The 129514-nt window shown below is 41.0% G+C and overlaps 2 protein-coding genes and 1 long non-coding RNA gene across 6 annotated transcripts; 1 reads left to right on the top strand and 2 right to left on the bottom strand.

Annotated features, from left to right (window-relative positions):
* Positions 1-7866: 7866 nt before the first annotated feature.
* Positions 7867-24167, bottom strand: DCLRE1A (DNA cross-link repair 1A). 3 transcript variants are annotated; one of them, XM_036335922.1, is made up of 10 exons: positions 24006-24167; positions 22362-23476; positions 18908-20608; positions 17264-17397; positions 16036-16154; positions 14846-14986; positions 13776-13921; positions 12830-12984; positions 9482-9623; positions 7867-8459 (listed from the first exon to the last, which is right to left on the bottom strand). In XM_036335922.1, exons 2-10 carry the CDS (start codon positions 22822-22824, stop codon positions 8299-8301), a joined length of 3162 nt encoding a protein of 1053 aa, XP_036191815.1. In that variant the 5' UTR covers positions 22825-23476; positions 24006-24167; the 3' UTR covers positions 7867-8298. The 3 variants fall into 3 exon arrangements, with proteins under 3 accessions (XP_036191815.1, XP_036191817.1, XP_036191816.1); XM_036335924.1 differs by lacking the exon at positions 24006-24167 and adding an exon at positions 23807-23932; XM_036335923.1 differs by lacking the exon at positions 24006-24167 and having other exon boundaries at positions 22362-23795.
* Positions 24168-24326: 159 nt separating this feature from the next.
* NHLRC2 (NHL repeat containing 2) lies at positions 24327-71096 on the top strand. Of its 2 annotated transcripts, XM_036335925.1 has the most exons (11): positions 24327-24695; positions 27973-28125; positions 31741-32196; positions 36736-36857; positions 46396-46525; positions 58078-58177; positions 61307-61538; positions 62412-62534; positions 63646-63852; positions 64731-64956; positions 69034-71096. In XM_036335925.1, the coding sequence occupies exons 1-11, from the start codon at positions 24518-24520 to the stop codon at positions 69288-69290; spliced, it is 2184 nt and encodes a 727-aa protein (XP_036191818.1). In that variant the 5' UTR covers positions 24327-24517; the 3' UTR covers positions 69291-71096. The 2 variants fall into 2 exon arrangements, with proteins under 2 accessions (XP_036191818.1, XP_036191820.1); XM_036335927.1 differs by lacking the exons at positions 36736-36857; positions 46396-46525.
* A 2019-nt stretch (positions 71097-73115) lies between these two features.
* LOC118669730 lies at positions 73116-109619 on the bottom strand. Its single transcript, XR_004972113.1, has 3 exons — positions 109281-109619; positions 108605-108807; positions 73116-73200 (listed from the first exon to the last, which is right to left on the bottom strand). It is a non-coding gene; the product is annotated as an uncharacterized LOC118669730 (long non-coding RNA).
* Positions 109620-129514: the final 19895 nt, after the last annotated feature.

Here is a 129514-nt window from a genome sequence, read left to right as displayed (position 1 = left end):
AGAAGAAAATGGGATAGTGACGAATAAGAAACTTTGGAGATAGTGAAGGGCAGCTTGTCCAGACTGTTGAGAGCTCAGAATTAGAGTTTAATTGGGATAGAAATCCTGCAAATAGCACCTGATGCCTGAAATCTGAGCACTCTACTTTTAGGTTTTCCAGTTCAAGTTTTTGGAGACTGCGTATTAAACATTCCTGGTTGGCCCTGACCGGTTTTGCTCAGTGGGTATAGCATCGGCCTGCAGACTGAAGGGTCCCAGGTTTGATTCTGGCCAAGGGCATGTGCCTTGGTTGCAGACACATCCCCGGTGGGAGGTGTGCAGGAGGCGGCTGATCTATGTTTCTCTCCCATCGATGTTTCTGACTCTCTATCCCTCTCCCTTCCTCTCTGTAAAAAAAATCAATAAAATATATTTAAAATAAAATAAAATAAACATTCCTGGTTGGAAAGTGTTTGTATAGAAGCCCATAAGTATTAAGTATTGGCTGTGTTTACCATGCTTACCTCTCTGTAAGGAATATGGAATAATGTTAAATGCCTCATGTTCTCAAGAACATTGAATTTTAAAATAAAAAATAAAGAAGAAATATAAATATTAAAAATAAAAAAAGAAGCAGCTTGAGTTTTAGGGGCAATCAGGCAGGTAAGCAGAGTGGTTAGGAGCCAGCGGTCCCAGATTGCGAGAGGGTGTAGGCCGGGCTGAGGGACTCCCCACCCCCACCCCCATGAACAAATTCATGCACTGGGCCTCTAGTAAAATAATAAACAAAATAAAGTGGCTCAAAACATTTTCTCATCTAACATATTTTAATATTATAGACCATAGCCATTGTGATAAGTAGATTGACCCAAACCATCCTGTCCAAGTCTTGCAAAGGCATGAAACACTTGGGAGGAAAAAGCAACTGAGCTAACAGACTCAGAGAATTATACAGGCATGACCTAGAGATTAATCAGCTCTCTCATTCTAGTGGAGGAAACAGATCTCTTTCAGTAATTCAGGGAAGTGAATTAATTTGATCAAGATCACAAAATTAGTGGCAGACCCAGGCCTAAATTATAGTCTCTGGAAACTAAGCCAAAAGTTTCCGTTACTACACATGCTGTATCAGCAATATATCTTCTCAAAAATTTCTAAATTAATTGTAACATTCTATGATGATGATATCAATGGTCTTTTTACAGAGCTAACATTCGACCCCTCCAATCATCTCAAAATGGTGTTAGTACTCCCAGCTCACTTGGATCATTTCATCATGTTTAATTGGAGCTGGAAAAATCCCCTCTTTGGTGGCCATTCCAACCAAAAGGTTTTTCATCATCAAAGAGCCATGCTTGCGAGTGAAGGTGTTTTATCCACTATCTCTAAAAGCTACTCAAGACCTGCTATCCATCACTTAGTCTGCTTCTATCTGGGCTGCTATGGCAGGGCCCACCATCCTCTGTGGAATGCTTCCATGTTATCTTTAGGGGTTTACAGGTATGATGTCTAATCTCATCTCATATGCTTCCCCAAAACTATCAGCATTAGTGGTTGCCTGAGGTTTCGCATTCATTCACAGACTTATTGAATAGCTTCTAAGGCCCCCATCTGCTATTGAAATCTATAGCACATACATGGTGCCCACTGGCCAGAAGGGGCTCAGGAGAGTGGTTTTTGAACGAATGTTTTGCTGACAAAGCGGGGGGTATACAATGAGAAACATTTTGTTTGAACACAGTACACTCTACCACAAAATATCATGCCCTTAATATTCCTATGCAATTTGCCAAATGATTGGTTGCTTCCAAGAGATATTATGAAGAGAAAATCATGAAATACAAGATAGGAAAGATGAGAGAGAGAGAGAGAGAGAGAGAGAGAGAGAGAGAGAGAGAGATTGATTCATTCCATGTTGTTTAAGTAGAAGCACGAAACAAAACAGGGCTGGTTGATGATAGAGAAAAAGTAATAAATATTATGGAGCTGTAATAAAAAAAGAATTGATGGCTCGAGGGAAGAAAGGAGGTGGGGAGCTGTATTCAGAAAATAAGCAAGGCCGACACTATCCTTAGCCAAGAAAATGTGGAAACATACACAATCCAAATGTCAATCAATCACCAGGAATATGACAGCAGCATAATTTTTAGTTATAAAATCTATTATCCTTTTCTGGATCTGTGTGTGTGTGTGTATCTTTATTTTAGGGAAGACGAACAAGACACACAGGAACTGTGGAAGTGATCATAAAGTAGGGAAAGCCAAGTACTTGGAGGACTGTTTTCACAGGAGCCACATTTTGAATGCGCACAAACAGGTCCCTGTCAGCTCACTGGCAGTGCATTGATTACAAATGCGACCAAGTGGAAAAACCTTCCCACTGCCAACTAGTCATTGGAACTTTGATAAGAAGGTGACAATTTAGCAGTGGGTGCAAGTTCAGGGATGCATTAAAATTAAAGGGGAGGACTAAGGAGGAGGAAAGGACGGTAGCTCACTCCATCAGTCTCCTTAACACAATAAAATGATTCACAATCTCTAATTTCCCCGTGTATTCTAAAACTCCCCAGAAGATTGTCACCAACAATCTCTTTGCTCTAAATACATAGGCGTTTTCCAGAACTGATCTTCATGCTCAATTGGCAACATTCCTCTCTGCTGTCTTGTGTGACACCTGCTTTCCCCGTTTCTCTCTGGCTGTTCCTACTTACTAAACTACATAACCTCTGACCTTTAATTTGGGAGATGCTGAGAGGCTCTGTCCTATTGTCTCCTCTCACCTATGTATATATTCTAAGGGGATATTATTCTCCCTCTGACTCAAGGTACCATCTTTATACTGGTGACACTCAAACCTATGCTAGCCAAGATTTTGCAGCCCAGGAGATCCACCTGTTCACTGAGTGACTTCATGTGAATGAGTACCAGGAATCTACAACCCAACCAGTCCAAGCTACTCACTGGTCTCCCCTCACCCCTGTGCTACTGCTCAGACACAACTCATCATTCCCCCAGGTACCCTGGTCAGACTTCCAAGCCTCATTCTTGGTTCTTCCCTTTTCTTTAGATCGTGAATATTTACTGAGTGTCAACATGTACCAGAAACTGTGCTAGGCAGGCCCCCGGATGGAATGGTAAATGAGGTCAAAGTGGTCCCGGCCCTGCTGGAGCTAATGCTCATGGACACGTCCTCACTCTCACCGATCCTGCCACACTGCCCTTCAGAAGCCTCCTTCTCTCTAACCCCTACTTGGGGTGCCATCGTTTGGGGTTGTCACTTTCCTACTTGGGGTACCATCGTTTCTTGCCATGATTGCTTCCATTGCTTCTCAACTCTTTTCTCTGATTCTAGGCTTGTCTTTCAAATGATTTCCACAGTACAGGGAGAGGAATCTGCCTAAAACTGATCTTAGCACACCAGCTCTGCTTAACATACTTCAGTGGCTCCTACCCGGGCCCTGACTCATCAGTAGAACCCATGACCCCAATTCCTTCAGCCACTATGATTCATGATTTTCTCCCTGTATAACCCATCCTCTGGAAACCATCGGGGGGCCAGGCCTTTGTGCACTAGCTTACCTGTGACTCCGGGCTTGGTGCCATTTCCTCAAGTAATAAACCCTTTCTTGGCTGCAAATTACTGTTTGCGTATGATTGGGCTTTGAAGCATGCAGGCCAATGGATCCCTTTAGTTTGATAACACCTGGTCTCTGAAGATTTCCCTAAGAAACCCAAGCCCCTTCCCCTGCCCAGCACAGCGTCTTACACACAATTACACCTAGTAAATGTTTCCTGAGGGAATAAACTAAGTCACCCAATAAGAAATCAAATAATTTTCATATTATGTATTTTAAAAGTTTTCAAGCTTCTATCATTAATATCTTTTTATTGATTTCAGAGAGGGAGAGGGAGAGATAGAAACATCAATCATGAGAGTCATTGATCGGCTGCCTTCTACAGCCCCCGCTGGGGATCGAGCTTGCAACCCAGGTATGTGCCCTGATCCACAATTTAACCGTGACCTCCTGGGTCATAGGTCGATGCTCAACCACTGAACCATGCTGGCCAGGCTCAAGTTTCTGTCATTAAGTATCAAGCAGCTGAAAAGACTGACACGGTTAACATCAAGCACCATTCCTACCCGAGGCATAGACATGTAGCAAAAGGATATTTAACATTTTCCTCAACTGTTTATTTGGCAGAGCAAGATAATGTAACCAAATCCATCTGTTTCCTCTAGGCCAGGGATTTCCAATGGTGATAAAAAGAACTTCGTGCTGACCTTCTAATGACTCCTGACTTATATCACCTGTTTGTCAGACATGTGTTTAAAATTTTAATACATATGAATAAATTACTAGGACACAACCTAGAATAAGTATAGAGTTCTTATATAAAAGTTAACAGCTTTGAAACAAAAAGGTACGTTTCTTGGCTGATCATCTATTCTCATGACATGTGAACAGCGAAGCTGTTTAAAGCACTGTTTTCATTATGTACTTTTAAAAAACTTGATGGTAACCAGGAATTACATAATTATAGGATTTAGGGCTAAACGGAACCCAATAAGTTATTTATTTCACTATCAAGATCTCAAATAGCAAGCTGCAATTTTAAAGTTTAAAAACTGGATAGAGTTACATTTATATATTCACATCACCATTGTGGGCCATTTTCATAAATGACATTGCTTATTCAAGGTCAGCTGGTGTTATCCACCCCAATATTCAAAACCTTCCTATCTCATCTTCCTTTCTGACTTATAAAGATCATTTAGCTTCCTCCTGCAAGCCAAGGAAGTAAAGTTTCTTACCTACACTGCATATAACCTGGTTTACTGCTATGTATTTTAAATTTACCTTGTTACTAACTCATAATTCTTATTGGACTAAAACTGTAGGCTTGTCATTATTAAACACCACTATTTCTAGTAAATCTAGACCCAAGATCCTAATGGGTGTAGGATTTCTTTTTTGAATAAAATTAATCTAAAATGGATTATGGTGATGGCTGCACAACACTATTTAAATGGGTGAGTTATATGGTATGTGAATTATCTCAAACTGTTAAAAAAAATAAAACAGATTTTGGCACCCTTTTCATGGATAAAAGACACTAATTAAAAAAACAACATTTAGCAAAAAAAACCAAGCGTATGTGGTGTTTATTCCCCTTCCAGATACCACTGCTTTTAGTTCACTTACAATTTTATCTGCTTATCCCATGTGACACACAAGCAGAGATCAGAGCCACAACAAAGTCCAAAACAGTTCTTTCAGAGAAACTTTAAAAAGCAGCTGAATACCATTGCCCAATAGTATTAAAGCGCTGCTCTGATACCATTTTATGATCTTAAGCTCTTGCTTTCCATTTTGAAATAACAAAAGGGCTTATACAGACAATGTAACTGGACTTTATGGAACATCTTTTGTCCTTGAAAAACAAGTTTATCGTATTTAGAACAAAGCAAATAGTGTGCTTAGATAATCAGTAAGTGATGTTGATGGATAGAATGTAATTTCCTGAAGGCAGGATTCCAATGTTCATTGATGGATTTTAGTGACAAACTAAAGTGATAGCTTGACCAAAAAGAGTTTACTCTCTAAATTGTTCCTACGCTGAAATGGACATTAAGTAACAGACATTTTAATGTACCAAAATGATCAACTATGCAGTTTCAATATATTTTTATTGTCAATGGTTCTTCTGGAATAAGACTTTTCATTTAAAGAAAACACATAAGAAAATTTAGGAAGTCAATTTTTTTTAAAAATATATTTTATTGATTTTTTACAGAGAGGAAAGGAGAAAGAGAGTTAGAAACATCGATGAGAGAGAAACATCGATCAGCCGCCTCCTGCACATCTCCCACTGGGGATATGCCTGCAACCCAGGTACATCGACCGGAATCGAACCTGGGACCTTTCAGTCCGCAGGCCGACGCTCTATCCACTGAGCCAAACCGGTTTCGGCAGAAGTCAAATTTTTTTAAAAAATATATGTTTATTAATTTCAGAGAGGGAGAGGGATAGAAACATCAATGATGAGCGAGAATCATTGACTGACTGCTTCTGGCATGCCCCACACTGGGGATCAAGCCTGCAACCCGGACATGTACCCTGACTGGGAATTGAACTGGTGATCTCTTGGTTCCTGGGTTGTCATTCAACCACTGAGCCACACTGGCCGGGCTCAAACAACTTCTTTATGGGAAATTTTCTAAGATTAATACCAAATAAATTGAATGAACATAAGTCCACCAGATAAGTTACAAATCACTATCAATACTCTTTTAAGACAGATCATTTTGGGGATTAGTACTTGAAGATGATTCTACTCTTAGTTCCTTAGTCTAGCTATTGATGGTTATTCGGGACCAAATAAGGAAATTCCGAAAGTATTTGGTTCACAGGAATATAACTCAATCACTGAACAAGACATTAATTTCAATTAGTTATTCTGAAAACCAAAACATCAATAAATATATTTAAAAGACATTGACATCAAGTGGAAAATATTTTCCTATTACATCAAAGTAATGAGAACTTGAAGTCTGCCTGTTGTCCCTGCATCTGGTAATTCAATGTTCAATGTCAGGTAAGATGGTAAAAAAGCTTTCTGAGAAGTTCCAAATATATATATGGTAAAACATTTTCGCCTATGTTGGTTTAATTCTCCTTCTCCTTCTATACACGTTTAGGATGCTCACGAGCTATCATCCATTTATTTTGGATTAATTAATGTAGATTTCTTCTTCTTCCATTTCACTTTAAAATGGAAACTTTTTATCTACCAAAGTGTTAGGTACTGGAACTAAGAATTTCATATACAGCACTCAGCAGAGCCTCGAAAAGTTTGGCTGTGATTGTGACTTACTTATAAAACTATTTGGAATGGTCCCTAAATGAGGTTTTGTACATTCTTCAGCCAATAGCAGCAAAACAAAATCATTCCAAGCCACCATAAATGGTGCTGTTTGTGTAGAAAGATGTTTTTGTAAAGGCTGTGGCTGCTCTTAAATAACATGCCTGGATTATCAAAGTAAAACATTCAAAATCATTAAAAACCTTTTAACCAATGAAAAATGATAATTCAAGAAAAAAATACCCTATTACTCAAATAATAAACAAAAAGTGACCCCACATGATCTGACCATCTATTTCCTCTGTTAAAAATGTCAAATTTGTAAAATCTTTAGTTTTTTTTAAATTATGACTCTTAATTAATTACTTATAAAGAGTTTATGGTGCCAAGCCAGAACTAGTTAAACTATTTCAAATGTTTAATTGAAATAAACTGAGAACATAGTTAAACTGGATTGATTACCACTATGCCCCTAAAAGCTTTTCCTCCCCTAAATGTGATTCCTATAACCCTTACCTCTATAAAGTCAAAGCTTATGAAAATAAAGTTCATGGAGAATACTACCCCTCTGGTAACTGAAATCAATACTGAAAATACTTTTCCATGAAAACATTTAGTAAGAACTCCCGAAACTAATTTCACTGCTAGGGGTGATGAAGAATACACATATGCACACATGCATATATTCATTATGCTGACCATTATCATATTTAAACCCCATAAATACATTTTTCACATGCGTTGGTCTAAAATTTCCATTTTGGATCAGTTATTCAATCTGTGTTGGAGAGATCAAGATTCATAAATAAATTATATAATCTTACTTAAAAATACACTGCAATCTTAAACTTTCAGTTATCTGCTATCTTGAGATAAACATCATTCATGCATCCTTTATTGGGTGATTATCTAAGCTCTTTGAAACATCTTCTTCAGAGTAAAATGCTGAATTTTTTAATTGAAACTTTATAAAATTGCATGAAAGGCGCAGTTATAAATCCTAAAAACCAAGACACTAGATAGCAAATTTAAGATTAATTTTTTATTTAAGTATACGTATCATATAAAAGTTTTATCTCATAAAATATGGCCCATATTAAATAAATTTAAAGACAAATAATTACTTATATATAATGTTTTCAATCTAATTATCCATTATAATGAATCTTTGTGGTCCCAGACTCGGCCTTTATTTCCTCTGTGAAGGCTGGACGGAGAGCATAACTGCCCCTTGGGAGGGGCAAGGATCCAGGGTGTCAGGGAGACCAGCCTCAGTGATCACTGGGGATGAGCGGCACTCAGCACCAAGTTATTCAGATGTAAATAAGAAAATAAGCCACATGAGTGACCTCTGCGAGGTTTTTCACATAAAGTGTATTTCATATCACTAAAGATTTAACTACTCACAAGCTACACCTAAGTTACTTAACTAATTCAGAGTCCTTCGAGGTAACATCAATATCCAGCTTCCAATTTCCATTCTTTAAAATATTCCTCCATTGTGTGCCTAGATTTCCAGGAGCCAACATTCACGGTAGGTATGATTTTCTGGGGCTTGAGCCACTGAACAAAACGTTTCATTTCTAGGTAACTGCTGTGTTCACTATAAGGAATTCCTAGAACACAAAAGAAAAGATTGCCTACTAAAAATCAAATTAATAATAAAAAAAAAATCCAAGCCCAAAATAGTAAAAGGAAAATAAAAGGATCCAGAGTGTTTTTGTCAAAAACTCCCTGGTGCTTTATTTCTGATAATAAAATGTACCTTTTAGGAAAAATACAGATGAAAACATTAAAATGATACAAAAACTTTGAACATTAAAAAATTCTATAACTTTCCTATGTTGGTAATAATATGCATTTCCATAGATTCTTATTTATAATTATGGTTTCTTTTTAAATAATTCTTCTCCTTAAGCACTCTGCTCAGCTATGAATTTCAAGAGAAATCCTAGAAGAATGAGTAAAATTTGAAGAACAAGCAGGAGACATTTGGTTTCCAGAGTAAGAAAGCAGATTCCAGTCCCCAAGCTTTGCACACACAAAAAATAATCGATAAGAAAACAAATTAAATTTTAAAATTCCCTTCATCTTCTTCCCTGAAGATCAAGTCCCATAGAAACAGGGAGGAAGGGTTATGTTCTGTGTAAAGTAGGATCTTTAAAGCTGAAAGTCAGTCACTGGACTAGCGACATACCAATAATGTTTCCATCGGCTATTATTGTAATTAGTCCATTTCTGAGGACAACAGTAAACTTCCTCCAAGAGATGAAAAAATTCAAGTCCACTCTGGGACTCTGGCTGCCACCACATCTACCCACTGTCTTCCCGTTCCCAGCGTCACAGCGCCATCTAACCTTGCAGCACACACCCGTGCCCCCTCCCCATTTCAACTAGTTCCAAACTTCCCCCTACATATCACTGATCTCGCAAACATGATCTGTGTCAGTCAATGTCTACCTACTATGGTCATACTCCTTCACATCAGCTTATAATGTATTAGAGATACAGGTTAGAGTTCACAGAGAAATGTGAAACTCTTGAATCGTTAAAGATTGCCATGCCTGTTTTTCTTGCATCTTTAATTCTAAAACATGGAATTGCAAACATTAAAAGTGAGAACATTTAATAAGTATACCATATATTGAAATGTTTCCTTTGGTCTGGGGCACGACATCTGCTATACTCATTAACTTATTAGAATGTGTCCATCCTGTAGGTCGAAAAGCCAAAATCTGTTCATATCTCCCATCATACTTCTTCAAATGACTCTGTAAACCCTGTTAAATAAAAATAGGATATGGATCTAATGGTCAAGGAACATGGGTTGTGTGCGCTGAAACAATGATGAAAGGTGTTACATGGCACAGTCACAGGAAGCTTTCACTTGGCAAATTTTAGCTTGCCACAACCTAGTGCAGCGATTTTCAACTGGTGTGCCACAAGAATTTTTAAAACATGCAATACCTGAACTATTTAGTCAAGGGCATTAACCTCTTCTTCCTGAGACTGTCAAATAAAAAATGACAACAATCAACCCCATAGCCATCCGGTGTGACTGAATCAAAATTCTACCTGTGTTTTATTGTCAGATCGGCAAAAAATGTGTTTTTTTGGCATGCTGCAGAACTTTAGTACTTAGTTTATGTGTGCCATGAGTTGAAAAGGTTGAAAATCGCCGATCTAGTGCCTTGCTTCCAAAATAAATAAAAAACTGAAAAAATATATTTTCACCTTTTGTCAAGTTAAGCATGCTGAAATACAGTCTGAAAAAAGTTAAGATGGGACAGTTTTAAACATAAGTAATTATATTTAAACATATAATTACTTATGTTTATATATTAATCATGATTATATATATATAAACATAAGTAATTATATTAAAAACTATAATTCAGATAGTTACCCCCAAAAAATCACCTAAATCCTACTACAGTTCAGTGGTTTTTAGCATATTCAAAAAGTTGTATGACCGTGACCACTATCTAAATCTAGAACATTTGCATCATCCCAAAAAGAAACATCCATTCCTCATTCCCTCTTCTTCAAGCCCTGACAACTACTAATCTACCTGCTATCTCTACAGATTTATCTGTTCTGGAAATTCCATATAAATGGAGTCACACAAAATATAGCCTTTTGGCCCTAGCTGGTTAGGTTCAGTGGATAGATCATCGCCTATGGACCAAAGGGTCCTGGGTTCGATTCCGGTCAAGGGAACATACGTTGGTTGCAGGCTCCTCCCCAGCCTAGGCCCTGGTTGGGGCTTGTGTAGGAGGCAACCAATCGATATGTTTCTCTCACATCAATGTTTCTCTCCGTCTTTCCCTCTCTCTTTCACTCTCCCTAAAAAATCAATGGAAAAACATCCTCAGGTAAGGATTAAAAAAAAGAAATGTAGCCTTTTGTGTCTGCTTCTTTCATGTAGCATAATATTCGCAAGGCTAAGGCATAGCATATTTAGTACTTCATTGCTTTTTTTAAAATATATTTTTATTGATTTCAGAGAGGAAGGGAGAGGGAGAGAGAGAAACATCAATGATGAGAGAGAATAATTGATTGGCTGCCTCCTGCACGCCCCCTACTGGGGATCGAGCTTGCAACCCAGGCATCTGTCCTTGACTGGAATCGAACCCAGGACTTTTCGGTCCACAGGATGATGCTCTATCCCCTGAGCCTATAGCTAGGGCTATAGCCGAATAACAGTCCTATTTTGTGGATATATCACATTTTGTTTATTCATTGGTCTTTGTTGGACATTTGAGTTGTTTATATATTTTGGCTATTATGAATAATGCCATTATGAATACTCATATACTTAGAAGTTTTTGTGTGTAGACATGTTTTCAACTTTCTTGGGCACATACCTAAGACTGGAATTGCTTGGTGATATGTTTAACTTTTTAAGAAATTATGTTTCTTACATTTAACTTTTTAAGAAATTATTAAACTGTTTCCCATAGCAGCTGCACCATTTTAAAATCTCACCAGTAATGAATGCGATTTCTAATTTCTCTAAATCCTCACCAACAATTGGCATTGCGTGTCTTTTTTATTAGAGCTGTTCTAGTGAATGTGAAGTGGTAGCTACTGTGGTTTTGATTTGCAGCTGCCTGATGGCTAACAATGCCGAGTCTCTTTTCATGTGCTTATTGGCCATATGTGTATCTTCTCATTCATTTGGTCATTTGTATACTTTCTCATTCATTCCTTGGTCTTTAGCCATCTGGCTTCCTCCAATATCACTTCACTACAACAGTTCTTATACAGGTCACCAAAGGTGTTCTAATTGCCATTCTTCATTATAAGACCTCTCTGCAGCATATGGCACTTATAAAAACTCTAGTCCTTTCTTTTTCATAATACTCCAATTCCTCCACCCCCACCGTCCTCCCAAATGGATAATTTGTTCAAATGGAACAAAGTAGAAAAGAAAGCTGTAAAATAATTTAAAAATACTATACCCTCTCCAAGATATCTGTTCATTTTATAATTAATCACCATCTCATTAGCCTCCACACAAATTGGATGCCTCCCAAATTTAAAATGTTTCCAATGGACAAAACTCTGACATCATTACCCCTAACATTTCTTATTAATTATATACTCATGAAAACAGGCCATAAACATTTTACCTTAATCTTATGAACAGAGGAATAGTTATACCAGTTAGAATTTCCTTACTCAAGTAATAGACCTAAAGTGTTCATTTTCTTTACAAAATACAAGTGTTACCATTTATAAGACAGAGACAGTAATCCCAAGTTAGTTCAAAAAGCTCCATAAGAGTTATTTCATGAACAGTACAGAGAAAAAGGAAAATACATCTTTTTGTATTATATTATGTTCTGAATCATTTTTAATACACAGCTTTGATGTATTCCATTGCTAGGTGTCAAAATGTTACCAAATGGAAAAATATCTTAGTATATGAATAAATCTGACAAGCCCCCCAAGTCACAGTGAGGTCATATCTTATGTATCTTAACTTATAGCTCAGACTTCCTCTTACGTTGCACTTCCACTATTTTATTTAATCCTCTCCAGTAAATTTTCAACATATATCAATGTTATAAGGGCTTGATATTAACACAGAATAGGCCTGAAAAAAAAAGTAAGACCTCCTTAGAATTCTCCATTCATTTCACCACTCACCCAGGAAGAACTGGAAAGTGATCTTATGAACAGAAGATCTGAATGACCAGATAGCTGTATACTTTTCTGCATATGTTTCTTCCCTTATGCCAGTCCTCTAGTCCCTACACTCCGGGTGCATATGTGAATTACAGTATAGAGCTACACACACACACAATGAAAAACATCTTAAATTCCCCTTAAAAGATTTTCTGGGCAAATTTACTATAGGTGATGACTTCATCGTAATGGAATCCCACTGCATTAAATGCAGGTAAGTGGAATTCTAGTTTATAGTTATCAGATTATTCTTTCTAGTTCAGCCTAAAAAACTTATCTCTTGGATACTTACCTTAAAATTAATTTGCATCATTGGCAGAAGGTGAACTAGTGTATCGCACATGTCTGTAGTGATGAGGGAATTAATTTCTGGTATATTGAGGCACTGTAAGGTTTTATATTTCTCTCGGGACATGCCCACTTTTGAACCTATAACATCAGCAATGGCTATAGGCAAAGAAAAAGGTTAAAGATAGAAAAATTACAGTTTATGTAAAAAATATTACAACTTAACCAAATTTTAAAATAAGAATTTACCAAATAAAAATAAATTCAAAACATTCATGCTTTTGCCATAATATCTCAAAAAGGCTGAATAATTTTTTTGGTTAACTGTGTGGAATAAATTGTGAGAAAAACGAAAGAATTTATTTTTAAAAATCTAGTATTTAAAAACTGCAAAATATGTATAGAAAGGGGTAGAAGAAGGGAAGAAACCAAGTTTGGAAGAACTAAAACCCTGGCTTCATCACTTCATATCTTAATGCTTGACCTTATGTGACGATTGGTAAGAAGAAATAGAAAGTACTTCACAAAAACAATTCAGTACTCTTTAGATGAACTACAATGACATACCCAGAAATCATTTAGGAACAAAAATTACAACTATTCTCCAAGGTAATTAATTGATGGTTAGCATCAAAGGCATGCAGGGACACAACTGTATACTAGACATCTTTAAAGTGTCTTAAAATACCAGTAGAGCATGGGCATTTGCTCTGCAAACACTCTGTAGCTGTAAAGGCTACCAGAACCACACAGCAAATGTTTCCGTTACGTTAAGCCTTTCAAAGTTTAAATGAATCAGACTCTGTCCAATTTTCCTTCAGCCTCCAAGGTAATATTGGACCATTTCAGGAAATAAATGTCAAGCACTAGAAGAGACCGAAAGGGCTTTCTGCAAAAAGAAGCTGGTCTTTATAATATATTAATGTAAATTAGATACAGCTGACACCCACCTAGGAAGACTTTCTCTTTCCCAATAGAATAAGTGCCACAGACAACAAGAGTGCGTGGGTTTAGAGTTACGGCCTCGAAGGCAGTGTTGATGGCAAACTGGATAACCTCCTGCTGAGATGGAAAGCAGTATTCTGGGCTGCAGTATCTGTAAGATGGAAATATGGCACTTATAAAATAAGAGCAACAGGAAAGCCATGGCATTATATTGGGTGCTTTTTATAAAAGAAAATAAGCTGCAGCAAAATTACATACAGCAGCAGTATCATATATTAACACCACTGCAGGTCATCTCACTGCCTGTGGGGACAATATTTGTTACCAGCTATGGATAATTTATGATGGGATTAGGCATTTTCAGTAGGCTTTTTTCATTATGTTTCTTTTATCACCTTCAAATAAAGAAATTGCCTTTTTCCCTTCAAGATTATTTCTAGCCAGCCAGCTATTTTAGCTCTAAAATTAAATCTCAATATCTTTTTTTAACCCCATCACTAGCAAAGAAAATCTACAGATAGGGATTATCTTTGGACTAAAGAATTCTGCTACAGTAAAAAATAATTATTATTAAAATGATGAAATGAAACATGAACTTAATGAAGTAGTTTTAAATCAAACCATTAATATTCACATGGTTGTCTTCTCAGGGATACAGAAATATATACAGCATTACAGGAATATAACAAACTCACATATTCTAAATACTCAGAAACAGAATCGGACTTTGGTCTCAATTTTCTCTTCACAATTATACTTTGTAGTTACAGATACTTTGAAAGGATAACCTAAAACGGTGTTTTCCTAACGTTTGCCCCCAATTATTCTTCCCTGTTTCAGTAGTAGGATTCTCACATACACCATATTTTCAAAAGGAAATTATAAAAAATAATTGAGCTGTAGTCAGTTATGACACGTAATCCCAAATTTGTCCTTAAACAGCATCCCTCTGATAAACAGTCCTAAATAAAATGCCATAGTTTTGACCACCTAAGCAACTGCTCAAATTATTCACAATCTCCACGGCAAATGCTGTCTGTGGGAAAGGAAAGCACACAAGCAAAGTTTCGCTTACGTGGTATCTAAGTAGAGCGTATGGACTTTCAGGCGCATAAGCAGAGAACGTTCCATGGTGGGATCCGCTCGGAAGTCTCCGGTGTGTAACACGACGTTACCATTCGGAAGGAAGAAAAGGATCATGACAGCACCTGGGCAGCTGAACACAAACATTTCAAAGAAATCGTCTTCACACGGGCAGCAAACACTTAAAATAGATCCATTTTACTTATGTAAGTTGTTACACCTCAATAAGTTTGACTAAAAAAATATTAGAACTTGAGTTGTTATAATTAGTGATTAAAAGAAAGAATCAGCAGCAGAGGAAGCAGACAAAAACTTAAAGACAACCTGAAGAAAGAGCACTGGCCCCGATTTTAGGAGACCTAGATTTAGTCTTAATTTTAATTCTCTAAGCATCTGTGATCGCTAAGGCACATGAGGCTAACACTCTATGAAAAGTAGAAAGAAGACAAGCCAATAGCTGCATTTTTCCAATGTAAGTGGTGATTTTAAAAAGAGAGGGAAACATTCCCCCCAAAAAACTTCATTCTTTAGTATCAGAAGCCTGAAAAATTACTTAAAGGGAGAAAAAAAAATCCTTCTAGTAGCTGAATGGAGTACAAGCTGTTAATTTATATGTGGTATTTTTTAAAATGCCAAAGGTTATCTTTCTTTTTTAAAAATATGTTTTTATTTATTTCAGAGAGAGGAAGGGAGAGGGAGAGGGCGAGAGAGAGAGAAAAACATCAATGATGAGAAAGAATTGTCAATTGGCTGCCTCCTGCATGCCCCCTACTGGGAATCGAGCCCAAAACCCGGGTATGTGCCCTGACTGGTTCAAACCCTGACTTCCTGGTTCATGGGTTGATACTCAACCACTGAGCCACACTGGCTGGGCCAAAAGACTCTCTCTTAAAGAACAGCAGCAACATGTTAACATATTTGAAATAAGGAGTCATATGTTGAGCACGGTAATTTAAACTGGATGGAAAATGGGTTAGATAACATTTAGAGGATCTCTACATTTACTCTCTGATTCTGTAACTGGGTACATCATTTGTTTTAAAAGGAGAAATATGTTTAAGTTTTAAGAAATACCAAGCCTTTTAATTCCAATAAAAAAGTTCTTAAGTAACCATGCCAATGCATCTTCCTTTTGAATTTTTTTTTAAATAGGCTATTATTAAGGTCACTTTTAATACTTACTGATTGGCATCAAGCAAAACAACTTTAATGCCATTCACCATACATTCGGTGTCCATTGGTAAAGGATGGATATACTGTTCTTCCACATGAAGTTTGCTCTTCAACAAATTGCCAGTTATCTGCAAAACAGAATGTGCTTACTGCTGCTCCAGTAAAACACTAAACAAGTATTTTATTTCATATCTAGTTTAGAACCCAAGCATCTTAATCTCTTGTTCTCCCACTTACATCCAATGTGAACCCTCCAGAATGCCAGAAAGATGGCTGTGTCACAGCTCTGCTTAAGTACTGTCACCTAAGAACTTCCTACGATGAATGTGTCACAGGTCTGCTTACATAGTGTCACTGGCTCTGTCCCACCTGTGAAAAGCCCATCCCTGGCATGACATACAAAACCCTTCATGATCTGGCCCCTGCCCCTTTCTGCGGTTTTATCTCCCATTATTCCCTATCTCGTGTTTAGCCATTCTGAAATACCTCAAGTGCCTGGAATGGGTCTATTTCTCAGGTGTCTGCCTTTTTATAACCAACTCCACTCTCTACCTGCAATCCTCTCTTCTGACTGGTTCTGGAATCGAACAGACCTGCCTTCAAATTCTGGCTCTGCTATTACTTGTTCTGTGACTTGGGGCATGTCACTCAACCTCTGCAAGCCTCAGTTATTTCACTGATCAAAGGAGGACAACTCAAGAATGTTATGAGGATTAAAACAAATTCCAGCCAAAGCCTTTAGTAGCAGGCAATGAAATGTTCACCTTTCAATAATTCATTCAAGCTAGCTCTTTCATCATGGAACCTTTTCTAACCGTAGCCTGGGACAGAGTGAATAAAGCACTCCTTTCTCCATACTTCTGGGCACTCAGTTCACTTTTCTGTTACAATACTGATCCCATCCTGGCATTATTTGTGAAGGCGTCCCTTAAGGCTGTAAGTACACTGAAGTTAGGTCCTTGTCCTTACTTTATCTTTTACTCAATAAATGTTTACTAAATGAAACTTAGATTTTTTTTTAATACATTGTGAAGTAGTTTATCTATTATGTCCAAATAAAAAATGTTTATAACTATTGATAGCGCATTGGATTTTAGAATCTCAATGTGGAGTCTGCTTTCTCACATGTTGTCTAGTAGAATGAGAGATCTTACAATTTTAATTATTCCCTTTTAACCAAATTGTTTAGAAATTCACTGCATTCTACAAATTTATAACTTAGAACACTAAAACTTACCTCACTACAATAAACTGGGAAAGTGAAGTTTTTAGACAATCCAGCATAATGATCAGAATGAAAGTGCGTGAGAAAGTAGGCTGTGCAACCTTCCACCACTCCATACTGAAAGGCATCAACTGTAAAGCCAGTTCCTGCAATGAAAACACCAGCACAGCTGCCTGAGCAACACCAACAGAGGGAAAGAGACCCGGTTTGGTTACAAATACCGAACCCTCTAACATCTTCCCATCTCACTGCTAACCCAGCTTTGGAACTGAATTTAAAATTTATGGTAAATTAATTCAGCAAAAGGTGATACTAGGGATGAAAATGAGTCTTGTAAGTTTCCACTAAATATTACAGCATACGCTTTTTAAAAAAATGAGTAATTATACCAAAAAAATCAAAATACTAAACTACAAATCAATTACTTCTTTGTTTTATTTTGAGTATTACTTCTTTGAATATTTTCCCAATTCTTATTGGGGCACCTAAATTCCTTTATTTCTGCAAAACAGCCAAAGAAGAATGCTAACTTTCTTCTTAAAAAAAAAAAAAAAAAAAAGAATGCTTGATGGGGGCGATAGTGATATGCTTCTAAGGGGGCAAAAATAACTGAAGGCCCAAATAATCCTTCTTACTATAATGATTTTTGGCCCGTCAAAGGGCTACTACAGTATAATAACAGATAAACAATATATCAGCAGAATTTGAATTTTATTCTGAGGGGGTGAGAGGGAGGGAGGGAAACAAGAAAAAAAATGTCTCCCTAGAGGTGCAAGAAAAAAAAAAAAAAGTTGAGCTGTTCTAAAATGTGTTCATGAAAGAAATACCCAAGTGGGTTTATGAAATACCCAATTACACACAAATAAGCAAGCAAATGATTCTATTAAGACATATTAACACGTTGCATAATGGACATTTAAAATACAGAAGATCAATAAAAATAATCATTAAAAACAAAACTGGTGCTATGGGTACAAAAATGCTATCTTCCACATAAATATTTTGAACAAATTATAGCTCTAAATCATCAATAAAGCACTTCAAAAAATCTTCCTGAAACCAAGTGGATTTTGGCAGTTTTCTTTTGTATTCTTTCCACAAGAAGAGTTATTAGTTCCTTCAATAACAAAATTCATTTTAACACACATTTTTCTACTAACTCATCTATGAAGACATGATAAATTACCGATATGAAAAAACTGAGAAACTAAGTTATGATATGGCTTAAAAATGTTGGGCATTTACAATGACCTATATAACCTGTGGCATTTTCCGTCTCTGAAGTTATTTAGTACTTTTCATTTCTCTTAAATGCTTAGAGGCAGTGTTTTATTATAGTTATTTTTATAGGGAGCTTTTCCTCCTCCTGTATTAAGCTGAGCTTTAGTAGTCTTTGTCAAATCTATAATACCAACCTATCAGTACAGTATCTTGTGTACAGAATATGTTGAATAAAACTTTACTGAGTGTAGCAAGAAAGGTTAAATACATACACACACACAAATCTATGTTACAAGTCAGTGAAGTGGCATAAAAAAATAAAAGAAGCACATACAAAAAACCTGTTTCATGCAAACACACTCACTGGAAAATGAACATGAAATTCAAAAAAGGTGCCTCTCTGTAGCTACAACAAGCATTGATATTTCAACTTACCAGGGATTTTCTTATAGAATGGACACGTCCTTTTTCTTAATTCTCCTGCAGGAGATGAGTATGGGCTTTTCCTGTTGCCTCTCTGCAGCCTGCCACGAGGTGACGATATGAAAACTTCGTGTTTACTTAAATTGACTCCAGCTTTGGTCTTATTAATCAGGTAATCTGACCTCGACTGAGGCGTTCCTTCCTGTAGCGAGTCTGACTTTTTAAGTCTCTTTCTTTGATGCCGTGCCCTCTTACTAGAAGGTTCCACAGATTGCCAATTCTCACTTAAATTCTTTGCATCCAATTCTGAATCACTTAAAGAATTTTCTGCTTTCCTCTTGCACTGCCTGGGCCTCTTTTTATTAGGACTTACCACTGGACTTGAGTTCATGCCTTCTAATAGACTTTCCCCCACTGATTTCTCTTCTTTTCTTTTAGGTGGTAGACCAAAATACACACCTATATCCATTTGCTTCATTACCTTTGTAGAAGTCTGTGTTGCACTGCACTGAGAACCAGATGGCAACATTTTCAAAGACTTAGCAGAAGTCGCTGTACTCGAAAATGGCTCTGTATTTAACACTGTAACCTGACTGTCTCGCATACCACCTAATGCCTTTCTGCAGGAACATGCTGAGGTAGCATTATTCTTAGTACTGAGGCTCTTGCTTGATAACTCTCTGATTTTACTTTGGGTTGGATGGGAAGAAAGACACCCTCCTCGGGCCTGGCTTTCAAAAGGTTTTGGCATTTTACTCTTAAGTAGTGGAAGAGAAATGTGATTGTAAACAGCTGATGCTTCAATTATCTGTTCCTGTTTATTTGATGGAGAGGCATGAACTTTTGGCTCATCGGGTTTTGCTGTAGTGGCTTGACAACTAGAAGAAGCAAGTCCCCCTGCCAGTGCAGGTGGAAACAGCAAGAAACCATCATCAGAATATGCCGGATCATGACATAAAATAATACCCTCACTTGGGAAAAGAAGTTGAGATGGATCATTCAGAGTGCTGTATGTATACAATTCTTCATTGTATCTCTCTTGAGTGAAGAAGCTATTCATTTCGGAGCCACTCTCCTGCTGACTCCTCAGTAAGGGACAGTGGGCATTTTTTAAAAAAGTACAGCTGCTGTCATCTGCTTCTAGGCTGCCATCTTTAGAGCTTTCTGCAAAAAACAGCTCCTGTTGTGAATCATCCAGCTTTTCATCTATATCATAAGTTTCTTCATCACTTTGAAGAGGAGAGTAGGAGATTTCACAGTCGCTCAAGTCATTTTCTGGCCACAGCAAATTGGTGTGTCCTGAGTGGTTCTGGCTGTCTAATCTTCCGGCAAAAGGCAAACCAGCTCCTACCAGTTTGCCATCGTTAACACCTTGTGCAGCTTGTGGAGCGCGTTGGGACGTTTGGATATTTGTTGAAGAGGAAATCTTTTTCTTGGTTTCAGGTGGAGACTGAGATTTTTTTAGACACTGTGTCACGAACAAGGGATCAATTGAAACATGCTTGAAGTTCTCAGTTTGTTTTTGATCCGGAGACCAACTTTCCTCAAGGCTACAAAGAAAGCCCGAGTTAGTCTCACTGAAACTACCGCCTACCCCATGGGCTGGACTGCTAAGAGGACTATGACCAGCCCTGCTCTGAGCTAGCAGGAGGTGAGTGTATTTCTTGTAATGAGAAGGAATCGTCGAGGTACACAGAAGACCATCAGGACACTCTGAAAATTGTAATAAAGAAAAAAAGTATTACAGTGTCATAGCACAGACTACATTCTGACAGTATCAACGGATAAATCAACACATAAATGTAGTCATCAGCCCCATACTGACAATAGCTCTTAACACAAATCAAAAGATTAGCATAAAATAACAGGAACCCAATATGTTTTTGCAAAGTGCTAGTTATTATTTTTAAATCAAACAAATATGAGCTCCTTTAAAATCCACATCATCCTTACATTACATATTTCTTAAACAGGTGCTACAAAGTGATACCATCACTTTCACTAGCTCACTGTTGCTCAGGCAATAAAGAATAGAGAAGACCGATATATCTCTCAGAACCAGAGTTCTACTCCCATTTTTCTTATGGAACAACACAGATGTATGGCAATTGGAGTAACGAATTAGCTTCCATTATTTAGTAATAACAATCTTAATTAGTTATAGCTGTTCAAACCCTGGGCCATTTAGATTCTGTTCTAAGATTAGAAATTCAATTTGATACACTGATTAATGATGATCTGGAGACAGTTCCCCACCATACCATTGTGATTGGGTAACATTCTGTAAACCATCTTGGCATATACCCTTGTATGTTTATTTCCTGGTTTATTAAATAGAGACCCCCTGCCCCCAAGGGTGTTCCATTAAATTAGAAGACTTCTTTGCTCAAAACTTAACTTAAAACCGCCTCATTTGTTATAGAGTTCAATTCAAGAAGAGTCCACCTGAAACTATCAAAAGTTTAGTCAGAAAAAAAAAAGGTAAATATCTTTGAGGTGGTTTCATCTACAAGTCATTTCACCCTGAGGTGTTCACCATGGGACTCCAACTTCCATTTCTGGATTTCAAGCCATTGAAAAGCAAATTACTAGCATTTGGTGAGGTTTTCAGTTGCTATTACTTTTATAAGAACGGCTAATGACAAATTTTAAGAGTTCTTTTGCATCTTCATGCAGGACTTTAAAATGACAGAAGTTAATAAGAAAATGGCTTTTGAATCACTTTTATCATGAAAGCCATACTGAGTATTATTTTTACTTTACTGAATTTTAAATCTTTGAGATTTAAAAATCTGTATACTGTATACCTAACTTTAAAATACACAAATCATCAAAACCCATTTTCCATATGCTCCAAGTTGAAACTCTATCTTTTAAACATGACGTTTATTAGAGATTTTAAAAGATAAAAACACTGATTACCAATTGGCACATTTTTATCATTAGAACTTAATAACCTGAGGCTCCTTCCCAGTTCCTCTTCCTGAACATTCGCATGATGCAGCCAACATAACCACAGTTAGAAGAGTGGGTTATAGTCATAAGTCTCTAAAACTCTGCTTCATAAAAAGATAACAAAATGGACAAGTTGTTTAACTTTTAAGAACTCTCATCTAGGAAATGTCAATACCACCTACCTGTGCAGTTGTTGTGAGTCACATGAAGCAAATGAAAGTATCTAGCATATGTGCTCAATCAGCATTTATGAAAAATAATTGAGATGTTTAAGGACTTCTATAAAATAAAATTCATTTGGACTGTTTTCAAGTTTGCGATTCTTTACAGTTATACCTTTGGCTGTTGTATTTTTACCTTCTCAGGAAGAGTACACATGCTTTTATCTTGTTTGCTTCTAGGGTTAGAGTGTCTCCTCTCTCCGTTTATTGCTTCCCTTCCTTGACTGGACTGGTATGTCTGGCCTACCGCAGGTCCATTTAAAGACCGCTATCTTTTACTGTACTCTTACCTGTTCCGGAGAGTGGCGGAGAATCCAAACACTCAAAGACATGCCATCGAGGTGTTTGACCTAGTAACGCGGAAAAAGGCATCTGGCAGTTTGGGCAGTATCCATCGTACACTGGACGGATCTTTGGAGACACCTGTTTGGTTTTGTGAGCCCTGCAGTGCTTTCCTGGTGTGGTCTTGCCTTGGGATTGCTGGGTACCATCTCCACAACTCGAATCCTGACTAGAAGCTGTAGAAGTCTGACTACCTGTTACTCCAAGGCACACCTCAGGGTCCTCTGCCTTCTCTTTAGCTTCCACAGTTTTTCTTTTATTTCTGCTACGCTTTGACCGGTATTTGCCATCTGTTGCTTTTCCTACAGATTTTGGAATATTCTCAGGGCAATTATTTGCATGTACTGGTTTTGGTTTCCTTTTGGATTTGTATTCCCAGATGTCTTCTTCCGAAAAAGTGTCTTCTAACATGGCAAAATAATTTTTATCATTAAAGAAGCACTAATCTTAAGTACACGGAGAGTCTATTTGTTGTTACAAAAATTTTTCAATGAAATTATTTTACTGGGGAAAATAAAAACAACCTAAAACACTGACTAACTTGATGGGAATCTAAAGGTCTGGTAATGAGTATATTGGCAAACTATAAACCTTATACCTGAGACCACCTACTACAATAAAATTAAGAGAAACTACCATAGGGGTAGCATCTGAGAAGTTTTCTATTTTTTTGTGTGGCTACTATTTCATTCACACACTGGGCCTTTTCCAGGGCTTGATTCATAAAAATAAGAATCAGTAATACTTTGAAAATTAAGCATTAATGGGAGCCTTCGAACAAGCTTTGCAAAAGCGTTATAAAGCTGCTATCAGTTCTCTTTCCACTGGACAACTGTCCAAATAATTCTCAAATCCACCGACAGTCCTTGCGCAATTGGTTCGGCAGGTGTTGCAAACACTCAATGGCTACCTCAGTTTGCTCATTAAGACGAGTCACCCCATAATCAAAGCAGTGTGTGGTTCCCAGTAAACGTAATTGCCCTCGTCCATGACGCCTGGATATTCAACAACTCTGGCTTCCTGGGTCAGTCCACCGTCTTCCCCCGGCGGCAATGAACAAACTCTGCACGATAAACAAACATCCAAACACGTGAAGTCGTGCTTGCCTGCACGGAGGCCACCCTCCTAACTCCAGGCCACAGGGGTGGTCCGCCCTGGAGGCGGCAAGACCTCTCTCCACCAGCCTCAGAACAAGGTTCACCTGCCCATGGCCTCCCGCGGGCTCTACCTTCCCTGGGCGCGCGGGAGGCTACAAGGCCAGAGAGCAGGGGCTTCCCCACTCCCGGGCCGAGAGCGAATGAGCTGCCAGCACAGCCCGCCCCATAAAAGCAATCACAGCCCTGCCCTTCTGAAGACGGAAGTCGGGCCCCCGGGGATGCTCGCCGCAGCCCACCTGCCACCCCGGGGAACAGCCGCGTCCGCTCCCCGAGTGCCCCCCTTCCCCTCCTCCCCCTGCTCTGCTGGCAATCCATTCGCGCCCGCACTTTCAGCACGGCAGGGCGACAAATGACTGCATTTGTGTACAAGCCAAAGCCATGAACAGTCACCCCCAACTTTTAAAAGCCTGAGGATATATATCCCTCCTCCTTTACCTTTCCAGTCTTGGCGGGACTGCTTCCCGCCGTCAGGGCCGTGTCGAATCGGCTGGTTCCGGTGTAAGAGCCGGACTTCAAAAAGAATGGGGGGAAAAAGTATGTGCCCTTGTATAGTCCTGCGGACTCACTGAATTTTATTTTCTGTTTTAAAGGCGAAAGGTGGGGGGAATGGTTCTCTTCCAGCTTCTAGAACGCTACCCGAGGCCTTTTCCTGTCGAATCTGGCGTTCCGAACGCCCAGCCTCGGCGGTGGCCGGAGGGCTCCAAGGGGCGGGGCGGGGCGGTAGTTTAATTACGCGCCGGGAATTGGCGGCGTTTTGTAGGGACTTGAGCACCTGAGTGCATGTTTACAACAGAAAAAAAGTGCCCTTAGTGTGGACTGGGGCTGGGGGAGGGCAAGGTGAATGTGCCGTGTTGAAACCGAAGGACGGGAAACGCTGCCTCGCTGTCCCCAGAGAAGCGCGGTCCGTGGCCCGTGGCGCGGCCGCCCCAGGACCGTCCGGAGGGAACATGGCGGCGCCCGGCGTCCGGAGCCGCAGCCTCGCGGGCCTGCTCCCGGCTCAGACCTCGCTGGAGTACGCCCTGCTAGATGCCGTCACCCAGGAGGAGAAGAGCAGCCTGGTCTACCAGTATCTGCAGAAGGTGGACGGCTGGGAGCAGGACCTGTCAGTGCCCGAGTTTCCGGAAGGTGAGGGGCTGGCTTCGGGGTGGGGACCCCGCCGGAACCTCCCCTTCCTCGGAACGACGCCCTCCCCGAGGCGGTGGGCGAGGCGGGGTGGTGCCCGGCGGGTGGTTCCGGGCGCCGGAGCCGTGGTTCGCGGGCGCTGCCGTGCCCAGGTGCCCCGAAGCGGCGGCGCCGGGCGGGTGTCTGCAGGGCGGGGCCTGCCTGTCGGTCCGCATCCTGAGCCCCGTCCGGACCTTGGGTTCACCCGCTGCACCTGCCGGGACTGTTTAGTGGCCGGGGGCGCGGTGATTACATGCCCGCGCCACCCGGCCCTTTCCGTCTGGTTGCCCAGCATCTTCTGCACCAGCCCAGCTAGCATGTTGCCCGTCTCCCTACGTGACACACAGGTCCGAACCCTCCGGGGGTGTTACCCTAATTACCTTCTCGCTGCCTCCCCACCGCCCATGGACGTGCTCTCGGGAGCCCTGCTTTACAGTTGGGGAAACGGAGGCAGGGAAAGCTCAGTGAGTTTGCCCCGGGCCTCACAGCTGGAACCGTCTGCCGGGGCCGGATGATAAAGACCCCAGATGCCAGTGCTTCCTTAGCGCCGCCACACGTCTCCGTTCCAAGTCGTGAAACGGATCGTTTAAAAAATCGGAATCCGTGGTGGCCCATCTCCAAGGTCCGGCTCCCGGCGGGCGCCGTGAGTGTTCGGAACACGAGGGAGGGAGCTGGGCCGCCCGGCAGTGCTGTTTGCTGTGATAAATGAAACCCCGCTTTCCCTTCCTGGGTCCGCACTGCCATCGCTCTGCCCGGTGGTGTTGGCATGCCTCCTGGCAGGACACCGACACCACATGTATAGTTAATTGGGTGGATGTGGCAGGGTTCAGTGTCTCCAGGGAGGTGTGTCGGAACCTTACCTCCGGCAAATGTCTGGTGTGTCTTTCCAGGCCTTTTGCTCCCACCTTGAAAAGTGCTTTTTTTTTTTTTTCCTGTTATTCATCCTATACTGGATTTGAAATATTGTGGAATTCTTACCAAAAAAATGGGAACATGAGGGCTTATCCCATCAAAGAAACTTTGAAAGAATATATATACATACACACACACACACACACATACTAGGATATATATATGCATATTTTTTTCAAAACTTTGTGAGAAGTTAGTTATGTAGTACAGTTATAAGAGCAGGCCATCAGCTAGGATTTAGGCTAGTGTTTTTATTTTCTGGACTTTGTACTTATAATGAGTGTATTTTATTACCGTCAGATTTGACCTTTGACTGGTAAATAATGTAACAAAATATTCAAGCTTCGTATTTGACATAGTCACATTTTCTACTGGACCTAATTATTGAGGACAGAATGCTAGAGATGACTTTTTCTTGGTTTCTTTATCAGTAAGACTGATATCAAGAAGTCATAAACATAACTCTGTCTCAAAAATAGTATGTTTTTGTTCATTTCTTAAAAGAAACACATGTTTATGGGAACTAGTGTGATATAATGGATGGTCAGACAGACCTGCGATTAAATCCCAGTTCCATTTGTTAGCGGCAGACTTGGAGCAAGTTACTTGACTTCTCCAAGCCTATGTCGAATTTGCAAAATAGAATGAGTATTTACCTTTCCTGTTTATTATGTAGACTGGAGGTAACATACCTAAAGTTCTTAGTTCATTGGGGAGTTCAGTAAATGTTAGCAGCTCTTAAAATTATATTGATTGTCATTGTTTTTATAAAATGTATGATATTATTAAGCCTGAGAGGCACCTAGCACAATAACTGACATGTAATAATATTTTTTCTGCCCTCAATGCAAGTCACTCTTTACTGTTTACAGAAAAAAATTTAAAAGACAGGTTCATGAATATTTTGCAACTAGGATATAAAACTACATTAATTAACTTGAAATTGTATATAATCACTTGATCTGGCATATAATTAACACTTTATTAAAATGGATAATTCAGAGTTCACCCTAAAACCTTAATAAGTTGGATTAATTGGCAGAAGTGGTAATTTAATTAGCAGTTTTCTGGTGTGTGTGTGTGTTTTTAATAATTTAATTTTTTTTAAATTTAAATTCTTTATTGTTTAAAGCATTACATATGTCTCCTTTCCCCCCATTGACCTCTCCCTGGCCGCTCCCACTACCCAGCACATGCCCTCACCCGCCCCCCCCCCCCCCCAACTGTCTGTTGGTTTTTAGAATTTTGTTATATTTGAGTAACTTGTTACTGTTATTAGTCACTAGTTCTTATTATGCACTGGATCCACCCAACCAACTCTGGCTTTCAGTTTCTATAAAATATTTCCAAATGCCTGTTTTAAGATATAATTAAATATTGTATGTCAATTATACTTTAAAAGTATAATTAATAGTTTTAGTAGCTGCCTTTATTTACTTATAAGCAACAAACTCATTATCTTTGTCTTCTTAAGTCGGTTAAATGAAGATGCTTTACTTCTTTTCATTATTGATTTTTCTAAAGAGAGGAAAGTAGAGAGAGAAAGATTGATCAGTTGCCTCTTGCATGCAACCAGGTATCAAACCCACAATCTGTGCATGTGCCCTGACCAGGCATCAAACCCACAACCTTCAGTGCACGGGATGATGCTCCAACCAACTGAGCCATATTGGCCAGGGCAAAATGCAGTACTTTTAATGTTAGGTTAACAAAATCTATCTTCATAGTGCATAGTTAAAATTGTAAATAATGGTCAAATAATTATAAATTCTGAATTGCAAAAGTGCAGATTAAGGAGATTTTATTTTTCTTTGGAGGGAAGGGAACTAATGTTTACATGAAATCTGTAACAGTGTATTTTTCTTACCTTTGCATTTAAAATATTTTGCATTTATGGTCTCCTTCAAATCAAGCATTTCTGCTCTTTTATGAAATTGGTTTAAGCATTTTGTGTGTTTAACCTTTGATTTGAACACTTTGCTCCTTTTTGATATTTAGTCATGTCTTGCTATTTTTAAGGTTGACTCATTTTCAGTAGCCCTTTTGTACCTTATTGTGTACTTAGGCCCTCTTAATAATATTTGATATTTCCTCTTGTTTTTTACCTAAATGTGTTGATCTTACTTCCTTACGCAGACTGCTATAGTGTTTCTGAAAGAATTGGATAGCTTTTTCTTACTATATTTGCAGGGCTGCCTCATTACAGCCTCTTTCCCATTTTGTTCCCCCCGTCTTCTCTGCACACCCATCTTCTCCTAAGAAATAAGTGGTTCACATTTTAGATTAATTGTCCTTTTAGTCATGATCATTTATTTTGTGTAAATTTCAGGGTTAGAATGGCTGAACACGGAGGGGCCTATTTCTGTTTACAAGGATCTGGGCGGAAAAGTGGTCATCCTTGATTTCTTCACCTACTGCTGCATAAACTGCATTCACCTACTGCCTGATCTCCATGCCTTAGAACACACCTACTCGGATAAAGGTAATTGGCCTTTAATTGGTTCTAACAGACACAGACACTGGAAGAGTAGCTGACTCATTTCCTCACAGGCGAATGAATGTTTGGCAAGACTTCAGTAATTCTAAAATAAATTTCTAATCTATGAATTAAGGACTCCATGTACCTTTTCAGAAGAGTTAAATGTAGTGATACTAGAACCAGCACTTAGTAAATTTAGTATATTTTTCTCTAAGAATAGGACATAATGTACTTTTCTCAGGATCAAGTATTTTAAAAAGTTAATTTTATATATCTAGATTTACCTGAGTTTGTTCTATAAAAAAATTAAATGTGTGACTCTGATTTTATACTCTTCTCAAGAACTGTGATACAAAGGTTTAAAGTTCTTAATAGGAAATGTGATTATTCTTCCTTTCATTTTGAATGACATGGACATGAACAACAGTGCAATACAGAATACTATAACAGATGCTCTTTCTTTGACCTGCTTTATGAAAAATATCTTCCAAAACACTAGGAAATCCTCTTTTATGGTATTGCAAATTCTGAAGATGTAAGAGATTAATCTTAATATTTACTTTAGAAGTTTGAGATTTTTTTCAGAGACTTTTTTTCCTGTTTACTTTTTCCTAAAAGAGAGCATGGGGGGGTAAATGAAACTAAAGGTTCCATTTAATTAGGTTGAAATTAATTGAAGCTCTTCTCTTAATAAAAGATAAAAATGAGAAAGAGTCAATGATCTTGTGAGTAAAGATGAGAAGAGAGTATACATGTGCAAGGTGAAGGACATCTTGAAACTTAAAAAACAGGAGTGAAAGATAAAATCTTCAGTGCTAGTGAAACTTCAGTTGCTTTTAAATTGTAATAGGGTATATCTTCAAATTGCCAAACAGTGAGATTTACCAAGAACTCAAAAGTCCCAGTAGCTAAATCATGTTTTCAGAAATTCATCTGTATTGATTTAAGAACTATGAGTATCTCATCTCTTAGGTTTTGAATGCTGTGTCTTCTTCAAGCCCCTGTAAATGAATACATTTATTGAACATGTGTTAAGTGTAAGGTTCTCTGCTTAACTGCTGGGAAAATATGTATCAATGTTTCAGAGTTGAATGAAAAGCATTATGGAACCTGAGGAAATGACTAACTTTGCTTACAAGCATTGCAAAAGATTTCTCAGAGAAGGAGACAATTTAGATGGAACTGGGAAAAAGAGCAGCAGTGCCGCTGAAAATGAAAATGGGACAGGTGGGGGAAGCAACAGGGAAACTAGCAGGAAAGCATGGAGCGTGGGCCTCTTGGGGAGTGGTCAATAGCTTAGTTTGGCAAGATTGTAGGAGCTCCTGGGAAAAGCGAAAGAAGAGGAAGGTAGGTTGGGTTTGGACCATGAACCGAAGGGCTTTGTATAACATTCTTAATAGTTAGGCTTTTCCTTCCATTTAAGATACAGAGATATTAAAGGTTGTTTGTTTAATAGAATGATCACATCATAACAACATTTGAGTTTTAGAGAGGCACTACAGATTGAGTTAAGAATCCCAGAGTTAACTTTTTCCACACTTAAGATTACCCCTAAAAGACTGTATTTGATTAACTTTCTTGGTTAACCCTATACCTGGAACACATTCTTAGAATGGATCCTCGTAATCTCTTTATCACTTTACTGAAAAGCTCCTTTTCATAGCACAGTGTAATTAACACCTTATTTTTATATTCAAATACACTTCTGAAAAGTAAAATACTTTGTAAATGATCTCAACATTATAATTTCAAAGAAACATTATTTCAGTAATATGCTACATATGAGAAAAATATTTTTTTTCATTTTAGAAGTTCAATTCATAGTCACAAAAGCAGGCATACCCAGAGATTACATCAAAGTTCAATGAACTGTTGCTAACTTCATTGGCTTTCTTGCGGCTGTCTTGTCTCACTACTATCTGATATGTTTCTGAACATATTTGCAGCAATGCCTAATACTTCTTAAAAATGACATTTGGCCACCTATTTCAGCTTCCATGGAATGTTCAGTTCATTTTATCAGTAAGCCAGAATTGCTTAGCTTTGTGAGGGAGTGCTTATTAATTCAAAACTCCATGAAAGAGGTCCAATTTAATACCCAGTCTCCTTCCTCTGTAAAACAGCTTTTAAAGTCAGGTTTGTAATGATGATCAGTATCACGTTTACAGTAGCATATGAGAAATCATAATGCCAAAGTCTAAAGTAAAAAGATACTCTACTTAATAGTAATGAGTGGTCTGGTCTTTAAACATTGTTTAAGAATGTAGTTATATCCTAAGGTTGTTATTCTTAACAGTTCAGTTCACATTTATATTAGGTGCCTTGGTGGTTTTCTTTCCTTTTCTACTTTAGAGTTTCTAAATTTTTCTTTTTCTTTTCATGCTGGATACATTAATGGTATGTTATTATATAATGCCCAAATTTAGCAGAATGGCTTTTATCTAAGGAAAAGTATTCTTGTTTTGTAAGAAAACAATTAGGAAAACTTGGCGTATTTTAAACTGTGATTACTTAGTATATGTTAATATATAATTAAATTAGATTTCTAAAAATGTAAATGCCATAATACAGCTGAATAAATGCTGGAATTCTCATCATGTAGCATATACTATTTTTCTTTTTTATACTTTATTAAAAATTAGAAAATGCATTTTTTATTTTATAGTGAAACTAAACTTTTTAATGAGTCAATATGTAATTTCATTTTGTGTCAGGATTCCTAAAACCACCACCAGGTTTAGGAGGACTCACAGGATTCAACAAAGGGAAAGGACACTTGGGGCTAAGTCCTTCCTACTTTTGTTCTGTGTGATTAACTACACAGAGAAAGGGAACTGCCAGAAGAGGGCGCTCTCAAATTGAGAGCCCTGTCCATAACATGAAGGGAATGTTAAAAACATCATATCCATGTAAAACCTTAAAAAGTTGAAAATGTGACTCAGAGTTGAAATGCTGATGAAAATTCTCACTTAAAAAATGATCACAATATTGGCAAAAACTGTAATAATTTTTCAATCGAATTACATATTTTCAAACATTTTAGGAATAATGAAAAAGCAACTTGTATCAAAATTCAAAACCTAAACAGAAATGGACCAAAAAGAAAAAAAAAGGAAGAAATGTCCTGATTGAACTCAGAAAAGAAATAGAGGGAAAAGATCAGAATTATATTAGAAATGAATACTAAATTGTGCCAAAGGGACAATAAATTCATGTAAAAATGGAATAAGGGGCATTGAAGTAAAGCAGGGGATAAAACTTAGGGAATAAAAATGAGCTAAAGAAAAGTAACAAGAGATAAAAAATGATTGGATTGGAAGACAGCAGAAGGTCCAACATAAGACTACTTGGAGACTCTGAAGAATAAAATTGAAACAACTGACTGGAACTAATATCTAAAGTTAGAATCCAAGAAAATGTTCTAGAAATAAACTTTGAATGTTAATTTTTTTTAGACCTGTGTTTAAATGCAGTCCAATACACACACTAATTTAGTTCTGCCTTTTTTATTGTTTTTTTCCTCTGGACTATTTATATTTACTAATGAGCCAATGCCTAATATGTGGATGATGCTATTCAGGCTTTAATATTTCATAATATTTAACTTCTTTCATTTAGACGGTCTTCTGATTGTTGGTGTTCACTCGGCTAAGTTTCCAAATGAAAAAGTCCTGGATAACATTAAGAGTGCTGTTCTTCGATATGACATCACCCACCCTGTGGTTAACGATGCAGATGCCAGCCTTTGGCAAGAACTGGAGGTGTCCTGCTGGCCAACTGTGGTCATACTTGGACCCCGTGGAAACATGTTGTTTTCGTTGATTGGAGAGGGACACAAAGAGAAATTGTTTTTGTATACTTCAATAGCTTTAAAGTATTACAAAGACAGGGGACAGATCAGAGCTAATGAAATTGGAATAAAACTCTATAAAGATTCTTTGCCACCTTCACCATTGCTGTTTCCTGGCAAAGTAACAGTAGACCATCTTTCTAAGAGACTGGTAATAGCAGACACTGGACATCATAGAATTTTGGTCGTCTGGAAGAATGGACAAATTCAGTACAGCATTGGAGGTAAAGTTTGTTTTTAATTATATGTAATGTATTTTTAGTGAAAAAAGTTCAAAGAAATATATTGAAATTTATAAATAAGAACTAATTATAGCACTATACATTGACTTTAACGTCATGAAATTTGTTAATTAATGTATGGTACCTAAAGTAATCTCTTCTCCCTCAAAAAAACCCCTACAAAACCCCATTCAAATCAAAAGGAAGAAATCTTTAAGTTAGTAATTTTTAAAGTATATTTGTATATCTTGTTTCACAAAAACTACCACACTTATTCTATCTTATGAAAGTACTACTGGCCCGGTGCACGAAATTTGTGCAGGGGGAGGGGGTGTTCCTCAGCCCAGCCTGCACCCTCTCCAATCTGGGACCCCTCGAAGGATGTCCTACTGCCGGTTTACAGGGATCGGGCCTAAACTGGCAGTCGGACATCCCTCTCGCAATCGGGACTGCTGGCACCTAACCACTCACCTGCCTGCCTGCCTGCCTGATTGCCCCTAACCACTCTGCCTGCTGGCCTGCTCTCCCCCAAATGCCCCCTGCCGCTGGCCTGCTTGCCCCCAAATGCCCCTCCCGCTAGCCTGATCACCCCCAACTACCCTCCCTGCTGGCCTGCTCGCCTCCACTCCCCTCCCCACTGGCCTGCTTGCCCCCAACTGCACCCCTGCTGGTCTGCTTACCCCCAACGGCCCCGCCCCCCACCAACCTGATCACCCACAACTACCCTCCCGTCTTGGCCTTTAACCGCCTCTATCTTGGCCCCGCCACCATGGCTTTGTCCAGAAGAATGTCCAGAAGGTCTCCTGGAAGTTCTCCCAGCCTAATTAGCATATTACCTTTTTATTAGTATAGATAGAGGCCTGGTGCATGGGTGGGGGCAGCTGGTTTGCTCTGAAGGGTGTCCCGGATCAGGATGGGGATTCCCTTGGGGTGTGGGACTGCCTGAGCGAGGGGCCTGTGGTGGTTTGCAGGCTGGCTACGCCCCCTTCAGGGTGGGGGTCCCCACTGGGGGGGCGTGGCCAGCCTGAGTGAGGGGCTAAGGGCTGTTTTTAAGCTGGCCACACCCCCTTCAGGGTGGGGGTCCCCACTGGGGTGCTTGGCCAGCCTGGGTGAGGGGCTGATGGCTGTTTGCAGGCCCTCCTTGAGCGGAGGCCACAGTGGCTGGAAGCAGGTATCTGGGATTTATTTATCTTCTATAATTGAACCTTTGTAGCCTTGAGTGGAGCCCACAGCCAGCCAGGGCAGGTAGGAAGCTTGGCTTCCTCCATCGCCAGGGGCAACCCAAGCCTCCTGTTCACTCCAGCTCCGTGGCCGCTGCCATCTTGGTTGGGTTTATTTGCATACTCTCTCCTGATTGGCTGGTGGGCGTGGCTTGTGGGCATAATGGGGGTACAGTTAATTTGCATGTTTCTCTTTTATTAGATTAGATTACAATAAATCCTCACTTAACATCCTCAATAGGTTCTGCAGCTTCAAATGAAAAAACATATAACAAAAGAAATGTTACCCTAGGCTAATTGATATAAAGAAGAGTTAAGTAAGTGCCTGTGGCATACTATCAACATTATAATAAAACAATGCTAAATGTATTTGAGGACCTACTGTATACTCTATATACATTTTGGATTTGGGGCATTTTAAATGGAAGTATTGTATTTCACTTTCCATCAAAATATAGCCTTATCTTTTTTATTTTTTTAAGACCAAGATAATTCCTTAGGCACTTGAGACTTAGATTATAAAATAAATAACCTAGGATTTGTATATAATTTTCTTTTTCCTTTCATAAGAACTTACTCATATGTCTAGATCATTTCCCTTTGGGTTTAGCAAAATATAAGTATCATTCAAGCATGGATCATTTTGTTCCATATCTCTCTGATCTTAGATCTAAAAAGGGCTCTTGTTTACATCTACATAATTAATAGTCTTATTAATTTAAAAATAATTTATTATTAACAACATATTAATCAGAGAGAAAAGTAATTCATCTCTGCTGCCCACTTGAGTAACACATATAGCATAAAATAGAGATACTTGCACTCCTAGTGCAAATAAACTAATCATGTTCCTAAACCCTGGTGCTAATCTTCATATGCCAAGATATTATTCCTATAGCTCTTGAATTTTTTGTTTCTTGTTTCTTGTTTTTGTTGGAGTATGTGTGTGTTTTATGTTGTTTATTTTGTTTTAGTAACTTAGTGTTTTGGCATGCAGTTATGAGAATTGTTACTCAAAATGTTGTAGCAGGTTGAATTTAAATGGTTAAGAGAGTTTCTAATAGATTCTATAACTTTCAAAATAGTATAGGTAGCCAGAACCGGTTTGGCTCAGTGGATAGAGCGTCGGCCTGCGGACTGAAAGGTCCCAGGTTCGATTCCGGTCAAGGGCATGTACCTGGGTTGCAGGCACATCCCCAGTAGGAGATGTGCAGGAGGCAGCTGATCGATGTTTCTCTCTCATCGATGTTTCTAACTCTCTATCTCTCTCCCTTTCTCTCTGTAAAAAATCAATAAAATATATTTAAAAAAAAAATAGTATAGGTAAATATTCTTTTGTTGTTGTTAAATAGAGAAAACTAGCAACAAGCTAGCTTTCCCAAACACGTTTTTCGGAATACTGTTATCTTGTAATAAATTAATAGTTATTCTAGAATTTTTGAAAAAGAATTCTGTGTTCAGCAACACCAGGAAAAAATAGTTAGATGTGGTTTAACAAATTTTTTGTTTGTGATGGTTGTACTGTACTTCTCATATCTCTTACTCTGCTAATGTACCTCATGAATATCCAAGAGACTTTATAGTGTACAGTATCTTTTAATTTGAAGTGACCACAATTCTCTCCCTTTTTTCCTCTGTAGGGGACTCTCACCAACAATAATAATATTACTAATAATAGTAATAACAGTAAAACTGTCAATAATAGTAATAATAATATTAGTATAATAATAATACATTTACTTCTGGCATTTTTTACTTTTTTAAAATTTATTTTTATTGCTTTCAGAGGGGAAGGGTGAGGGAGAGAGAGACAGAAACATCAATAAGAGAGAATCATTGATCGGCTGTCTCCTGCATGCCCCACATGGGGCATATATCCGGACCAGAATTGAATTATGACCTCCTGGTTCATAGGTCTATATTCAACTACTGAGCCAGGTGGCCAGCCAACTTCTGGTATTATTCTAAGTACTTTACCTGTATTAATTTGTTTAGTCCTCATAGTGCTGTGAGTTAGGTATATTATTAGTTCCATTATACAGAAGACAAACTGAGACACAAAGAATGGTCATCAGCTAAAGAGATATAGAGCTGGGATTTAAATCAAGTCTTTTGGGCTCTTGAGTTTATGTTTCTATCCACCTGTCTTACTAACGTCTTATGGACAGTGGAGTTTTGCAAAACATAGTTTGGAAATGCTGACTTAGACGCTTTGAATGGCTTGTCCTCTGGTCAAAGAAATAACAATTATATTTTAATTACTCTCCACTCTTAAAACTCCACATGTGTTACAAAAGCTGAGAAGTAGGTCACTAGACTAGTATCACACTCTTTATTTTACAGTATCTATAAGGTATAGAACTTTGTGGCAAAGTGAAATAGTAAATGGAGGATTCTTAACCTAGGGTTCATGGACTCTTAAGAAATGCTTGAATGGACTTGAGGATCTAGGAACCTCTTGAAATTATTTGTGACATTTTATGGGCATGTGTATTTTTCCATAAGGAAAGGGTTCATGATTTTCATTGTATGGTTAACCATTCAACAATTTGGGGTTTAGGGGTGCCATCCCCCGGTGCAGCTGAAAATTCACATGTATCTTTTGACTTCCCCAAAACTTAACTGCTAATAGCTTAAACTACTAATAGCCTACTGTTGACCAGAATCTTTACTAATAACATAAAGTCAGTTAATACATATTATATATATGTGTTATATACTGTATTCTTACAAAAAGGTAAGCTAGAGAAAAGAAATGCTATTAAGAAAATCATAGGGAAAAATACATTTACAGTATTTATTGAAAAAAATCCACATAGAGAGCTTCTTTGTTTATTAGATGGAACGCTGCCCGATTCATGAATCATTCAATAAAGCCAAGTAGATCTTTAAATTTAAAACAAATGAAAAAAATCCTCATATAAGTGGACCCATGCAATGCAAACCTATGTTGTTCACCTGTCAATAGTATTATCAAATGAGCATATCTTCCCGAATTGTTCAATGTCACTCATCCAGATGCTTAAAAATTAAAATTATATTTAGTTCTTTCTAATGTAGGTAACAGGTACTTAAGATGCTTTTAAAAGTATTTTCTTCTGATATATGTTACCGTAAAGTACACTAGTAGCCATTATCTAATACACCCTGTCACTAACAACACTTGTTACTCTTGAGAAAAACAGATATATTAGGAAACATTTTAGTGTTCAGATAGAAACATCATGTTATTTATATTAAAATCTTGGCTTTAAATACAGATTTTCTTTTGGAGGTTTTACTAAATAGAAAAATTTTGTCTTATGGCTATCTTGTCTTTTAGGACCCAATCCTGGAAGAAAAGATGGAATATTTTCAGAGTCAACTTTTAATTCACCACAGGGTGTAGCCATAATGAACAATATCATATATGTGGCAGATACTGAAAACCACCTTATAAGAAAGGTAATTTTCCATTTTAAATAGTTTTATACTTCCAATCAGAAAAACAGATATTTACTTGCTACATTAAATATTCAGAGTGAGAAGGCGATGCTTAAATACCTCAAATCATTCATATTCAGCTGTTTTCACAGGTGCTGGCTTTAGTTTTATTCTTTGGTATCTTGTTTTTCTGGGTGTCAGTGTATAGTTGTCTCAGAAGATAAACCCTCAGTCAAGTCCCCTTTTTTTGCCCTTTGTTTCAAAGTCTCATGCCTAATCACCCCAAAGCTCCTCGTTTTGAGATATTTTCCTAACCACTGTATACAAAGTGGTGTTTTGTCTTTTTAAAAGTTAAATTTTCTGAAACCTAGAAAAAAAATCATACCACTTCCTGCCTTCATCTTTTTTGCTTTGCCTACAGATACATATCAGTCAATAAGTCTTAAAAGGTGTTTTATATCTGAATAAAAGTAAAGAATCTTGTTTTTAAAAAATGAGTTAATCATAAAGGTAAAAAAAGTCCTCTGATCATTTATTCCAGCTCCCTAGAGGTAACCAACCATTATTAAATTTTGTGTTTTTTCAGAAATTTCCTACTCACAAATAAATTTATAATAAAAAGACTGACTTTAGACTAGCAGTCGCCAACCTTTCGGACCTCCCAGACCAACAGTGGTCCGCAGGCCACTGTTTGGTGACTGCTGCTCTAGACAATCTTTTTTTTAATAAATGGTGGAATCCTGTTGTACTTACATAATCTTCTGCAGTCTTTTTAACGTATTTATCTATATTAGTCACATGAATGATATGACTGCATCATATCCATTGTAGAAGTCATTTTAAACATTCCTTATTGATGAAGATTTTGGCTATAAATCAGTGATCTTTAGTAGGTTGCTGTCTTTTTCTAAAGTCTACTAAGTTGATCTAATCCATCATGCCTAAACATACTGTTTCAAATACTTTCTTGATTTTCTTGCTTTTTATTTGTCTATTGATATTTATGCCCATTTATTTGACAATATTATCACCTATTATACATATAATAAAAAGTGTAGAACATATAATATCTACTGTAATGAAAATCTCCATGAGGTCATGCAATTTGGTTTCCTTACCTCTGAAATCCTAAGCACCTGGAACAGGGCCTGGCCCACGGCAGGTGTTCAATAGATATTTGTTGAATGAATTTCTGAGCAAAGAACATCTATTTAATGATGCATTTTCTAAAGTGCATATTTCTCTTAATATGAAAAGGTGTTCCATGAAAAAAGAATTTTATGGGTTTATAAAATAAAGCAGATTTAGTTTTTTTTAGAGTCTTGGAGACTGTCTTTTTAGAGACTTTAATATGCTAATGTATTGTGAATACATTGTTGGGGGTATATATGTGTAGTATTTCCAAACTTACTTGATCAAGGATTACTTTTTAGAATTTTTCATAGGTCTAATGATTTCATGGTATATACTTTGGAAAAAAAGTGGTTTTCTGTTGTTACTAAGTCCTTAAAGTCAGTATTTAGCAATATCTTTTGGGGTTGTATGCTTCTTTAATTTATCATGTCATAGATATCTAACAGGGTATTAAAGTAGTAAAATATTTACCCTGCAATATTCAGTGAATACTTGTCCTTTTTTAATTGTCCATTTTATCTCCTGATTTAGAACCCACAGGTTTTGAAGTATTGACTGTATTTCAAATGCTTTTTAAGTAGCATAATCACATATTTAGGTTACCCTAAGTTATTTTTATATTATATGGCTTAGTTTAGTGTCTGCAAATACAGGACGTAAAGTGGAATTATTATTTCTTCCTCTCTTTTAAAAAATGTTTATTGTATTTTACTTTTGTTTAAATCTCATTAACAGAGGATTGGTCATAATCTTACATTGACAGCTCACATTTTTCAGTGCAGACCTATCTCTTGTTCAGAATATTATTTATTAATTTATAAATTCCTCTTTATCCCCATTTCCCCTGCATAAACATACCTGCAGGCAGTCGTTCTATATTCAACTCATATATTTTTATTTGCATCTGACCTTGTAAAACATGTAGCGTTTTGTGTGCTTGTTTTTTAATAACTTTATTATGATACTAGAGGCCCGGTGCTGGCCTGCCCTGATCAGGGATGATCGGGGCCAGGCCGGCCAGGGGAGAGGCCGTGGGAGGTTGCCTGGCCGCCCCGCCCCCAATCAGGGTTGCGGGGGGCGATCGGGTCTGGGGGGAAGGGCCGCAGGAGGTTGGCCAGCTGGCCCCGCCCCTGATTGGGGGGCTGATCGGGGGCCAGACCAGCTGTGGGGAGGGGTTGACCGGGGACCCGGCCAGCCGGGGGATCGGGCTAGTTGGCCAGCCACAGTGCACATCATAGTGACCGGTCGTTCTAGTCTTTCTAGTTGCTTGGCTTTTATATATATACTAGAGGCCCGGTGCACAAAAATGTGTGCACTCGGCGGGGGGGTGGGGGGGTGGGGGGTCCCTCAGCCCAGCCTGTGCCCTCTCACAGTCTGGGACCCCTCGGGGGATGACCACCTGCTGGCATAGGCCTGCTCCCTGGAGGATTGGGCCTAAGATGGCAGTCAGACATCCCTCTGGCAGCCCGGCAGCCCTCGGGGGATGTCCATTTGCCAGCGGGGAGCAGACATAAGCTGCAGTCAGACATCCTTAGCACTGCTGAGGAGGCAGGAGAGGCTTCCACCACCACCACTGTACTGGCAGCCATCAGCCTGGCTTGTGGCTGAGCAGAGCTCCCCAATGTGAGAGTGCACTGACCACCAGAGGGCAGCTCCTGCATTGAGCGTCTGCCCCCTGGTGGTCAGTGTGTGTCATAGTGACCAGTCATTCCCAGTCTTTCTGCTGTTAGGGTCAGTTTGCATATTACCCTTTTACTATATAGGATAGAGGCCTGGTGCACGGGTGGGGGCCGGCTGGTTTGCCTTGAAGGGTGTCCCGGATCAGGGTGGGGCTCCTGCTTGGGTGCCTGGCCAGCCTGGGTGAGGGGCTGATGGCTGTTTGCAGCTGGTCGCACCCCCTTCAGGGTGAGGGTCCCTACTGGGGTGCCTGGCCAGCCTGGATGAGGGGCTGATGGCTGTTTTCAGGCTGGCCACACCCCCTTTAGGGTGGGGGTCCCGCTTGGGTGCCTGGCCAGCCTGGGTGAGGGGCTGATGGCTGTTTGCAGCTGGTCACACACCCTTCATGGTGGGGGTCCCCACTAGGGTGCCTGGCCAGTCTGGGTGAGGGGCTGAGGGCTGTTTTCAGACTGGCCAGGACTGAAGCTCCCAGCCTCTCCTTTTTTTCTTTTCTTTTTTTTCCTGGGATTTATTTACCTTCTATAATTGAAACATTGTTGCCGTCACTGGCGCTCCCAGCTCTGAGTTCGCGGCCAGCTGAAAGCAGGTATCTGGGGTTTGTTTAGCTTCTATAATTGAAACATTGTTGCTTTTGGGCTCAGAGCCAGGCCGCAGCAGGCGGGGAACCTTGGCTTCCTCCATCACTGGAGCAAGCAAGCCTCATGTTCACTTCAGCTGCGTGGCTGCCGGCCACCATCTTTGTTGGCAGTTAATTTGCATATCGCCCTGATTAGCCAATGGGAAGCGTAGCGGAGGTATGGTTAATTACCCTTTTTGTCTTTTATTAGATAGGATTCTTATCTCATACACTATCAATATTGTTTATTCCTTCTATTCCCTCAAGTTTTCGTTTTATTAGTAAGTAACGCAATGAATTGAGCAGCAATATTGTAGCTGAAATCTAAGAAAGCAAGCTGTTTGGGTAAAAGCAATCAACTCAAAGGGTTGCAAGATAGGAATTATTAGTTCATAGTTATAAGATGAGATAGATATTTTATATAGCATTAAATTCCAAGTATATAGTTTAAGAATTTTTAGTAAATATAACAAGTTGTGCAGCCATAACCATAAATCAGTTTTAGAATATTTTTATCCTCTCAGTAAGAATGTTCATGACTTTTACAGTTAATCTCCACTCCCACCCACAGCACTAATCTTTATAGAGATAGACAGTCTCTCGAACATTTCATATAAATAGAGTCATACAATATATGGTCTTTGTGTCTTCTTTCATTCTGTGTAATGTTTTTGGGGTTCATATATAGTTTATTCGTTTGCATTGCTGAATAGCATTCCATTGTATGCATATTCCACATTATGTCTGTCCATTCACCAGTTGGTGGGCAATTAAGGTATTTCTAATTTTTTGCTATTATGGATAAGTAATTCATGTGTAAGTTTTGTGTGGACATACATTTTTATTTTTCTTGGATCAATATTTAAGTACTCAAATTGTTGAGTCATGTAATTATTCATATCTGCATAGTTCTATTTCTGGACTTTGAGATCTATTCCATTGATCTACACCACACTGTTTTGATTGCTGTAACTTTTAATAAATTTTAAAATCAGTGAAGTACAGGTCTTCTCAGTCTTCTTTTTCAACATTGTTTTGGCTGTTCTGGGTCGCTTACAATTCCCTATGAATTTTAGGATCAGCATATCCATTTCTGCAAAAACTTTTGTTTCTTATATAAATAACTAGAGGCCTGGTGCACAAAATTCTTGCATGGGTGGGTTCCTCAGCCCGGCCTGCATTCTCTCACAGTCCGGGACCCCTCACTCTACCACCCGCCTGCTCGCTGCTCCTTACTGCTTGGCTCGCTGCTCCTCAGTGCTGCTGCGGAGGCCAGAGAGGCTCCCTCTACCACTGCTGTGCTTACCAGCCGTGAGCCTGGCTTCCTGTTGGAGCACACTGACCACCAGGGGACAGCTCCTGCATTGAGCGTCTGCCCCCTGGTGGTCAGTGTGCATCATAGGGACTGGTCATTCTGGTCATTACACTGTAAAGGTCGCTTAGGCTTTTGTTATATAGACTAGAGGCCCAGCGCACCAAATCGTGCGTGGGTAGGGTCCCTAGCCTGTGATCAGGGCCATCTTCCGCTCACTTGCCAGTTCCCAGTTCCGCCCCGCTGCTGCCCACACTGGTTCTCCGTGGTTCCCGTTAGCCATCCAGCAATCGGAGCCTGTGGGCCGGGGGGAGGGATCAAGAGGTCTGCCTTCCACCTGCTTGACAGTCCCCAGTCCTGCCCTGCCGCCACCGCCCACCCCAGTTCCCCATGGTTTCCCTTTCACCATCCAGCAATTTGAGCCTGCAGGCTGCGGGGAGGGACAGAGAGGTGGTCAATGCACCTCATAGCAACTAGTCAAACGGTCATTCTGGTCGTTACGCCGGTATGGTCGCTGGCCTTTTATTATATAGGATTATGATGTCTGAAAAAACAAATGGCAGGTTTATATTTTCCTTTCTTATTTATACACATCTTGTTTTATTATATTGCTGGATAGAACCTCAGTTGCTGTTAAGCATTAGCAGTGATTGTGTATTTTGTCATCCTCATATTCTTAAAGAGAATGCATGTCAATTTTCTCCAAAGTTTAGTATCTTCTGTAGCTTTGGGGAAAAAATATTTATGAAGAAATTTCATATTCTTATTTACTTAGAATTATTTTATTATGTAATTTTATGAAGTATATGTTCTATATTTATTGAAATAATTAGGTAATATTTTGCCCTCAGTATTTTGATGTAATGAATTATATTAATATATTTTTTTAATGTTAAACCATCTTTGTATTCCTGGGTTAAACCTTACCTAATGATCAATTTTTTAAAAGTCAAGTTGGATTTGATTATCCCAAATTATATTTAATACTTAAAAATTCATGTTCATAAATTAAATGGTTCTATATTTTTTTGTACTCTTGTAACCCAGTTTTGGAATCAAGGTCACACTAAACTCATTAAATGAGCTAGTTAGTTTTTGTTTTGTTTTTTTAACTTTTGGAATAATTTGTCTAATGTAAAAATTAATGGTTTTGAACATTCATTAAAAAACCTCAGTAACATCACCTGGACCAGGGGCTTTTTGCAAGAGGAATTCTTTTGATTGTCATGTCAATTTCTAAGATGCATTTCTTAGATCAAATATTATTTCAAGGACCTATCCCTAGCTGCCTATTGCATTTTTTGCAGATTTACTAGTAGTTCAGTAAAAAATATAGATAAGGTTACATTAATAATATTCTTTACAATTTTGAGAGATTATAAAAATAATGCAAGAGGATATTGCTAAAATAAATCAATGTATTTCATCGTAATAAAGGAATAAAAGACAATAATCATTACTATATTTATTCAGAAAAACATTTTAAAAAATTTAATACCTATTTTTTAACATATATTTTAATTGATTTCAGAGAGGAAGAGAGAGAGAGAAACACCAGTGATGAGAGAGAATCATTGATCGGCTGCCTCCTGCATGCCCCCCCACTGGGGATCAAGCCCGCAACCCGGGCATGTGCCCTGATCAGGAATTGAACAGTCACCTCCTGATTCACAGATAGACGCTCAACCACTGAGCCACACCAGCTGGGCAATGTAATACCTATTAATGATAAAACTAGTAAACTTGAAAAGGAAATAAACATAGTGAATATAATCAAAGGGCATTTACAAAATGGCTTTATAGCTACACTTAATGCAAAATATTGAATGCCTTCCTTCCATGATTGGGAACAAGGCAAGGATTCCCACTCTCGCCACACCTATTAAATATTATACTGAAAGTATTAGCCATTGTAGTAAGGCAACAAAGAGAGACAAAAGGCATATAGGAAGAAGAACTGTCTTTATTTGCCAGTGGCATGTGATCTATAATAATAAAAGTGTAATATGCTGATTAGACCGGACGACCTTCCAGACAAAGCTGGAGCTGTGAGGGAAACCCGGGTCCCGGGTGCTGGAGGGAAGCCAGTGCCAGCAGCCGGGGGAAGGAAGGCCTACTCTTGCATGAATTTTTTTCTTTTTTTCTTTTCCTTCTTGATTAAGGTATTACATATGTGTCCTTATCCCCCAATTCTCCCCCCCCCCCACTCTCCCCACTCATGCCCTCACCCCCCTGGTGTCTGTGTTCATTGGTTAGGCTTACATGAATGCATATAAGTCCTTTGGTTGATCTCTCCCCCTTACCCCCACCCTCCCCTACCTTCCCTCTGAGGTTTGGGTCTGATCGATGCTTCTCTGTCAAATCTGTTTTTGTTCATCAGTTTATGTTGTTCATTATATTCCACAAATGAGTGAGATCATCGAGTGAGATCTTGCATGAATTTCGTGCATTGGGCCTCTAGTATACATAGAAAATTCTAAGAAATCTATGAAAAAGCTACTTGCACTAATAAGAGAATTTAGGAATGTTGCAGAATACAAAGTCAATAAAAAAAGATCCACTCTGTGTTTATATGTTAATAACAGTTAATTGGGAATTAAAAATTTTAAATTCTATTTACGGTAGCAATAAAAACAAAGTACTTAGAATAAATTTAACAAAATACATGCAAGACTTGTGTACTTCAAATTATAAAACATTGCTAAGAAAATTAATCCAGTATTGGATTGGAAGTTTCAATATTAAGATGTCAGTTCTCTCCAAATTGACCTTTAAACTCAGTGCAATCCCAGTCAAAACTCCATCAGATTTTTTTGGTATTAAGTGGATTCCAAAATTTACATGGAAATGCAAAATAAAGAATTTATTATATCTAAAATTTTGAAAATGAACAAAGTTAAAAGACTTATAGTACCTGATTTCAAGACTGACTTAATGTTATGCTGATCAAGACTGTGATACTTTGTTAATATATAGATCAATAAAAAGAATAAAGCACCTAGAAGAAACGTCATATCAAATACAGTTATGATTTCCCAAAAGCATCAAAGCAGTCAAGGGAGAAAGGAAAGTCATTTTAGCAAATTGTGCTTGAACAACTAGATACCCATGTGGAGGATAAAAAGAAACACATTACCTCGAACGTTGTATACAAATAAACTCGAGATGCATCACACACCTAAATGTAAATGCTAAAAATGTAAAGCTTTTAGATGAAAACGTTATCTTCATGACTTAAAGGCGGGCAAAGGTTTCCAAAGACAGGACACAGACACAATCATAAAGAAAAAAATGATAAATTCAGATTTATCAAAAATTAAAATTTCTGCTCATTAAAATTTACTGTTAAAAAGACAAGCCACAAGCTGTCAAAAAATAACCTTAAAAATTTACAAAACATATTTATGAAGGGATTAGTATCCATGAAATATATAAAGGTTCCTACAACTAAAAATGAGAAGACAGCCCAATAAAAAATGGGTCAAAGATTTGATCAGACATTTTTTCAAAAGAAGGTATAAGAATGACCTTGTCACTTACATTTCTTTTTCAACTCAGGATGTTGATCACTTTTTTATCCACTTTATATCCACTATAATGGTTTAAATTTAAAAGACTGACAACATTATATATTGGCAAGAATGTGGAGCAATTGGAACTCCCATACATTGTTGGTGGGTAGATTGATAGCTGGATAAAATATGTAATAAAGCAAGTAAGTGAAATGGTGATAATAAGTGGTGTGTGTATAGATCTTTACTGCAAGATTCTTTTAACTTTTTTCTAGTTTGAAAATGTTCATGGTAAAGTGTTGGTGGAAGGGTCTCAGGAGATGAAACCAGAGCTTTTTTCCCCCAGTAGAATGCATTAGTTTACCAATGTATACAGCAGAGGCAATATAATGTAGTAGAGCTAGCACTGCCTGTATTCAAATCCCCAGATCCTGGACTTACTAGCTATAGGATCTTGAGAAAGTTACATAATGATCTGTGCAATAATGATAATCATAGTCATTATGAGGATGAATGGATGGATGACACCTGGATCAGTAGCTGGCATATATTAAGCTGTATATGTGTCATTTAGTAGCCAAGCATAACTGAAATACATTTAATTTCAAGAATGTGAATTTTTTAGATTTTGCTTTAAAATTTCACTTTCTTTTAAAATATTTTATAGTTAAAAGAAGATCAACACCATTTCTGGTAGAGGCATGATGAGATGAGGGGGGCAGGAGGGAAGTGGGGGCATGGACAGGTGAGGAAATGAAAAGGACTGAGTTTTGTGCTTTTGAATAACAAGATCACCCTATGCTTAATTAAACCTTTTTTAAGCTTTTAAATTTTTATAAGGTAATAGACTTTATTTTTTAGAGCAGTTTTAGATTCATAGCAAAATTGAACATAAAACACAGTTTCTTTCCCCCCCATCCCTGCAAGACTCCCTCACCATCAACCATTCCACACCAATGTGATACATTTGTTACACTTATTGAACCTGCACATCGTTATCATGCAGAGACCATCATTTATATTAGGGTTCACTCTTGATTGGCACATTTTGTAGGTTTGGACAAATGCACCATGACATGTATCCATTGACCATTGTAGCATCAAACAGGATAGTTTCACTGCCATAAAAATCCTGTGTTCCACTTATTCATCCTTCTTTCCCCTTAATTCCCAGGGATTTATACTTGTTTGTTTTTAAAGAAAGTATTTGTATTGCTAATACCTTCTATATGTTTTTATTAAAAATCTTCATGTCCAAAAGAAAATAAAAGGTAACATGCATTGCATACAACATCTTCCTTTCTGTAGATTGACCTAGAAGCTGAGATGGTGAGCACTGTAGCTGGCATTGGTATTCAAGGTACAGATAAAGAAGGTGGAGCTAAAGGAGAGCAACAGCCCATTAGTTCCCCATGGGATGTAATTTTGGGATCATCAGGTATGTAAACTTCTAATACTTAATATAAGTAAACATTGTTTCATAAATGTAAGATTTTAAAAAGATGCTGGGGACATTCATTTGGATTAATTCTATTGCTAGTAATTTTATACTTTTATGCCTGTGTCTTGAGATTTATTGTATAAAAGCAAAGCCAGCAGTAATGTATACAAGATGGAATATATTTTATATAACATGTAACATTACACATTATGTTTTATGCACAAGATAGTGCATATATTATTCTGAATTAATGTTAAAGAATCTCAGTTTAGCTGCAGCTTTCAATTAATGTAGCTCTGAATATTCTTAAATTAGGATTAGTTTCAGAACTTCAAACAATTATTCATGAACTATACCATTTAACAATGTCCTTTTTTTCTAGTTTGAAAAATAAATTTAAAAGTGAGTTGCTTTTTTTAGATTATTAAAATTTGTATTGAACCATGATAGCTTCTTTTGAGCAATTTGAAAAAAACACTTTTGCCCTACTGTATTATGTAGGTATTAATAATGAATAAGATTGACATTATCTTTACAATCTTTGCTACCTACATTAATTGACTATAAGATGACCCAGGAGCATAAGTCCTTATTTCTCATTGGCCCTCAGTGATACAGGGATGGTTATCTACATATCTAAAACCAGAGTAATGAATAAAAGTAAGTTAGTAGAATACACTGAAAATAAAACTTGTGACTAAATGGTTTGGATGGTCTTAATATGTTTATAGAGTGAACTAGAGGCCTGGTGCATGAAATTTGCGCACTCGGGGCGGGGGTGCCCTTGGGGGATGTACAACTGATGACTTAGGTCTGCTCCTCGCCAGCCATAAGCCCGGCTCAGGGCTTCTCGCTGAGCGGCACTCCCCCTGTGGGAGCACACTGACCACCAGGGAACAGCTCCTGCGTTGAGTGTCTGCCCCCTGATGGTCATTGCACATCATAGCGATTGGTCATTCCACTGTTCGGTCGATTTGCATATTAGCCTTTTATTATATAGGATAAGCATCAGTTTAGTTGAATGGCTTTACATCTTGAGATAATTTTTTATCATGATGCCAATTTGCTTATAATTCAAAGACCTTGATTTTTTTCATTTGATTAACTTTTTATAGAGTTTTTAATATTCATAAAATAACTGAATGAATTTTTGGTACTACCTGTACTTAATATGTATAACTTGGAGATTTTGCACAAGTTCTTTTTGAGATTTTCCTTTTTGGAATTCTGTGTCACAATAATCATAGTGGGGAAGGAGTTGGGGTGGCAGAGGGAGCAGTACGTCCCAGGTGCAATCAATAAGAACATAGATGATCTATATATATAAAAGCCTAAGCAACCAGACAACCGGTCGACTAGTTGCTATGACGCGAACTGACCACCAGGGGGCAGACGCTTAGCTATGTCCTATCTGCTTACCTACTGTTATTAAAGCAAGACACATAACTAAGCTCAAAGTTATGGGGCAGGGATAGACACCTTGCCTACAATGAGGCCATGTCAAGGGTGTGGGTATCTAATATTATTACAGAGGAGTAAAGAATTGAGACCAGTAATTCAATCTGTCACATATATCAGACTTTATAGGACTTATAAACAGGATGTACTTTATTGGATGCTTTACTAAGTTGGATTTATTTAATGGCCAAGGAGTGCTTAAATATTTTGCTAGGCTAAAAGTTTTTCAGGCATACTTTATAGCATGGAATTTCTGGTTGGTTGTCTTGTATTGAGAATGCACCCAAAATGCTTTCCAAGGAAAATCTTGGCTCTATTGACAAGTACTCCCTCAGCTTCCAGCTGGAGTGACATGCAATCTGAGGATTGTGTCATTACTAAGCTCAGTTTTCAGTAAAGGAAGCGAGTCCTACTTACTTAGCTCAACAGGTTTTTATAAGCATGTGGTTCTTCATTTGACTTACAGCTTAAAATAGCTTCACTCAGGTACTTGGCAAGAGGTGTATTCTTGAATACACTTAAGTTCGACACCTTCTAAATTCCTGGCCAAGAGAAAAAGGTTTCCAAGCACTGTATGAAGGACTTGTAATCACAATGACTACTCTTGCCTGAGAGCTTTTAACCTTGAGTCATATACCCAAGGCATTCCTGGTTAGGCTTTGTAAAGTACTTAAACTTCACAGAAATTATTTTCAAGATTTGGGGGAATTGGTCAGATTCTCATCAGAGTTTCAAAGTGGTATGTTACCCAAAAACATTTTAAGAGTCACTAATTTAAATTACTCTAAAATCTAATCCTGGATTAATGTATTGTCAGAGTATGGGAAATTAGATCATAGAATATTTCTTACATTTGTTTTTACTAAACTACTTTTGGCAACATGTCATTCATTAAAAAATATATCAGCATAAAATCACATTCATTTATATTTTTATGTTTGTACTAGAGGCCCAGTGCACGAAATTTGTGCACTCGGGGGGGGGGGGGTCCCTCAGCCTAGCCTTCACGCTTTCCAATCTGGGACCCCTCGGGGGATGTCCGACTGCCCACAGGGATCAGGCCTAAACCGGCAGTTAGACATACCTCTCACAATCCAGGACTGCTGGCTCCCAACCGCTCACCTGCCTGCCTGCCTGATTGCCCCTAACCGCTTCTGCCTGCCAGCCTGATCACCCCCTAACCACTCCCCTGCCAGCCTGATCGACGCCTAACTGCTCCCCTGCCGGCCCAGTTGCCCCCAACTGCCCTCCCCTGCAAGCCCGGTCACCCCCAACTGCCCTCCCCTGCTTGGCCTGGTCACCCCCAACTGCCCTCCCCTGCTGGCCTGGTTGCCCCTAACTGCCCTCCCCTGCAGGCCTGGTCCCCCGCAACTGCCTTCCCTGCCAGCCATCTTGTGCAAGAGTGTGATGGTCAATTTGCATATTCTTTATTATATAGGATATCTGTTTCATATATGTATTTCCTCAAAACACAGTCCTATAAGATTTCCTGTTTTTACTGTAGGAATTGTTGATGGTTTCAATATTTACCTTGTAAATAACCTATATGGTTTATCAACTAGAGAAAGTTTTTTCTGATCTCAGTATTATAATTGTACTTTTTCCTAGGTATCAAGTTTGTTTTTTAGCTCCTAGAAAATTTAAATGTAATAATTTATTGTGTTTGCATTGTTGTATTGATTGCTAAGAAATCCACACAGATTTATCGTTAGCAAAGGATAATGGAAATATGACATCCAGTTTTTAATAGTGTGACTGCGTCTCTCTTTCCTACCCTATTTACCTATTGGTCCAACTTTCTTACTGATTTTAAATGCATTTATCTTAGTAGGGTGTATTTCTTTGTAAGTTACCTGACTCCTTTGTGTAATAAAAGTAGACTTAAATAAATACAGTAGAATCCCTTATTGAAGTGATTGGCTATGATAATTAAATTGTTAGGGGGGGGAAATCTATTAAACCAGAACGACAAAACTAAAAATGCTTTGTTTTAATTTAAGAACTATAAATGTACATTTTTTTAACCCATCTTTGATGTAGGACTACCCCTAATTGAAAAACAATTTGACTTAGCTACTTTTTTTTTTTTTTTTTTTTTAGAGAGAGGTAGGGAGAGGGATAGAGAGATAGAAACATCCATGATGAGAGAATCATTGATCAGCTGCCTCCTGCACATCCCCTGCTGGGGATTGAACCCACAACCCAGGCATGTGACCTTGGCCAGAATCGAACCTGGGACCCTTCAGTACGCAGGCTGACGCTCTATCCACTGAGCCAAGCCAGCTAGGGCTACGTTTCTTTATTGAGTCTTTCCAAAATATCCAACTTTATATTTATAGAAACAACTTGCTTTTTGCATTCAGATTGAATTGGTTCATATAAATTTAAATTACATAATTGTACACCTACTTGAACACATTTTGAATTAAACAAAATTTGAAGGGGATTGTGGCTGACAAAAATTGTTCTTGTAAATACTTGAGTTTTAAAAATATTTTAATAATTTTATAAAGTGTTTCGGAAATGCTACCATAGTTAGGAATTTGAGAGTGGAATTATCAGGAGTAAACATAATGAAAAATAGGTTAGGTATTGTGATATCTTCATACATTAGGCTGTTCTTCAGTGCAAATAATGAATCATAGATACACCTAGCTGCATAGACAAGTATCAGAAGGAATCTGTTGAGTGAAAAAAGCTACAAAAGAGCCTACAGTATGATATTTTTTACAGAAGGTTTAGTAGTAAGCAAGACTAATTATATCTTCAGAGATCAATCCAGACTTGGTAAAACTGAAAAATAAGAAAGTGAAAAAAAATTTTTTAGACTGGTGGTTCCTTCCGGAAAGAGAAGGGGTTATAGTCATAAAAGGATGCAAGAATGTTCTTTCTTGAGTTAGGTGGTTTGCATATGGATGCTTAATTATTAAGCTTTATAATGAATGCATCCATCCATTCATATGCATATTTCATTAAAATTAAACCTTACAAAGGAGCAAAATAGATTAGGTAAATAAAATGAAAAATAACAAGGACCAATACATAGTTAAATATATATACCCTATCAAGAGACCCAGTTAATAAATAATGGGACTTGAAATACCCATTATAATATGTAAATGTGTTTGTGTATTTTAATTCTGAATACTTAACCTAATTATGCCATTACAGTGATAAAAGCATTATCACTCTAAATATGGTCAGAACTACACAGTGTAAGAAAAGTAATTACTAGGTACAATAAATTCATTTTCAGCAGAAACTCTGCCACGTTTCTAAAATGCATGACTTCACTCTTGGCAGACAATAACTGGAGAGATTTTTCATCCTAAAGTTCAAAACCCCACTAGTCACTAAGTAGATTTTACCTGATTTAGAATCATTTATAGAAAGGATAATATGCCCGAATCCCATTAACCTTTCTTGGTCTTTTAATCAGTATTTTCCCTAGATAGAAGTTTAGCTGTTCTTATACAACCTTTTATGATAAAAATTTAACTATTTAGTATGTTAGTCTTATAATCTACAGAGTTGGTACTTAAGTGCTTAGATAATATGGTTCTTGGAGTTTCGTTAATATGCTATAAAATACTATACAATACATTTACCCTCTAAAAATAATCAGATGATACAGAATTTTTGAGGAATAAATTTTATACAGTGTAACTGGTGAGTGAAAAAAGCAAGTTACAAAAGCTTAAACTAAAAGCAGTTGTATTTATAGGCCTAAAATTTGAGAGATGATTCTTGTACTATCTTATCACATTGAATTGTGTTTGAAAGGTTTTTTAAGTCCAATTAATGAGGTATAATTTACAGAAAGTAATATTCACCCTTGTTAGGTATGAGTTATATGACTTTTGACAAACATATTTAGTCTTACAACTATTATTGCAATCAAGATACAGAATATTTCCATCACCCCAAAAGTTCTCTCATGACCCTTTGCTCAGTCTTCCTCCCATCACCTCCAACACCCTCTCCAAACATTGGCAACAGTGCATTTCTTATGCCTGGTTATTTCATTCTGTACAATGCTTTCGAGATTCATTGCTGTTGTTGCTGGTATCAATAGTTGGTTCTTTTTTTATTGTTGAGAAGTATTTCATTGTTTGGCTCTGCCACAGTTTATTCATCAGTTGATAAACATTCCAGATGCCTCTAGTCTACAGCAATTATTAAAGCCTGTATAAAAACATGTGTATAGGTTTTTATGTGGACATAGTATTTATTTCTCTTTGGAAAATGTTTAGGAATGAAATTGCTGGATCATATGATAAATGTGTAATTTTATAAGAAACTGCCAAAGTGCTTTCCAAAGTGGCTCTTTTCTTAACAGTCCCGAGAGTCCTAGGTTAGTATTGCTCCTGCCTAAAAAACTTCCTTTAACTTCCTTTAACATTGGCAGATGGCTGCTGCCAATGATTTCTCTTGGCCTTTTTTAGGGGAAGGGGAGTGTCTGGAAAAGTATTCAGCCTTCATTTTTGGAAGATATTTTTACTCCATATATGTCTGGGTTGACTTTCCTTTTTCCTTTGATACTTTAAAGATGTCATTTGATTGTCTTTTAGCTTACATAGTATTAAATAAGAGGTCTGATTTCTTTTCCTAGTTCCTTTGTGTATAAAATGTGTGCTTTTGCCCGGCCCTCATGGCTCAGTGGTTGAGCATCAACCTATGCACCAGGCAGTCATGGTTCGAATCCTAATCAGGGCACATGCCCAGGTTGCGGGCTTGACCCCCGCAGTGTGTGGGGTGGGGGAGGTGCAGGAGGCAGCCATTCAATGATTCTCTTTCATCATTAATGTTTCTTTCATCCTCTCCCTTCCTCTCTGAAATCAATAAAAATATATTAAAAAATAAATATAACAAAATAAAGTGTATGCTTTTTTTCTGGCCACCTTCAAGATTTTCTCTTTGGTTTTCAGCAGTTTGACTGATATGTCTAGGAGTTATCCTGTTAGAATTCTTGAGTCTATGATGTGGTATGATGTCCTTCATTATCTGTGAAAAAATTCTCACCCATTCTCTCTTTAAATATTTTTTTCTGCTCCTTTCTCCTCTTTCTGGGATTTCAGTTACTCATATATTAGACTCTTGATATTATACCCAGCACTTTTTACATACTGTGCTCTTTTTATTTTACCCTTTTTTTCTCTTTGTGTTTTAGTGTGAATAATTTTTATTGATTTATCGTTGGGGTGATTGTTTCCTCAACTGTGTCTAGTCTGTTGATGAGATTGTTGAAGGAATTTTTCATCTGATATTTTTATAGGGTTTCCATATTACTATTTCTTAGATTCCATCTATGCTGAAATTTTTTACAAATTTAGGTAGGCCACCTTTTTCTCTAGATTCTCTAACATAGTGGCATAGTAATTTCAAAGTCCATGTTATATAGTTCCAGATTTCAGGTAATCTTTCAGTCTGTTACTGTTGATTGCTTTGTTTCTTGAAAATGTGTGGGGGTTGTTTTTTGTTTTTTGTTTTTGATGAGGGGTGGGTATGTGTTTATTTGGGTGAGGGTTTTTCTTTGCGGGGGTGGAGAGGCAGGGACAGGGAGGAGGGGTTCTGCTTACTTTATGTTTGTCTTTTCAATTTTAACTAAATTCCAGTCATCTTGTGTGGAATTAGAGGGGCTGAGATCAATAGTATTTATCTAACTATTATGGGAGGTTGAGTCAATGTAGTCAGAAGCTGGGCTGGGTCTGGGTGTTATTATTGCTGTGAGTTCTGTCAGTTCACAGCTTTTGAATTCCTTTAGCTGTGGGCTGGTGTTGCCTAAGCATGGGGACCTAGAGGCTGGGGGTGGGGGGTTCCACCTCGGCTTTCAGTCATCCTGTACAGCTCAACCACAGTGGTTCTCTTTTACTCTTGCAGCTGCATGACAGGTGACCTGTTGCTGTTTGTCATTCTCTAAGGGAGTGTTCTCTGTTGTTCTGAACAGTCTCAGTCTTAGGACCCCTGTGTGCCTGTGGTCCAGGAAAGGAAATGGGAGCTTTTTTTTTTTTTTTTTTTTTCATTGTTTCTGTTCCGTTTCTCTCTGGCAACCAAACTCTGCCTTTAATCTGTGAGTGGTTTTGAAGAGTTTCCTCCTTTCCCTCCAGCAGTGGGGAACCCCTGCTTGGTGTCAGTATGGAGTCTTTGACCAAAGACAATTTCCTGCCCCTCTCCCAGAGATGAAGAGATGTTTTTCTTCTGCCCTCTTCCAGTCCTCGAATTAGTCTTTTCCTGTGCCCGGGGCTTTGTCGCTTTTTCCTAGTGGCTTAAGGCCTTGCTTCATAGGAGGTTTAGAGACTATGGAGAAAAACTACACTAATGGAGGATTTCACAGATGCTATTAAGAAGGTTCTAGCCAGTGGACTTTATTTTTATCATAATTACTTAAAATAACAGAATATTTAAAAGCTGGATAAAAGGTGTTTTTTTCATTTCTATATTTCATTTGCCGATTTTATTTCTGCTTTCTGAAACTATTTCAGTAATCCTTATTGATGATTATGAGGGATTTTGACTTTCCCAAACCTTTTTAGCTTTTGGCATTATCCTTTTTTATTTTTAATTTGTGACTGTTGAAAGTCAGTGGTACTAAGTGTGCTCTTAACTTAAAATGGAAATGTTCGTAATTGTTAGAAAGAACAAAAGTAATACCCTACTCAGTGATACAACTATGTGCTTTAGATTTTAAAAACCAGGATGAATGGTATAAATTTTTTAAAATGTATCTTTATTGTTTTACAATTAAGTATTACAGATGTTCCCTTTTTTCTCCCTATTTACCTCCTCCACCCCACACCCGCCCCCCACCCCAGGCCTTCACCACATTATTGTCGGTGTCCATGGGTTATGCATATATGCATATAACTTAGTGATACAGTTATGTGCTTTAGATTTTTAAATCCAGGATAAACAGTATAAATTGTTAAAGTGACTCTCGTTAGTTTGATAGACATAAATGCCAGACTACCTTTTTTTTTTTAAATTCTCATTTTATTTGTAAAAACTCTTCAGTCCTCAGAGAAATGATCAGGCAGAGTAAAAACTTCTTGAAAGACAGTGTAGCATGCTGGTTTTGAGCTTGGACCCTGGAGCCAGTTTTACATCTTAGTGTGGTCGTGTGACTTTGACAAGCTACTAGACTCTTTATGCCTCAATTCCCTCATCTAAATTGAAGATGCTGCCGAAACCGGTTTGGCTCAGTGGATAGAGCGTCAGCCTGCGAACTGAAAGGTCCCAGGTTCGATTCCGGTCAAGGGCATGTACCTGGGTTGCGGGCACATCTCCGGGTAGGAGATGTGCAGGAGGCAGCTGATCGATGTTTCTCTCTCATCGATGTTTCTAACTCTCTATCTCTCTCCCTTCCTCTCTGTAAAAAAATCAATAAAATATATTTAAAAATAAATAAATAAATAAATAAATAAATAAATAAATAAATAAATAAATAAATAAATTGAAGATGCTAATAGTACCTATCTCAAAGGCTTATTGTGAGAATTATGAGAATATATGGAAAAGCACTTAGAACAGTGCTTGTACAAAGAAATGATTAATATATCAATGTTATTTTCATTCTTTGCTATAAGAATGGAGTCATTTCACAAGTCACAAAGAGATGTTACTAAGCTGAACCAAATCAAAGATGGGAAGGCGAGGGACTGGAAAAATACTTGTAAAAGATTACTCAGCCAGAGGCCATAGGGAGAGGAGGGCATAAGGAGTGAAGCTGAAGTAGAAAGCCATGGTTAAGTTTGATTAGATGGCTATTTGTGATCATACGTGATACTGCACTTGGGTACTTAAAGCCAGAGCTAAATCCATGGGGCAGAGGCAAAAGGGAGGAAGAAAAGAACAGGCCACAGAAGAACTGACCAGAGAGCATGGGCTCCATTCTGATCAGAACACTGCTGATTTGTAATCAACTTCCTAATGGAGTATTCCAGGTTAGCTGTGTGAATTTCCACGAATTATTTAACCCCTGTGAATTTCACTTTCTTTATAGAGATGATACTAGACTTCTTAAGGTTGGAAGGCATTATTAAGTTATTAAAGGGGCCGAAACCGGTTTGGCTCAGTGGATAGAGCTTCGGCCTGCGGACTGAAGGGTCCCGGGTTCGATTCTGGTCGGGGGCATGTGCCTGGGTTGCGGGCATATCCCCAGTGGGAGATGTGCAGGAGGCAGCTGATCGATGTTTCTCTCTCATCGATGTTTCTGACTCTCTATCTCTCTCCCTTCCTCTCTGTAAAAAATCAATAAAATATATTTTTTAAAAAAGTTATTAAAGGGAATAACTCATGTAAAATGTTTATCATCTCAGGACCTTAAACATAGGAAGTGTTCTGGTGGTTATCATTTTCATCACCATCCCCACCACCATCATCAAGTGATAGATAGAATCCCAACATCTGAATTTTGACCTGACACAGCCTGGTCACTTCTTCTCATTTCTTAGGAGTTTAAAGGAAATAAGTATACAGAAACCAGGACCAAACTAATACTTATACTATAAAGTGTAATCTTCATACTTTTTTGCTACTTTTTCTTGTTGCGCTAAATAAGTGTTTATAGCAGATATCCTTGTCTAATTTCTACTCTTAGGGGACTGTCTTTATCAGCTTAGGCTGCCATAACAAAATACCAGACTGGGGTTGCTTAAACAACAGACACTTAGTTTCTGACAGTTCTGAAGGCTAGAAGTTCAAGGTCAAGGTGCCAGCATGACTGGGTTCTGGTGAGAGCTTTCTCTTGGCTTATAGTCACCTTCCTTTTTATCCTCACATGGAAGGGGCAAAATAAAATAATTATGAAAAGCCTTTGATCTAGTTTTAAAATATTAAACAGAGACTGAGTCCCCAGAATATATGGAATGCCATTATCACTTTTAATGCAATTTATGTTTATAACAGTATTTGACTATGAAAAAATTAAATTGAAATAAACTGCTTTCCTTTATATTTTATAGGATAGTAATTAAGAATGCAGAGAAAAGGCAACATGTAAAATAGATTTTTCTGTTGGATTGCCTGTTCCAATTCCTTCCTTCATTTACTAGCTCTGTGATCCTAGCAAGTTACCTACCCTCTTTCATCTTCAGTTTCTTCATCTGTAAAAAGGACATAATAGCACTACCTGTCTTCCGGGGCTTTGAGAAAAGTTCACTGATGATCTCTGTAAAATGCTTGGCGCATAGCAACCACATTCATTGAGAACCCTCGTCATCATTTTTGTTGTTAAATTGAAAGGCACTTGAAAGTAATACAAGTTAAGGAAGAAAAGTTTCTTTTAAATACAAACTACTTGAAGTTAAAGAAAATATAAATAAAATAGCCTTACTAAGATAATTTCTTAGAGCATGTGTCTGACCAAATGATTTTAGTTAAAATACCTCAATTACATGTAAAAGTAGCCTTAGAATACATCTAAAATTAAAATATTTAAATATTTAACAAAATGAATTTGAGAAATAGAGCCTTGTCACATTGTAATAAGTTATAAATTTAATTTTTACAACTATTTGTTCATTTTAATTGTTTAATTTTAGTAAACAGCTATATTATACTCGAGCGTTTTTGAAAAAGTTTTCTAACCAATTAAACAATTGATTTTTAAATAGCAGTTGTGATGTATATCTAAGTCTAAAAGTTGATATTGTCGCAGATATAAACATTTCTTAAAATATTAAAATAGTGTTTTCATGAGAAACTGTTACTAAAGCATATAATTTAGGTGGTTAGTGCTGATTATTTGACTACCAATTTCTTAGAAAGTATGTGCCAACCCATTTCTTTTATCACATAAAATAAAAAATCAGATGTTTGAAAACATTGTGCCCAGGATGCAGGGGCATATTACTATTAAGAATACATTGGATTTCTGTGAATTTACCAGTATATTTATAAGTCTAAAGAAGTATGTCTTTCACAAGGAAAATAGAAATTTTTCAAAAACAACTTAAAACATTGCAATATTTTTACTTTCTTCTATCAGATGATTTATAAACATATTACTGTCTTCCCTTAAATTTCTCAAAAAAATTGGTGTTTTTCTATTAACCAAAATATGTACATATTATTTACTATTTACTTTTATAAAGGTTCAGAGGTCCAAAGAGATGACATTCTGTGGATAGCCATGGCAGGGACTCATCAGATATGGGCACTCCTACTGGACTGTGGCCGACTACCAAAGAAAAAGTAAGTGGCAATATCTCTTTTGGGGTAAACTGCACAACTTGGAGTTCACAGAATTCCCTTTCGCAAGTCTCCATCCTCTTGACACTTACTGTACTTGTCAGGAGGTGCTGGGATACACTACCATGACAAACAGCCAGATTCTCCGTGGCTTAAGACAAGGCTTGGTCCTTTGCTCACTCACTTAGGTGCACCGGGAGCACTGCTCTGCCACACAGGCTGATGCGGCAGCCACCATCTAGAGCTCTGCCAGTCATCCTGGCAGAGAGAGAGGGGTGGTGAGTCCCTTAATACCTCTTAAAGCTTCTATTCAGAAGTGACACATCACTTCTACTTACATGTCATCAGCCACAGTCAGTCTCACGACCACACCTCATCTAACTTCAGGGACCCTGGATGAGCAATCCCACTGAGCGGCCAGAAAGAAGCCTGGAGGCATTTGGTGAGCACTTCCTTTTGACTCCCAGTGCAGGCATTCCCACTCGTTAGTCCCGGTATTTAAGTGCTATAAAGCATCGTGGTTAATAGCTCGGTGTTGTAGTCAGGCCTGATATTGAATCCTGGTCTGCCATTTACTATCTGTGCGAGCTTAGGGGAGCCACTTTAACTCTGAGTTCTTATTTTTACTTCCCTCTTAGGTTTGTTTGAGAATCAATATGTGTGAAGAGCTCAGCCTAATGCCTGGCATATTCAGCAAATGGTTGTAGCTTTGTTGTCACTGGTGGGGATATAAAGGTGAAAAAGTAGTGTCTCTACAAAGTTTCTTATATCTTTTTCGATAGAGCCTTTTCTCTTCTTCCTAACACCCCAGGTAGAACTGATCATAGTCTTCCCTGTGATTTCACTGCACTGCTTATGTAGTTATGTCACTGCCCTGGTAAGTTTGTCTTCTCTTCCCCTCCCCACCTCTCTCTTTTCTTCTGACTCTCCTTGTCTGTTTTTGGTTGCACTTATTTGTTAACTATTTTGTCTTACTAGACTGCCTCTGAAAGGAAAGAACCCTTTCTCATTCATTTTTGTGTTCCCCATACCTGGCACAGTATCTGGTACATATTAGGAGCCAGTAAAGGTTTGCAGAATAAAAAAATGAATGAAAGTATTAGCCAGAAAGACTGTCAAGTCACCATAGAAAATGCCTGTCATCCTGATTACCTTTATCAATAGAAAGGAGCAGTTGTATGCATAATCAAAAATATCAGATATATTTCAAATAGTGTGTATGTGTGTGCTGTGTTGTATGATGTTTGCAACAGTTAATTCCTCTATTTATTAAACATACTGTATGCTAGCCACTATACTAGGCAATAGGAATGAAATATACTCACTAATTAAGAATAAAATGAAAAGATATGGTTGCTGTCCTCAGTGAGCTTACAGACTAAGAACCAGATTAGCAAACAAACAAGACACTTGGGGAAGGTGCTGTGTATAAAAAAATTACTGCAGCAGTCCTTCAACTTGAAATTGTCCCTTGTGTAAATAAGAAGAACACCTGATATCCGTCAAGGAAGGCTTCCTGGAAGAAACAAGTAGACTGAAACCTGATAGAGGAGTAGGACACAGACTGGGAGAGTGGAGGTTTTTCAGGCAAGAAATGACTCTGTAGTCATGTCGGTAGAAGCCATATCACAAAGTGCCTTTGAGCCCTTTTAAGAGATTTGAACATTACTCTGCATGCCTTTCTAGAAAGTTTTAAGCTGGGAAGTAACATAATAAGAACTGTTTTTTTAAAAACACTGGGGACATTTGGAGAGGGACAAGACTAGACACATAGATAGAAGTGAGGAGGTTATTGTAATCCAGGCAGGAGATGATAGTAGCCTAAACAGGGAAGTGACCAAACATTTTCCATGAGACGTAATTTTAAACAGCAGAAAGAAATAACAGAGATGGCCAGAATGTTCTAAGTGATGGCTGTGTTGGACCTAAATGGTCAAGAGTTGACTAAATACCAAATAAGTAGAGTGTTTACTCTCATTCTTTTTAGGAAAGTATCCACCCAGATCACATTGACCTGTATCATAATTTTAAGGATGTTTTATCTTTGTTACTGATCTTTGAGTGGGAATGACTCCTAACATTTTAGAAGTTACTGTTTCCACTCTTTCTACCTCTTAAGGGAACTCCTTTTTAGATTGACTCCTTGTAGTAATTACCTTTAATTTATTTGTTTGACATGTTAGTTATTACCTGTATTTCTCTGACTAGATTTTTTTCCCAGTGCCTTGAGTAAGTGGCCATATTTTATACACTCTGTATCCCTTTGCCTCCATCCTCTGCTCCCTGCCTAACTGAGCTTTGGGAACATAGCAACCAAAGAGTGACTGATGGTCATTTTAGACTTTTGTATATTATGCCATATTTGGATGTGATATGCATGGAATCTTATTATTTTGCTTCAAAGTCAGCTTCTTCTCTTTCCTTACAATCCCTCCAGCATAAATTCAGAAACTATGGCATAAAACTTTCTCTGCATTACATAAGGAATCCTGCAATAATCCTTGAAGTAGAAAATTCCCTAGTGTATATAAGAAATTGATTTGCATAATTGATTTGTTAGAGCAGCATAATCATCCTGTATTCGTTTCTTAAAGTGGGTAATGCTTGAGCTGGTTGTCTGTTGAAGTAATCTTTCAGTCTACTGTGTATAAGAAAACAAAACTTTTTTTAAAATGGAAACTTAAGCTTTAATCTATCAAGAGCTGGATAATCTTTTTAATTCCCTTTCAGGACCTAATATTGTATGAATCTAAGAAGAAGTTAAAGTGGGATCCAGCTGTACCTGTCCCTGAACATTTGGAGGGGGAAAAAAAATCTATACCATCAATGATACAATCACTATTCTTGTAATTCTAACCTTGTCAGGGGTTTCCTGTCTGACCACTGAGAATAGTTTCAGTTTTATATATGTCAAAAATGTAGAAAGGTCCCTACACAGTGGATAAATAAGTTAGTTAACAATTAGAAAAACTACAGTGAAAACTGACTTGCACAATTTAACTGAGCCAAGATCACTAGATTTTTTTTTACAATGCTTACCACCATTGATTTCATCATTAACACTCATTTGTTTAATAACTAAATTGGACACATATAACAATGTTGACTTCACCCATGAATTGTCTTTTTCAGTGACTTAAAAAAAGGAACCTGCCTTCGGTTTGCTGGAAGTGGAAATGAAGAAAATCGAAATAATGCATATCCTCACAAGGCAGGTTTTGCCCAACCTTCAGGTCTCTCTCTGGCCTCCGAAGATCCCTGGAGCTGTCTGTTTGTAGCTGATAGTGAGAGCAGCACTGTGAGAACCGTTTCACTGAAAGATGGAGCAGTGAAGCACCTTGTAGGAGGAGAAAGAGATCCCATGGTAATGAAATCCCTCCTGCACAGTGTGCCCAGACACTTAAAAAAATGCACTTTTCTGAACTGTGAATAGTTCTTAAAATTTGGGGGAGAGAGTGTTCTTGGCCTATCCATAGATTAAAGTGTAAGTCAAGTCAAAGGAAAGGTGAATATAAAGAAACACAAACAAAACCATGTAAGAAAAGCAAACTCACTCTAGTTGATGATTATGTATATAAACTAGAAGCTCGGTGCACGAAATTCATGCACAGGTACGGTCCCTAGGCATGTCCAGTGATCAGGGCCCATCAGGTTCCCCGCCCCCTCCTTCCCGCATGCTGCCCATGTGCCACCAGCGTGCGGTTCCCTCCCGGCTCCTCCTTTCCCCTCGCCACCCACACTCCGCCGCTGGTCACCTGCCATGTTCCACACCACCCCCTGGTGGTCAGCACACATCACAGCAAGCGATTGAACTCTCATTTTCCCAGTCGAACTCCCAAGGGGACACTTTGCACATTAGCCTTTTATATGTATAGATGTCCAGACTTCAGAGAGAAAGGAAGGATAAAGTATTTATTAATAAGAGGAAAGTGTAAATTAGATATTTGGCAGGATGGTATAAAGAGTACCAGGTTGGTCACCTTGGCCTGTTCCTGACCAGATGTGTGATTATTGTCAATAAAACTATAAAGAACCACACAATAATACAAGTTCAAAATTCTATCATTTTTATTCTAGTCTGAATCAAATACCCAGCCCTATTTGTATGAAATCAGACCTTTTCCCCTTTAACTTAAGCAGCATATACAGCCATCTTAATTTTCACTTTATATGCTAACACAACACTGTAGAAATTTTAATATGAGCTGTGTGTTTTTTTTTTCCTTTTTTAAAAAAGAACTTATTTGCTTTTGGTGATGTTGATGGAGTAGGAATCAGTGCAAAGCTTCAGCACCCCCTTGGAGTAACGTGGGACAAGAAAAGGAATTTACTTTATGTGGCAGACTCATACAATCACAAGGTGAGTCTTGACAGAATTATGTAACACCTTGTTTTTCATCTGTTGTATTTAAAATGCTGAAAAACCTGAGAGCCTCCTACAGTTGCCACTCGAAAGCATAAAGAGGAGCAACAGTCTTTGACAACTATATATAAAAGACCTCTTTTCTTTTCTTGGTCCTTTCTTTGCAAAGAGGGTTTGATGGTACTCTGAGCTGGGGAAAGGACTAGTAAATAAAACATGCTTCCAATGGATATAGCCAAAATTGGGAATTGCAACCCATCAAAGCTGCTTAGTAACAAATTCAGTAAATAAGGAGAAGGTAAGTAGCACAGAAATTAATATGTCATTTAACAAATGAACATTTTTTAGTTGCATAGTTGTAGCACCTATTAGCAAATAATTCTGTTAAAACAGAATTAAAAGCATTTCATTTATCCAACTATTCCTATTTTTTTTTAATATATTTTATTGATTTTTTACAGAGAGAAAGGGAGAGAGATAGAGAGTTAGAAACATCGATGAGAGAGAAACATCGATCAGCTGCCTCCTGCACATCTCCTACTGGGGATGTGCCCGCAACCCAGGTACATGCCCTTGACCGGAATCGAACCTGGGACCTTTCAGTCCGCAGGCCGACGCTCTATCCACTGAGCCAAACCGGTTTCGGCCAACTATTCCTATTTTTATTTTTTATAAAGTTCGTGGAAAATTAATATTCATATTTTGTGATGAAAGACTATAAATTTAATACAATTGAGACAAAGGAAATCATTAAGTTCAACATAAGTAGCAAATCCTCAGCCAATGTTAGATGCTCATGAGAAGAAAGTCCAGCCGTATCCCATTTTGAGAAAAGAGAATAATATTTTGAAACTTAAAAAAATTTCATCCAAGTTTATTTCCAGAGGGTAAGATGTAACGGGGATTTTACATGGTTTTCAGCTCTCCCCTTAGACTATAATTTGAATGTTTGGCTTTTTCAAGAAAATGTAGAAATGCCTATTTTCCTATGATTTTTTTTAAGAATACTAATAAGCAAAAATTCTCTGGCTTGCGTGATACTGTACTTTTCCATACTACAAACATGAGCTTGAGTTTCAGACATATGATTTTTTTTCATTCGGTTTAGATTAAAGTTGTGGATCCAAAAACAAAACAGTGTACAACATTAGCAGGAACTGGAGATGCAAGTAATGTCAGTTCCAGTTTCACCGAGTCGACCTTTAATGAACCAGGAGGCCTGTGTATTGGAGAGAATGGCGAGTTACTATATGTAGCAGACACAAATAATCATCAGATTAAAGTGATGGATTTAGAAACAAAAACGATTTCTGTGGTAAGTAATCTTAAAGTATACCTTAAAGGTACCATTTTATGGGTGACTTTAAGATCTTTAGCACTGACTGCACTTTTGGTTAGTCCGTGTCCAGTTCTGAAAGTGAAGCATGTAGGTAGAAGAGTACATGAATGTCTGTGTGAAGGATATCATATTATTTTCTTTAAGTAAAAATTCCATTTGTGTCTAGAGTGTTTGAGAAAGATACTGGGAGTTGGAAAGATTTTGAACTTTCAGAAAAGGAAAAAAAAAGAGGACTCCTGTTTTTAAATATGTGGACACACTGACACAATTACCCTCACATACTGTGGGGGTTGGGTTGTTTAGTCTTATTTTTATTGATTCTTAAATTAGCATGTAATCTTTGTTTCCTATGGTGAATCCATTACCAAATGGTCTTCCCAAGGAAGCTCTAGAAGCCATGTTTCTCAAGACATTGAAAATAAGATAGAAGTTCTCATCAATTTTTAAAGATATACACATGGTCTCCAATAAAATTTTTTAAAAATGCAAGAGTTTGTTTTTCCTAAAATTCTAGGAATTTCCAAGGTATATTATGATGATAATTTGTTTTTATTTTAAAGCATGTAATTTCTTGTGACATAGAGCTGATATATGAATGGCATCATACAGTTGGCAATGAAAATTATAAAGGATGTATATTATATCCACTACATTTAAATTGATATAGTTTTAATTTTCTGCCATCTATAAGCATATTGAACAATTCTTTTTCATTCATAAGTGTTGGTAATTTTTTTGCCAAAACAAAATATATTTCTAAACCTCATTTCAGCCTGAAGTCTAAAAATAAACTCTCACTCTACAATTGTTGTAAAGTACCGGTGCTGGAATAAACACATTTTCTTATTTCCTAGCTCCCGGTCTTCGGCTCTGGAAATGCTGTGGTAGATGGCCCGTTCCTAGTAGAAAAAGTAGAAAAACAGACAGTACCCAAACTACCAAAATCAGCTCCAGCCGTTCAACTCCCCCCCGTGGCTGCATCTCCAGGACAGACTCTGCAGTTCCAGCTGAGATTAGACCTCCCGTCAGGAACAAAGCTCACTGAAGGGGCACCCAGTTGCTGGTTTCTAACAGCTGAAGGTATGTGAATAATCCTGCAAGTGCAAATATTCCATAAATTCTTGATGTTTAATCTTTCTCATTTGTATATGATATTTTTACTCTCTAGTTAGGCAACATTTGAGAGAAGTCTTGTGACAAAATAGATCTAGATCTAACCCCACTTTAGCAGTTTTCTTTAGTCTTTGAAATTCTTTTATCTCTTTTATTAAAAAACAGTGTAACTCATCCAAAAGTACTCAATCATAATTGCCTGCATTTGCTACTAGGCAAGTCCATCACCTGAAGCTGACCTCTGTGGTCTCAGAATGATAGGTCCTCCAATGTAAGAGCTGTGAAAGGCACCTTCTATTATGAGGAGAACTGATGGCTCAAAGAAATAGTGATTATAATAACTGCTGATACTAATTATGGTAAATGCTCAAGGACATATATGGAATTAGGCCAAAAATGGAATTTGAACCCAGTTCTGCTTATAATTGGTTTTGTCTTTTCCATTGTGCTACTTCCTCTCAAACTAGCTATAGAGTTGTTAGTCTTAAAAATTAATTTCATTTTTTTAAAAAGAAAGTTCAAAACCCCACCGATTACCCATTTGGATGTTATGAAAGTTTCTAAACCTTACTCTCAGTGTCTGTACTTACCTCATGGTCTGTGGATGAGTACCAGTCCACGGACTATCCTTGGAGTAGCACCATGCTAGCGCACTCCAACATGCACAGCGCAGAGGGAGGAGAGGGACCAGGGAAGCAAGCAGGAACAAAACCCAGAGAATGTCCAGCTGCATCAAGAGTTATTAACAGATCAGGTAAGATAAGGACTAAGAATTGATCATTGATTTAGAGAGTTAGTTGATGTCCTCTGAATGATGGAGGTGAAAACAGAATAGGAGAACTAGAGAAAGCAAATCCAAATAACTCAGGAGTTTAGCTGCAAAGATAAGAGGAAATAGAGCAGTTGCTAGAAGAGGGAATGGAGTTAGAGAACAGCATGTTTATCGATGGCAAAGATCCAATAGAGAAAGAGTTGATGAGATGTGGTGGGACCAGGTGCACAGTAGATTGTGGGCATTTGCACAGTTAGGAGAGAAAGCCCCTGTGTGACCCAGAGCTGTGGAGGGTAGGGTTTGTGGAGGCCCTTTTCTGATGCTTCTGTTTTCTTGGGAAACACGGGCCATCAACAGAGTGAGTGAGAGGGGAGAGGTTTTGGAGGTTTGAAGAGAGAAGAGGGTCATCTAGGAGGTGAGTACATGAAGGAAAAGCAGTGTGACTGCTGAATAGCTGGAGGCTACCCGTCAAGGATGGAAAGCCAGACTAGTCCACATGGAGGCTGTTTCTCTCCAGCCAAGTGTAGCCACAGGGCGCAGGCAGTGCAGGTGAGTGTCGAATAGTATTATAAGCAGGTCATGTGCCGTCCACGTGGGTCTCCACAGTCCTCATCCAGTATTCACTGTGTTTGCCACTATGCCTTTCAGTAATAGAATCTCACAGATTCTGTTCTAAAGAATTAAGTTGATTTTCCCCTTTAGTATATAGTTTTAAAAACATATGCTTGCTTTTCACTGAAGAAATGACATGAGCTCTTTCCAATTCAGTTCTTTGGTTGTGTTATCTTTTGCTTTTCAAGGTAGCATCTATCAAATGTTTTAGAGCTTTCAATTGCTGTTTATTTTATTTCAATATAATAGTATCATTAAGACTTGACTTACCAGTTACTAAGCCTGAAGCCACATTTTCTTCCTTAGAGATGCCAGATAGAATTAATGCTCCATTACTCGCTTCCTACAAGAAAACAGGTTCCAAAGCCATATTTTAAAAGTATGCCATTCAAGTAGAAAAATATAACATTTTTGGAGGGTGTGTAATTGAAAACAAATGAATTACTATGAGCAGAATCCAGGCTAATAATTTGTATCCTTTTAATCTAAGAATACTTCTTGTTTGAGCCTATTTTCAAAGTACTCAGTTACTGTAAATTAGATGAAGCTTTGAATGTGTGTTTCAATCAGTGTGAACTTACCAGTTTGTAGTAAGGAATTAGTGACCTGCCTGCCTTACAGCAGTGCTCTCTAGCCGCTCTAACAGACTGGACCCTAACTTTAAAGTAAAATATTAGTTGTCCAGAAATAAATGCTGACTTGTCTCTCATGATCTTCCTCTGTCCTGGTCTCCCACGCTCTTTCACACGTTCTCACTCAATCTTCCATTTCCTCCCCGACCCTCCTCCCTTGTGCCCTCTCACACACTTTTCTTTTGTACGTTACCCAGATCCAGGCTCTGTGCCTTCTTACCTTGGTGCATTCTCAGGCAGCAACTACTGCCCTGTAAGAACACACTTGGTGTCCATACCAAGAGAACAGAGAGATCTTGGTAGGCTAGCCAGGAGGAACTGCTGGGTTCGAGCTTGGGAGTCTGGCTCTGGGGTATCTGAGCCTGTGTGGAACATCTCCCTACTCCCCACACCAGAGAGGGCTGAGTCCTGCAGTACTAGGAGGGTGTTTGGAGCTGGCTTTGCAGACAGAAGAGTACTCAGACTGTGACCACTCCTCATGTCTCCGTAATTCAGGCACGTTCTCAATAGCCAGTTTAGCTGCTCTGCCTGTGTCCATTGGCCTGGAAGCATTGCATCATTTGGAGACCACTGTTAATTTAACTTCTCTGTGTGAAATATAGAGCAGTGTATTGATTTTTAAAATAGGATATTGACATGTTTAACTCGACTTTGTCAAACACACAAATTAATGTTGATTCGTTGGACTATAAATAGGGATAGTATTAAAGGAAAGTGAAGTAGTTTATAGAGCAAATTCTTAGCTATTTTATCACTTGTCTAAGATATTGGTTCCATTTTTATTGTATAGGAGCAAATAAGATTTTTGGAAATTATTTAATAGGGTACATTTATACACCTATGATTAAAGGACATTTTTTCTTGGCCAGTTATTTAGAAACAGAATCACTTATTTTTAACTGAATTTTGGTCTGTATAATCTTAGTTTTCAGCATATGTGAAGGTTTTAAGCCAAAAACAAACAAACAAAAAATACCCAGCATAAAAACAAAGCACCACTAGCATATTATAACTTCACAAATCGCATGTGTGACGTATCTGAGAAATATGTAAAGAAACATTCTGTGTTTATTTCAAGAATTAGGTATTAAAAAGGCCCAGTTTACTTTGCTGTTTGATTTAAGATTTAAGAAGTTTCCCACCAGCCTGCTGTTTAGCAAAATCAAACATTCAATAAAACACTCCTCAGTTCAGAAATAAAGAAGGCCAAAGAATTTAAAGATCATTTTAAAATAATTGTTTAAAAGTTCCTGCATAAAAGCTCTGGATTTAACTCTTTAGATTCTCACTTTCCCCTTCTCCTTACTCTTATTTGGCATGTTTTTCTCAAGTTTGATTTTTTTAGTCAACAGAATAATAGATGCAGTAAACTAAAGACGGGTGCTCTGAGTGTTGGCTCATCCTGAGGTCAAAAGAAAGAGACAGGAAAGCTAAAGAGTAGGCCTAGAACCTCATCACTACTCAATAGGTGATTCCATTTTTGCAGGAGCCATCGGTCAGTCATTAGATTACACTCAGTGTATTCTACCTAAGACGTCAGGAAAGCGTGCCCTGCACTTCCCATCTGCTGGCTCTTGATCTCTAACCTCCTCTAAAGCTGAATGTGTGTAAGCATGTGCTTCCTCATTGTGGTGCGTGTGTTCCTTCTGACAGAGGCACTAGATGAATAAAGACATTTAACGTTTTTAAATACTAGGAGATTAAAGTTTTTAGTGGTTTATTAGACTTCTGTTATATAGATCTATGTATTAAGTCTTGGAAGAGTTTTATGTAATAAGGAAGTAGACATAATCTCTTAGTTTTTACATTAAATAATATATGCAGTATTACTTATTTCTAAAATATCAGTGTTACTTTTTATTATTACCTTTTGATAGACAATAATGTATCATAATCTCAATTTGCAAGTCACTGCAGAGTTAAACATACATTTGTATTCCCTAGATTTTTTTGTAGTTTTCATATTATATTCCTGAATACTTTTATCTTTCTTATACAGTCTTAATAATTTACCTTTTTACCTTTTAGGCAATGAATGGCTTCTTCAAGGACAGGTGCCATCTGGCGAAATAGAGAACATTGCCAATCAACCAACCATCTCACTGCAGATTCCTGGGAATTGCTTGTCACCTGAAGCCGTTATATCTGTCAGCGTGTTTCTTTATTACTGCAGCGCAGACAGCAGTGCCTGTATGATGAAGGGAGTTTTGTTCAGTCAGCCTTTACAGATAAGTGATGCACAGCAAGGCTGCACAGCTCCAGTAGAGCTCAAGTACGCGTTTTAGCAAACTAGCTAGCAACCGGTCTCCACAGCCATCTGTTCTCCATCCTCACTGTCACTGTAACTTATGACAAGAAACTTCACTCCTGCCTCTGGATACCAAGAAACCCACTGCTCAGTTCTAGCAGCTGATAGTAAAGTACAGCTATGCTCCTTATTTAATTATTTATTATAAGCAAATTCCTTTGTTCTGGCTGTACCAACTAAGTCACTGACTGTTGTCTGAACTATGTTGTAATCTATGCTGCTATTTGACACATGACTTAAGTCCACACTTAGAGTATAGAATATTATGAGATAATTTGCAGTGCTTGCTGATAACAATGATATCAAATATTTTAACTAACTTTTTCTACCTTTATTAATAGCGAGCAGCACACTTGAATGTGTAATTTCACAATAACTTTAAAGAGTACCATAGATCCAGTCCACATGTTCGTATAAGGACACCTGACATTCAGGGCATAAGGTCTGTTCTAAGCCTCTCCCTCCCCCCAAAATCTTTCCTCAGAGTAGAAGCTTAGAGGACCTGGGTGGTAAATGTGTTCTTCGTTCTCTTCTGCGGTTTTCTCAGTTGAAATACATTGAAAAGAGAATTTCTATTTTTATTATGTTACTTGCTCTTCTAACTTACCATTGTTAATGCCTTACAACTCTATACAGAAAAGTCTCTAAGGACATACAGACTCACTCCCTTAACTGTTTCCTGAATGAACAGCCTTACCAGGCAATGAATGAGTCCTCAGAAATAGGACTTTCAAAGAGAAAGGATTTAGAGTCACATTCCTGTGATATTTTTTAATGATAAAGAATTGTGACAGCTGAATCATGGTCTGTGTGTTTTAGAAATTCACATTTTATGTGTAGACATTAAATGCAGATTTGTTGGGTTCCAGGATTTTCAGGTCCCATATTCAGAATTTAAGTTAACGATCATTTATTGTGATATTTTTAAAAATTAATTCTAAGCCTTCAAAGTGAATTCCATGTAATGCACTTTCATGCTATTAATATGTATAGTATATATCCTAATATGTTACTCTTTAAAATATTAAGGTTGAAACATACAGGGATTTGATAACACTTGGAGTTTTTTTAAACCCCAAAAGATATTGAAAGTTTTTTTTAATCATAATTTCTCTTTATAACTATTTAAAAGCCTATTCTTATTTTTACTAAAACTGATTCAACAGGTTTGTGGTTTAATCAGCTTACAAGTTTTTTTAAATCAGATGAACCACATTCAATAAATATTTATGGACAGTATCCCTTTCCCCCTTCCAAAACAGTGCTAAAATTTGAAATATAATCTTCTAAGCACCACCATCTACCTATTTTCTTATATTTTTTGAAATATAATTGAACATCCTACCTCTCTTTATTCAGGTTACCTAAATCTCTGCAGTAAGGAAATGCACAGATCAGGACTTGGACTTCATTTGTAACCTGCTAGTGCTATTTAAAGAGAGGTAGAAATGTAAAGAATTGTTTAAAATTATATGTATTTACCTCATAAACCTTTCCTCAAAATAAAAAAAAAAAAAGTTCTATAATAAAAGGCAAATAGGCCATGGCCATTTTTTAATACCACTTGATTATGATACTTCTCATTGCCAGTCGGATAGGATGAGAATATTTTTACTTTATCTTTTCCTATTTAAGGATATAAACATTTTCACTCTCTAAAATAAGTTTATACAATTTTAACTTGATAATCCAGATATATCTGCTAATAATTTTTTAACATTGTACACAAATTGTATTGTATGTATTTTCATGTACATTAAAAACCCAAAAATATTTGTTTAGACCATGTTTTAGGTTAGTATTTGACTTTCAAAGTACAGTTTTAATGAACATTCTTATTCTTAGCCCCCAGCCTGCACTGTTTTTTCACATTCCAAATATTTATATGATTAGTAGAATTTTTTGCAAATCATACTAAAGCAATAGAAATAGCTTCCTAGAATTTGTGACTAACATAAACCTCTTACATAGAGGAAGTATGAGGTTTATTTTTAAAAATTTCTTGATCCTTGTCGGTTTTCTGTTTACTATAGGAATGTGCATATTTTTAGCTTTTGCTTTTCTCCTGCATAAATGATGAGAACCAATGTAAGTCACCTTAATCATGATGCCAGGGGAGTGGCATTACACACACTTTGACATAATACCTGGAATCTTTGCCCTAAATTATTCTACTGGTTTGCCACTATTTATAGCATTTCACAAATGGTAGGATTTTTTTCTGCATTTATACTTTGGATTGATATGATCCCTGAAAAGAGTTTTGCTAATCTTGAATATGCTGTCTCAAGCAAATATTTAACAACTATTCACAAGGGAAAAGTTGATAGTTTAATCACCCGTAAGTATAACTTTGGCAAAGTTCATTGACTAAAAAAAAATTTTCTCCTTAACTATTATAATATATATTTAGTTATAGTATTGTCAGGCTGGAGAAAACTATAAATCTTACAGCTACAAAAGGGGTTTAATATGTGTGAATGAGTGTATGTATATGTATATATGTATGTGTATATATATATATACACACACACATACAAAGATCAACTCAGGAATTTCTCACATAAGTTTCTCTTATGGCCAATATATTTTTGAGCTCTAACACCACTGAAATAAGATATTTTCTGCTTGTTTCTCCATAATTAAAAAATTGGGAAAGATATTGATAATACTATTGCTGTAATATAATAATTGTCTGCTTATACAAAAGTTACCCTTAGTTTATATCTGCCAATTAAAAAATGTTCAATCTAACCACTATATTGGCATCATAGTTAAGAATCATCATCAAAAATCAACAAAATTCTGCCCTGGCTGGTTTGGTTCAGTGGATAGAGCGTCGGCCTGTGGACTGAAGGTCCCCGGGTTTGATTCCAGTCAAGGGCATGTACCTCAGTTACAGGCTCCATCCTCAGCCCTGGTTGGGGCGAGTGCAGGAGGCAACCAATCAGTTGTCTCTCCCATTGATGTTTCTCTCTGTTTCTCCCCTTTCACTCTCTTTAAAAATCAATGCAAAAATATCCTCGGGTAAGGATTAACAACAACAAAAAATAACCTAAACTCCATAGTTCACAATTGCATAAAAATGTATGCGGAGGAACTATGTCAACTTAGTTTTCCTGAATGGTGGAATTATTGATATTTTTATTTTAATTCTACTTTTGTGTTCTTTTTTTCAGTGAACAATGTGTTATTTAAAAAACAACTGGAAATGTTTTTGAAAGATTTTAAATGAGCTAAATAGTAAGCACTTATTATATAATAACTTTTCTTACCAAAGATCAAAACATAGTTTAGTGCTCTTGGATCTACCAGTTCTAAGCATGTGAGTCAGTGAAGACAGAAGTGATTGTGGCTTTTTCTGCTGGTGTTTTGTTGTGTAGTGGGATGTAGCGGTTAAGAGCAGGGACTTTGCAGTCACTGGATTTAACCCTATAAAATGGAGCTACTACCCCTGCCTCATGGAGCTGCTCTAAGGATTCAATGAAATAGTGTTTGTAAAGCATTTAGTAATTAATAAAGCTGTTAATTATTGATTTAGTTAGTAATAATAATTTATGACCATAACAAATAACATTATCTCTGCAACCATAATTTCTCTACCAACTATCTGATATGTTAATATTCACCAGAGAATTGGGATTCAAGATGAGAAATCCAGTTTTATAATAAAGCATATTACTCTTTTATAAACTACATTATAGTTATAAAGAAACATATCTGCAGTTTTTTAATTTTTATTTTAAAGACCTTGTAGAACTAAGAGTCATAAACTTTTTTTGAGAGGGTCTAGACATACTCACCCAAAACCACATCCTTGTAACATACTATGGATGGTGCTTTACAAAATCTTCATGCATTTTGCCTCATTTGAGCTTCCAGATAACCTAAGGAATCAGACAAGTAGATGTTATGTCCATTTTGCAGCATAGGAAACAGCTTTAGAATGTCAGTGGCATATCAAGGTCAGATCCCCCAGAACATGCCTGATGCTGCAGCGGTGCCTGGCGCCAATGACTGAACAGGGGTGACTGGTGGGTCTTTTATTTGAACACAGGTCTCCTCATTCCTAGCGCTACTCCTAAATGAAGAGTGAGAATAAACTGAGCAATTCGGAGTACTTGTTTCCTTCTGTGAATGCTCTCTTTAGCCTTTGCAGTATTTAAGTAAATAAGGATAACAGCTAAATTTCCTGAGTGCTCTGATATGTGCCTGGCACTTTTCTAAGTGCTTTATATGTATTAACTCATTTAATTTTCACAACCACCTTATGAGGGAGGTACTATTTTTTCTTATTTCCCTGATGAGGAAACAGAGACACAACGAAGTTTTAAGCCGTTACACAAACATAATAGATTCCCCATTTAGGAAGAGTCTGTATTGCCTCTCAAAGTTGTTGTCTTAAAAACAAATCTTTCAGTTACATCTAGTAACTAATCAATCCAAAGAACCCAAAAAATCCTATTGATAATTGGTTAAAATTTAAATTAGCCCTAGCCGATTTGGCTCAGTGGATAGAGTGGAGGCCTGTGGACTGAAGGGTCCCAGGTTTGATTCTGTTCAAGGGCACATGCCTGGGTTGCGGGCTCGATCCCCACTGGGGGCATGCAGGAGGCAGCTGATCAATGCTTCTCTTTCATCATTGATGTTTCTATCTCTTTCCCCCTCTCCCTTCTCTGAAATTAATAAAAAAATATATTTAAATTAAATTCATTCAATCATTTTAGCTTTTGGGATTTTTCATTATGCACTCATCTTTCAGAGTTTGGAGCAATCTGTAATTGTTCCCCCAAAGATTTCCTCTATCATTCTCAAATCCAGATGCTATGCACTTTTTCTTGGCAGGTGGGTGTATTAAAGGATTAAATAGCTTTTCAGTGTTCCAACAATGTCATTTTAATCAGTTTTCAAAAGGTAATTATAAGACCTTATCATAAAGTTTAACTGAATTTGTAGCACAGAACTGCCTCAAGCCCAAAATACTCACTTATATTTAAGGAAATTTTGTTTTAATAAGCAGAGTGAGCTCTAGAAACATAATATTTGGCCATTCTGTTAACACACACAGAGGTCTCTGCTTCATAAATAACACTGTGGTATGTAGACCCTCTCCTCCAACAGCGACTCAGATGGATGCAATCCATTACAGTCAAGTTCTCCCCAGCCAGCCTATTATTCCAGCTTAAAGGAATGGAACAAGGGATTCATTGTCATCCAGGTACAAAAACATAAACATCTTTTCATTGTTTGTTAATTTAAATTAAGTAATATTAGAATTTGTTAATTTTGCTGAATCCTATTTCTAAAGTCCATAAGGAACTGTACATCAACTTAAAAGGGTATTGTTGTCATCCTTTAGAAGTAGAATTTCCCCTCTCACTGTTAGTCACCAAGATTTCTCCTTCTCTTCTGCGGCACATAAAGAATTTAAATAAAGAATTCACGCTTACCATAAGTCACTCTTTTTTCCTAAATAAAAGTTCACTTTTCCCCCATCTCCTTGCAATAGGGTACTATAACCAATGGTGTTAAAAGTTAGGGGCTCAGCTCATCTGCCCCATGTGTATGACACGCCCAGCCAGCCTTGGCTCTTCCCGTGCTAGACTGTGGGTGGGCCTGGCTGCTTTGGGCTTTGCATCCTCTGACCACAGAGCCTCGGTGCTGGGGCAGGAGGCAGCCTCTGCCGCCACCCCTTCTATTACTGATTCAGTTTATGTTCAGGGCTGGAGTTGGAAAGCGAAAGCCCTAGACACTTGTTGTGGAATGTTTGCCTAGTTACAGGTATTCATTGTTTGGCATGTCCCTCCTCCTTGTTGGCATGTCCCTCTCAAGCCTACGTACCAAAGGACGTTCCAGTCTGTTGAATCCAGTCCACAACCAAAAAAAAGAGGAATCATAAGTATTTCTAATACCCTTCCCAGCCTGTACCTGCACCCACACACTGGACAGCACCACACCAGCAGCTAAACCCGTGCTCAGGGCACTTCTGTAACTGCCAGGGTGTGGCACGAATTCTTCCCCTAAGCAACTTTCAGACCAGGAGTAGTTCAGTAACACAGAGTTCAGCAAAATTGTCAGATTTTTTTAACGTGCGAAATTTGAAACTGAGGCAAATGATCAACTTTCTTTTGCTTTTAATATACTTTGTTATTATTTACTAGTACATTCAAAATAAAGCAAGATAAGACCTCATAGTACTGTGTGGAGAGAAAAACTAGCTCTCAGATTTAAATAGGCTCAATTTAAACATTGTATGATTCTTTAGCATGCTCTGCTCATGAAAAATGTTAAGGTATGTAGGAGAAAACATGAGTTGATAAATTGTGGTAATGAAGAATAAAAATAGAATGTTCCTTTCTGAAAATGTAGGGCTCTGTCATGTAATAGTCTTCTATTTTTAGAACCTGTAGTTGCTCTGAGTCCCACCAGAAACCTTTTGGTTCTGTAAACCTGTACATGATGTTCATCATTGTGCCCATTACAGTGTTCAAAACGCTAACAGGTTTTTGTGTGTATAGAGTTGAAACGTTTTGTTCACGCATGCGTCTGATATTCAGCATCCACATTTACCTGTAAAAAAATACCCTACCACTTCCTCTCCACACCTAAGGCTTCCTCTCTTTAAAACCAACAGTAGTTTCTATGGAAGTTTTGCTGAGAAACTGTGGTTACAGAAATAACAGATACAGCAAAATTTTGCTGTGGTCAGTTTTTTCCCCTAGATTCCTAATATCTGTTTTCAAAGGAAATGTATCCTATGTGACTTTGAGATTAATTTTTCTCTATTTTGAGGTATACCTTCCTAGTTATATTTTAGGTAGGTTAATTAAAAAAAATGTTAAATTCTTACTGTTAAGGCCCATTAAAAGCCAGTTTAGAAATGTTTTAATGGCTGTCATTACTTGACATGTGGATTATGAACAAATCCAAATTTTCTGTGTGATATATAGTTACTTTCAAATTGTAATAATTCGTAAGTTTGTCAAATTTTAAAGACAAATGCTTCTCTTTAGTTTTGATAACATTGTGGTTTTATTTCTGAGAATAGAGTTAGTTTGCTGTGCTGACTTCATGCCTGTCATTCCAAAGGTTTGATTGTATTTATTCTTTTTTTTCCAAAGATGAAAAAATGCAATGAAAATCCAATTTACAAGGACATATATTGATATTTCTAGACATGGTCTAGTTCTAAAAGAATTTACTTGGTTTGCATTTTTTTAAGCGTTTCATGTAGCCAGATTAATATATTTTTATACAACACTGTATTTCTACATTTATTTCAAGACTGTTTTCAGTGACTTTTTCAGGTACCTGTGTTAACAGAAGGTTGTTTGGAACGAGTGTGCGGTGGCCTCTGTCACGGAGTCAGAGTATAAAACGTGACTGTGGAAAGCGAGAATGTGCTTATGCTGTACACTGAGGCCTAGTAGCTGTTTTCTAAAGCTTTGTACATTTTTTCCATGAAACAGATTAAATATTTTCTCTCTAAAGCCATGTTTCTGTTTTTTCAGTATGCTTTTTAAGTAAATTATGAGATAATTTTACTGCTTAGAAACCTGGAAGTGGTGAGTTCTTGTTTGAACTTTTGTGGAAATGGGCATTAATACTTAGTTTAAAAAAACAACAACAAAAAACTGCAAGCAAATAACTCAAAATAAAATCAATCGTAGTTACCATAGATTTTTCTGAAAACATTTGGAAAATGGTATTGGGAACATTTGAAAAACACAAGTAGAGCTCCACTTAACAGGACCCAGAATTTGAAAGGAACTAATGACAACATAAAAAGAATACAGAAATGCCAGGAGAAATAAAGGAGCATAGGGATGAGGATCTAAACACCCTGAGCTCAGAGATTCACAGACCAGCCTGACAGTTGCCGGGGTGGGAGGGGGGCACAAAAATGGTACAACTTCCAGTAAAAAGCAACAGCCCTATCTATGTGCATATTTGCTTATACAAATACATACATAGATGGCCCTTGCTTTGCACAGAAAAGACCATAAAACGACCGTGCAGCTGAAACTGCAAAGCAATCTTGATCAATGGGGAGAACAGGATAATGATTATTCCATGACCTCTAAAAATGTTTGTTAAAATATTAAAAACTCTCCATTATAAATGTATGGAAAATGACAAAAAATGAAGCTAATACCTAGTACACTCTAAATACAGATATTGAGAATTGAAGTTTTTACTTCTTCGTAAAAAAACTTTCCAAGGGTATTGGAGCAATGCTTGCTTTCCTCAAAATGTATGATACAGAGCAAGCTATCTTTCCTTTGCCCTGGCTTATTGTCATACTCCTTCCAAGTTTGCAGCAGCTAACATTTTAACCTTTGTGCTTCCAACTCTGTGCTCTATTTCCAAGAGTTCCTTCAATGTTAGATGCTTTGCCAGAGTCACTTCCTCTGAGACATCGTCCTTTTCATCGCAGCCATGTCACTGATTTATGTTGATAAGTTCACCTTCACTACATTTCAGACCTAGCGTCTATCTCACATCCCCATGGGCTGCTGTTGTCTCTATAAGGCTTTGCATTCAATTCAAATTCCCCTTCCAGTGTTTTCGCTTTTCATTTCTTTGCTCTACTTTTTGTCCTGTAGGCCAGTTTCCTCTTTTGATTATCTATTGTAGTAAAATTGCTACGTGGCTCTATTACTGGGACACAAGAAGGCAACACAACGCCACTGTTTGCACTAGCAACGTGCACCGTGACCAGTCACCAACAGACTTTGAAAGAAGTGACTTTACTGGTCACTGATCATGGGACACGCCTGTTATAACATAGTAATTTGTGGATCAAAGAGCTAACAGTGAAGTGTGTAACAGAGAAGGATGATTGCTTCTAGGTTAATATCCTGCGCCAACTGAATTTGGGATTGTGTTGATTTAAACTGTAGTAAATGAAATTGTGCATGAAATAGAAAAACAAAGACACAGCAGACACCTAATGACTATATAGAGTTGAATACAGGGGATAGGGAGGGGCTAGTATTTATTTAGCATATATATTTGTATTGTTTGACTTTTTACAAATGCATATGATGATCTTTTTTAGAGCAAACTAAAATGGGGCAAAGATTTCTGTTCCCCACAGTGGCAGTGCTTGCTATGTGTGCATCCCAAAACAGATAACCAGAAGAGTAACAAGAAGCAGTGAATAAATGAATGTGCAGGGAGCCTATGGTGCTTTCTTAGACTGTGTGAAGAGAAGTCATGTCGAGTACCCTTGTCACACAGCATATCATCATACCCAAGGCACCAGTTCTGTGCCAGCTGGCCTGGCACCCTCACTCACTAACAGAATGGCCTTGAGCAAGTTACCTCACCTCCATCGACGTGCGGTTTCCTCGTCTGTAAAACTGGATATTAATACCTCGTGAATTGTTTTATGATAATGTTAGGAAAGCGCTTCGCCCAGTGACTAACCACCAATAAACGCTCCAGCACTGAGTCATTCATGCCACGAAGAGCCCTGCGCCCTCCGCCCATGCACGTCTTCAAACAGAGGCCGGGAGGTAGTTGATCCAAGTATTTATATCACAGTGGGTGGGACGTGGAACCAGATGACCTAAGTTCTGAGCCATTCTGGGATTCTGAGATTTGGATTATATATGGAAAAGTAGTTTGTTTAGTTTCACCTCAAAATAATAATTTGTTATTTATTTCTTCAGGCTCTTATAAGATATTTTTTAGAATGCCACACACACTACAAACCAACTCAAGTATTGGTGCATTCACAGATTTTTAGTAAGGCTCAGAAAGTGATTTAAAACCCTTTTAGCTAACCAAATGCAACATTGTTAGTGTAAAGAATTTTGTGTTAACTCCAATCTCTTGTTAATTCAATTGCGTTTTTAAACGCCAAACTGGGCAAGAAACTTCTAAGAAAAGGATTTTGAGGGGGTGGGGGGTTGAGTATTCATCCTGCTCCTTTTTTTCTTTATGAAAATGCCACAAAAAGATTTGACATATCCTTTATATATACAAAATTTTACTCAGACTATTTTGAACTCCATTAAAATGAAGGCTTATAAAAAAATCATGGGCTACCCAACTTGTAGTGATTGTGCTATTTTACAGATTTGTGACCTTGATCTTAAAGCTTTCAAAAAAAAAAAAATTATGTGATTTTTTTCATTACACATTGATGATATTTTGTGCTCAATTCTTATCTTGTCAGCTATTAAGGAACAGATATAATCAAGGAACTTGGATAAACAAAATGACAAGCAAATGAATTTCCAAGCTCCCACAATCTGAAATTCACCTTTCAATTTGTGAAGCGGCCCAGTGCTGGCTGATCATTTTCCAAGAGGGTATACATCCTCCAAACAGGACTGCTCCAAATTAGCTATTACTATCTATTTATCCATTTCGCTATATAAAATAGATCAACATTTTTTAAATTGTGGCATACATATATAATTCAGTATGCACAATTTGTGTGTATTTGACCTGTTGTAGTCTCTAGTTTCTCCTTTTGGACCCAAAATTCAAATTCTAGTCAATCTTAGATCACAACTTCCATAAGCAGTAACTTTGATCATACTTTGCAAATCACAATTTAAATCTAGATACAGCCTATTTTAATGTTGTGGCTAAGAGAAGCTGACGGATAGTATCACTGTAGCCATTGCTACTTCTTCCTCTTGAGGCAATCACCGAACTGCCATGAGAAGAATGGGAGGATCCCTAAGAAAGGCCAGCTTGGGTAATCCTGCCAACAAGAAGAGCATTCAGGTCCCTTAATGTTGTTAAGATTTTAATTTGAAAGGAGTCAGCTCACTACATAATAGCTCTTTCTTTAAACTGAAATTGTTCTGGGTTTGGCATTTCACTTGAAATGACACCACCACCTTATTACATAGAGTAAGCAAGATAAGGAGGATAAATATTTGAAGTCTAGTTTATCTCCATATCCTGGAAAGGGAAAAACAATAGCTTGCCCATGTTTCGGAAACTGACATGCCCTAGGAATCCAAGCATTGCGAGGGCTCTGATGAGCCTGTTTACCCTGTGCTCAGTCTTTGGGCAGCAAGGCACCTAGACAGCCTTGCAGAAGGTCAAGTAGAAAAGACAGCTGCTTTTGTTTACCTTTCGAAAGGAAGAGCAAGGCAATCAGTCGAGTGGCCCAGAGTCTTATTTGGTTTACTTGCACCTGCTGTTACAAACTTTAAAATATCCTTGGGTGTTTTGCCATGGTTCAGTGTTGTAGGTGGAAGGTACAAAACTGAAGTTATTGTCATAATTTGTGTTAATAAAGTGCCCCTGCCAAATTCTGGATTGGATAAGGTGAGAGAGAAGCTGCATGTTAGTCGCCCATGAGAGCAGCCACCTAAAGGATCTAGCTTGTCTTAAAATGCTATTCTGCAACCTGATGAGCCGTGCATCCTAGTATTTAACAACCTTGCAAAGAGATGACTTCTTGTGTCTAATCTACATATGTTGTGCTGCATGTAAGCTTTTCATTGTTGGTTGCTCAGTGGACACACTTCCTCCCTAGCTCTTCATAACCTTAACCTTCTCTAATCAAAGTTAATCATCTCATATTTTAACATTTTCTTCAATATTAATTCCCCACATACTGCCTCCTAAGTCTCTTTTCTCAGGCTTCTGTTTTCTGTCAGCCCTCCCCGAACTGTCCATGGCCACCTAAACTTACAAAGCGATGCCTTAAGCTATGCATTCTGTGGAAAGAAATCATGCCAGGGACGAAGCATATCTCCTGAATGTCACATGAGGTGCTCTGGGGACCTCTTCCCAGTGAATGACCATAACTGATGGCAGTTATTTATAAACTAGGGGCCCAGCACACAAAATTCATGTGCTGGTACAGTCCCTAGGCCTGGCCTGCGATCAAGGCCATCTTCCTCAACTGCCGGCAGCCAGCCCCGCCCCCTGCCATGGCCTACCCGCAGTTCCCCATATGAGCCTGCCAGTGGGGGTGGTAGGGAGGGAAGGACTGAGAGGTTGGCCGTTCCTGCCCGTCACAGGTTGCCCCCTGTGTGTGGGGTGAGCGGCGGGGCGGGGCCTTGGCCTGACGCCGCCCGCATCCCCCACCACCCACCCCCAGTTCCCCATTCACCGTCGGGCAATGGGAGCCTGCCGGCTGGAGGAAGGAACCAAGAGGTGGTCAGTGCACCTCATATGACTGGTCAAGCAGTCGTTCTGGTCATTCTGCCATTAGGGTCAATTTGTATATTACCCTTTTACTATATAGGATTGTTCATTGTCCCAAGGGCATACAGCAAATGAAGAAACATTTATTCAAGAAAATCTAAAATCTTGAAAGTCTGTGGCACTAGGGCCATGACCCATCCCTTCCTTACACCAAACCCAAATAACAAGCCTCACTCTAGGTGGGTGTGGCTGAGAAAACTAGATTTCCTCTCCCATCCTTCCCAGTAAAGGGTATAGTAGTCCCCCAGGGGAGCAAGCTGCCAGCAATCTCATTCCACACACCCCTGTTGTGTTGAAAAGGCTAAATTCCAGGTACCTACAGCCAAGAGGTCAGGGCTCCCTTCCTTCACCCAGCCACACTCAGAGTGTGGAGGCTCTACCCCAGGCATAGCAAGCCAAGAATACTGGGGCCACAGACACCATCACCTCACATGACTCATAAGGAAGAGGTTCCAAACAGAAGACACAAGCAAAAAGACCAGTGGCTGTCGCCCCCATCCAGTGCCATGCTCACAGAGTATGAGTGCCTGTCCAAAGAAAGCAGGGCACTAACCTCACTCCCATCTTCAGAAGAGTAATACCGAGAAGCAGAAATGAAAGAGGAGACATCACTGCTGACCTTACAGAAATAAAAAGGATTGTGAATGAATAATATAACTTAGATGAAATGGAAAAATTCCTACAAAGACAAAAATGATTGAACCTGACTCAGTAAGAAATATAAAAATTTCAAAGGATTTATAAAATCCTAATAAGTAGAAAATAGAAATGGGGTATAATATTCTATTACCTGGATGCATCACAGTTTATTTATTCATTCACCTACTGAAGGACATCTTGTTTGCTGTATTAGTGGACTGTATTAGTAACTTAAAAACGTCCCACAAAAAAATATTCCCAAGAACAAGTGGTTTCACTAGTCAGTTCTACCAAATGTTTAAAGAGGAATTAATACCAATTCTTCACAAAACTCTTCCAAAAAGTGAAACACTGCCCAACTCATCCTATGAGCCTGATACCAAAACAAGACAAAGACATCATAAGAAAACTATAAACCAATATCTCTTATGAATATAGATGCAAAAATTCTCAATATTAACAAACTGAATCTAGCAACATGAAAAGGATGACATGCCATGACTCTTGTATAATAATACATTTACCCAAAGTTCCTGGCATGGAGCTTCTAAAACCCTTGGTATATACAAATGCATAATGATATGTATCCACCATGACAGTATCATTCAGAATAGTATCACTGCCCTAAAACCCTTTCTCATCTGCCTATTTCTTCTCTCCTGCCTAACCCGTGGCAACGGCTGATCTTTTTACTGTCTCCATGGTTTTCCCTTTTCCAGAATGTCAGATGGTTGGAATCACCCAGTACACAGCCTCTTCAGACTGGTTTACTTTACTTAGTCGCATGCATTTAAGATTCTTCCATACCTTTTCATGGCTTGATACCCCATTTCTATTAGTGCCGAATAATATTCTATTACCTGGATGCATCACAGTTTATTTATTCATTCACCCACTGAAGGACATCTTGTTTGCTTCCAAGCTTTGGCAATTGTGAATAAACCTGCTGATTGTGAAAAACCTCCACATGCAGGTTTTTATGTGGACATAAGTTTTCAACACATTTGGAAATACCAAGGACTGCAATTGCTGGATCATACGGCAAGGGTAAGTTTCGTTTTGTAGGGAACTGCCAAACTGTCTTCCAAAGTGGCTGCACCATTTTGCATTCCCACCAGCAATGAGTGAGAGTTCCTGGTGCGCCACATCCTCACCAGCATTTGTTGGTGCTGGTGTTCTCGCTTTCGGCCATTCTAATAGTTCCGCAGTAGCATCTGGTTGTTCTAATTTGCATTTCCCTGGTGACATATGATAAGCATCTTCTGAGATGCTTATTTCCCATCTGAATCTTTCCTTTGGTGGAGTGTCTGTAGATGTTTTCCCTTTTAAAACCGGGGTGCTCATTTTCTTATACTTGAGTTCTTAGATAACAGTCCTTTATCGGAGATGTCTTTTGCAAATATTTGCTCCCAGTCGGTGGTTTGTCTTCTCAGTCTCTTGACCTAGTACATATTTTATTTCAATTACTGTCTTTTTGAACTCCAGAACTTCAATTTGCTTTTTTTTTTTTTTTTTACAATTTTTATTTCTTCATTGATATTTTCTATCTAACGCAACATTGTCATCCTACCTACCTTCCGTTAGTGCTGTAATCACACTTTAGTTTTGTGAACATATTTATAGTGGCTATTTTGAAGTCATTTTTTGTTAAATCCAACATCTGGTTGCTCTCACAGACAGTTTCTGTTGCCTACTTATTTCCTGGTGTGTGGCTCATGCTCTCCTTTTTCATTGCTTGCTTCATAATTATTTTTTTTTTTTTGGAAAATGACCATTTTAAATAACACATTGTAGCAACTCTGGATACAGGCAAACTGCTTATTCTTCGCTTAATTTTAGTGACTGGCTGTATTATTTCATTAAAGTCACACGCACCTTACAAAGCCTCTGATGCTGCTCCCCAGGGAGGCACAGCTTTTCTTGGCCTACAGTCGCCCTGGGAGGACTCTGGTATTGGTGGGGGTTCCTTCCTCTTTCGCTGATGACATCCAGCTGGAAAACTCATACTAACTTCCAGCTAATTGCTCTATTGTTGTTGACAGTACCCTGGGGCATAAATTGCTCTGCAGATGAACCCAATCAAATCGAGACTCCTTTGAAGGAATAGTTTGTTAGGTCAGTATTTGGTATTTACTCTGACCTCAGGAGGGCTTCTTCCAGATGTCTGACTCCTCAGTTCTCTCCTACAGACTAGCCAGCCTATAGTCTAGGCCAGTGGTCGGCAAACTGTGGCTCGCGAGCCACATGTGGCTCTTTGGCCCCTTGAGTGTGGCTCTTCCACAAAATACCGACTTCTGTGCATGGGCCATGAAGTTTCAATCACACTGTACGTGTGCGCCTGCACGTGGTATTTTGTGGAAGAGCCACACTCAAGGGGCCAAAGAGCCGCATGTGGCTCTCAGCTGCAGTTTGCTGACCACTGGTCTAGGCTGTAAGTCCAGGCTTGTCCATTAAATCCATGAATCACCTCTCAATGGCCTTTAATCACAACCTCCACTGTGGCTGGGGGTGCCTTTACCTTTGTGCTTTCTCACCCTCTGTTGTAAAGGAATTCAGTTCCTCTGGGAAGAGATTAGGAGCTGTTTTCACACCCTGCTTCTCCCCATCTCCTCCCGTCAAAATCTCTGGAACTGGGATGGCACAAAGCAAGCTTCTCCCTGAGTGACATTCCGGCTCTAGGAGCCGGTGCTCAGTGCCAAGTGAGGAGGCAGCAGCCTGAGGTCCTCTTGGCTTGTCTCTCCTGGCCAGGAACCACCACCTAATCAGCCAGGGCCGGGGCAGTCAGGAGCTCCCCTCCAAGGAGAGCCTTCGTCCCAGGAGCTGAGCGGGCAGAAGGGAGCCCCCACCTCTCAACCACACTGGCCCGGAACGGAGCCTCAGCAACAGGTCGCTGGGGGTCGGAAACACAAGAAAGTCCTGCTCCTCCCAGGAGGATAGCCCCCCACCTAGGAGCTGAGGGCTCCTTTGTCCTTGACTATCGGTCCGGAGTGGAGTCCTCTCCTTGCTGAGGTGGAGGGACGAGGGAGAAAGCCATCTTGTTCCAAGTGCCACAGGTTCTCAACATTTTACCAGATTTTTGTAGACTTCCTTGAATAGTTTCTTCCTTTCCTGCTTGGCCTTAGGACCATTCCCAGTGACTTTAAATGGCTGCTTTTTTAAAATTTTCGCCAGTTTCACTTGGGAGCTGATCAGCAGGGTTCACGCAGTCCTCCTGAAAGTCAGCCCCCTCTTCTGCACAGTGAGTTCATTGTCATGGATACGTGTGCTGAGCTCCAGGCGAGGACCTCACGCTCATGAGCTACTTCTTTCCTTTATGATTGTCCCTTCTAGCCATCTCCGGAGTCCTCCTGGGTCTCTTAATGTTGTCAAAGAAAGAAGGCGCTTACCCAATCACTGATGAACAGTCTAGTGGCCCTTGTAGAAATTCCAAAACAGCCCTCCTGAGGCCAAAAACTCATGTGGCCGACCATGGTTCAAAGTGTGTGTGTGTGTGTGTGTGTGTGTGTGTGTGTGTGGTGTGTGTGTGTGGTGTGTGTGTGTGTGTGTGTGTGTGTGTGTGTGTGTGTAGCACAAAGACTTGACAAGAATTCTACTGATTTTGCTTTAGTCTGTTCAGGCTGCTGTAAGAAAATATCGCCGACTGGGTAGCTTGTAGGCCACAGGAGTTTGCTTTTCACAGTCTGGAGGTTGAAAGTCCAAGCTTAAGGTACCAGCAGGGTCAGGTTCTGGCAAAAAACCTCTGCAGGGTTGTAGACTGCCCCTTTCTCCCTGTACCCTCAACGGTGGGAAGGGGAGAGCTAACTCTCTGGGGTGTCTTTTATAAGAGCATTAATCCCACTCCCAAGAGCATCACCACTGTGACCTCAGCACCTCCCCAAGGCCTCACCTCCTAAGACCATCACATTGGGGGGTAGGGTTTCAACAGATGAATTTGCGGGTGGGCAGGACACACATATTCAGACCACGGCACTTACATCTCTAGTTGTTAATTCCACTTGACACATAGCCCAAATTATTAAATTGATGTTTCCCAACATATGTTCCAGGAAATGCTAGTCTAAAGAGATTACACAGAAAAAGAGATTCCTTGCTTAATAATTTTCAGATTGCATAAAAATAATTCCAGAGAAAGCTTAGCTTCCATTCTTACTAGATGTCAGGAGTAAGACCCTAAGAATGAGCCTTCCTGAAGAATGATTAATAATTTATCCATTACACCAAAGCAGACATGAACAAGCCATATGATGCCATCCACTGTATGGATGGAGAAGCTGAGCCAGTGAAATGGAGACTGTACCAGGTTAAATAGTGTCCCCTCCTCCCCCGCAATTCATGTCCACCTGGAACTTCAGATATGACCTTATTTTGAAATAGGGTCTTTGCGTATGAAATTTATTAAGAGGAGGTCATAATGTATTAGAGTGGTGTATCAATCACCAGTGTCCTTATAAAAAGAGGGAAACTTGGACACAGACACACTGGTGAGAAGGCCATGTGAAGACACAGAGACACACAGGGAGAAGGCTGTACAAAGACAGAGGCAAAGATTGAGAGATGCATCAAGAGCTAAAGAATACCAAGGATTTCCAGAAGCCACCAGAAGCTGGGGGAAAGAAATGGAACAACGCTGGAACCTCAGACACAGCCTGGCCCTATCAATATCTCAAGTTCGTACTTACAGCCTCCAGAATGGAGAGAAAACACTGGTATTGTCTTAAGGTTGCTCCAGAAACCTTAGGTAAAAACTACAGTCACTATTTACATTAACTCTATGCAAATATTTACCGCTGTTTTAAAACAACAACAACAACAACGCAATATTGTTTTCTAACGGGGTGGTACTTGCCTAAATTTTACCTAAATAATACAGTTGATTTACGGATGTCCCAACCCCACAGGCACTGGTTTTATTGTTGCCAATGGATAATTATGTTCCCTGACAAAATTGTGGGTATTCATCTCCTGTGGGTCAAATGCTCATGAATTCAGAGTAAATTCTATATACTCTTTCCAGCCCAGATGAATTTTGAAAAATTTATTTATAAAAAAAATATATAAAAACATTATTAAGCATTTCTTCAGACTTCTGCAGTTAACAAGTTTGTTTATTTTGTTCTCATTTTCTGGAATGTTATTATTTTATTTTTTTCTCATTTTCTGGAATTCTGCAGTTAACAAGTCTATTTGTTTTTATTTATTTCTCGTTTTCTGGACTATTGCCAAATTCGAGCCCAGCCTGCTCTGGAAATAAGGTCCTTTAATTAACTAATCCTTTGGAGACGACATATGGTAACCAGATTAAAGATTAAAACAAGGACACAGAATAGCTGTCAAAGGATTGTTAGTTCCCCTCTTTCTGGCCTCAGACCTGATTACAACCGAACCCGACCTCACTCAGGGCTGGCTGCTGGCCCCCAGGCAAGTGAGAAAGGCCTCGCGGACTGTTCATGAGTATTTATCCCACCCACCTCCTCCTTTTAGAATATTTCTTTGGAGGTTGTGATTCTGATTGGGGGTGGGGTTGAGAAGGGATCTTTTAAAGATAATTTGAGGTCCCCCAAAAAATATTTCCTTTAAAAAAATATGGATTGTGCCCAACAGGTGTGGCTCAGTGGTTGAGTGTCGACTTATGAACTAGGAGATCACGGTTCAGTTCCCGGTCAAGGCACATGCCTGGGTTGCCAGTTGATCCCCAGTGGGGTGAAAGAAGGGGCGTGCATTTCTCTCATCATTGATGGTGTCTAACTCTCTTCCTTCCTCTCTGAAATCAATAAAAATATATTAAAAATAAATAAATAACACAATGAAATAAAAATGTAAATAGTCCCAAAGGCATAGAATCGTGTTCTTGCTCTTGTGTTGGGGAGCAATGGTGGCCCCCTGTCCCATGGAGGGAAACCCAGCAAGGTCTCTGGTTAAGGAAACATCTAATGTTATTTGCTGTCAGGTAAGGACTAGGTACAGATGATGTGAACCAGGGCAGGGCCAAGGTAAATGCAGCCACTGGTGAAACTCCCTTTCCTCACTTGGAAAGCACACGGGGCTTGTCCATCTCTCCTCCTAGACCAGCAGTGGGCAAACTACGGCCCACGGGCCGGATCCTGCCCGTTTGGCTGTTCTATCCGGCCCGCGGAGCTGAAAGAGCAGAGGGTTCTCTTGCTCTCCCCTCCACTCCTTCACCAGCAGCAGTGTTAACATGTATTAGTTCACACAAACACTCCATCCATGCTTTTGTTCCGGCCCTCCGGTCCAGTTTAAGAACCCATTGTGGCCAAAACCGGTTTGGCTCAGTGGATAGAGCATCGGCCTGCGGACTGAGAGGTCCCAGGTTCGATTCCGGTCAAGGGCATATACCTGGGTTGCGGGCACATCCCCGGTGGGAGGTGTGCAGGAGGCAGCTGATCGATGTTTCTCTCTCATCGATGTTTCTAACTCTCTATCTCTCTCCCTTCCTCTCTGTAAAAAATCAATAAAATATATTAAAAAAAAAAAAAAGAACCCATTGTGGCCCTCGAGTCAAAAAGTTTGCCCACCCCTGTCCTAGACACACACCCTTCCTAAACTCCCCCCTGGAAGGCTTGCCTAGCCGGGAAGGTCAGAGATAAATGCGACAGCAAATCTTTTCCTTTAGTCTCCTGGGTGCCTTTTCATCTGTAAAACGATGCTGGGTAATCTTAACATATTGACATACCCTTGTCTCTATCACATCGTTGAGTTCATGTTCTGATAAAAATGCACAGTGAGCTGTGTGATTTGCAAGAAAGAAGCCAGGATGATGGGTTTGGTCCGAATCCATTCCAGAAGTCCTGGACTCCTAGCTAAAGGAGTGTGATATGAATCTCAGCGCCACATGCAATCACTGTCCTGCCCTCCCCTCCCCTCCCCACTCCCAGCAGCACTCAGTGGTCCTGGCTTGTGTGTTAGGCAGAATAACGCCCCTTATAGATGCCCGCATCCCATTCCTTGAACCATGAATGTGTCACCAAGGAAGCAGGTGTCCTCAAGGACCTGGAAAAGGCCAGGAATGTTCTTTCCTCGCGGCTCCCCAAGGAAGGCAGCCCACCCAAGTCTCCAGGCTCCCCACTAGGTGGGTGGACTTCTGACCTCCAGGTCTGTGCAACAGTAAATGTGTGTTGTTTGAAGCCACCGAAATGTTGGTAATTTATTACAACAGCACAGAAAATTAATACAGGTAGGAAGTTCTAGTTTAAAAAAAAAAAAGAAAAAGGAGGGAGGAAGGAAGAATAGAAAGGAGTCCCTTCTGCGATAGCTCAGCCTACTTTACAGAGTCCCTCTCCTTGCAGAGGCCGGTCAGGTGAGCGAAGGCCGGGCCGTGTGCTCCCTGGACCACATCAGCCGGGCGGAAGGCACTCCCTGATTCCTGAGGGTTGTCACCGTTTCCAGAGTTCGAGTTTTCTTTCTTACCATCATCCTGCATTCACCCTCGCCCTCTACGGATGCTCCTCAACTTACAATGGGGTTAAGCCCGAATCAACCCAGTTGAAAACAATACACCTAACCTACCAAACACCACAGCTTAGCCTCGTCTACCTTAAATGCACGCAGGACACTGGCAGGAGCCCTCGGTCAGGCAAAGCCATCTAACGCAAGGCATGCACTGACAGTCCGGTGGTTTATCCTTGTGATCACCTGACTGGCAGCTGCCGAGGGCTGACCAGCATCTGGGAGAGTATCCTCTTGCAATTGGCTAGGCCCAGGAAAAGGTCAGAATTCGAAGTATGGTTTCTACTGAATGCTTTTCATGCTCACACCATCGAAAAGTCAAAAATTGTAAATTGAATCATCGTTAAGTCAGAAACAGTCTATATACAAGTGTGCCACTTACAACCACACATTCAGCATTAAGTCTCAATACAGCGGTAACCACAGAACCAGCTCAAAATGGCCCCATCCTGATAAACGAGATACTGAACTGCTTTTCAGAGACAACAGACTAATGCCACAGTCATACAGCCAAAGCATGCGCAGAAGGGAACTTTGACCTCCGGCTGCACCTGGAACCAAAGTCTCACTCATCTCTTCCACTCCCACCCCTCCCACCACACACACACACACACACACACACACACACACACACACACACAAATGGAACCAAAGGACCAGGACAAAATCTGAATTGAACCCTGAACCCTTTCAGAAGCAAAGGGTTCATTGTCCAGGAAGATCCAGGAAGACACCCTTTTAACATAAATGGCCAAGATCCTCCAATTAAAATTTGCCCCGTCAGCACTTTGCATACCTGCTCCCTCGAACCCCCTACAAACCCCATACCTAGTCCACTGAGCAAGATGGATTTGAGGCACCATTAGGTCTTCTGTCTTCTTGATCAATAAATCTTACTCCAAACTCTGATGTTTTGAGTCTCAGCCTTTTTAAAAAAAATCCTCACCCAAGGATATGTTTAGAGAGAGGGAAGAAGGTGGAGGGGGGAGAGAGAGAGAAACTATGCACCCTGACCAGGGATCGAACCTGCAACTAGGCATGTGTCCTGACCAGGAATTGAACCTGCAACCTTTCGGTGTACCGGATGATGCTCCAACCAACTGAGCCACCCATCAGCCAGGGTGATTTTGGGCCATTTGAAGCATTAGGCACTCAGACTTGGGTTCAGCCACACAGCCTGTGCTTTAAAAAGTGGTGGATTCAAAAAGGCCTTCTCCTTTAAACTCCAGCCTGTTGTGTAGAGTAAAAACAATTACTGAGAGAACACAAGAGCATCACCCATCTTGTGGGAAGCGAGCCCGTCATGGCCACAAAGCCCAAACTTGTTGTGGCATCCCGGCCACAGAGGTCACGGTTGCTGCCAGCCAACGGAAGGGCAGCAGCATGCTTGGGGGGCGTTCTTTGTGCGAATTCTCACGGTGTGTTCCCAAACTCTTATTCAGCCTCTGGAGCCCTTTGCAATGACACGTACACCTTCCCTGCACCGGCGGCCCATTTCCCAGCGGGAGGCGGCTTCCTCATCTAAGCGCGGCTGAGACCCACATTCAATTTTCACATTCGGTGAGTGGAGCGTGTTTTCACATGCATCGCGCACGACAGTGTCAAGTGAACCTACGTCAGGAAGAAACACACACTCCCACTGGGAGACAGCTGGCCCGCTTGCAAAATGCAACTAAATGTGGAAAGTTCTAAATCTCCCTGTAAAGACCATCCGTCTCTGAAGGAGCACTGGGCACATCCTGCTGGCCATCTGGATAAATCACTTCACATCCTTTCTTCTCCAAGCAGAGGACCCTCCCCCGCCCCCCACCCCCTCCACTTGGTTCCCATCACCCTGCTCTTGGGTGGTGCCCTGCAGGGAACATCCCAGAAGAGCTGGCTTGCCCACCTTATGCCACCTCAGAGCACAGCCCCCAGATGTAGAAAAAGCACATCTTGCCTTGGGCCTTTTGGACGGTTGGGTGTATTATGTGGGCCCCCAAGGTGGGGAAGGACAGCCTGGGGGAGCTGGTCGGAGGACTCAGGAGACCACAGGATGGTGGGGACCGCATAGCTGATCCATCGTGTTCTCAGGGGGATCCGGCCCAGGGAGCCTGCGACTGACCCACAGTCCCATGGCTAACGGCAGGACTGGCTTAGAACCCAGGTGATCAGAAAGGCCACCCAGAGCTCTTCGTCCCAGCATACCCGTCATGGTTGTCTTTATTGTACCACGGGTCCCCCACCGCTGCTGAGAGACTCACACTGCCATGTTCTGGGCCTACACGTTAGAAAAAAACTGGAAAAATGATGTCCTTTCATCTATTGTTTACTCTGCCTCAACACTGATAAAATGTTTGTGTGCCCATAACAAAATGCGCTCACTTCCCACGAGATTAAATCTGGTATTTACTTAGGGCTTCAGCCTGGGCACACAGGAGGCGTCCTTGCCGTCCGGTTTCCTCGAGGAAGGGCGGTGGAGAGCAGAGAGCTCGCAGATGGAGGCATTTGCCTGATGAAGAGACGCTCTGTCACTTTTCTCAGAAATCCCTGGACACCAGCTGAGGCTCTTCCGCTGGTGCCGGGCCCTGGTGTAAGAGGCTGTGCTACCTCTGCCCTCTTATCTGCACACCACCACCAGGAAGAGAGCATGGTCGTTATCCCACTGGCCAAGGAGGGAACGGAACCCAGGAGCCATTAAGTGACGCACCCGGAGGTACCCAGACAGAGCTGCGGAGCCAAGACTCAAACCCAGGCCCCTGCGGCTCCTGGGCCAGCAGGACTGCCTCATCGCGGGCAACAAAACCCATTTCATTAAAATGTCCATTTAGAATTGGACGCATTTCAGATAGACATAAACCACAGTGCAACAAGATCTTGGGAGGCAGTGTTAAAATGATAGATGAGAGCCCTCGCCAGTTTGGCTTGGTGGTTGGAGCATCGGCCCACGGGCTGAAGGGTCCTGGGTTCGATTTCAATCCAGGGCATGTACCTTAGTTGCAGCTCAACCTCCGCCCCTGTTGGGGTGCATGTGGGAGGCAACCAGTCGATGTGTTTCTCTCACATTGATGTTTCTCTCTGTGTGTCTCCCCCTCCCTCCCACCCTGTCTAAAAAATCAATGGGAACAATATCCTCAGGTGAGGATTAACAAAAAGAAAAATGACATATAGAGTACAAATACTTATCATTTTCCATTTGAGCAAACTGCCAGAAGACCTCCCTTGCCCACCCAAATTTCTATTTCTCTCAATTGAAAGCAAAGGAACGTCGTTTCCTATACCATTATAATACACAGCCTACCCCTGACTTCATGGGCATTCAGACCTTGACTTCTTATCTGAAAGGACTTATCTTTATTAAAATACAAGAAAGAAGTCTTAAAGAGCAACAAGTAGGACAATCAATACATCTTTCCTGCCTGGAAATAAGGTTTCAGTAACAGACTCCCCGTCCCGTTAGAGGACATCACAAAGCCACACCCAGCACCCGTTCAAGTCCGTCGCTGTCCTCACCTAAGAACCGAACATCTGGCTGCCGAAAAGCCAGGCGTCGTCGATGTCTGTGCCCGGCAGTTATTTCTGTTTGCCATCCAGACGGATTTTCTCTTTGATGCCCCTTTCTTTTGCATGAGCGGGCACAGTGTAATTTAATTGGAGGCATCGTCGACCTGGTTTCTAAAACCAGCTTCAATCAAACAGCTGTGGTCTCCCATTGGGGCAGGGCCTGGGAGGAGTGCCTCCTTCTCAGCGGAAAACCGGTCTCTGCGCACTTGCTCATCATCCTCTGGACAATCGCTGAGTTTCAAGGGTGGGATTGCTTTGCCATCGGAGGGAGGGCAGGCTCCTTTTCATGAGCGGTCTTTCCAGGCAGGGCCTTCAGCTGGGTGTGAATGCCGTGCTCCCCTTTAGCCCGGGCGTGTGCAGAAGAAAAGGGAAGGAGACGCTCCCTGCAGAGCTAGAGGACAGAGATGTGCCACAGGGACCATTGAGGGCCTGTGACCCTGCCTGCTGATGTACTTCTGATTCAGGGCAAGGCCGGGTGAGAAAGTTCAAAGAAAGCACAGTTTAGCCCTAGCCAGTTTGGTTCAGTGGGCAGAGCGTTGGCCTGCGGACCGAAAGGCCCCAGGTTCGATTCGGGTCAAGAGCACATACCTCGATTGCAGGCTCCTCCTCAGCCCAGGCCCTGGTTGGGGCTCGTGCAGGAGGCAACCAATCCATCGGTATTTCTCTCTGTTTTTCACTCTCTCTTCCACTTTCTCTAAAAATCAATGGGAAAATATCCTCAGGGAAGGATTTTTAAAAATAAATAAACAAAAGCACAGTTCACACGGGGAAGAGTTCTGAAGCCTTATTTATGCCGAGGAATGACAGAAGGCTCTGAAGTCACCGGAGTGCTTGGGAGCGCCAACCGCACAGGGCGAGGAGGGAGTGATGTGCTAAGCCCCACGGAGAAGTCCGACAGCCACAGAGGAGCCACAGCACCCGGTCTAGTCTTTGCATGTCCTTCTTAAATTGCTCCCCCAAATGCCACGTGACCTGGGGCGTGCTGATGCTGACCCTTGGAGCAACCAGAGGCCTGGGCCAGGGAGGAAACTGCCCAGGATTTGGAGGTCAGGCAGATGTCCACAGGCTCTCAAAGAGGCTGCCCGAGAAACGAAGAAAACTCACACAGCTTCCATGGTCCCACCTACAGAGCCCAGAGGATCTGAAGTCTCCTCCTTCGTGTTGATGTACCAATCCAAGTGGCTTAAGGGAATAATGTTTAAGCCTTTTTAGAGAAATAATACTTGAGTCCATCAACCCCAATGAGTCATGGTGTGGAATGCAACCTAGTAACTGGAATCATTTGAGCAGAACGTGGCTTAAGGAAACCCAGGTGTGTATTAAGGGGCTGCACTGTGGTCTTCTCCCTATCAGACCACAGGCTGGAATCTGATTGAAAATGATTGACGGAAACACTTTCACTAGATTCAGCAAATAAGAACTTCTGCTGCTTCCTCACTAGTTTAAGGGAATAAACACCTCATAGACGGAAATGTCAAAACCAATTACACAGACCGCTCAGAACTCCTTTTCCCTTTTCCAGGAACCGTCAGCATTATCATTATCATGGATCAAGGCAAAGCTTGCAACGTTGCAGCTACGCAAAACGTTCATGGAATCGGTTAATCCTGATGTTGTCCTCTTTGTTCCTTTTCAGTTCACTTTAAAAAATGTTTTTTCCCCAAACATCTCCCACTTCAGGAAATACTTTGACAACCCCTCATAAGCCTGTAAAATTTGTGACAGATCTATGATTGTATTTAAGCAGCCTTGTCAGGGGAAGCACACTCACGCTTTCTCTGTTGCCCTGATTTAAAAGGGTGCAGTGAACTCATTGATGTTCTAATGAGAGCCTTCTGCACCTGGAAAAAACGGGGGAGGCCCAGCTGGTTTAGCTCAATGGATAGAGCATCGGCCTGTGGACTGAAGGGCACGTACCTCAGTTACAGGCTCAACCCCCAGTCCTGGTTGGGGCATGTGCTGGAGGCAAGCAATTGATGTGTCTCTCTCACATTGATGTTTCTCTCTGTGTCTCTCCCCTTCCACTCTAAAAGTCAATGGAAAAAAATATCCTTGGATGAGGATTAACAAAAAAGTGGGGCGTGGGGAATGGGTGGGACTTATAGAAGGTGATGGTTATTACTAATAAATAAAAACAATATAAATAAACATGCCACGCTAAGAAAGTCAGTGTGAACCGAACCCTTCCAGGAAACTAAGGCAGGGGAGCTGAATGGTCTAGTTGGGTAAAGAGGAGATCCGTAGGGAGAGTAAGTCTCCTGGGACACAGAAGGTTCTGATTCTGTTCTGGTGGTTCTGAAAGGTAGCCAGTGGCTACAGCAGGAAAGCGGACTCCTGGTTACAGAGAAGAGCTGGACAATAATTAGACTTGTCTGTAAACAGAGTGGACAGAAAAAAATATCATGCACGCTCCATCGCCGGAAGTTTTCAAGCACAGGCTCGGTGATCAACTGGCAAAGAGCATGTGGAAAGTGTAGTTCCCTCGGGTGAGAGATGAAACTAGATAGCTAAAGGCTAAAGGCGCCTTCCCACTCTAAGGATCTAGGACTCCATGGCTCTGGGTGATCAATAACCCACTCCAGGTCTCCCCTTTCTTCTCTGAAAATGAGGACCTTGACACAAAGTAGGGATCTAAGGTCTTTCCCAGCCTGAGACAGTATAAACTGGCGCACGTTGAGGGCCATGCTCTGGCATTGAACTCACTGTCCAGTCTGGAGGAAGCCACTGAACTTCTCCCGGCTTTGCTCTGAGGTCTTTCCTGGAATCCACAGACAAGATTGGGCCCTTGGAGAACATGAACCCGTCAAGTGCTTAAAGCACCACTGTAGAAAGCAGTAGGTCACACGCCTGAAGTCAAAACATTGATCAAACAGAAGTTTTCTAATCTCATTTCAGACAATACCAGTCAATGAGAGCATTGGGACGATGCCTTAGGGTTCCTTGTCATGGACTTGAAGGGCACTTGCCGTGAAGCTCATGTTGAACTTGGTTAGAGAGTATGTCTCAGGTCTAGACAGGAAACTCCCTGAGAAGGGAGGAAGCACAATGCGTGCTTTATGCCCAGAAGGCTGATATGCCCTGCCTCATCTCAGGGACTGGGCTTCCCAGCCCCATTAGTGTTTAGTATACAGTTGGTGCTCAAAAACATTTGGATGAACAAATTAAGTTTTATTGAGGGAAGATGGCCCTTTTTAACAAATCTTTCTACATTATATGGTCACTTCAAATGTGCACACTATATATAGCATCTCTTTAAATTACCTTGACAATTGGAGCTGAAACACCAGTAGACAAAGTCTTTCTGGGGGAGAAAGGGGAGAACAGCTGTGACAGCAGAGGGACATATGTCAGGCTACCAGCTGGAAAAAGCCTTGGATGCCTTGAGGCCATTCCCTGACATGCTCCCTAATTTCTGATTAAATCTGTCCCTGAGTGAACATTTGCCTCTTGTCCCACGCAAGAGAAAAGGTGTTTGCACTAATTTGAAAAGCAATGCTGACCTATTTTCCTCTCTAAGCTTTTGGGGAAAGAGAGAGTATGGCTCCCTTTACTTATAAAACTAAAGTGCAAAGATTTTAAAGGTTTGGGTCTCCACCCACCCCTTCGCCCCCCTTAGCCAGAGCTCCTGCCTAGCAGGGCTGACACTGGGTATAGTGGTGAAATGGCTGCACCTTTGGGAACCCCTGGACCGCTGGGGCTGGCCCCCAGCATGAGAGGATCTCTCTGATTCTGTCCCACTCCCCAGGGCCTTCTCCTAGTATCATCCCCAATACTTGCTCCAAATCCCAGTGATATCATCCCCCTAGCATTCTACTGGTGTCTATTTCATGAGATTCATGAGATTCAGTTTCCCATTCAGCTCCACAGCCCAGTGCTCCTGGACATGCTTATACATCTTGGTATCAACCACAGAGTACACCATCTGAAGTGGAGCTTCAAGTGATTGATGAGGATGTAGCTGATATATGGCCTATGTTCCCCTCCCAAGGACAGGTACTTTGTCATAAGACTGAAGTCCAAAGAATGACCCTGTTGGAGGCAGAGAAGGAAGGTGGCAGAGCAATGGATTGGGTGCAGAAAACCCTGAATGACAGTCAGCTTTTCCTGACCAGCTGTCAGGACACATCAACTGAAAAGAGAATGGAATATTTTAAACCAGAGATATTTTGAAAAATGCAGGCTATATGTTTCACTAACTTTTACTTGTAAGACTAATCATGTCCTCTACTAACAATTGTTTCTCTAATTCTTCAAAGAGTTTGCTAGATGGGGAGCTAGTCTGTACTCTATTGAAGGAGTCTAGTTGGAGCTCTAGTTATTAGCATACAAGGTTTATCTCTGATTAGACTGTACACTCGTTGATAGCAAGGATCTTGCCCTCATAATCTCAACATCCGTAGTTCATAGTGGCAGACCCATAGCAGTTTGCTTGGTAAATATGGGATGGATGGATGGATGGATGGATGGATGGATGGATAAAACCTAGTGGCACCCACAACTTAAACTATAGGTGCTGTAGGAACAGCAATTGCACAGGCCAATATAGACTTAAGAAGAAGACAGTAGAGAGGCAAGTAGGGAGAGAAATGGAGAGCAAAGGATCCTTGGGCCACCTGGTTTAGAAGGAGAATCAAGAAGGCTCTGGGTAGACAGGAGAGAGTCTCTGTGCCTTTGCTTCTCTGCCTGTCAAAGGAGTGAGTTTAGGTCATCTATCAGGCTCTTTCCAGCTTGAAAGCCTATTGAACCACAAATTGTTAATATCTGGTTGTTAGGCTCTGGTCAGCACAAGTGGTAGGCTACCTTCACCAGGAGATCAGCTGGAGTGGCAGGCATTTTTGAGTATTATTTTGAGGATAATCCTTAAATTTTAATCATAATTCACATGAGGAGCTATTTGTCCTCCTACAAGAGGAAATGCTTGTATTTAAAAAACTCTGCAAACACGAGCATGAGCCCCGTGCCATAGCATTGAATCTGAACGGCATTCTTTTAGCCTCCCTCTCCTCTCAAACAATGCTGCTGATTCCTCTGCGTGAACCTGCCAACTTGGATGCAAAGAACAATGTGTCCCACAGCCGTCCCACCACACCCACCTCCTTTCCATCTGAAACCTGACCTCTGCTCCTTATTATAAGCCATTACAATTACGAGGCAGCAGAGACTCCCAAAAAGTCTACACCCACACACAGAGTTGCTGGGAGCAAATTGCTCCAAGTGCATTCAAGTTCAAGAACATGAGGAGGAGAAAGGCAGAGGGGTTCTAATCTTTGGCCTGTCACATGGAAGAAGAAAGAAAATCCTCATGTACCACGCTTGTGTCCTATAACGTTCATCATCTGAGATCACAGCCAATGAGTCTTTTCTCTGTGTCCCTTTTTCTCCCCCAGTCCTGAGTTAGGGCAACTGGTTTGGAACTAGAGCAGGAGGGGAAACAGCAGACTGAATTCTAGATAGGAACCTCAAGGGCTGATAAATGGGGCCTAACCTGGGGTAGCTGTGCATCTTGACCCACTCTCAGCAGCCCTTCAACATACAATAGACATTGGGGAAGTTTGTGGCTGGAATCTTCTTCCAGGGAGATAATATATGTGTACGTTTCCTAGGGCTGCCATAACAAATGACCACAGACTGAGTGGCTTAAAACGACAGATTTATTTTCTCACAGTTCTGGCAGCCAGAAATCTGTAGTCAAGGTATGGGCAGGACCTCACTCCCTTGAAGGCTCTAAGACAGGATTCTTCATTGCCTTTTCCTATCTTCTGTTGATACTAGCAATTCTTGGCATTCCTTGGTTTGCGGCTGCATCACTCCAATTTCTGCCCCTATCATCACATGGCCATAGTTACTATGTGTCTCTGTGTCTTCACATGGCCTTCTTACAAAGACCCGAGTCCATAGTTGTAAGGCCCACCCTAATCCAGTATGACCTCATCTTAATTAAATATACCTGCAAAGACCCTAATTGCAAATATGGCCACATTCTGAAGTTCTGAGTTGACATGAATTTTGAGGGGACACATCTCAACCCAGTACAATACAGTAAAGGGCAAAGGCCACAGCCTAAAAGTCAGGAGACCTGGGTTCAAGGTCGGACTCTTTCACTTGTTAGTTATGTGGACTTAGACAAGTCATTAGCCTGTCAATGCCTTTACTATAAAATGGGAATAACAACAATAATAACTACATCTCAGGGTTGTTGTGAGACTAGAGTGACGGTGACTGTGGACATTGTGATGTGGCAATGACCTCGATGCTATGGCAGCCTCCAAGTCTACTTCTAGGCTGGCTAAAGAGGAAGTCACAGAACATTAGGTGGTAGGCAGCTTCTAAGACAGTCCCCAGTGCTCCCTGCCTCCTGCTACTCACGCCCTTGTATGTCCCTCCCTTGAGTATTGAGTGGACTTACTGACTTACTTCTAGTGAATCTGGCAAAGAAGATGAGCTGTCACTCCTGAGATTAGGGTATAAAATGACTCTGGCTTCCCTCTCGCTCATCTCTCTTTTGCTTTCTCACGTCCTCGTTGGGATGGAAGACAGCTGCCATGTTGTAAGCTGCCTTATGGCGAGGCCCACATGGCCAAGCACTGAGAGGGGAACTCTGGCCAGCAGCCCACGAGAAAGAGGAGGATCCTGCCAATACCACCCAAGTGAGCAGAGCAGCAGAGCCTCCCCCGGTTAGCCCTGATCACAGCCTGGGACAGACCCTGAGCAGAGGACTCTGTTCAGATTCCTGACCCGGAGAAATTAGGAGATAATAAACATTTATTATTTTAAGCCACTGGATTAGGAGAGATTTTTTTTTACACAGCCATAGATAGCTAATTGCTATAGACTCAGTGTTTCTGCCCCTTTCCCCCCCCAAAATTCTTAAGTTGAAACCTAATTCCTAGTGTGATAGTGTTAGGAGGTGGGACTTTTGGGATGATTCATCTCATGAATGGGATTAATGCCTTTATAAAAGAGACCCCAGAGAGCTCCCTTGCTCCTTCCACCATGTGGACCAGGAAGTGGGACCTCATCTGACATCTGGCAGCACCTTGATCTTGGACTTCCCAGCCTCCAGAACTGTGAGAAATAAGTTTCTGTTGTCTATAAGCCACCCAGTCTAAGGTATTCTGTTATACTAGCCCAAACAGACCAAGACATTAATTCAGTTTTCTAAATCAATTTAAAAATTGAGAAACAAGAGGAAAGAGATGACATAGGGTGCGGGTGGGATGAAGGACCATACTTCCTGAGCCCTGGATTATGCAATATTCACAAGTCCAGTCTCTCTCTCAGTCACACCTGCCTTCCTAACTGATGGTTTGATTACAGGACCAGAGTTGAGGTCTGAGCAAAGGGGCTCACAGGCAGAAGGTACACAGCTGTGCCAGTAACACACACTTGCTCCATGGGGGAGATGCAGGGACAAGTGCTCATGGCCCCAGCTAGCGCTTGTCAATTAGCCTGTTGAGCAGTATGTTTGTTGTTTTTTTCTGGCAGGGACACATGGGACCAGCATGGATAATGTCAATGTGTGCCTATGTTAAGACCTTAGTGCCTCATATAACTTGTGCATATTTAACATATCATATTTGGTGCCTTGTATACATTATGTGTGTTATGACTATTTAATACCTACTTGGTCTTTTCATCCTTTTTTATTTATTTTTTGTTTAAAAAAGTAATTTTTTATCTTTAGTATTGTTACTCATGCCATCTGCTTTACTGGTCACATCTTCACTACATTTTTACCTTGCTTAGAATGCCTTCTGTCAAGCCTATCAAACTCCTACCCATCCTCCAAAGCCCAGCTTTAGTGCCACCTTCTTCAGAAAGCCTTCCTAACACTCCAGCCCATAGGGTGCACAATCCAGTTCACAAAAGCTAATGGATAATTTTTCAGGAATTTTGAGAGCTGGTTATTGAACTCAGGCATTATTAAAAGTTAAATTATATAAACGTACAATGAAATAAATTATATTAAAGACAAGGGGAGTAAATGCTCAGAACTCATTCCTTCTGAAGTATTATAATACACTTGACTATACTCTATGATTGAGCTTATTTATATCTGTTGCATCATTGCGGTGCAACTACATTGAGTGCTTTTATGCATCTCTTTCCAACTCCACGTTTCATGAAGCCAACCTGGTGACTTGAAATTGATCATGGTGGAAGTGTGGTATTTACACCATGGCAAGTGGCACATGCTACAAAATTGACCTTTTCTTTTCTTCCCAGGGAGCTAGTGGTTAAACGTTTACCAACACCACCACTGGCTCCAGCCAAAGTAATCTCTCTGAATTCTAAACTCTCGTAGCATTTCCTGTCTTTACTGCTCAATAAATGGACATTTCAGCATTTGCTGCCTTAGTTACCAGGTAATTTCCTGAGTGTGTATGTGTGTACATGGGTATATGCACTTTTTCTCCCTATAACTGAGTTGTTGCCACTTTTAGGGGCAGGCACAGTGTCCCCTTTAGCCCTCCTGAGCCCCCTTTTCCTTAAATAACTGAACAAAATTCATTCCCCTCCCCTGTGTGAGAGCCGGCACCATCTCCAGGCTTTCTGGCACTCCTGGGGGCTCATACTTTCACCATCTCCTCCACTGTTGTTCTGACTCCTGGCCTCTCCCTGCCACTGCTCTCCTGTTTCTGCCCCACATTAGCCCCTACTGCTCCTCCTTTTCCCCCCACAGCACTATGGACACAGCAATATATCTTTACCAAGGGCTTGACGCGCATGGGCTGAAGAACAGCACTGAAATGGCAATAATTCAACATGAGGCATCACTTCCTGATACAGCCATTCCCATCACCCGAACTCTCTCTGTGTCCTTTGTCCTTGGTCCCTCTCCACCAGGACTCTCGTCTCTGTGTTTGGGGGTTCCCAAAGCTCCAGTTTCTTTATCCACCAAAGGAAAGCCACAAGTCATCTAACTTTATGATGTCAAGAGATTTCCCCTGAATCCCTCCCCAGCTAGGAATCCATCTTCGTACATTAAGGGGGGAAGATTATGATAAAAACTTTCAACCAAGTGGGTATAGAATACATATACCTCAAAATAAAGGCTGTATATTACAACTCCCTAGCTACATTATACTCAATGATGAGAAGCTGAAAAAGGTTTCTTCAAAGATCAGGAAAAAGACAGGAGTGCCCACTCTCACCACTTTTATTCAATGTAATATTGGTAGTCCTAACCAGAGCCATTAGGCAAGAAAAGGAAATAAAAGGCATCCAAAGTAAAAAGGAAGAAGTCTTTAAAAACTATCTCTATTTGCAGGTAACACAATATTATAGTTAGAAAGTGCTAAAGACTCCACCAAAAAAAACCAAAACAAAACTGTTGTAATTAATAAATTCAGTGAATTTGCACGAAACAAAAGCAATATATTTAAAAGTCAGCTGTGTTTCAATATACTCATAATGAACTACCAGAAACAGAAATTAAGAAAAAAATCCCATTTACAATTACATTAAAAAGAATAAAATAACTGGGAATAAATTTAACCAAGGTGATAAATTTAACCAACGAAAACTATAAGACACTGATAATAGAAACTGAAGAAGATACAAAGAAATGGAAAGATATTCCATGCTCATAGATTGGAACAATAAATACTGTTAAAATGCCCATACTATCCAAAGTAATCTATAGATTCAATGCAATTGCCATCAAAATTCCAATGGCATTTTTCACAGATATAGAACAACAACAACAAAATCCTACGATTTGTATGAAATCACAAAACCCATTGAATAGCCAAAGCAATCTTGAGGAAGAAAAGCAAAGCTGAAGGCATCACACTTCCTGATTTCCAACTATATTACAAATCTATAGTAATCAAAACAGTATTGTACTGGCAGAAAAACAGGCACATAGAGCTATGGAACAGACTAGAGAGCCCAGAAATAAACCCATGCAAATACGGTCAATTAATTTATGACAAAGGAGCCAAAAATATACATAGAATATACAATGGGGAAAGCACAGTCTCTTCAATACACAGTGTTGGAAAGTTGGACAGCCACATGCAAAAGAATGCAACTGGACTACTATCTTACACCATATGCAAAAATTAGCTCAAAACAAAAACTTAGACATAAGATCTGAAACCATAAATCTCGTTGAAGAAAACTTAGGCAGTAAGTTGGTTGTGAGTTTGGGTGATGATTTTTGGATTTGTAACAAAAGCAAAAATAAACAAGTGGAACTACATCAAACTAAAAATCTTTTGCACAGAAGAAAAAAAGCATCAACCAAATGAAAAGGTGACCTACATAATGGGAGAAAATGTGTGCAAATCATATATTTAATAGGGGTTTAATATCAAAAATATATTTTAAAAACTCTTTCAACTCAATAGTAAAAAACAAAAACAAAACAAACAAACAAAAAACCAGTTTGAAATGGGCAGAGGCTCTGAACAGTCTTTTTCCCCAAAGATGACATACAAATGGCCTACAGGTACCTGAAAAGGTGTTCAACATCACCAATCATCGGGGAAATGCAAATCAAAACCACAATGAAACATGACTTCATACCTATTAGAATAGCTTTTATAAAAAAGATATGTTATTGAGGATGTGGAGAAAAGGGAACCCTCGTGCACTGTTAGTGGGAATGTAAATTGGTGCAGAAAAAACAGTATGGAGGTTCCTCAAAATATTACGAATAGAACTACCAATGACCCAGCAATTCTACTTCGGAGCAATTATCCAAAAGAACTGACAACAGGATCCTGAAGAGCTATTTGCACACCCTTGTTCACCACAGCATTATTTACAATAGTGAGGAGGTGGAAGCAACCTGAATGTTCACCAACAGGTGACTGGATAAACGAAATGTGGTGTGTACACACCACGGACTATTACTTGGCCTTAAAAACACTGTTAAGAGGGTACATTTGTTATGTATTTTCATCACCATTTTTTTTAAAAGGAAGGAAACAGATTCATCTTCCCATTCTAAAACTATGTGATTCTCTGACAGGACTCTAGACACAATACAAGACAATCATATGTGAGCCTGATATAAATGAAATACTGGGGTCACCCTTCACCATCCCTGTGGATAACAGGTATGTTGAATGAGGTGTCCAAATGTTGCGGTGAGCCCACTTTTAGCTCTGGGACAGCCTATACACTGTATAACCTTTTTACAACTGGAATAAAGTCTTCTACCGGGGCGCAAGGCACATGCCTGTCACCTCCAACCACCCTGCGCCACACCCAGGCAAATGGGCTTCCTCTTCTGCCTGTGAGCAGCCTGTTGGGAAACCTCACCTACTTAAATGAACTTATGGTACATCCTTTAGAAGCGAGAAAATATCCCCTTTTACTCTTTACTTTGTGAATAGTGTTTGCGCAATAATCGGCTTGTCAAGGGCTCATGCAAAAGGACGGCCACTCACTGTCATGGCTGCTTTGACACCACCTCCACGAAAATCATGTTATCACTTCACCCCTTTAAAAATAAAAGGCGGGGGGAAGCGGCAGATATTTGAGGTGAGGGTCAGATGTTGCCAGAGACCAGTTTTTTCTGCAAGACAGTTCCCACGTGTGCCTTGCTCTGCTCCCAGTGTTTCCAAGCAGGGTCTCGGGCCTGTGCCAGAGTGGTTTGGGGTCTGGAGCATCCCTTAAAGGAGTTGTAATGTTCTTTTTTAAAAAAAAAAAAATTTTTATTGATTGCAGAGAGGAAGGGAGAGGGAGAGAGACATAGAAACATCAATGATGAGAGAAAATCATTGATTGACTGCCTCCTGCACGCCCCCACCTGGGGATCGAGCCCGCAACCCGGGCATGTGCTCTTGACTGGAATCAAACCTGGAACCCTTCAGTCCGCAGGCTGACGCTCTATCCATTGAGCCAAACCAGTTAGGGCGGGAATTGTAATGTCCTTGACAGACTGTCTATTAAAATACTTGTATCCTCGTCTGAAGTTTCCAGTCTGTGTTTGCACTGAGCCCCATCCAGCTCCAAAGGGAAATAAAACACCAGATGTGTTCTTTGCAGCAGGTTAGAGCCAACCTTTATTGTCAGTGGCACCAAATTCTGCACCATCTGCCCAGCCCAGAGACTCCAAGTAGCTCCCCACGGCCGAGCGTCTTAAGTGGACAGGGGGTTTGGAAGAGGTCGAGTTGCGACTCTGGCCACCTCCCAAGCCTGAAAACATTTGTCAGATGATTTTATCCATGGTGCCTCCCTTTATATCACAAAATCAAGCATTTTTAGAACTAAAAAGGATCTTGGAGATCTTCTAGGTCAATACCCTCAACCTACCAAGAAGGAAACTGGGAGGGGCGTGCAGTGAGTTGAAGAGTCGGCAAAGGATGCCTGCTGCTGGTAACAGAGCCTGGGCCAGAACCAGCGGGGCCTCCTGACTCCCTAGGTTAGCAGCTTCCCACTCCTGCCCGTCAGAGTTTCCAGAGAACCAAAACATTGACAGCCCCCCAACATCAGTCAATATTTACTACAACCAAATGCCAGCAGAACCTAGAGATTTTGAAATTTGCACTCATGCGGTTTGATGTGTTCGACTGGAAAAAGATTTTTGACTTATCTATAAGGGATCTGTTTATTTAGCTCGCCCTGGTGGAGTGTTTTGTACCCCTCGACCAGATTCGCGCTCAGTTAAATGTTCCACAAACACCCAGCCCATGTCTCCTGTTCCTGCACCCCCACAAAGGACCCAAGAGACAAACACCTTCTGGTCCCCAGACAGACTGACTGGGTAGCAGATTAGAACAAGTGTTTTCTGCTATTTGGTCCTGCAGACCTCACTTGATGGAGCCACTGAACCAAAGTCAGGGGACCTGGGTTTGAGTTGGAGTCCCTTCAATCCCTGCCTGGCTCCCTCGGAAAGGCTCAGTCCTGGCCTGATCTTCAGAAGCCAGGAGGGATATAAGCTCTCAGCTTCCACTCAGCCCAACTGCCCATTTCCTAGGTTGCTATCCATGCTCTGCTCTTCCATGCCCAAGGGGTAACCTGCAACAGAACCGTCTACCAGGTTTGGCTTGTTCTCCTCTGCACACTCACCCACTGTCCCCCGTAACCCTGTCTATGTCAGGCCTCCTTAGTCCTGGGTTCTGGATACCCTGTGTCCTGCCCACCTCTTGGACCCCAGGACAATCGTGGGCTAGACTCTCCAGTATTGAAGGCTCTCCTGGCTGGGCTGGGCTGGGGTGAAGTGCCTGGGGGTACATTCAGATTTCCAAGCTGATGCCGCACCAGGATTGGGGACCACTAGCCTTAATAGCTCCCTGGCTTTCCTCCCAGTCTCGTGAGTTCTGCCCTCTGCTCTCCCACCTGTCGCCCCCCATTCCTCTTTTAAGCCTTGGTTGAGTCCAGTTCCAGAGGAGGCCTATCCGACCTTTTGAAAGTCAAGGGGGCCAGGCTGGGCACACATGGTTTAAAGCAGCGCTCTGCACAAACCGGCAAGCACACCTGTGATTTCTCTGCCTGGTGGCATGGGAGGTCTACAGGACAGGGTGCGAAGGATCTGGACATCAGACAACAAGGCAGCTGGGTTTCAGAAGGTCAGTTTGATTATTAATGCCTGAGAGGGATCTGGCTTTGAAAGGGAGTTGAAATGTTCCCACTAATTGAGGAAGATAAAAACTCTGAGGATCTTAATGTGGCGACGGGTGCATCCTGTCCCCAGGCCCCGGGAAGGTCACTGAAACATGGAAACTCATCAGCCATAGGAGACATCACTAAACAAGACTTTGAATTTGAGGACCTATTTTTAAAGAGTGCATGTTTCTCGTTAAAAGTACTAAATCCGGCGATAGAATGAATGGCCTTAGTTTCTATTTCAGTTTTGTTGATTAAAAATCTGGGTCCAGGATGTGCCCCTTTGACAATTTCCCAAAGCACGCGCCTTCCTCCTACAGCTCTCAAAACTGCATCTCGCCAGGGCCCTCGTCCTGCGCTCAGGGCTGCGGCTTTCTCTTGAAGCCCTGAGAAAGGTCAATCAGGGAGTGTCGTGGGAATAAGCCGAAGACCCCTGCGTGGAAAACAGTGCAGCCTTAGACCACAGAGCCGTTGTGGAGGCCCCCAGAGGCCGGGAAGATGAAGGCTCCCAGTTGATCCGGTGATGGGGCGGCTCACACACAGTCAGGAGGATGCTGGTCACGGAGGAGGCGCATCCTGCTGAGTGAGTTAGGGGTCAACTAGCGTCAGCTCTCCTTTCGACCTCTTGTTCTATCCACCCCAGTGACTCAGAGATGGAAGATTTGGCGCTGGCCGGTTTTTCTCAGTAGTTAGGCAGCCGTGGGCAAACTACGGACCGCGGGCCGGATCCGGCCCGTTTGAAATGAATAAAACTTTTAGGTAATGATGTTTACTTTGAATTTATATTAGTTCACACAAACACTCCATCCATGCTTTTGTTCCGGCCCTCCGGTCCAGTTTAAGAACCCATTGTGGCCCTGAGTCAAAAAGTTTGCCCACCCCTGAGTTAGTGTTAGGCCCGCAGACCGAAGGGTCTCTGGTTTGATTCCTGGTCAAGGGCGCATATCTCGGTTGCAGGTTCCCCAGCCCTGGTAGAGAGGCAATTAATCCATGTGTCTCTCTCACATGGATCTCTCTCACATGGATCTCTCTCTCTCTCTCTCTCTCTCTCTCTCTCTCTCTCTCTCTCTTTCTTCTCCTCCTGCTCCTTCTCCTCCTCTCCCCTACCTTCCTCCCTCCCACTCATTCTTCAGAAGTCAATGAAAAAAATATCCTCAGGTGATAAGTAAAAGGAAAAAAAAAAAGATTTGTCCAGGTAACTCTTTACAAGTCTGTTTCACTTGCAAACTTCCCCAGTGCTTTCGTAAACTGTTTCAGTTGGGTTCCTCAGAGTAGATTCATGTGCAAGAGGTTGGCGATGGGGCGCCTCCATAGGAGAAGAAGAGGGTGGGGGAAGCAGTGCGGCCTGAGACCACAGAGCAGTTAAAAATCTGGGTTCAGGAAGTGCAGCCCAAACGCCATCCCCAAAGGAGGTCTCAGGTGGGAGCCCCCGGAAGCAAAGCACTCAGACACTGGGGACAGGCGCACAGAACCAGGAAGGGGGCTCCAGCAGCTCTGGGTGCAGCAGCGACCGCGTCTGCTACACTCCGGCTCGCTCAGCTGGGCCCTAAACAACTCAAGGAGGCAGGAGGGATTCCGCCCGCCATTCACAGAACAGAGAAGCTAAGATGAAAAACAAGCTGCAGCCAAAATAGCCCCAGGGATGTAAGTCTCGCATAGGGCAGAGAGTAGTATCGCCATAACTGTGTACGGTGCCAGGTGGGTCCTGGAAACATGGGGGGACACTTTGTAAAGTATGCGATTGGCTAACCGCTGTGCTGTCCACCTGACACCAATACAAAATACTGAAAGTAAACGGTAATTGAAAAATAAAAATAAAACGCAACACCCAAGGAAAGCCGTAGGCAAGGTCGCACACTCGGTATAGGTACACATAACAAAGCGTGCAGAGCTCACCTGCTGTGCTCCGACCCCAGCTCTTCCCTCTTCCGCAGAAATGATTCTTCTTGCTGCCCACGAAGGATTCCCACCTGGCCAAGGCGCGTGCGTCCACGGCAGCAACGTAACTGGGAAGTCAAGTCAGCTGCGTCCCACACCAGCTGGAATTACTGTGGGATTTGTTGGGACTTATTGATGTTGATGCTGCAGCTTCTTAGCCCCTAAAGCAGAACAGCTGATGAGGACTTGGGAGCAGTTTCGTACAGGGGGCCTTGACTTACGGGTGTCCCCACTAACGAGTTTTTTGAGATACCAGCTCTCTCTCCGCTGATTTTTTGCATTGAGTTGACAGAGTAATTTGAGTTAACGAGCTCCTTAACGAGCTCGGTCTCGGAACGAATTAAACTCCTAAGTCAAGGCCCCACTGTACTTCCTAACCGCCTCACCTCTAGAAAACAGACTTCAGAACAGAGTTGTTCTGATGAACAGACTCACCATGTCCGGTGCCCCCCAATACCTGTGCTGTTCCCATCTGTGTGATACCCTGCCCTCTACTCACATCCTCCTGGCAGCCAATCACCCCCATACTCCCCAACCATAAGCCTCTGGGTAAGCCTTGCCGATGCCCCCACCGTCCCACGGCATCTGACCTCCTTAGACATCAGCCTTTCGGTGGTATGTCCTCCTGCCTTACCTTCTTAATGGGCTGGCTTCTTCCTGCCCAACCTGGACATCTGTTTCTTAGGCCTCGCTTGTTAGGACCGATGCCACATCTGTGTGTCCTCTGCAAAGTCCCGCATGGCATTTCAGAAACAGGAGATGTTTGGACAGCATTCGGTCACTTGATTTTGGAGACAGAAAATGGAAGCACCCAGAGCAACCTGCCCAGGTAAATCCTGAGCCACGGGCAACACTCGGCTTGGAAACGCTTCCTCTCTCTCCGTTTTCCTTGTTGCAGCTGGGAAGGACCTGAGAGATCCCGGTGGAAGATCTCCCCTGTTAGCACCGGAGGAGGAAGGGGCGGGGCCTGGAGGCAACATGCCCACCTGAGCTAATAGCTATATGGTCTCAGGCAAACTCACTCCACTTGTTTCTGCCTCTGTTTTCTACTCTGTAAAATGGGTTTAATAATAGCACCTGTCTCATGGGGTGATGGGGACTGAGTTTCGTGCATATGAAGGGCGCAGAGCAAGCATTCTGAATAGATGTATTGATTATCAGGATTACTATTGTTATAAGAGTCCAGCAAAGGAAGGAGTTTGCCTAAGCGTTCTGTATCTAGGAAGACTGTGCCCACATGTCTCAGTGAGGCCTCCCCTGACCACCTTATTTAAGTGGCAACCCTCCCCCTTGCCTATACTCCTTATGCCCCATCCTGGCTTGTCACCTCCTAACCTACTGTGTAATTTACTTATTTGGTTTGTTATTTGTTCACTAGGGGAAAGCGAGGGTGGGGGCCCTGCCCATTTTGTTCACTGCCATACGCCCAGTGCCCGGGACAGAGCCTGGTCCACCGTGGGCACTGTATTTATTTACTGACTGATGAAGTGGCGAGTCTGGGTTACAGTGTTGCCTCGGTGGCTATGAGCAGCCCACATGGTGGCCCGGTGATGACCTGGGGTGGGGCTCCCCGTGAACGGCCCTCCCTCTATAAGCCCCTATTCCCCACACCTACACATCCACCGGGACCCTTCCGCAGCAAATTGCAGAAAAGGTTCTACCTCCACGTGCAGGCACTGCCTGAATTCGAAGGAAAAATACCTGGGCTGCCAGGCAGGGCCACATCTGATTCCCAGGGTGGCTGTTGCCCAGCTGTGTGATGGGCAAGGCCTTTTGCCTCTTTGGACCCTTCTCGTGGGCCTGGGGGTCTCCAGGCCTCTCCCAGCTTCCTCAGTCCCAGCTGCACGGCTTCCTTACTTGCAGAACCCACGAACATGGAGCCTCCCTGGCCTTCCTGGTTACCCCTGATCCAAACCAGCCAGGGCGGCTCTGCTCTCAAGGGAGAGGAAGTGCAGGGAACAGCCTCCCTGCCCGGCCGGCTCCCCTGGGACTGGCCCTTGTGCAGCAGGGCTGGACCCTGGCTGTCTGCTTTGAAGCTGAGCTCCTTGCTTGGGTGGGGCATGTGTCTGCATGGGCAGTTTTTTTTTTCTCCTATTGCCAAGAATTTCCGCTGCCAGGGGCATTCATCTTTCCCAGGAACTCCCTTCAGCTGAAAGAGAAAGGAAAAGCAAATAAAAGACACCCTCCCTGAACAGGGAGACTTTCTTTCTCTGACTGAGTCCTTGATTAGAAAAACGTTCTGCCAAGTGTGGCATCCTGTTCTGGCCCTGCCCTGCGACTCCTCTCCCCGGTGGAGCCCTCGGGGCTGCTCTGTGTGTGAGTAATGGCAGCGGGGGCTGGGTGGCCTTGGGTGGTTGCTGCAAGGTCAGCAGTAGATGAACTTTTGGGACTCGGGGACATGAATTCAAGCTGTCAGCCAAGTGTGCAAAGTTGCCCAGCTGAAACTGATTAACTTCTCTCCCAAGCTCGCTCGCTCGCTCTCTCTCTCTCTCTCTCTCTCTCTCTTTCTTAATAGCAATTTATGCACATTGCCTGCTGGACAATTTAAAAAGATAAAAACATCCAGCCGGCATGGCTCATGGTTGAGTGTGTTGACCGATGAACCAGGAGGTCAGGTTTGATTCCCAGTCAGGGCACATGCCCAGGCTGCCAGCTTGACCCCCAGTGGTGGGCATGCAGGAGGCAGCTGATGAGTGAAACATCATTGATGTTTCTATCTCTCTCTCTGAAATCAATAAAAATATATATATATTTAAAAGATAAAAGCAATCATATCATCTTTTCTGTTCTAATATACCTCTTCCACTTGGGTAACAGAACTCACAGGCATGGACCCTGGGACTGAATTCTGTGCCGAAGGCTCTGCCATCCAGCATGGAAGCCACTTGCCACGTGTGGCTGCTGAGGTTTGAAATGTGGTGAGTTTAAACTGCAGTGGGTTATATGTATAAATACACACTGGATTTCAAAGGCTGCTTATGACAAAAAATATAAACTGGCTCAATCATAATTTTTATATTGGTTACAGACTGAAATGATCATGTTTGGAATATATTGGGTTAAATAAAATATATTACTAAAAATTAATTGTAATTTTTTTTAATGACAACTAGGAAATTTGAAATTACATGTATGCCTCACATTACATTCTATTGGATTATCTATATATATAAAAGCCTAAGCAACTGAATGACTGAACAACTGAATGACAGAACGACCAGTTGACCAGTCGCTATGACACGCACTGACCACCAGGGGGAAGACGCTCAACACAGAAACTGCCCCCTGGTGGCCAGTGCTCTCCCACAGCCAACCTCCCGTGGCCCCTCCCCCGATCACTGGCCAGGCCGAGGGACCCTACCCATGCACAAATTCATGCACTGGACCCTAGTGCTGATATAAAATTTAGTTTTCTGCCCTGACTGCTGTGGATCAGTTCGTTGAGCATCAACCTATGAACCAGGTGGTCATGGGTTCGATTCCCAGTCAGGGCACATGCCCAGGTTCCAGGCTCAAACCCTGGTGTGGGGGGGAGATGCAGGAGGCAACTGATTGATGTTCCGCTCTCACATCCATGTTGCTCTCTCTCCCTTCCTTTCTCTAAAAATCAATAAAAATATTTAAACACACACACACACAAAAACCCCCTTAATTTTCTTAGAATTTTTTCTCTAAATTCAAACAAGGAAGACCAACATTTTGCCTTGCCCACCTTCCTTGGATATTCAATCCATTTTCCCAGGTTGCAAGATAAGCAAGAGCAATCATTTACTTCTCACTAGGTATTCCTCCCAGAAACTCTGAGAATGGAGGGCAGCCCAGGGCTGTCATCCATCTGTCAGGAGCTCCGAAGGAATTACATTTTCATTTTCCTCTGCAGGCAAGACATGGTAATTTCTGCAGTGGATGATTTTCATTTCTAGCTGTACCTCTTACTCATTATCCCAGAATCCTCTGTGTAAAAACCACGGCTCTCCTAATTAACCAATTAACAGAAGGTGCTTGGAAAGCAGCTGTTAGGGATAGCTCTGGTAGGAAGTGTTTAAGAATAAGTCATGTCCTTACTGCTATGTGCTGCCCTAACTTGAATATCCTAAGAGAATTTTCTATGGTCATCGGGTAACACAAATGCCAACACCAGCTCTCTGACTAGTAACTGCAGGACCTGAGAAATCCACTTCCCTGGCCTGCAATTTTGTCATCTACAAAGTTGACAGGGGGTTTCTAAAATTCCTTTACCCTTGGTACTAGAGTTAAAATTCCTGACTTAATGAAACACCGGATCTTTTGGTCTTGCATCTTAATTATGGCAAGCTTAATGATGTGTCATGACTACGGTGCAATAATTTTAAAAATAGAACTTTTTTTTAGTCAACTTTCTGGTGTTATGTAGGAGTTTTCTGATTACCTTATAAAGGTTTTCCCTCTTTTCGGTTTGGGGTTATCAAATCGAAGCAGTGGAAGGGCCGACTGTAGCAGGTTACCTGATGGTTTTCTAATGAAAACCATATCTGGTTGTACAATCGCCCCAGGGTAGCAGTTCGGTCATGTCTATCGAGAGCTGCAAAGTTCATCTCCCATCAGCCTTCTTGGAATCCATCCGAAAGAAATTAGCAGAAAGTTGAACAAAGATTTACATGCAGAATTAGTAAGCCAAACTACTTAAAATTAATAGTAATAATAATTAGTAATCATAATTGGAGTCAGATGTCCAGCTGACTGGTAAGATTGATAGAGTAAATCCATACAATGGAATATTGTTACGGCGTTAAAAATTGTTTTAAAGAACTACTACTTCACAACAAGGGAAAATGTTCTCTGTATCTGTTTTCTAAAAATCTTCAAAATCTTAACAGTCATTTTTTCCCAGGTAGTGGCATTTATGAGTGATTTTCATTTTCATAGTCCTTCTTTTTCTACGTGTCTTCCAAATTCTTTAATAATCCCAATTACTTTAATAATTAGAAAAACGATGACTTCCAAAAAGAAACTCATTGCACTTTTCTAAGCCCTGTGGGGGAGAAATTGAACTTGACGCTGTAGATGATGGAAAATCATTAGATAGCATTGGTATAATACTAGTGTAACTTCCTTGTTTCTTATTTTCTTTTCTTTTTTTTTTTTTTTTATCATTCTGGAGGCTAAAAATGACGATTCTACGTGAGACCTCAGAGGTGTTGCTTATTAATACAGAGCATTCAAATAAAGATAATCTTGGCAAACAAGTCTTGAGATTGAAAAAAAAAAGATAGCCTTTGTTCCATCAAATAAAAATATCACAGAATTGAATAAACACTTCTGGGCTTCCCTGTGCCCACACAGCCAGAGCAAAAAGGCAAGTCAATTACCCAGCTAATCCTGCTTTATTTATGGAGCTTCCAGCTCTCGTGGAGGTGGCCCACCCAGTCCTCGTTCCTTTTAGAAAATAATTAAATCCTGAGCCATCCAAATGCTAGGCAGTGGTTCTCAACCTTCTGGCCCTTTAAAAACAGTTCCTCATGTTGTGACCCAACCATAAAATTATTTTCGTTGCTACCTCATAACCGTAATGTTGCTACTGTTATGAATCGTAATGTAAATATCTGATATGCAGGATGGTCTTAGGCAACCCCTGTGAAAGGGTCGTTCAACCGCCAAAGGGGTCGCGACCCACAGGTTGAGAACCACTGTCTAGAGGTATCATGGATGTTCCTTCCAGAATTCTCTTTTCTCAATTCCTGCATTGTACAGGCCTTCCGGTCCTTTCTCAACCTTTGACTTCCTCTGCTACCCTCATAAGTTGCCAAGTTCCCCACCAAAAGATCCCTAGAGGAAGGCCGTTACAAGAACACTGTCAGCTCCCTGTGATGGAGCCCAGTTTTCTCATTGAAATGGAGATTTAAGGTCAGGGAACCACACAAAACGAAAACAGAACAAACTCATCAAAATGCAGGTCCCTAAATTGAGACAAACACTGCTTACTCTTAATTTCTAAGAGACATGGAACAGAATGCCACTGGGTTCCCAGAACATGTGGCACTTGTCCCTGCTGAAGCAAAATAGATTTCATTTCCCTTCTATTTTAAGGCTTGGCCCCGTATTTTTGGTGCCTATTCTCCTCGTGCTTTTACCTCATCGCTCCTACTGACTTCTAATGTTTTTATCTCTGTAAGCCACCTTAAATGCTCTTTGGAACCAGACACACGCATCCCAACAAATAGTATCTGAAGGCCCTCATCGATCATGCCACTGCTCACACTTTCCCCCTCCCACTTTGTCTCCTGAAAGCCTGTTGTGTGCGAAAGGAGACGGCTGTCTTAACCTCTTCACCATCTACTAGAATATTCTCACCCGGTGCTGGCAAAGAGGAAGTATGGAGAACATCCGCCAGAAGGTCCGTTATCTGTGCCCCAGGAAAGATACCATGTGCCATGGACTGAATGCCCCCCCCACCCCCCCCCCCCCCCACACACACAAATTCATCTGTTGAAGCCATGACCCCTGATATGATGGTATTCAGAGGTAGGGCCTTTGGGAGGAAATCAGACTTAGGTGAGGTCATAAGAGTGGGCCCCCATGGTGGGATCAGTGCTCTTATCAGAGGAGGAAAAGACACCAGAGCTTCCTCTCTCCACCATGTGAGGACACAGCAGGAAGTTGGCCATCTGCAGGCTAGGAAGAGGGCCCACACCAAGATCTGAATCTGACTTGGTCTTGGACGTCCCAGCCTCCAGAACTGAGAGAAACAATTGCATGTTGCTAAAGCCACCCAGACTATGGCATTGTGTTACAGCTGCCTGAGCTAAGAAGCCATAATTGCACTGGCCAGGCTTGAAGGTCTAACCTCTCAGGGGGTCTTGCCTCTAAGCCCCCTGGCAAGTCATGTGCACGGACTCCAGACAGCTCTGGTGGGGTTGCATTAGCTCCTTGCTGAGTGCCCGTGACTGGTGTAGCCCTTCTCAGCCCTGCACATCCCAGAGCCTTCACCGTGTCATTTCTCTCTCCCTTAGACAAACTAGAACCACCGTCCTTACCCGTGGGAAGCTCATAGCAGCATTTCTCACACTCCCAGGTTCTGGGGGAGCGTCCCAGGAGGTAAATCTCCTCCCCGCCCCCACACCGACCTGTGTGTTTCTGGGAGTTGGCCTTTCCTCTGACAGCCAATGGCACAGTTTCCATCAAGCCTCGCCATGTGCCATCTCTCTAAATGTATGGCCAATCTACTTCTTTTCTATTTCATTCTATGAAAACCAGTCACCGTGAATTACACATTGCGTTTTTCCAGGTTGGGCAGACATTCCAGTTGATGACAATATGTTAATTACAGAAGCTGGCACTGAATGGGGTGCAATGAGGAGGGTGTGATTCTAAAACCTGTGCCATTGCCAAAATCTCCGCTGCCTACTAAGCAAGCTGGTCATGTTTCCATGAAGGGTACAGTGGGGCGGAGTCAGAATCAGTATCCTGAAATTAATCTATATGAAACCTACGTAAAGTCGTGACGCTGGGTTGTGATCAAAAGGCAACTTATACTTTTCATCGCTTTGAATTTTAGCTGGCGAAGTCGATCTTCCCCTTGGGATGCCAGGCTCTCGGGGCCACAGATGTAGAGACCTAGTGTCTTAGTTCAGGTTCCAAAGGCAGAGCCTGAGAAGGAATCTGAGGCATGTGGTTTATGGAAGGAGTGCCTCGAGGGAAAACCCCCGTGGGTGTGAGAGAAGGAAGGCAGAGCCAGGGTGGCTGGCAGGTAAAGGTGAACTGGGACCTGAAACACCAGGGCCACTGGACCGTGTCCAGAGGGCAGTCGGGCAGGCCCTTGAGGTAAGCAAAGCCTTGGTGAGCCCTGCGGTGGCACAGAGCTTGGAGGTGAAGGCCCTGACCTGGATCAAAGGATGCAGCTGGTTCTTTAGGAGAAACATCTGCATGACTCATGTATGCAAACCTCCCACATGCTAGAAATCTGAAGTGGTTGCCCCTGGAAACAGAAATAAACCATGGCCCAATTATGAAGACATTTCCCCGAGCAAAGAGACAGCTGCAGCAAACGTTCCAGTGTGAGAACGCAGGCTGAGGTTGGCAGTAACTAATGATTTACACAAGGGGGACTTAGCTATTAACCTGGTACCATGTAAAACATGGACACGGCACTTCTAAAGAGAGAGGGGGAAACTAACTCAGGACACAAGTTTACTGCCTGTAAAACCCAATATCAAAAAATCCTTTCTCATAAGAATCGCAGGCATTTAAATATTTCGCATCTTCTTCTGAGGTGTCATTACCGCTCTGCTTCGGGCATCTGTGTCGGCCGTAGCCTCTGCGTGGAACGGGATGCCATGTCACTGACTTGGCAGATTTACCCACCTGGCCTTTGAGCAGTTGGTCATTTTTCAGGCTGGTGGTGAATGCTTCCCCTCCCCCCTGCCTCCTGCAAACAGGTAGGCCCCCCCCATAGCTCCCAAGCCCAACAGAAAAACTCAAAGAGCCTGGCTGGCTGGTGTGGCTCAGTGGTTGAGCGTTGACCTGAAGGTCATGGTTTGATTCTCGGTCAGGGCACATGTCCGGGTTGCAGGCTCCATCCCCAGTGAGGGACATGCAGGAGGCAGCCGATCAATGATTCTCTCTCATCATTGATGTTTCTATCTCTCTCTCCCTCTCCCTTCCTCTCTGAAATCAATAAAAATATATTAAATATAAATAAATAGATAAGTAATAAATAAATAGAAAAGCTCAAAGAGAACCAACAGGGGAGGGTTGGTTTTCCCATGAGTGGACTGCTTTCTGGTCCTTCCAGAACATGCAGCGGCCAATCCAATTGTGACATTGGGTGGGCAGCTCAGGAGCCCAGAAATGACATATGCCTAAATGACATACCCTGAGGGATAACATCTGCTTGTTGACAAAGTGGGTGGGTCACCTTGAGGTGACCGTGGAAGGACAGAGCTGGGCTGGACCAGCTGGGAGGCCTTGGCACAAAAACCAGAGCCAGCTAGCTGGAAGGCACAGCCGCTGCCATCTGATGGAGCTTGAATCTGACCCTCTCACCTGACAAGTCATCTCGTCTGGGTTTCCCCTTGGTTTTCTGCAGGATTTACAGTCATCAAGGTAGCACGGATGTCAAGGAAATCACTTCTCTGTTTCCTTATGGCCGAATACTGTGTCAACTAATGGTCTGCCCAGCCCAGAAATTCCAAAGTGACCAGCCCAGCCCAGAAATTCCAAAGTGAGCAGACTGCGCCTTTCAGTGGGGAGCATTTGACCTCCTCCAGCTGGTGTACAGATGTGCCTTAGTCCCAAGGACGCCGTTTCTGTGGGTGAGTTTCCAGCACTGGGGACCAGCCAAGAAGCGTCTAGACCCCCTGTTCACATGAATAAATGAGTCTTCTCCCCTGGCAAAGCTCACTGCCAACTCTGTCCCAGGGTCCCCAAAGCGCCACCCACCCCATGCTCTAGCCCCTGCAGTGGGAAGGTGAGTCATGTGTTGGGACTGGCTGGGATGCTGACCTCATCCAGCTGGGGTTGGGAAGACGGGTCTCACACCTGCTTTTGCTTTGCAGTCTTCAAAGTCAAGTGTAAATATGCGGTTCCTTAGGTCAGCGCAGAGGACAGACCTGACACCCTGCTCACTCGCCCACCACCATCCACAGGCCCTGAGGGAGCTCCGTGGAACCCCCTGGGATCCCCAGGGATGTTTGGAAACCACTGATCCAGGGCAACTCCATCTGCCCTTGAGAAATACCCGGGCCTGATGAAGAAGCTGCATTTCCAACTCTCACATGATCTGTGGGGATGCTGGGCCCAGTCCCGCCTGCATCCCCAAGCAGATGGCCTGTCCCACAGGCTTGAGACAGCTCCTGCAGGGCCACATCCCTTCCCAGGCCAACTCCTCACCCCACTTCACAGCTCGGTACCAAGGGCCAACTCAGTGTTCATTGTTCTGGGACCGAGGTCCCTATTGCATTAGCCGCACTCGAGGCCCCGGCAAGCTCCTCTGGCCTGGCCTCACCTGTCTGTCCTGGGAGGGAGGCAGCCAGGCCAGGCAGCCACTGTTTGCCTTGTTGAGGCAGATCACAGCGCGACTTCCTTTGTTTGATGTTACTACCTTCTTAGAAAAAATAAAGCCACAGGCTCCACACAGAGGCTTGAGGTGTGACTGGTCAGTACCGTCTCCCACGGGGGTGGAGCCGGTCTGAGGCTGGGAGATGAGAACCACCAACTACACTGTGACAAGGAGACAGACAGATGCAGGGAACATCCTCATCCTTCTGAGTGCTGGACTCTGCCTGCCTCCCCAAAGGGGCATTTCCTCACCCTGGAAATGACGCAGGCCTAGCACCTCTAGTCCCTTCTCTTCTGTCTTGTTCTCTGCCTTTGCCCATCACTCCCCCCCCCCCCCGCCCCAGTCCCCGTGCTTCTCTCACTCATTCCCTAGTCTGTCCCTATAAGTCTCTACTTCTCTGTCTTTTTCTGCTGGCTCTTTCCTTCTGTGTTTCCCTCTCTCCCGCTCTCTCTGTTTGCCCTTTGGCTGCATGCATGAACACACATGCACGCCCACATGCACATGCCATACACACATGCACACACATACACAACCCCACATAGCTTACACCCAAACTGAGTAACACACATACACAGAATCATGCACATGTGCACATACATGTGTACACACATGCACACCCACACTCACCCTGCCCTCTGCAGGCCAGGCTAAATTAACCTCAGAAGAAGACTAGATTGGTACCCACAGCTGTTGACACCTCTTTGTATTCAAAGTGATTAGTAACCATAGGGTGTCTCGGTTCATCGAATAGGTCCAAGGCTCAAGGCCAAGACACTGCGGGGGCCCTGAAACAAAACGGGTTCCAGCCACACACCCCTGGAGAGGAGCCTCCTGTATCAGCCACTTGAGCAGGTGGCGACTTTAGCAGCCAGAGCGCTAAGAAATGGGACGCCTCATATCTTAGATGGTTGTGTTGGGGTTTGGAGCCTGTGTTGGTTTAGATTTTCCGAGACTGGGTTTAGAAAGGAAGCATTATTTTGAGGGGGGAGATCATAATCACACGGGTTTGGGTGACTGGTGGTTCTAGTCTCATGTGAAGAACTTTTTAGGAGGGATGCAAACTTTGCTACTCAAGTCAAAGGCAAGATGGCAGATTCACCAGCTCAAGGAACAGAGAGACCTAAGGGGTTCTGAGTGTTCTCTGGGGCCCTGCTACAGACCTACTGCCGGACATCACTGCCGGTTAACTTCCCTGCTACAGACCCACTGCCGGACATCACTGCCGGTTAACTTCCCATGGCCCTGGTGACTTCTCACCATGCCAGCAGTCCCATGTGGAGGACACCACCAACTGAAACATTTGTGCAGAAAATTATTTATCGGGGTTAAAAGGTAACAAGCAGGAAATGCAAAATATTTTTTAAAATGTATTTAAGGCAAATACATGGTTTAGGATTCCCTGTTGGTTAGTGGCTGGGGCCCTTTATTGTAAAATCAAGTACCCTTATAGACATAATGACTGTGGTAACTGAGCCAAAAACCAGCAAAGGTAATCTGACAAGGAAAATGAGAGCAAGACAGAATATTTAAAGTTAGAGTCATTCCAGAAAATCTGAAACATGGAAGTTTTCCAATACCTAGTCATCACCAAGGGCAATGCTATCGTATTGGGTAATAATTAAGGCTTAAAATTTTAAAAAAATCCCCCTATGCATCATGAAAATGTTAAATGAAGTTTAATGTATTCTGTTTAAGTAGAAAAGAATATATATGTATGTGCACATATCCATATATATATATATGAAGGAATATACATGGAGATATGTATGTATAGGATTAAAAAAGACTTAACCTTTCTAAAGGTTAAAATGTTAACTTGAATGTTTAATTTAAAATGTTAAAATTTAAATACTCTAAAAGTTAAAAATGTTCATCTTACAAAATGTTTAAAATAAAAAATGTGTCATGTCTCAAAGGAATAAATCTTCAGCTATTTACAAGAACTCATTTGTCACCAGGGCATATTTTGCAAGAGTTCCCGGTGATCGAGATGTCCCCGTGCGTGATTTATAAGCAATTCTCTAATACCTCGCACTTATGAAGAACTGGTTGCTTTCATATATTTTGAGGGCATGCCAATCCGGACGAGGGCAGGGCTAGCTGTCTAATGCTGCTAAAACAAGTTGCGACAAACGAAGTCATTTAAATAACACTCACTTATCTTACAGTTCTGTAGGTCAGAAGTCCCAAACAGGTCCCACTGAACTCAAGGGGTTGGCAAGGCTGTGCTCTTTTGTGCAGACTCTAGGGGAGAAGCCATCTCCACTCCTTTTCCAACTTCTAGAAGCCGCCCACATTCCTTGGCACGTGGCCTCCACCTTCCGTCTTGAAAGCCAGCAAAGGCTGGCCGAGTCCTTCACACACTGCATCAATCTGAGCCCTTCCTTCCGCAGTCTCATTCGCTCCCCATTTTTAAGGGTTCCTGTGATTAAATTGGACTTACCTAGACAATCCAGAAAAATCTCCCCACGTCAAAGGTTTCAAACGTTAATCATATTTGAAAGCCCCTCATGCCTTGTACGCTAACATATTCAGAGCTTTGGGGGATTTGAAGGTGGCTATCACTGCGGGGAAGATAGAGGCCAGGACTCTAGACTTGGATTGACTGAGGTCAACACATCCTTCAGAATGTAGGACACTTGCATGACTAGAGTAAGGCACAGAATTGCTCTGAACTTTTGCATTCTCCTTGGGTCAAATAAGAAACACAGGAGGGGTTCTCTACTTCACTCGCCATGTCAGACAGCAGTCTGAGGCCGTGGCATTGCGTGAAGCATTAAAGGAAGTCGTGGGGGCGGGGCTGCTGGCAGTGTCCTGGGGGAAGCAGGGCACAGGGGGCCCAGTCATGTCAGGACACATCAGAAACAACCACCTCTGATAAAATAGCTACTGAGTCCATATGTCGGGTTTGACATCAGCAAGAAAGGTTGTAGAGGGAACTTGGCTGCATTTCAGGAGACTTGGGCTCTAGCGGTGATAATAGAGAACGATGATTGGGATGGGAAGACAAAGATCATTGAAACCCTTGAATCCCTGGACTCAAGCTGTATATAATGTAGGGACTGCATCAGCACATGTATGACTCGAACTTGTGGCAGGATGAAATAGGGCTGCAATGCCAGGAGGAACCTGCTACCCGGTTATGCCTCTAATCCATCCAGTTCTGTGCCTCTCTCTGATACAGACACACAAATAAACAGGTTGGGGGACAGCTCAGACAAACTGAGGACATCTCTCCACTGTGCCTAATTTCCCTCCAATAGTCCATCATGGTTCTACCTTTCTTTCATGTATTTAATCTCCTTTAAAAAACTCGAATGCAGTTACATAGACCTTCCAGAACCCTGAAAGGATGCGGAGTCGATGTTTAAATAGCATAGAAAGGAGTTTGTGAAATGTCATCTGTGTTCCCGCTTGAGATCATGATGGACTTGCTATCTGCCTCCCAGGGGTAAGGAGGCCCCTGTTTTGTGAACTTAGTGTTGGCAAACATGACGAATACCCAACTGTCCAGGTGTTTATAAAGTGCCTACTGTATGCTGAGCAGTGTGCGTGCTCACCATGTTGGAATGGAATTTTCCACAGGGAGTTGTTGTGGGGGTTTTTGTTCTTGTTTTGACACATTCAAACTGATGTCATGCTATAAAAATACAAGCTTGGTGAACAATCTGAGGCGTGGAAGGTGTGTGGGAGGAGAAGGATGGGAGAGAATGGGAATATAAAAATTCCACCTTACACATGCTCAAGAGATGATAAGCATGGTTAATAGCACACAAAAAATGAAGGCCTGGGTATACATTTGGAGTTGGGGAGCTAACTGGTGGAGGAACTGAGGGTAGTGTATTTGCTTGTTTGTTTTTAAATATATTTCTTATTGTTGATTGTATTACAGATATCTCCCATTCCTCCCCGCTTTAGTCCTCTCCTCCCAGCTCCTACCCCTCTACCCCCAAGTCTTCAGAGGGTAGTGTATTTGGCAGGGAAGGAAGGAGAGGGGGAGGGTAGTGATGCAGGGGGTGGAGTGGATGGGGGTCTGGGCGGGGGTTCGTGTATGGGAGCCAAATCCACATCTCTCAGGGCAGGAAGTCAGCAGACAATGTCTAAAGTTGATAAAATGAGAAATAGCGGTATCAGCATTTTAGTTAAAGATAGGGAAACAACCATGAGAAACAAAAAAACAGAAGTGAAGAAACGCAGTTAGCTCTGGGAGCAGGACTAGGGTTGCAGAGGGGTGGGCAGAAGTCAGTTTATATTCACTCTAGGGGCCTTGTAATTGATTTTCTAAAAACCAATGTATATATTATCTGATGAAAAAAAAGTTAAGCAGATGTATGTCATGAAGAGTCCCTCTTTTATGTTTATAATATTCTACTTTTCCAGAGGGGTTTAATTATTTTTAAGAAAAATGTGCCATTGCCTGGCTGGTGTGACTCAGTGGTTGAGCGTCAACCCATGAACCAGGAGGTCACGGTTCAATTCCCCGTCAGGCCCATGCCTGGGTTGTGGGCTCAATCCCCCATAGGGGGTATGCAGGAGCCAGCAGACAGATGATATTTCTCTCTCATCGATGTTTCTATCTCTCTACCCCTCTCCCTTCCTCTCTCTCTAAAAATCAATAAAAACATATTTAAAAAAAGAAAAATGTGTCACAATTAAAAATATTAGCTACATATATAGTATATGTATCACATGTAGAATGCATGTATATAAATTCTAATTACTACGTTGATTTTTTTTCATTGTTTGCCAACATTTCATTATAAAAAATTTCAAACAGACAAAAAAGTTGAAGGAGTTTCACAGAAAATACCTATATACCTACCACCTAGATCCTACAATTAACATTTATTATAGTTGCTTTGTCACCTATCTGGCCATTTCTCCATCTGTCCATTTACCTTAGCTTTTGCAGGCATTGAGTACATTGATGTTTCTTATTGTGTTAAAAAGCACAACATAAAACCTATTATCTTAACCACTTTTAAGTGGACAGCTCGGTAGTGCTGAGTATAGTCACGTGGTTGTGAAACCAATCTCCAGAGCCTTTTCATCTTGCAAAACTGAAGCTCTCTGCCCACTGAACAATATCTGTTCCTCCCCCTCGCTCCCAGCCATGGCAACTACCGCCCCACTTTTTATCGTTTGACTACTCTAGGCACTTCATATCAGTAGAATCATACAGCATTTGTCTTTTTGTGGCTGGTTTATCTCACTTAGCATAATGTCCTCAAGGTTCATCCATGTTGTAGCATGTGACAGGATTTATTTTTTCTTTATAAAACTGAATAATATTCTATCGCATATATATATACACCATATTTTGTTTATCCATTCAGCCACTGGTGGACATATGGGTTGCTTCTGCATTTTGGCTATTATAAATGCTGCTGCTATGAACATGGGCGTGTAAATATCTCTTTAAGAACCGGTTTTCAGTTTTTTTGAGGACCCTCCACACTGCTTTCCGTAGCTGCTGCACCATTTTACAGCCTCACCAAGGACTCCAGTGTCTCCCAGTTCTCACGGACATTCGCTATTTTCTGTTGTTTTTATAGTATCCATCCCAATGGATGTGAACTGGTTATTACATTGATTTTTTTTTTACGTTAACCTTGTTCCAGGTAACTGAGAAAAAGGGGCTCCTGGGAGAAATTGCAATGCTAATGACTAGAATAAGCTAAACCATTCTAAGTAAAAACTTCCTAGAGGTGGATGGTAAGTCTGGAAGCTCTCAGGACAAATCCAAGGGTGGAATTTCTCTCCACAGTATATTTCATTCTTATTTTTTGTTAAATCAGTGTCAATTCATAGGTAGGTTGAAAAGGCCACAGATTGCCCTAGCTGGTTTGGCTCAGTGGATAGAGCACTGGCCTGCAGACTGAAGGGTCCCAGGTTTGATTCTAGTGGGAGGCAACCAATTGATGTGTCTCTCTCACATCAATGTTTCTCTCTCTGTCTCCACACACCCCACCCCCTTAAAAAAATCAATGGGAAAATGTCCTTGGGTGAGGATAAACAAAACAAAACTACAAATAAAATTTAAAAAAAATAAAATAAAAGGCCACATTTGTCACCATACAGGTGCTAGAACTATACATGCCTTCTCTGTATTCATAGTGAGACTATGGACCTAACTAAACCAGAGTTCAATGGTTTCATATTCTGAATTTATAACTGACTCTGAACCATGGGGTTCCTTGTAGGGTTTACACCAGGTTAAGGCTTTGTTCTCTGGTGAGAACATCTTTTTGATACAGTCATGCTGGCTTTGGAGCCAGTTCCCTTTCAGGCTCCTGGAGCTCTGGATTCCATGTTCCTGATGTGAAAATGTGGGTCCCTCGGCTGGACAGACAAGCATTCTCTTTCTGGTTTCCTCTGTACTGGTGCCCTGGTGACCAGGTTTTTTAATCAACTCATAAAGAACTCAGGGACAGGAGTGCATGCTGGTCTCCTGATGTTACTGCCCCGGAGTTGTGTTACAATTGACTGGTGTAGAACTAAATGTGACCTTGGGGTATTTGTGAAGCTAGTAAAGAGATTAGCAAACAGAAGCCTTAAGAACAATTAATCCATTGCTACACAGCTGCATGGCAGTTGCTCCACAGACAACTCTGAACACAGATTTCTTGGCCATTTCCAGCTCTGTGCTTGCATGTGTGGCTGATGGAAAAGCTGAAGATGAAAGGTGTACGGAAGCAGGTGATTACTGCCCCCAAACACCACGTGGCACTCAGTGAACCCTGACAAAACAGCGGCCAAGTAATCCCACCAGAATTGGCTGACCCTTGGCTAAGCCTGTCTCTAGATTATGTTTACTTGGCCAGTCATTTAATTAGCATTCTTCAAGGTTATTACACACACACACACACACACACACACACACACACACACACACACACACACAGGTCCCTTTGGAATACTATAAGCCCTGGGGCATTTGACCAAGGTGTATGCTTATGGTGCCCCTCCCTCTCTTCTTTGATTACTAAATAAATTAAGGAACTGATATTTATTAGCCAAGAGAGCCTTTACCAGGTTGTCCAGCTCTACACGAAGCATGTTAGCAGGCAAGATCTTATTTAGTTTTCACTGTGGTAGGACAGAGGCATGTATACTTCCCATGTAGATAGACAGAGTGAGGCTTAGAAAGGTTAGGTGGACTGGCTAAGGGGTGCTAGGGTTTGAACCAGGCCTGTCCGAGTCTGGAGTGGACATTTTAATCACCATCTGAATGCCTATTCTTTGTGCTCCTGAGTTCCCAGAGTCATCCCACTCCAGTGAGCTAGTTCCTTGCTATTTCCCATGGTAGTTGTAGCCCCCAATCAGACAGTGAACTCTCCAGGGAAGGGACTGTGTCTTTCCTTATTTCTCTGTCCCATACAACATTGTCCTGGATACCTAGTAACTGTGGAGTGAATGCCTGGTGATTGATCAATGTGCCTCTATACCATCCCTGCCCTTGAACTTTCATATATCAGCTTTCCTAAACAGTCAGCTCAGCTCCACACAGAACACTAAATCTGGGAGGCAACTTGGGTTCCCTTTAGGTCTCTGTCCACCGAATAAGAGTGGCCTTGGACAAGTGCTCAGCCTCTGTGGGCTTCTTTTTCCTCTCCTGCAATTTGAGGATGTTATCCATATGACCTCTCGGGAGGTTTTCTGAAATGAAATGCTGCATTTGTAATGTAGTTTGTAGCAATGTGTTGACATGACTTGGAGCCCCAAATGGGTAATGAGGGCCAAGAGTTGAACACAGAGTTGCCATGGACATCATCCTCTGAAAAGAGCCATCAGATAAGGGACTAGGCTCCCCCCTCCAGCATTTACTAAGAAATGGCAAACATTCCCTCCCTCCTACACTCAGCCCACAAAGGGCATGGGAAGTGAAATGCCACTGTGGTCTTTGGCCTTTGGCAAGGCCCAGTGTCTGGGAAAGGTGACTTTCTTCCCTCCCTCTGGGGAGGAAAGATGATTGCTTCTCTCATTTATGGCCGGATCTAAGCCAGCTTGATGGTTCACAACTACTGAGCTGATTTTTCAGGTATTGGTAGTTTTTAAAAGTTTGAGATAGGGGAGGGCTAAAAGTCTCTCAACTCCACAATCCAGAAGTCCTAGCCAAATTCTGACATACATACTAATTTTTATAAGTAAGTAGATCTAGCAAAACAAACCCAACACAGTCATCCAACAGGCTGGTAAGCTTGCTAGCGTCCCTGCACTCTGTCCTTGGGTTTCCTTGAGGCACATGCAGAAGTATTCGCCTGGCAAGTTTCAGCCAACTGTCTAGGCATCTTCAAGATTCCTACGTTAAGAGGCCAAACAGTTAAGTGGACCTTAGGCCCAAATGGCAATCCAAAAGGACTAGGCTGTTGAACTTTCTGGGTTCTTATTTTATTTATGCAAGGACAGAGGTGCCTGTACACCATTTCTAGCCAATTAATGCACCTAGCTTGATCATCACTCATTTTACCAATATAAGAATTATTTCTAAAAATCCCTATACTAGCCGGGCTAATATGGTTGAGCATCAACTCATGAACCAGGAGGTCATGGTTCGATCCATTGCTGGCCTCACATGGAAGCCACACATCCCATGGATCCCATGGGTTGCTCCTGGCCAATGGATGGCATGGTAGGGATTCTAAGGTAGTCCCCTTCCTGGAGACGGAAGACCCTTCTCTCAGCTGACTTTGGCTGGAGGACCCTTACTCCCACCCCATGCACTGCCTTGCCGAACTTTCCTTGGAGTGCACAGCAGTCTAAGACACTTCCACTCTATGTTCTACTCATATCAGACTCACATTGTGGCCTTCTCCAGTTCCCTCCGCATTCTCCCACAGTCAGGTGTTTTCTCTAATAGAATCCCTACATGTTGAATGCTATCTTGGAGTCTGCTTATTGGAGAACTGGATTAACACAGTGACCACAAAGCCATGGGTAAAACACTTCTCCTGCCAGGCCAATGTGGCTCAGTGGTTGAGTGTTGACCTAGGAACCAGGAGGTCATGGTTCAATTCCCAGTCAGGGCACATTCCCAGGGTTGCGGGCTCAATCCCCAGGGTGGGGCTTGTAAGAGGCAGCCAATCAATGATTCTCTCTCATCATTGATGTTTCTCTTTCTCTCTCTCTCTCTCTCCCTCTCCCTCTCCCTCTTTGAAATCAATAAAAATATACTTAGAAAAAAAACGCTGCTCCTTCTCAGGTCTCACTGTCCCCTATTGTGAAATAACGATGATGTCTCAGATGCTCTGCAAAGTTCCATTCAGCTCTAGACTGACTTTCCGGTTGGGGCTGGGGCCTGCCCTTGGGACTGTCCCACTCTCTAAGGCCTCATTCTGAAGGTTCCAGACCTGATCTGGAGCAGAGTAAGCACTAGAATCTCCTTTGTCTTATCAAAGGACCAGTGCAGAGAAGATGACTGGGCTTGTTGCTATATTGCCTGCTTCACTCTTTTGCACATGCTCATTCACAATGCCACAGGACCACAGCCATCAAGGGTCATTGTGCATTTCTAGAAAATTCTAGACTAAGTACTTTTAGTACCATCCCTGGAGACACCTTCACTCTTACAGGTGTACCTTCCATCTCAAGGTCTAATGTCCTCCCTGCCTCAAGATAAAGAACCAAAATAAGCCTTGGGAAAACTATGAATTTTGCTCAATTGGAGCCTTACATTTTTTTTTCATTCTGGGAAATGTGGACTATTCCTTTCTGCTTCCAGAACAAAGGGTAACTGGTTCTTTGGAAGAGAAAAGACTTATGTTCAGCTCTATATCAAAATGTCTCCTAATCTTGAGATTCTATCTAGGACAGTGTATATTTTCAAACTTTAGTTCAAGTTCATGTCCTTTGGTTGCCTTAAACGTGGTGTTTGCCCTAGTTGCTGACGCAGGGGGAAACATGTGCTTTGCTCTCAAAAATAAAAAGGGAAAAAAGAAGAAAAAGTTCACATCTCAAGGGTTGGGTTTGTTATGGGTTAGGTACCGAATTCAGAAATGTGTGACCTCAATTAACAAAGGCGATTTGATTTTTTTTTTGATTTTTTTTTACTTTGCTCTCTCTATCTCTTCCCTTGGAATTTATATAACTTTCAGAGTTTTGCTTATTCAACAAATGTTTATTTAATTTAAACAACCAAATTTAGCATTTGTTGTAATTCAGAACGACCTTGTTGCAGAAGAGAAAAAGTTCACTTAATTAGCTTAAGCAAAGAGAGAAAGGAGGGATAAGGAGGGGGGTGGTTATTGGACCTCTAAACTAAACAGCAATAATAAGAACAAGGGTGGGATTCACCTTAAGGCTGTTAGGAGTGAGGGCTTTCAAGACTCTCTCTCTCTCTCTCTCTCTCTCTCTCTTTCTCTCTCCTTCTCCCTCTCTCTTTCTCTTTATCTCTCTGCATCTTGTCCTCACTTCTGACTTTTATTTTTCCCTCCACAGGAGAACACAGTTACTGGCAGTTTAGCCTCATAACCTAGCTGCTCCATCATCAGAGAGAACAAAAGGCATGCTCTCTTCCAGATTTATTGTTAAACATTTTAAGAAATAACTCAATGATTTGGTTGTGTCCCATGCTCACCCTTGACCCAATCACTAGAGCGAGGGAGTTGACATTCAGTAACTAGCCTATCTGAAGTCACCTGAACTCTGCTGTGGCCAGAGAAGGTGGCTCTTACAGGAAGGGAGAAAGGGTTGCTAGATAAGCAACAAGAACAGATTCTATACTGATTTATATTGATCTGCCTTGAAGTCATCTCTCTATCTATAATAAGCTCTCTAGAGAGGTTGTTTTGTTTTACAAGAGAGGTCAAAAATTGCCTTCCACACTCGTACTC

Source organism: Myotis myotis, unplaced genomic scaffold, assembly GCF_014108235.1.
Source record: "Myotis myotis isolate mMyoMyo1 unplaced genomic scaffold, mMyoMyo1.p scaffold_m19_p_15, whole genome shotgun sequence".
NCBI classification, from domain to species: Eukaryota; Metazoa; Chordata; class Mammalia; order Chiroptera; family Vespertilionidae; genus Myotis; species Myotis myotis.
This window is presented reverse-complemented; position numbering and strand designations above follow the sequence as displayed.

Coding starts and splice junctions, on each gene's coding strand:
- DCLRE1A (XM_036335922.1), bottom strand. CDS start 22,824: ATGTTAGAAGACACTTTTTCGGAAGAAGACATCTGGGAATACAAATCC. Junction 17,398..18,907: donor ATTCTATAAGAAAATCCCTG/GTAAGTTGAAAT, acceptor TTTTCATTGCAG/GAACTGGCTTTACAGTTGAT. Junction 16,155..17,263: donor TCCCAGTTTATTGTAGTGAG/GTAAGTTTTAGT, acceptor TCTGTTTTGCAG/ATAACTGGCAATTTGTTGAA.
- NHLRC2 (XM_036335925.1), top strand. CDS start 24,518: ATGGCGGCGCCCGGCGTCCGGAGCCGCAGCCTCGCGGGCCTGCTCCCG. Junction 32,197..36,735: donor AATTCAGTACAGCATTGGAG/GTAAAGTTTGTT, acceptor CTTGTCTTTTAG/GACCCAATCCTGGAAGAAAA. Junction 63,853..64,730: donor AAACAAAAACGATTTCTGTG/GTAAGTAATCTT, acceptor CTTATTTCCTAG/CTCCCGGTCTTCGGCTCTGG.